Source organism: Cupressus sempervirens, chromosome 7, assembly GCF_028749045.1.
Source record: "Cupressus sempervirens isolate cs-2001-9-10 chromosome 7, ASM2874904v1, whole genome shotgun sequence".
Lineage (NCBI taxonomy): Eukaryota > Viridiplantae > Streptophyta > Pinopsida > Cupressales > Cupressaceae > Cupressus > Cupressus sempervirens.
In genome coordinates this window covers 405256785-405400963 of record NC_143124.1, presented here as the reverse complement: position 1 = coordinate 405400963, position 144179 = coordinate 405256785, and positions in this window count along the sequence as shown.

The window sequence follows — 144179 nt, the reverse complement described above, 5'->3', positions numbered from 1 at the left end:
TCCTGATAAGATACTCTACACTTGTTGGAGTCCAACTAAAAAGACCTTTCTTGAAATTGGCCACTTCTGCCCTATCCAAGGGTGAGTAATGCCAAAACACTCATACAAGAAAACTTAAAAAATTCAAACAAGAACATGAAAGGAAAGCATTCAAAAAACATGGTTTTAATCCTTCCCAACATACATACAAGCATCCAAATAATAACATAATAGCATAAGCATTAAAAAAGCATGAAAAATCCAAACAAGGGTGATGAAGAACTCCTACCTTCACAAAGAGGTAATGGCAAATGAACAAATTGAAAAGAGCTTTTGCTTCCTTGCCTTCAATCTTCCAAGATTCCTCTCTAAAAGTAGAGATTGGGTAACAACCAAAACTACTCTAAGAAGGGCCTCTAAATAATACCCAAACTCAACCACCAAAAAGGGCAATAACTTCCCCCACTCACCTACAAATCTTGAAGTCTCTAACCCAACCAATCCTAAGGTTAACCACTAAGTGGAGTTGAGGTGATGCAACTCATGGTAACCACTTTAAATTTTCGCACAAAGGCAAAAATAGACTTTTTGAGTGACCTCAAAAGTCAATAAAAGGGGCTTATGGGGTGGAAAATACCCCCAACCCATACCCATACCCCTTGGGTATAAAATTTTTATGATTTAAAGCCTTAGGAATTTATTTGGAACCAACCAAAAGCTAGGAAATATTTAGGACCATCTAACAACTCTAAAAATGCAGATTGAGGACTAATCCAAATTAGGGGTGACTAAACTTGATTAAGAACCAACTTAGCAAACATGACACTAACTTAATCCAAGTTAGGATCAAAGGTCACATAGCAACCCTAACTAGCATGCAGGAATGCATATGCAAATTCACAAGTGTCAAGTGAGACTAACATAACACAGTTATGAACATTAACATTTATTGATCACAGAAAGCTACATTCATACATCTAACAATAAAATAATCAAATTATGAACAACAAGGTTTCCACAAAAGAAACATAGGGATCAGTTTTGTTCCTCTGTCGAGTTTTTTAGCTAAAATATCCTGCACACTCATTGTGCACATCAGTAGTCCCATAAAATCACATGCACATATGTATATACATATCAGGAAATCACATAAATTAAAACATACATCTATAAATTAGTTGGGGTTTCTCTCATCCTACTCAATTCTTAACCATTAAAATCTCTTAAATCAAAGTGTTAATCCTACATTTACTTATTCCATCAACATACATATACATAAAATGTTAAATGACGAACATCAAATATCTAAAAGTAACATCACACAAGATGAAATAATATAATATTTCCAAAGCATCAGATAATGTCCCGACATCTCGAGTCGTGAGTATCAAAATAATAATAAGGTATCACTATGCTACGATGGGTCGGGGCAAGGCCTCACAATTAAGAAGTGTAATTTTGTTTCTTTCTTGTGCAAGACACTAGTATTTTACCAAGAAAGATTGTCCCACCACTGGTGCTCTTTCTATCATTAATGCTTCTTGCCAAATTAGCATTAGTGAAGGATTTTGACTCTAAGTTGCCTCCTTTCTTATACAATAATACATATTCTTCAGTACCATTCAGATACTTCATGATTCTCTTGGTTTCCATCATATTCTTTTCTTTAGGATTAGTTGAGAGTCTTTCCACCATACCAACTACAAGAGAAATGTTATGCCTAGTATCTACAACATAATGTAATTTACCAATCATTGATCTATATGTGGTTGGGTCAAAGCACAAACCTATGTCACCCTTTGTGATATCCATCAGGGTTTCGACCAAAAGGCTTTTGGCCAAAACATTTTTAGCTATATAGATGTGGCGTGTTCCTATGCTGACATCGCAGAGGGGGTTTTGTCCAAAACACTTTCAGCTAAAAGGGTTTTGGTTGAAACCTTGGTGGATTTATAAATACCAAAAAATCATTTTTTGTAGTCATTTCATTGTTTCAGTTATCAAGTGTTTAGGGTGTTTCAGCTATAATAGGTAGGTGCATTATATATATATATATATATATAAGTTATTACATGATAAGATTAATTAAATCAATTGTTTTAAAGTATTTTAATAATTAAATTAATACTATTTTAAGTGGTTTTTTAGTAGTTGATTATTTAGACTAGTTAATTTTTTTTATATAGTTAGATGTTCATTTGTTAAAGAGAAAAAATTATATACTATTTTTTAAAATTAAATATGTACATTTAATCATAAATTTAGAGTTTACATGATCTCAAAAATAGAAAATTCAAGTTGAGACTTAGATAACTAAACTAATTACATTTGATAAAACATTAACATAGAAAACATTAACAACAAACCTATTAGTTACATTAACATAGTAAACCTATATGTAATAAATAACATTACATTTGACAAACCTATTAGTTACATTTTAGGAAACATTCACATAGTAAACCTATATGTAATAAATAACATACATGTATATTTTTTGTTCACATACATGAGATAGATGTGCTAAATAACATGTGCATATTTTTAGTTACATTCATCTTTGTACATTTTTATATACATACATGTTTTACATTAAATTTAACTTTCAGTTTGATATGTACTTATGTATGCATATCATAACTCTACATTTATAGATAGAGATCTTTGGATATATCATTATGGCATCTGGTACTAGTGGAGCACCTATGTCCTCAGGGGAGGCTAGAGTTGAGGGAGGGGGTCCTAGTGTTGAGTCATGCATAGCATGTGGACTAACATCAATTTTTGAGGAGAGACAACATTTATTGGTAGATACTATTGCTAGATTATCTTGTGCTCTTGACTATCTTGATTCTACATTATTCACTTCTACCACTCTCCCTAATAGGGAGAAGATTGTTTCTATTAGAGATGAGTTGTGCCAAATGATTGAGACAATCTCTAAATACAACCCATTTGATGATATTAGTATTCAGACATTTACTCTTCCCTTTCTCACAGTGTCACTAGCACTGTGAAGTATTCACAGATTGATGGTGAGGTCTCCACCACTATGGTGAGGACCATGTTTCCCTTTTATATAGATAAACCTAGGGTTAGAGGTTATTTACTGATGAAGTGTACAGATCAGCTCGTTGCTCCATTTATATATCCTCAGTGGTTAGCTGTGCATCACAATTGGCCACAAAAGGATGAGATTCCTCTTTATTTCTACAAGCAACTATTTGCAAAATTTCATTTACATTATGATGTCATTTATACAAATTTTCCAGGTCATGCTAGATAGGGCCTCAGCCAATTTTTAGAGATATTTAGATTTATAGACTCCCTTGAGCCCATTAATAAATGAAAAATGTTGTGTCCAAACCTTTTGGTCATGCTAAGAGATCTACATATGACTATTGTGGGTCTGACCATTCCTGATGATACTGTCAAGAGTTAGATATTTTCTAGCATTGCCACAGTTGCCACACTCTTACAGGAGATGTCTTTAGATAGATGTGGTAGATATATGTTACGATCTCATGGTTCCATTTTGACAAGTGCATCCTCTAGCACAAGAGTTGATGATCTATATGAGATAGCAGATATACCATTGCCACTAGAGGTTGTAGCTATATCAGATGTGGATGCAATGCACTGTATGGCATCTTATTTAGCAGATGATCTTCTTGGATCATATCAAGCACTATCGATAGTCATAGGGATTCCTCTTCATTACATTGGTGGACACATCAGGCATATTTTTTCATGCAGAGTAGGATCATAGCCCTCATAGAAATAGGAGGATATCCTCACACATTCTACAACACCTACTCCTACAAAGGGCCATACAACACTTGTCCCCACAACACCTATCCCCACGCTTACTCAAGATCCTGTAGCACCTACTCTTGCACAACCTAGCCTTAGAGCACTTGCATTATGTGATTCATATATTACTCTATCACTACATGACTCAAATATTGGTCAGATTGATGCTATGGTAAATATTGTAAATTTATATATGTTTATATTTATTTGTTACTATAATTTACACATGTATATAGTTTGTTTAGCATAGTCAAGATCTTTTATATGTATGTGCTTAGGTCTATACATACATATTCTTGAGTGATTCAATTTAACTTGTGTACATGTACATGTATGTTATATAGGGCCTTAGTGATAGTATATTGCATTTTGGAGATCTTCAGACCGCGATAAATCCTGTATGACATGAGTCGCAGGTATGTTATGTATTTTTTATTATATATATATATATATATATATATATATATATTTGTCATTTTAGATACATTTGATACATGTGGTATTTTAGAGAATTTAATGTGGTATTTTGGAGACATTTTATATGGTATTTTGGATATATTTTACATGGGTACATACATTATTTCATAGATATGTTATTTTACATAGATGTACATATTATATTCATGTCTTATGTTCAGGTTGAATGTATGTATTGTTTCAATATTCATATTTTTATTTCATAGATCATGTGTTATTTTGTACATGTGTTACAATATTTAATCAGTAAATTTAATACATATTTAAGAATATAAAGAGTATTAGTTAATGTCTTATGTACATGTTAAATTGATCTTTTAATGTCTTAATCTTTTATCTTTATGTATGTGTTATTCATGTTTCTATATATGTTATTCAATTCAATGCCTTATTCATGTTTTCAATATTCATGTTTATGTATATGTTATTCAGCTTAATGCCTTAATCTAAGTGTAATTAACTATATTTAATGACATGTCTTGAGGGGAGATCCTAAATTATACATAATAATGTATATAAAAATGTATTTTTTATGTTGTAGATGTATGTATATATGTTCATGTTAAAAGTAGACATGTATGTTTTTATTATTCACATTTTTATGTATATGTTATTGATTTTACTATTTTTATCTAAGTGTAATTAGCTACATGGGTAGATACACTATTTCATAGATGTTTTATTTTCCATAAATGTACATATTATGTTCATCTCTTATGTTCATGTTGAATGTATGTATGTTTTCAATTTATTCATATTTTTATTTCATAGATCATGTGTTATTTTATGTACATGTGTTATAATATTTAATCAATAAATTTAATACATATTTAAGAACATAAAGATTACTAGTAAAGAATAGATGATGTGAACTAGATATAAGAATACATATAAGAACACAAAGAATACATACGAGCATAAAGAATGTAAAACATATTTTCAATATTCATATTTTTATTAATGTTTATGTACATGTTATTGATCTTTTAATGTTTTAATCTTTTATGTTTATGTATGTGTTATTCATGTTTTTGTATATGTTATTCATCTTAAAGCCTTATTCATGTTTATGTATATGTAATACATCTTAATGTCTTAATCTAAGTGTAATTAACTATATAAATTAATGACATGTTTTAAGGGGAGATTCTAAATAATACATAAGATATTTTAATTTTTTTCATAGATGTATGGATATATGTTCATGTTAAAATTAGACATCTATGTTTTCAATATTCACATTTTTACATGTATGTTATGGATTTTAATGTTTTTATTTATGTATAATTAAATATATTTAATGGCATGTCTTAATGGGAGATCATAACATATACATAAGAATGTAGATTAAAATATATTTTATTTCATAGATGTATGTAAATGTGTTCATGTTAAATGTAGACATATATGGGGTATGTGCAGGATCATGGTCAACCAAACTATGCTTTTAAGTGGCAATAAAAAATTAGAAAATTAGGGTTATGTCAACTCGACGTGCAATATTCTACTTGTTGCTAACATTGTATCAAAAAGTTGAGAGAAAAAAATCTCTAGAAATTTAATCTAGTTTCTAAACTACTAGGACTTATCTCAAAAAAATAAAAATTGATTGGTCAAAGTTTTGAATTTTAATGCAATATTACAAAAAATTCAAAATAAAAGTAAGAAGTAGACATATGTCTAACCACCTTAACCAAAATCAAATAATAATATTTTTTAATAATATTACAGATATAAGTAGTAGACTCATGTCTGGATGTGACACATATTTTTGGGTATTTTTATTCTACATAAATAATTAATAATTGATCTTTGACTTTAGTTTTTTTTCAATTTGAAAACTCTCGTGTCTGACCACTTTAACTAATTCAAAACTCTACAAAATTCATTCTTTCATTTTTTTCTCTTATAGTAGAAGAAACATAGAATGTGATGCATCTTTTGGATTTAAAAAATGTTGTACCATTTGGAAGTTATAATTGTTTTTCAAGTAGTGCACTAGTCAACACTTTATATGCAACTCCATTAGAAAATAAATAATAATTACTTACTTAACTCATAATTTGACAAAATTTACATTTATGGAAAGATAAGAATATTCTTAAGAAACCCATTTCATTTCATCAAATTTTAGTGAAAAAAAAAGTTGTCACCTATATGTTTGAATTAATAATCACATAAAAATAGGCCAAAAGCACATTTTTTGGATTTTTTTGAAGTTGACCATATAGGTTTGGTATCAAAAGATATAGTAGAACTTATAAAGATATTATTTTTTTTTCATTTAGTATCAGGGTGGGTGGGAAAAAAGTTGGAATAGATTTTCAAATGGTTTGAGATATTTCAGAACTATATATTTTTTAGATCACCACATTTTGGCACACCATGATCCTACACAGATCCTATGTTTTCAATATTTGTGTTTATGTATATGTTATTATTTTTAATTCATTGATCTAAGTATAATTAACTATATTTAATGGCATGTCTTAAGGGGAGATCCTAAATTATACATATATAAGAATGTAGATTAATGCACAAGTAATAATATAACATATACATGTACATAAGAACATATAAAGAGTATGACCTAAAGAATGCATGTTACAACGTCTAATTAATAAAATTGAATACATATAAGAATATAAAGATTAAATGCACATAAATACATAATAGCATTAACAATCATAATAAATTATTAAAAATGTATATAAATACATACAAATACAAAAGGGGTTGTCTTAAGGAGAGGTCCTAAAAGGTGGTAGTAAGGGGGTGTCCTATTAGGTGGTCTTAAGGGGAAGTTAGGTAATAGGTAGTTCTAAGGGGAGGTCCTAAAAGGTTTTCTTAAGGGGAAATCACAAAAGGTTTTCTTAAGGGGAGGTCCTAAGAATTTGTCTTAAATGAGATATCCATGTCTAATTTAAATAAAAATAACAAAAGATCTGTAATTTCACATATCGAAAATAAATGATCTGATGTATAAAAATTTATTTAAAAAACATCCTGTCAACATTAAATGTGAAAGTATAAGACCTATATAGACATAGCTAAACTAGAGCTCCACAATAAGTACATAGGTAAACTAGAGCTCCACAAACATTTTATTGTTTCCTCTCTAGATTTTATTATCTTTAGAAGTTTTTCATGTTCTTCATTAGATAGTTTCCACTTTTGATTTCCACGATGTCCTCTTCTTTTTATTGCTTCAAATTGTAACTTTGTTGTTATAACATGCATACTATAATGTAAAATTTTTCCTCCAGGCTTTTATTCAACAAATTCAATACCACTGTCAGTTACCCTTGTTGTCTGATAATATGTTCCTTCAATAACAAATGATCCAACTCGACATGACTATTCATCAGCATCTATAGTTCCTTCTAGAAACTTGTGTTTTTATTTTGTGCATATTAAAAGATAATAGTCCATATTTTCTACATTATCTAGTAAGGCTTGAACTGTAAAAATATTTCCTGCATGCATATAAAAATAGATAAATATAAATTAATTTTAAAATAAATATACACGTATATTAATTTATATATATGTATATGCTCATAAACCTGCCATAACTAAATTAGAAATGTACTCATAATCAATAGAATATACAGGATCATGAATGCCAATGTCAATATCAACACCTTCAAAAGGAGGCTTTCTAACTATCTCCTTCAAATCCCAATGTGAAACATATCCATTCACAATATTTTCACATACACTCACTGGATTGTCCTTAATATAGACGTCACAAAAACATGTTTTCTCCCTTTAATTACTAGAGGTTTTTGGTTTCATGTAATCATCACTTGATGTAAACTTCTAATACTAGGAATCATTTGACAATTGTAAGGATTGGATCGATCTATATCTGTTACAAATACAAACAGTAATTATCATATTTCAAAATAAATATTTAATAAAAAAACTCAAGAATTTGAAAAATACATTAAAAATAAATATAAAGTTCACCTTTCACTTCCCAAAAGTAATGCTTATTGTATTCAGTATCTCGAGTAGAAAAATGAACTTTACACCATTCAAAAATTTGATTTGCATTCTCTATCCTATTCCCTATATGTACATACAACATGCATATATATAATTTAAAATATATGCTACTAGTATTAAACATGCACATTAAATGCATATTTATCTCCAAGTTCATGTTGTCAAAGCGCACTCTTTATACATGCTCTTGCTCCATCATGATCCCCTTTTCTATGTCCACTTTCAAAGAAATTCAATAAAAACCTAACATAGGTTCTAGCATCTTGCATTGCTAACCAATTAAATGCTTTTTCAGATTTGAATTGTCCTGTGAACATGAAATGATAAGTAGAAACAATTAGGTATGTACATGTACAAAATCAAAATAGACATGTACAAATAAATATAAGTTAAAATAAAGTTAAATAAATGTGTAAGTTCATGTATACTAACCTACACATTCACTAGACCAAATCCACTACTCTAAAACATTTATTCCATGATTTCTAAGATCTTCAGAGAACATTACAAAACAATGAGCCACATAACTCCTATCATGAACTCTATCATCACTCATCGCTAATATAGAAATGAACCTCTTTGATGATGATGCACTCATTTTCATCCAGCCTTTCTATCTCATCCACCTCAAATTGTGCATGTTTATAGGCCACTTGCACAAATATTGCAACTTGTTCAGAATGATAATATTGCACTTGAAGCTTTGTTTGAGCTGAAAATGTATAACTCTTAGAAAAATCTACAATTGAAAGTATATAACCTAGTGGGAAAAAAAATTTAGAATCAGAAAACTATTTAGCTTGCCATCGTGCACCATGACAATGTTGGATAGGTGGATATACCAAAGGACGAAATTTGGTCATAAACTCATCATAACACAATTCAATCTCTTTCAATACTTTTTTTTTTTTATTCATCTCTTATCTTATTTTGGTATGTCTCATATTCATATCTTGTCCATGAAACTGGTGTTGATTCCTTAATATTCTCAATTTGCATAAATCTCGACAATCTTCACATTGATTTTTGATGCATTACACTTTGAACTCATTTGAATCTTCTAATTTATCACATAATATGGACTTCAAAAATTGTGTTGTACTGCTAGGGATGACCAAATTAGGATCCAGCACTACCATAACATTTTTATATGATTGCAAGTGTAAACCAAATTCAACATGATTTCAACAACAACTTGCATGCATCTTATTTATGTGTACAAAGGAAGGATGCAAACTCTCAAACATTCTCTGACACATTTTGACCTTTGAAAATTCTTGCTTGAATGTTTTAAATAATTCACTTTGAGTTATATCCATGAAATGTTTTGGAAGTTCAATTTTGGCCCCTATCTCTTGATCTTTAATTTGTATAATATCACGTCTATTGGAAAAAACACCAGAATGCGTGGTCCAAAATTCAATAACTTGTCTTTTTACAACTTCATAAATTTTGTCATTTATTCACCCAGTTATTCTCAATGTTATCATCTATCATATTTTTCCTCTTCATATATCTTTGAACAGTTCTTCTAGATATATTTAGTACATCTAAAATTGCACGTACCTATTTTCGATGTGTAAATTTTCTACTAATATAGTAGTCATCAATTTTCTACATGCATTACTCAAATCACCTCCTCAAGTTGTGTTTTCAATTTTTTTATAAGCATTTTGCAAGTTTTCAACTATTTTATTTATTAATATTATGCCCATGGTTTTTCCTATTATCAACACCCAACAACTCCAAAATAGGTCTCATATATTTTCTCCTAAATAACTTGACAAATAATTGTGCCTGTCCAAATATACTTTTATCTTTGAAATATTCATCCCACATGTTTTGACAATGCTTTCTAATAGTGTTATCATTTATCATATATTTAGATAGAATTTGGTTTAAAAGTAGTTCCTCATCCAAATCCATCAAATTTTCTATGCCTTTTAATTTGTTTCTATCATTAGAACTGCCAATTTCTTCGTCTTCATGAATCTCATCCTCTTCACTACTTTCATTCTCTTCATGAATCCCATTTTTGTTAAGAATTTTAGTAGGTTGGTTTTGGTTACATTTTGTATGACCTTTCATTTTGTCATCTCTTATTCTATCATATTTCCTTGATCTTTTCCTTTTACTACCAATTGAATACTTTAATCTATACAAATAAATAATAATAATTTAGATTTCACTAAATACCAACTAATCCTTCAATATAGAATGTACATAAAAATAAGTAGATGAGAAAAAATACCTTTAAAATAATTCATCCTTTGTAGTTCTGATTAAATCTACAAAATAGTCGTTGAAAATGGCTTCAAAAATCATTGTCTTCTCAAAATGTTCCTTTATTTTTCTCTATTTTATATGAAATAGTGAAACTAACCACTAGTGGTTTGCTAGGCCAATAGGGGTTTTGGTTGAAACACTTTTGATCGAAACACTTTTGGCCAAAAGGGTTTTGACCGTAACTATTTATGTGGCATCCTAAGTGGTAGCCACACAAGCAAAAATAAGAATTTTTTCAAGCATCTCACTTTGAAGGCCAATTTGACCTATGAAAATGAAGTTTTTTTAAAACTAAAAGTATACTTATGTAGGTCTCGGAGACAAGATTATGATCATATAATTTTTTTTAAATTTTGATTATGGATAATATGTTATAATTTGAAAATATTACAACTAGGTATTCTAAGATTAAGGAAGATGTCTATTCAAAAATAGGAAAAAAATAATAAATGATGTTAAAAAATTATTATTTTTTAATGTTGCACTAGAGGAGAGATTCTTATTCAAGAATATGGAATTTGTTTTAAAAAATATATAGATTTGTTGGAAAAAGATTGATAGGAGAAAAAACCTGTCAATTTATGATAACTTTGATATTGACCAGTTATAACTTGACAAATAGTAGTTGAATTTGAAATTTTCTTTGTTGGTGCACTAGGTATACATGTCAACTCAAACATATTCCATAGTCAGACCAAAGTATTATCATTTGCATATATTTGTTTGATGAGAAAAAAACTCTATATTTTCAAAAAAAATTAAAAAATTAAAAATAGACTTAAAATATCCAAAAATAAATAAATTTTTCCCTCAATTTAAAAAAAAATAAAATTATAGACATAAATTTCGTTCAATTTCACACATTTCATTAGTATACATCATCTTCAAATTCTAAACACAAATGCAACTTTTATGTGAAGAGTTTAAATTCTGATATCACTTTCCTTTATAAAAGGTGACATAGGTTTGTGCTTTTACCCGGTTTGATTTAGCTCCTTTGAATCATCATCTTCCGAAAGATTATGTCTAGTAGACATAGATGTTCCAATTGGCTTTGAATCCTCCATTATGAATTTCTTTAGAATCTCCTTGATATATTTAGATTGAGTAACGAAAATAACATCTTTTTTCTATTGAATCTATAATCCAACAAAGAATATTATCTCTCCAAACATGGACATTTCAAATTATTTTCTATTCTCTTCTCAAAAATCTTTGCACAAGTCATCATTTTTGATGAACAATGTCTCATCAAAAAATATTTCTACCAGTACAATCTTCTTATTTGGCCCATTGTTGATATATAGACTAATGTGATCATTTTTTCTTTGAAAACCAATTTTTATCAAGTAGTTATGAAGTATTTCATACCAAGCTCTAATAGCTTCCTTTAGACCATACAATGCTTTTTGTAATTTTTAGACCATATCTCTTTTGTCAGGATCTATAAAACTTTTAGATTTATCTATGTAGACTTCCTCATGAAGAATTCCATTCAAGAATGCAAAATTTGCATCCATTTGATAAACTTTAAATCCTTTGTATGTTGCATATGCTAGTAAAGTTCTAACACCTTCCAATCTTGGAATAGGAGCAAAAGTTTCACCATAATCAATAATTTCTTCTCGAGAGTAACCCTTGCAAACTAATCTTGCTTTGTTCTTTATAACTACCCCATCTTCATTTAGCTTATTTCTAAAAACCCATTTTGTGCCAATCTCATTTTTATCTTTTGGTATTGGAAAAAGAGTCTAAGTCTTATTCTTTTCTATTTGTTCAATTTTTTCATTCATTTCTTCAATCCAACTTTCATTATCAAAAGCATCCTTAAAATCTCTTCAATCAAATTCAGCAAGTAAACATGTATCTTTCAACGTGTTTCTTGCCATTGTGTCATCAAACTTGTCTCCAATGATCTAATCAAGTGCATGGTGCCTTCTGACATAGTTTTGTAACATAGGTACCTTGGATTTGGAATTTTTTTTAATAGCCACTTCACTATCTTCAATATTTTTCTTGGGTCCCATTGTCTATGACTGGGGTCCATTAGACTCAGTTTTCTCTAGCAATGGTTTGGTAGCATCTAACTATGACTTAGGTGCTTAAGACTATGAATTGGATTGCGTTAGTTATAACTTGGGTATCTCTAGAGACTTTGTGGACTCAAGAGATGAAGCTTCCTAACCTCTAAAAATATTTGTCAATGTATCAGGTTCATAATACACAAATCTTCTACAATCCTCAGGTTCTTTATTGCTATCTTCCTCACTGTTTTCTACAAACTCATCAATTCTCACATGTGCACTTTCTATGATTTTATGAGTGGTCAAATACAAAATCTTATAGGCTCTACTTTTGTATGAGTACCTCAGAAATATACCTTCATCACCTTGACATAAAATTTATCTTTCCTAGATTCCTTCAAGATATAACATTTTCTATCGAATACTTTTAAATAAATTAAAGTAGGTTTGTAGCTATACCATAGTTCATAAGGTGTTTGATTTGAATATTTCTTTAGGTAAACTCTATTGAAGGTATGTACTATAGTACTAATTGCTTCTTTCCAGTATTTGATTGCAACATTCCTTTCTATTGTCAAGGTTCTTGCACAATCTATGATAGATCTATTCCTTCCTTCTGTTATACCAGTCTACTGAGGTGTACAAGGAGCTAATAATTTTCTTTTGATTCCTTTTTTAGTGTAGAATTAATTGAATTCACATGAGATGAATTCACCACCTCTATCTAATCTCAAACATTACAATAATCAACAAATATAATAAATTACTTATCTCTTCTATAGCTTTCTATGCCAATAGGTCCACAAAGGTCTCTGTGAACCAACTCTAAGGCTTCTTCTACGTGATAGTTCTTGCTTCTGAAACTACTCTTTCTCATCTTTCCAATTTGACAATTTTTACATAGGCCCATATCAAGTTTCCTCAAGATAAGAATACCTCATACTAATTTTTTTTCCCCCTATTTTGATTAAATTGTCAAAATCCACATGACATAGCCTTTTGTGACATAACTAGGTTTCTTATCTTTTAGAAATGAAACATGAACTTTCACTGAGATCTAGGTAGAATAAATTACCTTTTGTTTGTTAGCCAGAACCAATCAAATATCCTCTTCCATATAGCTTCTTGGCCTACCCTTTCATGAATTCTACCTTGAATCCAATGTTATTCAAATGTGCCACACTCAATAGATTATGCTTTAATCCTTCTACCTAGTAGGCATTGTCACATCTGAGTTCATTGGTTAGTGAAATGCAACCTTTTCCTTTAATGCAACAAGGTTCATTATTTCCAAATCTAATGCTTCCACCATAATAGTGTTCCATATGTTTAATTTTTTTTTTTTTCACTAGTCATATGGTGAGAGTAGCCACTATCAATAATCCATGTATCATTTTTATTCACATGAGAAATAAGTGCCAATTTGTTTGACTCATCATTTGATTCATCTTTTATAGCTATATAGACCATTTCACCACTATCACTGCTATCTAAATTTTTAGTCATGAAGAAAGATTTCTTACCTTTATTTTTGTAGTCCTTGTAAATTTTGAATTCCTTCTTGCCTTTGAACTTACTATTTTTCTTTTCTTCTTTGTTTTCTTTGTTTGGAAACCCAGCAGCAATGCGACCAATTTCTTCACAAGAAAAACAAATTAGAGCAATCTTACCTTTGTACCTTCCTCTACCTTTGGAGTATTTTTTTCAAGTAAGGCTTCAAAAAATTCAAGATCATTGTCTAAACTTTCTTCCACATCTTCACTTTTAGATTGATTGGCTTTTTATTTCTTACTCTCTTTTTTGAGTGAAAACTTGGCTTCAAATGCAGACTCAATACATTTGGAACTATGAATATAATTATCATAGTTATCCAATTCAAAAAATGTCAATCTTCCTACCAAAGATTCTAGATTTATCTTGTTGTTTGGATCAAATCTCTTCTCCTAAGTAACAAATACTCTAATTGTATAGATATGAAGAAGAGTTTTGAGTACTTTACTTACAACTATTTTATCATCAATGTCTCCTCTAGAGGCTTCGATTGAAATTACATTTTCTTGGATTTGATCAACATATTTTGCAATGTTCTCATCCTCTCTCATCTTCATCTAATCGAGCTAAACTCTAAGACTTTATCTTTTGGCTCTTTTGACATTATCATCACCTCCATAGATATCTTTTATTTTGACCTACATTTCATGAGTAGTAGCACAATATTTGACTTCATCAAATTTAGTATAGCTGAGAATAGAAGCAATATCAATCGTCATGATTTAATAATTCTTCTTTTCAAAAATCTCCTCAACTTTCAATGTTCTAGTAGGAGCTTCAAAAGCATTTTCCATATGTTTCAAACCTGAATCATGGATGGTCACTAGATGCAACTTCATAAGCTCCTGCCATGCTACAAAGTTGTCTCTATTCAACATGGGAATCTCTCTTTTATAAGGCATCTTGACATTTTAGCTTACATCCTTGAAACCATTCTCTACAAGAAACAATGCTCTAATACCAATTATTGGAAATGTAAGAGGAGTAACTAAGAGTAGAGTGATGAATTAGTTACCACTAAAATAAATTCCAAATCTCTTAGATGTCAACACAACTTTAAGCATAAACAAATAAACTATATATTGTTGTAGCTCAGTGGTTACACAAGCACTCAGTTTCTACTAGAAAATGTTGTAACTCAGTAAATGCTAAAATAACTTGGAAAATTATTATTATATAAACCTTAACATATTATCTATGATTAATTATTTGCATACATATGAAATCAAAAAGCATGAACTCAAGAGACACAAAGATTTAACATGGAAACCTAATTTTGGAAAAACCACCAATTGCCACTAGTTGTACTATTTTTCACTCTTCTAAAGTGAGCCCTATTAGGAGCCAACCCTCTTAAAAGTTACAAAACACACTATTAGGTTTGACCCTATTGGAGGATTTAATCACCCTATTAGGATTAGCCTTGTTAGAGGTATTTAGACACTTCAATAGAAATGACACCTTGCTAGAGGATTTGCAAATAGATATTAAGGAAACTTTGTTAAGATATTTATATCACTACTACAATGGTTAGAAGGTAACAATGAGATGACCTAATTTTTGATGCAACTAAATTATTGATTATAGTTCTCAATTTTGGCTTGTATACTTGATCCTTCCTAATTGAATTTATTTGTGTAGCTCATCAAATGTATCTATGTAGCTCACCAAGGATATTATGCTTATCCTTCTAATTTTCTTCCTCCAGGTATCATGAAAATATTCAATTCAATTCCACAAATTCAATCCTCAACTTGACCTTACATTTATATCTTACATATTGTCAAGTCAGCTTGAATGCAGCTTAGAATAATTAATATTCATCAAATTAGTCAGCTAAAACCAATAAAAAAATCAATTGAACTCAATATGCCAAAATAAGAAAATACTTTATTAGCCAACCCTACTTGGTAGATACTAACTCAAAGCAATTTTCCTATGTAAACCCTGTCAACTTGGTTAACATTGTATTTTCACAAAGTTTCTTTGATAACCAAGTGTGCTCAGTTAACACTGTTCCATCCAATGTTTCCTTCATTAATTGAGTGAGCTAAGTTAGCACTCAACTTCTATAAAGTTTCCTTTAACACTTGAGTGAACTCGGTAGACACTATCTTCTAAACTAGACAAACTCTGGAATGTTCAACAAACACAAGAAACCATCTTTAATGGCTAAGTGAGCTTGGCATATACTGACTCGCAATGATATGACATTTTTTGTAACATTAAAGAGAATACACAATTAACCATATGTTTCCAACATTTCAGACTCTTCGCTTTGATGGTTCAGATTCTAGAAATGCAAAATTTCCTCCGAATCATGAAAATAATCCTAAAAATCATTTTATTAAATTAAATGGTAATCACATCATTTAAGGCTAAATCACATTGGAGTCTATTTTTGATAGAAGGGATTGTTATTTCAATAAAACTGTGAGAGAGGTAGAGGAAGTTTTCGATGAATATGAAAAGGTGAACATTGGTTCATAATATAATCCTAGGTTGGTTAACTTAGGTAAATATCACAATAAGTCAGAAAGAAATAGTTTCTTGAAGCTACTAAAAGAGTTTGAAGATGTGTTCTCCTGGTCCTATGAAAATTTGAAGGATTTTTGCCAAGGCAAATTCAAAGATCAGATTCTCTTCAAATCGAATGGGGTGAACCCACAATAGTGGGTTACACTTTTTTGGAGGAAGAAATTCCTCCCAAATTGCAAAGGACAATTTTTTTGCCTAAAAACTTTTGATAGAAAGTACCCATATAGTTTCTATCGAAACTAATTCGCACCCTAGTTTCAATCAAAACTAAGTAAATGGAAGAAAAGGATCCTTAATAGTTTTGATAGAAACTAAATACTTTCGATCAAAACTATTTACGACAAAAAATCAACCTAAATAGTTTTGATAGAAACTATTTAGTTTCTATTGAAACTAAATATTAATAGTTTCTACCAAAACTATGTAAAAACTTTCGATAGAAAGTTAGTTTCTATCGAAACTAGAAAAATAGATGTCTTTTGCAAATTCTATAATAGTTTCAATTGTTTTCATGGCTTCCAGGCTCAATTACTAGGTCCAGATGGAGCACTGAAATCATGTCATTTTTCATGATAGAAGTACTATGAACAAGCTTTCTAATGACTATGAATTTGATACATTTGGAATTTGTTAGGTATATGTTTTTGCATGTGAATTGAACAAAAATGCTCATGGAAAAATAGTAACTAAGAGGGAAAAAAATTGAAAAATAACTACGGTCTTTCTATTCAAGTCCTCTATCAATCAAAAAAAGAAATTCTGAAATCAGGTAAATATATAATAAGTTACATGTGTCGAAAGCCATGTATTTCCAAATTCATGTTAGGTCAACTTCAAATGCTAATAAAATATGAAATACTAAGGATAAAAACATCAAATCACCTCTATGGTTTTGGTATGGATGTTAACAAACTAAATTTGGAAGAATCACATTGATATCTATTGTAGAAAAAAAGTTGTGTGTCAAAAACAATGTCACTTTTTAAAAACCAGGTTTTTGATAACATACCAACTTTCATGGGAGAAAAAATAATTCAGTCAAGTCAAGTCAATTTTTTTTTAAAAAATATATATTTAGATTCTACACAAAAAACCCCAAAAGACTCTAGTTTAGTTCATCTTCAAATTCCTAACTGTTAAATGACAATTTGCATCTGAAAGTGAAAGTTTTCTTGAAAATTCATAGTTAATTGTCAGTTTAGGAAAAAAAGTGTAACCCACTATTTGTTGATCCTTTCCATCAAAATCTTAGAAATTACAATCTAAGGGTGGCTGGTGCAATTTTTAAAAAGGTGGATAAGATGTTTAAGGAAAACATAATTTATCCCATTCATCACTCCATATGGGTGGAAAATATAGTTCATGTCCAAAAGAAGAGTGGTGAGATTAGGATCTATGTTGACATCTGGAATTTGAATCAGGTGATTTTCAAGGATAATTTTTCTCTACCCGACATGGATCACATCTTGTAAATGGTGGTTGGTCAAAAATGTTTTCCATGCTCCATAACTTTTCTAGGTATAATCAAAGAGTGTTGCCCTAGAGGACCAACATTAAACTTCATTTACAATTCCATGGGGAAACTTCACTTATAGTAGGATGCCTTTTGGGCTCAATAGTGTAGGCACCACCTTCCAAAGGGTGATGAATTCCTCTTTTGAACACCTATTGAATAAAATAATTTTCATTTACCTAGATGACATGATGGTTTTTTCAAGAAGAAGGGAGAAAAATTTGAATGATTTGAAGTTCATTCTTCAAAGGTGCATAGAACATGGTATCTTCTTGAACCCCAAGAAGTCTATTTTTTGTGCTATGCAGGGAAAGATTTTTGGTCATCTAGTGTTAAGAGATGGGATCAAGATAGACCGAAAATGGATTGAAGCTATTCAACAACTCTGAATCCCATCTAATAAGAATGGAATTATTTATTTCTTTATCCAAATTAATTTCTTGAGTAAGTTCATACGTGATATTGCAAAAGCGACTACGCCCATTGCAAATTTGCTTAGTGAGAAGCTAGTTTTCAAGTGGAGTGAAGAGGCCATAAAAGCATTTAAGGAGGTAAAAATTACCATAACTAAAGCACCAATTTTGGCTCACTTAGATTATAAAAAATATTTTTTATCCACTACTATGCCAATGAACACATAATGTGTATAGTCCTATTAATGTAAGATGCAACTAAGATCTGAAGTCTTCATATCCTTTATGAGTGTGCCACTAAAGAGTTACGAGTTGAGCTATTTTCTAGAAAACATTAAGGTCTTCTCAATCGTGGAAGAAATAAAACACTTTAGGTATTATATCTTACATTCACACTCAATATATTTTGTTCCAAGTTTAGCTATAAAATGTATCCTCATACAATAGGAAGTGTCCTTCAATAACAGAGCTGCCTAGGGGTCAAAAGTTCAGGAAATTAATTTGAAATAAAAACTACCAAGTTGGTAAGAGGGAAGGGTTTATGTAAGCTAATGGTTAATGGTAAGGAGGATATTACTGAGAATAATTCATGTGCATTAATAGTGGACCTTAAGGATAAATGGTTTTTTTACATTGCTTAGTTTCTTAGCTATAGTGAATGCCTTGAACACTTCATCGGTAAGGCAAGAAGGAAGCTAAAATTGAAAGATTACAAATACACCATTATTAAAGACATGCTTTACAAGAAAGGTCTTGATGGTGCATTCTTGAGATTTGTAGACAAATATCAACAAGAGAAATTACTTCATTATTTTCATAATGAAGCTTGTGGTGGGATTTTCCCATCTATAGTGAAAAACTTCAAGATATTAATGAATGGAGTTTATTGGCTTGGAATGTTTGAAGATGTGTACAAATTGGTTGGAAAATGTTAGAAGTGCAAGTTGTTTGTTGGAAAACCTAGACTAGTTGCACTCCCTTTGAAGCTAATAGTTATTGATGATCCTTTTAAATAATGGGGTTTTGATTTTATAGGGCCTCTCAATCTAGCCTCAAGTGTAGGTCACACCCATATTATGATAGCTACTGAACTCTTCACAAAATGGGTTGAAGCAATACCAATTAGAAATACTACCTCTAAGGCGATGAGTAAATTATTAATGGAGAACATTCTAGTAAGAATTGGGGTACCTAATAAATTAATAACTAATAATGTCCAGAACTTCTCCTCAAAAGAAATACAACTATTCTACTATTATAATGGAATTCACCTTTCTCATTCTTCTAATTACTTTCTACAAGGAAATGGTGATGAACAGTCTTCCAACAAGAACTTGATTTCAATTATGAGAAAATTGGTGAGTCATAATGTGAGATATTAGCATAGAAAGATATTTGAAGTGTTATGGGTTGATTCGACTACTCCTAAGAGATAAATTATGAAGACATCTTTTGAATTGGTATATGGTGTTGAAGCACAACTATTTTTACTATTGAAACTAGTTACTATCAAAATGCAAAAGGTGATTGAAGATGAAGTGTTTCAAAATTTATTAGAGAAAATAATTTGTTACCTCACAAATATTGAAGGAGAAAGAGAAAGAGTGGTTGATCATATAACTATTCATCAAACATGTGTTAAGAAGATCTTTGACATGAAATCTAGTCCCAAGATTTTCATGGAGAATGATAAGGTATTGCTATGGGATAAAAGAAGAGAGCCAAGGGGTGTACATGGAAAATTTGAATAAATTTGGAAAGGCCTTTTGAAATTAGTAAGGTTCTTGGACCAAACTCTTTCTGTTGGATAGTGTTGTCCTTGATGTCACACAAAATGTCATATCAGTCTTTAATCTCAGTTAACTAAGTTCAGACAATAATAACCAAGCTCACTCGGTCATCGAAGAAAATAAAATAGACAGTAATAACCGAGCTCACTCGGTCATCGAAGGAAAGATGGAAAAGTCAATTTTCACCAAGCTCACTCGGTCATCGAAGGAAAGATGGAAAAGTCAGTTTTCACCGAGCTCACTCGATCATCGAAAGAAAGATGGAAAAGTCAGTTTTCACCGAGCTCACTCGATCATCAAAGGAAAGATGGAGAAGTCAAATTTCACCAAGCTCACTCGGTCATCAAAGAAAAGATGGAGAAGTCAGTTTTCACCGAGCTCACTCAGTCATCAAAGTGGAGTCGATTTCACCAAGCTCACTCAGTCATCACAGGGAACTCAGTGCTTACAGAGTTCACTCGGCGACTGAAGGATTTCATGGAATTCTCTGTAGTAACCGGGCTCAGTTGGTTAACATTGGAATTATTTTTGAACAGAGTTTACTGTGTTGGGTCGGCCAGTAAAGGGATTTGTTAAATATTGCAATTCAGCCGACTGTTGGAATAATTGTTTTCCAAGTTATTTGAGCCGACTTGATAATCTGAAATATATATATATAGAGTTATTCAAGTTGTAAAAGTGTGTGTGTGAGAAAAAAAAGGGTGCAAAAAGAAGTGAAGAAAAAGAGAAGAAAGGATGCGAAAGAAAATACTTGGATAAGAGAAGACTGAGCAAATCCTAATGAAGGATTAAAGAAGCTGTAAAGTTGTATTTGATCAGTAAGGATCCAATCAAGCCGAATAGAGATCTGTAATCAGCAAAAGATAAGTCGCATATTATTCCGGTCACTGCATTGTTGCTTTATAACCTTTGCAGCAGTGAATCCAAATCTCTTAACAGAGTTGGTTTAACAGCCATTTTGTAAATCCTCTAACAAGGTGACAATTCAGTTGAATTGTTCTAAAGACCTCTAGCAAGGCCACTTCTAACAGAGTGTTTAAATCCTCTAACAGGGTCACACCTAACAGTGTGTTTTTGTAACCTTTAACAGGGTAGGCTCCTAACAGTGCTCACTTCAGAAGAGTGAAAAAAAGTAACTAGTTACATTGGTGGTTTTTTCCATATTGGGTTTCCACGTTAAATCTGGTGTCTCTAGTGTTTGAGTTTGCTGAATTGTTTTGATATCAGTTCTTAATGATTGTTATTATTTGCTGCAATATCAAGTTTCAGTAATCTGTAAAATAGATCAAACTTTTAGACATCTAAGGGACTATGAAATGTTTTTGTAGTAACTGATTCATCCCCTCCCCCTCTCAGTTACTTCATTCTCATTTCCAACAATTGGTATCAGAGCTTTTGGTACTTGCAGGAGAAGATTTCGACGATCTAAGGAAAAGATCAGGATGTCTTACAAAAGAAAAATTCCAAAACTTAATAGAGATAACTTCTCAGCATGGCAAGAACTGATGAAACTTCATCTGGCTACTATTGGTGATACTGGACTGAAATACCTTGAAGAAAAATATGAAGAACCTTCTGGCACACTGTCAGTCAATGATATTGCTGAAAAGAAAACTCACAACAACATGATGATACACATAGCATCTTCTCTCAGCTATGAAGAATTTGATGACATTAAGGACTGCAAAACTGTCTTTGACATGTGGAACAAGCTAAAAGAAATCTATGGAGGGGATGAAAATGTGAGAAGAGAAAAAGAAGAAAGTCTAAGAGGACAATTTGATCAAATGAGGATGAGAGAGGATGAAAACATTGCAAAATATGTTGAAAGAGTTAAAGCATATGTAAGTGCAATCAGGGCAGCTAGTGGTGACATCAAAGGAGAAACAGTTGTAAGCAAAGTTCTCAGAACCTTGCTTCCTGTTTATGCAATCAGAGTGTCTACAATTCAGGAAAGAAGATGTGAATCAAATCATCAGATAAATCTTGAGGCCATAGTTGGGAGATTAACTGCATTTGAACTAGATAACTTTGACAACTATGTTCCAACTTCCAAGAACATGGAATCAGCATTTGAGGCCAAACTTTCACTCAAGGAGAAAAGCAAAAGGAAACTTCAGTCAAAAAGTGAAGATGAATCAGATCTAAGCTCAGACAGTGATCTTGAAGTAATTGAAGCTCTTCTAGCAAGAAAATACTCCAAAGGCAGAGGAAAATATAAAGGTAAAGTTCCTCTAATATGTTTTTCATGTGAAGAAATTGGTCATATTGCAGCTAGGTGCCTGAACAAGTAGAACAATGATGAAAAAAAGGATCATAAATGGAATGGCAAGAAAGATTTCAAATCATTCAAGAACAAAGGTAAGAAATCATGTTTCATGGCTGAAAATTCTGAAGATTCTGATGATAGTGAAGATGAAATTGTTTATATTGTTGTTAAAGATGATTCTAACAATGATGAGGAAGATAAAATTGCTCTTATCTCTCATATAAGTAAGAATTATACATGGATTATAGACAGTGGTTGCTCACATCATATGACCGGTGATAAAACTAAGTTTGATAAGTTTGAAGATTATGATGGTGGCAGTGTAAGGTTTGGTAATAATGAACCTCATTTCATAAAAGGAAGAGGAAGAATCTATCTAACCAAAGAACTTGTTTGTAATAATGCCTATTGGGTTGAAGGTCTCAAACATAATTTGCTAAGTGTAGCATAGTTACTCAATACTAGATTCAAGGTAGAATTCATGCATGGAAAGGCAAGACTGTTGAATGATCAAGGAAAGCTGATAGGATCTAGCACCCAAACTAAAGGTAACTTATTCTATCTAGAACTTGGTGAATGCTCATGTTTTATTGCTCAAATTGAAGAGAGTTGGTTATGGCATAAAAGGTTGTGTCATGTCAGTTTTGATAATTTGATAAAAATAAGCAAATTCAAGAAAGTAAGAGGCATTCCTAACATTAAGAAACCTGAGGTTTGTCTATGCAAGAACTGTCAGATTGGTAAAATGGGAAGGACTAGTTTTAAACGTAAAAACTATCAATCTGAAGATATATTAGAAATTGTGCATACTAATTTATGTGGACCTATTGGAATAGAAATCTATACTGGAGAGAAATTTTTCATTCTCTTTGTTGATGATTACTCAAGAATGATGACTGTCATGTATCTAAGAAATAAATCAGAAGCATTTGAGAAATTCAAATGGTATTTGGCAAGAGTAGAAAAAGAAACAGGGAAAAGACTGAAATGTCTAAGGTCAAACAGAGGTGGTGAATTCATTTCACATGAATTCAATAACTTTTGCATTGAAAGAGGTATTAAAAGACAGGTGTCAACATCAGGAACTCTAGAACAAAATGGCATAGCTGAAAGAAGAAATAGATCCATTATGGATTGTGCAAGAACCCTAATGATAGAAAAGAACATTGCTATCAAATACTTAAAGGAAGCCATCAACACCGCAATTCATACATTAAACCGAGTACAGCTGAAAAAGGACTCATTCAAGATTTCCTATGAATTATGGTATGGCCACAAACCCAATGTAAGTTATCTGAAAGTATTTGGAAGCAAATGTTATATTTTGAAAGAATCTAGAAAAGGAAAATTTGATGTAAAAGGTGATGAAGGAATATTTTTGGGATATTCTTGCAAAAGCAAAGCATATAGATGTTTAAATCTATCCACTCAAAAGGTCATAGAAAGTGCACATGTGAAAATTGATGAGTTTGCAGACAAATCAGAAGAAGAAAGCAAAAAGGTACCTGAAGACTACAAGAGATTTGTTTACATTGAACCAGATACTATACCAAGTATACCATTCACTCAAGAATCCTCAACTCCTAAGTCTTTAGTAACCGAGTTGCAAATAGTTCAAACCGAGCTTTAGCAACTTTCAGACACTACCGAGCAAGTGTCTACCGAGTCTAAATCAACCGAGCCAATATCTACCGAGCCAGAACAACAAGAATCTGAAGTACAGAAGGATAACAATGAAATTCATTCAAGAGGCAAGGAACCTATATTAGCAAAATATGTCAGAAGACATCATGTGCCAGATTAGATCATTGGACACAAATCTGAAGGAACCCTGACAAGAAGTAAGTTGAAAAATACTTGTTTACTTGCTCATTTTGAACCTAGAAGTATTAAGGATGCACTGACAAATGATAGTTGGATTGAGGCAATGAATGAGGAAATAGAACAGATAGAGAAAAACAAGACATGGACTCTTGTACCCAGGCCTGAAAACAAGAATATAATTGGAACCAAGTGGGTATTCAGAAACAAGTTGACTAAAGATGGTAAGGTATCCAAAAACAAAGCTAGATTGGTATGCAAAGGATACTCACAAGAAGAAGGTATAGATTATGGAGAAACTTTTTCTCCTATTGCAAGATTGGAAGGAGTCAGAACCTTACTTGCATATGCTGCTCACAAAGGATTCAAAGTTTATCATATGGATGTCAAGTCAGCATTCCTCAATGGAATACTGGATGAAGAAATTTACATTGAACAACCTGAAGGTTTTGTTGATCCAAATAAAAGGAACATGGTCTACAAATTACACAAGGCACTGTATGGTCTAAAACAAGCTCCTAGAGCATGGTATGAAAGATTGAATAATTATCTTATTCAGATTGGTTTTCAAAGAGCTAATGATAATAGTAGCTTGTATATAAAGGAAGGTCCAGATAATAAGATTGTCTTGGCAGAAATATTTGTAGATGATACTTTATTCATAGGGCATGATGATCTTTGCAAAGAATTTTCAGAACAAATGAACAAGGAGTTTGAAATGTCTATGTTTGGTGAGATAAAATTCTTTGTTGGTCTTCAAATCCAACAAAATAAGAATGGCATCTTCGTCACTCAGTCAAAATACATCAAGGAGATATTGAAAAAGTTTGGTATGGAGGACTATAAACCTGTTGGAACTCCTATGTGTACTGGATTGAAACTTACAAAAGATGATGAATCCAAAGAGGTAGATCAAACATTGTATAGATCTATGATTGGAAAATTGCAGTATGTAGTTCATACCAGGCTAGATATTGCTCTCGCAGTTGGTATTGTTGCAAGATTTTTAGCAAAACCAAGAGAAACTCACCTGATGGCAATCAAGAGAATAATGAGATATTTGAAAGGAACTGAAGATTATGGGCTATGGTACAAATTTGGAGGTAATTTGGATTTTAATGTTTTTACTGATGCTGATTGGGCAGGGAACCTTGATGATAGAAAAAGCACAAGTGGAGGAGCATTCTTTCTTGGAAAGAGATTGGTTTCTTGGAGAAGAAAAAAGAAAAATTGTACATCTTAATCTACAACAGAGGCAGAGTATGTTGCTGCAGCAATAAATTGTTCTAATATTGTTTGGTTTAAGCAACTATTGCAAGGAACGAAGATGGAAATCAAAGAACCAGTTGTTATGTTTTGTGATAATACAAGTACAATCAATATATTGAAGAATCCAGTGATGCATTCCAAGACCAAGCATATTGCAATCAAATATCATTTTGTCAGAGAATTGGTTCAAGACAAGGAGATCAGATTGGAATATGTCCACACAAAGGAACAAATTGCTGATATATTCACAAAGCCCTTGTCTAAGGATGCATTTTTATATCTTAGAGGTAAGTTAGGGGTCATTCCCCTATCTGAAGTTCACTAAAGGAAACTTTAGTGATGCATCAACACATACCAGATTGAAGATCTATATGTTGATGCAGTTTAATTAGAAATTATTGCATATGAATCAGTACTATAGGTACATTGCAATTAACTTTACTTCTATTGTCTTTGGCATGTGTTGTCAAAGAGGGAGAGATTTACTATCATATCCTTCTAAAATTTATGAGACTTAAAAAAATTTGCTATAAAGCTCCTTAAAAGAAGGAGACTAGTGAAAGAGGGAGAAGTCTATTATCTTGCTTTCAAAATTTCATTCTGTTATGACATGTGTTGCCATCAATGCCAAAGAGGGAGATTTTTTGATAGTGTTGTCCTTGATGTCACACAAAATGTCATATCAGTCTTTAATCTCAGTTAATCAAGTTTAGACAATGATAACCGACCTCACTCGGTCATCGAAGAAAATAAAACAGACAGTGATAACCGAGTCATTGAAGAAAATAAAACAGACAGTAATAACCGAGCTCACTCGGTCATCAAAGGAAAGATGGAAAAGTCAGTTTTCACCAAGCTCACTTAGTCATTGAAGGAAAGATGGAAAAGTCATTTTTTACCGAGCTCACTCGATCATCGAAGAAAAGATGGAAAAGTCAGCTTTCATCGAGCTCACTCGGTCATCGAAGGAAAGATGGAGAAGTCAGTTTTCACCGAGCTCACTCACTCATCAAAGAAAAGATGGAGAAGTCAATTTTCATCGAGCTCACTCGGTCATCAAAGTGGAGTCAGTTTCACTGAGCTCACTCAGTCATCACAGGGAACTCAGTGCTTACCGAGTTCACACGGTGACTGAAGGATTTCACATAATTCTCTGTATTAATTGGGCTCAGTCGGTTAACACAGGAATTATTTTTGAATAGAGTTTACCATGCTGGGTCGGCCAGTAAAGGGATTTGTTAAATCTTGCAATTCAGTTGACTATTGGAATAATTGTTTTCCAAGTTATTTGAGCCAACTTGATAATCTAAATTTTATATATATATATATATATATATATATATATATATATATATATATATATATATATATATATATATATATATATATATATATATATATATATATATATATATAGAGAGAGAGAGAGAGAGAGAGAGAGAGAGTTATTCAAGTTGTAACAGTGTGTGTGTGAGAAAAAAAAGGGTGCAAAAAGAAGTGAAGAAAAAGAGAAGCAAGGATGTGAAAGAAAATACTTGGATAAGAGGAGATTGAGCAAATCCTGATGAAGGATTAATGAAGCTATAAAGTTGTATTTGATCAGTAAGGATCCAATCAAGCCAAACAGAGATCTGTAATCAGCAAAAGATAAGTTGCATATTATTCAGGTCACTTCATTGTTGCTTTATAACCTTTGTAGCAGTGAATCCAAAGCTCTTAACAGAGTTGGTTTAACAGCCATTTTGTAAATCGTCGAACAAGGTGACAATTTAGTTGAATTGTTCTAAAGACCTCTAGCAAGGCCACTTCTAACAGAGTGTTTAAATCCTCTAACAGGGTCACACCTAACAGTGTGTTTTTGTAACCTTTAACAGGGTTGGCTCCTAACAGGGCTCACTTCAGAAGAGTGAAAAATAGTAACTAGTTACATTGGTGGTTTTTCCCATATTAGGTTTCCATGTTAAATCTGGTGTCTCTAGTGTTTGAGTTTGCTAAATTGTTTTGATATCAGTTCTTAATGATTGTTATTATTTGTTGCAATATCAAGTTTCAATAATCTATAAAATAGATCAAACTTTTTGACATCTAAGGGACTGTGAAATGTTTTTGTAGTAACTGATTCACCCCCTCCCCCTCTCAGTTACTTCATTCTCATTTCCAATAATTTCAAACTTGGGTACTTAGGTAGCACTGATTTACCCCTATCTTATAAAATACAAGATTTTAAGCTTTCCAAACATTAATGTCTTTTGTTCTACATTGAAATCTTGTTGTGTCTTAGGTTAGGTTCTTTTTCATTTTGTTAGTCTTAGTGTGAAACCATAGATGTCTAAATTCCTTTTCAGTCCCTTACAGTCTAAATCACTATTCAAAGAAAACTATTACCCATGAGTGGTCCACATTTATTTCTTTAAATGGTAATTGTATTTGTAAATCCATTGTTAAAAAATAGTCTCATATCAAAGTCCCATTGTGAACATTATCTAGTTTTATGTTCCTTGCTTTCAAGCCTTTTTGTCAAAAAAATCTCTGAACATTAACATTGACCATTTTGTTCAAGGTTCAAGGTTCATAAGTTTGTCAATTTTATTTGGTCAAGTCGGCAAGGTCATCCATCCCAAAGGACACTTTTTCTCATTATTAAAATTCAACATGAACATTGAACACATTGTTCAAGGTTAAAAGTTTATGAGTTCATCTTTGTGTTTAGTCTTTGTTTTTGTCATGCCCAAAATACAAGGGCAAAAACACACACAATTTTTCTTTTTATTGAAATTAAGCTCATCAAGTTTGATAAGTTTGTTTAGATAAGTTAAAATACATAATTAAAGTAAGATAGAACATGCTCTCCTATGGATAACTTTACATTCCATTACAAGTTCAATAAGTCAATGTGTAAGAGTAGACTAATTAATTTGAACATTCATTATTGGATTGATTTTGACATTTTCTTTGTTACTACCATATTTTGAGACAACATTTTCTACCCTTAAAGAAGACTAATTAAATCTAGTTTATATACTCAACATTTAAAGTTTACTCAAATAGACTATCTAAATTTTATAACATGTACTAATTGAAGACATAATAACACTATCTTTCAATTTAAGAATACTATAACTGCTACATTAAAATAACCAAATTTACTAACCTCTACAATTAACTTTAATTAATATGAAAACTCAACTTAGCATCCACTAATTACTGACACAATGATTCTAAATTAATTCTTTAAATGAATCAAATAATTCAACTAACTTAATTTAAACAACAAAAATACTCGTAATGGAAACTAACTCTTCTAGTTCCTATCCAATATTAAAATTGATTTTAACACTAAATTATTCAATCATTAAAGCAATTATAAGTTGATTACTTTCTTAATTAACACTTAAAAATAATTTCTACTATTAACTTATATTAAAGACCTCTTAATTAGAAGCTAACGCTATACAACAACTATATTTAATTAAAACCAACTATAATTGCCATGAAGAAAAATATAATTAACTAAAATTTAAAATACTATTACCAAAACCTATTTGAACAATTACTAAAATAAAAATTTAATAGTAACCTTCTAACCTAGACATGACACTCACCAGATATCTTACTAACCTATAAACTAACATCCCTATATCTAACTTAATACTATCCCAAATTAAAAAGATAACATTTAAAACAAAACCCTAAAAAAATCTACTAACAATTAAGACAAAACTATAACAAAAGTCCTAAACTAAATAATCTAACCTAACAACTAACCCACTCTACTCTAACTTCATTAACCCACCCATCATAACCTCCTTAACTCCCAACAACCCCACTAGCCAATAAAAAACTTGGAGTCTTTTCCCAAGTCTCCATGCCTACCTAGGATAGTAGGTGGTCCCATCCAACTCATCGTATTGGCCTAAGAAATTCACATGGAGGAAATAAGGGGGGGTTTACCTCCTACACATTAATGCTGATATTTCAAAAAACTTAACACCAAAAGCTTTAGCCATTCCTAACAAAGTTGACTTGATTGGTCTGTGTCATCTAACAAGGCACAAGATGCAAGGAGCTATGTTGGAGAATTTTGCATGGGAAGGGGATTGGGGTTTAGGAAGCCCAAAAAAAAAAAAAAACCAATAATGACAAGACTATTATGCGATGCCATTAAAACAAGATTCAACTTTCCTTTTAAACCTATGCCATAATTTGGAGAAGTGGAGGGTGATTCATCCTTGAAAGAAAATAGATAAAGGTTCCCTTGCTTTGATTGGAACATGGAGAATTTATGTGGGAAAGTTTATTTGGGTAAGGGGTGGATAAGGTATATGCAACCAGGGTCATTTAAAAAAATATTTTTTTTAAAAAAACTGATGTGGGTGACTCACTAACCCAAGATAAGATCACATAGACACATATTCTTCTTTATGACTATTTTAGACTTTTTAAGTTAAGAGATTTTCCCATACAAAATACAACATCCTATAGGTGGCTATTTTGAGAGTCTTTTTTTCTCTTAATGTTTTTCTTTTTTTTTCTTTTGGTGTAATCCGAAATACTAACTAGTTAACAATATTACCTAGGGGCTATAGCTCCTATTGCTTCATATGGCTTGCAAAGAAAAAGTGTGTCCATTGAGTGCATTAATTAATTATGGTAGGACACTAAGAGATTTTATCATATCTAAAGTAGCTTAATCTAAGGACTAAATTCCTAATTTAATTTTCACTTGATCTCGAATTGGAGATCCACACCAAATATACTTAAGATCAATCATTACATTCCTTTATTATCTTATCTGATCAACACAAATCAAATGCATATGATTTCAAATCGGAAGAATGCCTCAAAAAAGGATAAAACATCACTATATTCACTTTCTGATAAATACATGCATATAACCAAATTAGAAGAGAGATCATATGGAAGGATATTACTCAATTTATCCTTTTCTATTGAACCACCTGATTCAAAGGCTCTACCGGGAAAGAACAAGGAAGAAAAGTTGACATCATTGCAATTACAACAAAAGTTTAAAACACTTAGCATAGGATTTCAATCTCGAACATAATTGAATTTCAACAATCAATTTAAATTTTCTTCATGGCCTTTAAAAAGGGATTCATTTCATTTTTTGCAATACATCACTAAGATCATGGAGAGAGCAAAAACTGATTAGGTGAAAAACAAACATAACAAGGAGAAAAAATCTTACATTCATTTCCATACCAGGTTTTCACAACAAGTAAAAAACTAAGAAAGAAGGTGGATTTTTCCAATAGGATATGTCATACAAAACACCAAAATAGGTGCCCAATTGGGGCTATAACTCAAGAACTTCCATTCTTCCATTCTTACATGCCAAAACTCATACATGGTTTGCGCTGACAGGTAGAGGCCAATAACACGCTACCCTCTCTCCCTCTTCTCTTCCTAAGGAGAGACTCTACACTATTGGAGTCCAACTGAAGACCTTTCCCAAAATTGGCCACTTCTACCCTATCCAAGAGTAAGTAATGCCAAAACACCCATTCAAAAAAACTTCAAAATTCAAGAGAAAGATGAAGGAAAAGAATTCAAGAAAACATGTTTTCAATCATTCCCAAGCATACCCAACATACATACAAGCATTTCAATGAACAACACGATAACATAAGCATGAACCAAGTACAAAACAACATGAGAAATATGAACAACATGGAAAAAGGAGATGAAGAACTCCTACCTTCACAAAAAGGTTATGGTAAAATGAACAAATTGAGAAGAGTTGTTCCTTCCTTGCCTTCAATCTTCTAAAACTTCACTCTAAAACTAGAGATTAGGTAACAACCAAAACTTCTCAGAAAAGGGTTCAGTTTTATTTCTCTGTTAGATTCCCCAACTAATAAATATTTTGCACACTCATTGGACACATGAGTAGCTCAAGAAAATCACATACATATATATTCAAAACTTATCTGGATGGTTACATAAATTAAAACATGAATCTTTCATATAATTTACTATTTAATTTATTTCTACTCTCATTTAATCATCAGCAACAACATAATCAATATAACATAACTTATTCCTTAACTCTTATTAAAACACAAGTACAATCATCGTTAGGCATGCATATACCTAAGCATCATAACATTAGAAATAGAGCATATAGTACTATGTAAATTGCATATAACTTACCCATTGAGGTATCAAAATCAACATCCTCATTATTAGGTGAAAACACTCCATACCATCATTAGTAAAAATTGGTGTTTTAATAGTCGAGGTGATGTAGTAGTTCTTGAATCACTAAGTATCTAAAACATGAACAAATCAGTTAATCTTAGCTTCTTTTAGGACATTCACAACATAACACATTACTTCATTTTTTATACAATCTCCTATAATAGTTTTAATAGAGGATACATATTTGATAAGTACATACGAGGAGGGTCCTTACATCCTCCCCCACTAGCTTTTGACTTCCTCCTAGAAGTCACACAACTAAATTTTTTATCTTATGCTAGACCTTGTATAGACTTTCTCCAAAATTTACTCTTATAAAATGAATGATTAATAATTCTCATCCATACTCAAGGGAGATGACATATTTGCTTGATTAACATTATTAAAAGCTAAGTTTACTCCATAACTTTGATGTAGTTACATTTTCTAGGGTCAAGCACTTCTTAAAACATAAAGGCCACATAAAACAACTTTCTAATCTAATATAACTATACCTGTAGAGTTTCTATCAATAGTAATGTTACAAGATGTTTCTATTCCACATACCCACTCATCAGGCAACAGTTGTACAAGGCTTTGTCAAATGATGTTTTCATTTTAAGCAACTTGTCCCCTTATTCCAAGTTAAATACTCTCCCTTTAGAGTTTCCATGATGTACCAAATCTTGATAGGGTACTCAATGAGTCCATCTCTACATATGCACCTTTTCATGTAGAAGTCCTTTTGATTAACCCATAACCTTAACCAAATTTATGTTTGGGTGCAATTCATTACTCATAATAGTCAAAAGATAACATTAATCCTATTCTCAAATTCTTGGGAGAGGGTGGTGCATGAATAATCTCACTAATAACCCCATACCCTATTGTTACACATCCACTTCAATGTTAGGAATCCCTATGATAGGCTCATCATATGTCAATTTTCCAATAAAACTCACAAGAAAGTGCCTCAAAACTTAAATTCAACATCAAAGATTGAACATTCAATGCGAAAGTCAAAAATCAAAGAAATAAAGAGTGGCCACAAATTTTTTAAAAATTAATCAAGAAATAAAGATATAATCAAGAGGCAAAATAGAATCATCAATAATACAGTTGGCTAAACAGCCTCACATCACAGTGATTGGCAAAAAGGAAAAGGGACATTAAATTGCCAAAATTTGAAGTCAACCAAATAAGGATAGAAATCCAATTACTACAAAAATTTACATTACTGACAAAATGCGGCCATACCAAGGTCAATGAAGAACATGAGGGATCTTAAGTCTTCCAAATACATTGTAGGGATCTTGAATTAATTTCAAATGGTGGTCTAACAGCCATGTCACTCAAACTCTGATTGATCCTGAATACTAGCTACATAATTATCTTTATCGACATCACCCTACAATTAGGGTCTACTACACAAAGTGGGTTTTTCTTGATCAAAACTCACTCAAAAATGCAAATGTGAGGACATTAAAATGAGTCTCGATTCATCCTCTTGTTGTTATATTGATTTATCTTCGGAGGCTCTAACATGTGGGGACCTTAGTGTCAGAAGAGTTATACTTTGAGTTACAATTAAGAAAGAAACTCTCTTATCCTTAATTCACTTATAATTACATATTTGGGCATCTACCCATTGATTTATTAAATCAATTTCACCATCCCTACATTAGTTGAAGTTGGTTTATCTCTCTCACCAAATTGGAATGGCCCTCTATATATATACCTATATCACTTTCCATTTTATTTCATCATACAAACAAGTTCTAATTATCATCCAAGACTGTACTTAATGCTATTGTTCTTACAATAATCCAAATTTTATGTCTCCTAGTCATAGATGACTTATGATTTTAATTTCTTGGGCTGTAGGTTTGCAACCACTTTGGTATAAAACTATTATTAGGATATCGTCCATGTTTACTTATCTAAAGTCAATTTTTACTTACTCACTCTTACAATCATCTCAATATTGTTGACATAGGCTATCATCATCATTCTTATCATGCCTTGTGGCTTAAAATCCATTAATTGCTTATCTTGATACCTAAACCTTTAGCTCATACTAGGTTGGTGATTTCATCATGACTTTTTTCTCTCTAAATTGTAGGGTTATAATTGATCCAATAATTCCAATACCAGAGTCTACGAGCATTCACTTGATAGTTAAAATTTGTATTACTCATGCTTATCGAATAAGCCTACCAACAACATAGACTCGCATAGCCCTAACTCATAAGTTTACATCTTACCATCTTACTGATTCATTACTATACACTATATACTTATCACCATTTAATTTATCTTTACAAAATTTAAATTTGAAGATACAAAATTAGATTATGAAGATCGTAATTTTCCTTTACAAATGTTTGTAATATCTAAATCAATACTTATCTACTTGATTACTTCCATTTTTTATGTGAAGTACAATTGCTTTCACAAATGATCAAGTTAGACCACACCTAACTTCTACTAAAGGTGTTGAGAATACTTTCCCTTTAACTTCTAAGCTATATGATCATTATGTGCACATGATTAAAATATATTTTAGGGTTCTTAATTTAGTTTTTGCTTACAGTGCTTGCATTCGATAAAATTTCAAATTCTAAATGAGATCATGGTATACATTAATATACAGATAACATACTTGCATCTAAACAATTGTTTCCAAGTCCTTATGACTAATTTGTCTAATATAGTTAACCATTTTCAATGTTAATACAAATTCCATGTTTTTCTTATGTTGGGTCATTGGTATCATTGTTTAGGAAGAATTAAATTAGCTCCATAAAATACTACAAGGAGAGATCCCTACTTCACATAGTAGAATTTAAATGTCCACACTTACATGGACCCATTGTTGCCCAAGTCTCATGAAACCAAGCTCTGATACCAAAATGTCATGCCCAAAATACAAGGGCAAAAACACACACAATTTTTTTTTATATAGTAAGTAAGTTCACCAAGTTCGATAAGTTCATTTACACAAATTAAAATACATAATTAAAGTAAGATAGAACATGCTCTCCTATGGATAGCTTTACATTCCATTACAAGTTCAATAAGTCAATGTGTAAGAGTGGACCAATCAATTTGAACATTCGTTATTAGATTGATTTCAACATTTTCTTCGTTACTACCATATTTTGAGACAACATTTTATGCCCTTGAAGAAGACTAATTAAATCTACATTATATACTCAACATTTAAAGTTTACTCAAATAGACTATCTCAATTTTATAACCTGTACTAATTGAAGACATAATAACACTATCTTTCAATTTAAGAATAATATAACTACTACATTAAAATATCCAAATTTAATAACCTCTACAATTAACTTTAATTAATACTGAAATTGATGCAGGAGCATCCAAAGGTATAAGGGCAATCTTGTGTCACCCAAAAAAAATGTACTTAGACTTAGTTTCTATTTTATGTCTTTACATTTTTGGATACCCATTTGGCTCAAATAAAGGTTCCAACTCTCATAGTTCAACTATTAGTGCATTTGAAAATCCCCAAAAAATAGGAGCATGTATTTGGGCCATCATTTCGGTAAACTAGAAGGTGTGAATTGGCCAGAAGAGTGTAATCATGATTTAGAGCATTCCAGAAAAAGAATCACGTCAATAGGCCCAACGGTTTGAAAGTTTATAGTTTTTCGAGTTTTGGAGACCTCCTAAGAATGCTTCAAAGTCAGGTTTGGGGCATTAAATGACCTCGAAAAGGGTCAAAAAATGGGGGACGAGCAAAGCCTGAGCATAGGGCTATAGAGCACTTCGAGAGCTTTCCAAAAATGTAAATGGTTCGTCAATCAGAGCTACGGTTCAAAAGTTATGCCTCCCGAAAGTTTGGCTACCGTTTCTAGATTCTTCTAGATTTGCACCGACTTCTAACGCAGCTTTTGGAACCTTCTATTTTGTTGGTGGATGCCTACTAGCACTTTCTAGAATGTACTCCTAGTCCTTAACCCTCTGGGGTCTATTTAAGGAGATTTTTGGCATTGTAAAAGGCAGTTCGGGGTGGAGTTTGAGAGGAGGTGCTATAAGGAGAAATATTCTCCAGATTTATGCTATTGTAAGCCCGTAGGGCATGATTTGAAGTTTATTTGCTCTGCACTATTTGTAGTAGCTTATTTTCTCAGTTAATATAATTTCCCTTTTCTATTGTGTCCATTCTATTGTTGGGTCGTGTCCCCATCAAAAATTCAACTTAACATCCACTAATTACCGACATAATGATTCTAAATTAATTCTTTAAATGAATCAAATAATTCAACTAACTTAATTTAAACAACAAAAATACCCGTAATGGAAACTAAGTCTTCTAATTCCTATCCAATATTAAAATTGATTCTAACACTAAATGATTCAATTGTTAAAGCAATTATAAGTTGATTACTTTCCTAATTAACACTTAAAAATAGTTTCTAATATTAACTTATATTAAAGACCTCTTAATTAGAAGTTAACACTATACAAAAACTATATTTAATTAAAACCAACTATAATTGCCACTAAGAAAATTATAATTAACTAAAATTTAAAATACTATTACCAAAATCTATTAAAACAATTACTAAAATAAAAACTTAATAGTAACCTTCTAACCTAGACATGACACTCACCAACTTCATATCTTACTAACCTATAAACTAACATCCATATATCTAACTTAATACTATCCCAAATTAAAAAGCTAACATTTAAAACAAAACCCAAAAAAAATCTACTAGCAATTAAGACAAAACTATAACAAAAATCGTAAACTAAATAATCTAACCTAATAAGTAACCCACTCTAATCTAACTTCATTAACCCACCCATCATAACCTTCTTAACTCCCAACAACCCCACTAGCCAATTAAAAACTTGGAATCTTTTCCCAAGTCTCCATACCTACCTAGGATAGTACGTGGTCCCATCCTGTCAGCCTAAGAAATTTGCACAGAGGAAATAAGGGGCAGGTTACCTCCTACACATTAATGTTGAGATTTCAAAAAACTTAAGAACAAAAGCTTTAGCCATTCCTAAAAAAAGTTGACTTGAGTGGTTCATGTCATTTGACAAGGCATGAGATGCAAGGACCTTTGTTGGAGAATTTTGCATGGGAAGGGGATTGGGGTTTAGGAAGCCCAAAAAACAAAAGAAAAAGAATGATAAGATTGTTATGCAATGCCATTAAAATAAGATTTGACTTTCCTTTTAAACTTGTTCCCAAATTTGGAGAAGTGGAGGGTGACATCATCCTTGAAAGAAAATAGATAAAGGTTCCCTTGCTTTGGTTGGAACATGGAGAATTTATGTGGGAAATTTTATTTGGGTAAGGGGTGGATAAGGTATATGCAACTAGGGTCATTTAAAAAATACATATTTTTAAAACTGATGTGGGTGACTTACTAACCCAAGGTAAGATGACATAGACACATATTCTTCTTTATGGCTGTTGTAGACTTTTAAAGTTAAGAGATTTTCCCATACAAATTACAACATCTTGTAGGTGGGTGTTTTGAGAGTCTTGTTTTCTCTTAATGTATTATTATTTTTTTTGGTGTAATTCGAAATACTAACTAGTTAATAATATTACCTAGGGGCTATAGCTCCTATTGGTACATATGGCTTGCAAAGAAAAAATGTGTCCATTGAGTCCATTAATTAATTGTGGTAGGACACTAAGAGATTTTATCATATCTAAAGTATTAATCTTAGGACTGAATTCCTGATTTAATTTTCACTTGATCTCGAATTGGAGATCCACACCAAATATACTTAAGATCAATCATTCCATTCTTTTATTATTTCATTTGATCAACAAAAATCAAATTCATATGATTTTGAACTGTAAGAATGCCTCAAAAAATGGTGAAAACATCACTATATTCACTTTTTGATAAATACATGCATATAACCACATTACAAGAAAGATCATATGCAAGAATATTACTCAATTTATCTTTTTCTATTGAACCACCCGATTCAAAGGCTCTACCGGGAAAGAACTAGGAAGAAAACCTGACATCCTTGCCATTACAACAAAAATTTAAAATAATTTGCATAGGATTTCAATCCCGAACATAACTGAATTTAAACAATCAATTTAAATTTTCTTCATGGCCCTCAACAAGGGATTCATTTCATTTTCTGCAATACATCACTGAGATCATGGAGAGAACGAAAACTGAACAGGTGACAAACAAACATAACAAGGAGACAAAATATAACATTCATTTCCATACCGGCTTTTCACAACAGGTACAAAACTAAGGGAGAAGGTGGATTTTTTCAATAGGAGATGTTAGACACAACACCAAAATAGGTGCCCAATTGGGGCTATAACTCAAGAACTTCTATTCTTCCATTCTTACGTGCCAAAACTCATATGTTGTTTGTGCTAAAAGGGAGGGGCCCATAACACCCTACCCTCTCTCCCTCTTCTCTTCTTGAGAAGAGACTCTACACTATTGGAGTCGAATTGAAGACCTTTCCCAAAATTGGCCACTTCTACCCTATCCGAGGGTGAGTAATGCCAAAACACCCATACAAGAAAACTTCAAAATTCAAGCAAAAGATGAAGGAAAAGAATTGAAGAAAAAATGTTTTCAATCCTTCCCAAGCATACCCAACATACATACAAGCATTTCAATTAACAAAATAATAACATAAGCATGAACTAAGCATAAAAAATCATGAACAACATGAAAAAAGGAGATGAAGAACTCTTACCTTCACAAAAAGGTTATGGTAAAATGAACAAATTGAGAAGAGCTTTTCCGTCCTTGCCTTCAATCTTCTAAAACTTCACTCTAAAACTAGAGATTGGGTAACAACCAAAACTTCTCAAAAATGCCTCTAAATAAGATCCAAACTCAACCACCTAAAAAGGGCAATAACTTCCCCCACTTGCTTAAAAATCTAGAGGTTTCTAACTCAACTAAACCTAAGACTAACCTCAAGGTGGGGTTAAGGTCATTCATGAAATCATTCTATTTTCGCACTAAAGAAAAAATGGACTTTTTGAGTGACCTCAAAAGCCAACAAAAGGGGCTAGGGGGGTGGAAAATGCCCCCAACCCATACCCATACCCCTTGGGTATTAAGATTTCATGTTTTAAGGCCTTAGGAATTGATTCAGGACCAAATAAATGCTAAGAATTTTAGGACTATCCAACAACTCCAAAAATTAGATTAGTCACTAATCATGATTAGGATAATTAACCCTGATTACTCACTAATTAGCAAAAAGGTCACTAACCTAGTCTAACTTAGATCTTTAGGTTACTTAGTTAACCCTAACTATCATGTTGAAATGCATATACAATTTACAAGTGTCAAGTGACACTATAAAACACTATTATGAAATATTAATATTTACTAACTATAGAATGATACATTCATTCAAACCACAACACAAATCAAATATGAACAACAGGGTTAGCATCTTTTATCAAATTTAGGCCCAGTTTCCACAATTGATACAAAGGGTTCAATTTCATTTCTTTTTTAGGTTCCCCGACTAATAAATATCCTACACACTCATTGCACACATCAGTAGCTCAAGAAAATCACATACATATATATTCAAAGCTTATCTGGATGGTTACATAAGTCAAAACATGAATCTTTCATATAATTTATTGTTTAATTCATTTCTACTCTCATTTAATCATCAACAACCACATAATCAATATAACATAACTTATTCCTTAATTCAGATTAAACACAAGTGCAATCATCATTAGGCATGCATATAACTAAACATCATAGCATCACCAATAGGGTATACAGTACTATCTAAATTGCATATAAATTACCCATTGGGGTATCAAAATAAACATCCTCATTATCAGGTGAAAACACTCTATACCATCATTAGTAAAAATTTATTTTTTAACAGTCGAGGTGATGTAGCAGTTCTTGAATAATTAAGTATCTAAAACGTGAATGAATCAGCTAATCTTAGTTTCTTTTAGGACATTCACAACATAACACATTACTTCATTTTTGATACAATCTCCTATAATAGTTTAAAAAGAGGATTCATATTTGATAAGTACATATGAGGAGGGTCCTTACAGTTGTCAAAGAGCATAGTTTCCAATATATATTGACTTTTAAACTTGAACATTTAACTATTTTGTAGTTCAATTTTTCATGTCCACTTGGTATGAAAGATTGATGCTTTCAGTGCTAATTGTCTAGGTTGATAGCTCAGTAAAAGTGCAACTTTTATTGAAGATATATAGAAAGATATGTATTAATTGGGAGTTAATGGTAATGACGGAAATGGATGTCACAATACACACAAACCATGAGCGCTCTTTGATGATTGTAAATTCTTGTCCCGTCACTCTTCTTATCATCCATTTACACACTTAAAGTCCAAGTTTAATTTTTTAAAAGGAAGCTACATCATTTTCATTCCTTTTCCATTACTATTTTTAGTAAAGATTATTTTATTCTCGTCTAGAAATATCTGGGGTTAGCTTAAGAATTATGTTTTAGCAACCTTGCATGCACTCAGGATAGTGAGTCTCTAGCCCTTCATTTTTAGGTGTCATTTCTTTCTTGCATTACCTTAAACGATATAAATTCTTTTTTTAGTTTTTGTTCTAGATTAACTATTAGACCATGGATGTTGCCTTCTACCCTAAGCTACCTCATTCGTTAAGGAGACTATTTTAAGTAGTGTCTTGGCTGATATAGAAGACACATTCCTTGTCAAAGAAGATATGGGTAAATTAATGGCTAGATTTGTGAACCCAAAATCTAGTTCCATATCTTAGAATGTCTTAGATAGTGGTTAGTTGAAAGTATCTATTTTTCTTGAAGCTTTCCCCTTCCTTGAGTTGGTCCTAGCATGAAAATATAGATATGATGCACCCAATAAGAGTATTTGTGATTTTAATGGTGAAATCATGGTGTATGTTAGCCGAGTTGTTGTAATGGGTTCCCTGAGGATCCCTCTGCATGAAATTTATGAGGACTAGACTATTAGTTCTTCCTACACACAATTCTCTATGGATGTCACTAAATTTAATATTACCATTGCAAATGGATGGCTTTTCAAATATGAGAGAGAAGGTTCGTTCCTTATGCATCCATAAACCAGAGAACACATGATCCACGAGATTAAGGATGTCATTATATTACTAAATAGAGAAAAAGGGAACCCACTTGATTTTCATTGGGAAAAGTGGATGTACTTTCTCATCCAAACCATATTGGGAGAAGATAAATTCATCAATTGTGTGGATATCATAGCTACTAGGATACAAGAAGAACTTGCTCAAGCTTCTAAAATTTTGGGTTTTCATATGACTTCCTATTCATTTTATATCTTGGCTTATGGCAGAGAATGAAAGGGTCTACCACATTCAGACTAGAATCCAAGAATGCCAATTTATGAGTACTATCCTCTATTATAGAAGATTAAAAACCCTGAAGGTTTCAAAATAGTTCAAGATAATTTCCTAGGAAAGTTGGTGATTGATTTGCAAGGGAAAGAGAATGTGAGCTTAATGGAGGAAGCCACTCAATTGATTGATATTTATGGTATTTTATTTAAATTTTTTTTAAAGTTATCCTACCTTAGGATTGGAGGCTATGAAGGAAATCCTCTAAGGTTACCTCAACATTTCCTAGATCATGTTGTGTTGATCAAGATATGTAGACAATTGGCAGAGGTTGACGAGAATTGTAAAACTTTGAATGGTTATGGTTACATCTTTGCTATTGAACTCAAGCATTTTAAATGCAAGATAATCCAAGATCCCCTTAATCTTAAAGCTAAGATTAAATCCTTAAGCCTATTAGCTTATTCTAATAAACCTAACTTTGATAGTCAATAGCTTCCCTAAGGTACTCTGAGCTAGGTTCCTCTACTCTCTGTATTCCCCATTTAGAAGATTTCTAGGCTAACTGTCAAGATGATTTTGAGGTTTAGAAGATGATATGGTCTAGGTTTTCCTAGGAATAGTTCATATATTTCAATCTCGCACTAGATACCTCTAGGGTAATCGAAGAAGAAAATGAAGAAATTTTTGACCCATCTTACATTAAGCAAGTAGTAGCTTTACCCATTGTCAAAAATTGAGTGGACAATACCTAAGTTGGATGACCTACATATAAGAACCATGTCTTTCTTGACTAGAGAAAAATAATGGATCATAATTTAGGGAAAGTAAAATTTAGTGGCTTGTAGTGATCAAAAGGTTCAAGCTAGTTCTAGATCACCATTAATTGTTCTTGGTACTAGTGAAGTTGTTCCTTCTCCCATTATAGGAAAACTAAAGTCAAGAGTTGAACTTGAACACTTTATTGAAGGTACAATTCATCTCCCTCCTTTTTTCAAGTTGACCCATTCTCATAGCAAGGAGAAACAAGAATACATGAGTATCTTGAAGTAAACTAGTGATAAGCCTACAACAATTGTTCTTAACTTGAGGGGAGAAACTTATGTTGAAGCCTCAATTGGTGAGACAAATTAGGGGAATCAAAAAGTAATAGAAGGGAATAACACTCTAAGTGAAATGGCACTCAGTTCATCATATGTGCTACAAACCTCTCCTCCTAAAGAGAATCTTCCTATCCCTAATTGATTTAAGTTTCGTGGGAGTAAGAAAACTGGTATACGGCTAGCCACTTGTTGGAATTATAATAGGAAAGGTAAACTTTGACAGATGGGGGAGGGAAAGGGTGAATCAATGCTTTAAACTTTATCCCATAAAAATATTCACCCACATCCATCTCACATATTCAATAAGTAAACTAAAATACCATGTCAATCAAACACATCTCGAGTATGTAAACAAGTAAGAATTCACACACACATGACACAAGATATAATTTCCCAGAAAACCCCCAATAAGAAGGTAAATCTAGTGTAGGGATGACACCCAAAAATCTTCACTATTTTAATAATAAAGTGTATCCAATGAACATTACAATGTTTGATCATGAAGCATGATCTAAACTGTTAAAAGCTTACAATGATTGTTAGCTCTTACCCTCTTAAAGGATTTCAACACCCTGTTAGAAGTGTTCTTGGTTAAAGGACTTCAACTCATAATAAAGTAAGAACCATTATAAAGGATTTCAATACAACCAATTAGGACTAATTTGTTAAGAGATTTCACTAATTCACCTATTATAATGTCTTAGCAATGATCCAATAATTAGAACTCTATTTCTTGATGATAGATCACCTCTATATTGATGTGTACTTGATCCTTCTTGATTAGATGACTCTCTATTGTGCATTGTTTCCTTCCTATGTTCTCCTTAAACTAATTTTGCAATTCAATTTAGACCATAATACCTTGGTCACCATGAATGCCCTAGTTTTCCCATGAAAAACTCTCCTTGATCACTCATTCATTCCCTCTCTACACACATACAAAATTTTAGGGTTTGTTTTCCTTAAAAGGATCTAGGTGACTTGGGGTTAGGTTTGAATCAATGACTATGATTCATCCATATTGCTGCGTAAACCTTCCCTTTATCTAATTGGATCTATGTTATACATTGGGATTCCCACTTAGGATTCATCTTTATCACCAAAATATTATAATTCAATCTTTAAGTTGGCTCAAAAATAATTTACATATTAGTTTGTTCCAATAAAAACAACTATGAAAAAATTGTGTTACTTAGCATCTGAATTCCCTTATACTTGGCACATACTATGACTTCACTATTGTCACTCAACATCTAAATGAATTAGCATGCATTTCTTGCTCAGCTCTTAAATCACTCAACACATACTATCTTCTTAGCATATGCGGGACTCCACATTAGAGTGACTCAACACTCATTGTTTACTCGACATGCTCTAACTTACATGTTGTGCTCAACATATGTTATTTGGCATGAAGTAAGTCAATGATTTAAGTATATAGATAGTAACTTATCAAAACCATTTTGAGATTAACAATCTCCCCCTTTGACATGAGTGTCAAAAAAACTTGGTCATACATTAATACTCTTATTCTTACAAGCATAATGAAAATGTTTATTTAGGTTCTATACAAAGTTTCAAAATATCAAAATTTTGTGACATGAGTTATACCTCAAAATCTTATAACTCCCCTTGAGTTTATTGATCAATTCTATACTGTACTATGTATCATAATATTTCTCCTATTGAGTAAATTTGCCTCGACTAATACTTTTTCTTTGTTTTCTACTTTCTCTTACTCCCCCATTCATCCTCCCCCATTTCTCTTACTCCCTCTTTCTCACATTGATGTCAATGGGTTATACACTAAGATAATTATTTATGGACCTTGAGTATAATATTAAGAGCTACATCCCAATTATCACAAGCTACCTGAAAAGACTTAATCTTGATGGACAACTCAGTAGCAAGGTTTACTAGGCCATTCAATGTAGAAAGATTGGGGTCTTTCTTTAGAAGTATTTTTGCATAGCCTAGCTCCTTGTGTAAAATCTCCATATGAGGAGTCAATGTAGACTAGACACTAATTATTCTAGCCTTGATATTGGCTTGTTGATTGATAATTAAGATTGAAATATGAGTGTCAACACACTTAACCATCTTCACTATATATGTCGAGTACACAATGGAAGCTAAGCTAGAGAAAACTATAGTTGCTGACGGGCACAAAAAATTATAGTATATGCCAAGCTATATAGAATTCAACATGTGCCAATTGACTTAGGATCCAATAGGTGCTGAACAAAGTAAGAATTGATTAGGTGTCGAGTGACACAGTAATCCTATACAAGCCAAGTAACTCAGGAATAAGTAGATGTCATGGAATCTAGATTAGATGGTGCTGAGAATCAATATTACTTCATGTGTTGAGCAATGAGGGATCAACATAAAATTTTGTGAAATCTCAAGCCAAGATGAAAAATGATTATGCATGACTCATTGATAGGATAAAAGGATAAGATCAAATCCTCACAATCACCTATGCAATCCTCATGCAACCAATCAAAAAATTGGAAATTGCATGCAGCCAATGGGTGCATTTTAAGGGTTTGAGTGGGAACATTTGAATCAAGGATACATGATGGACCACTAATATTTATAAGGGAGTCTTGATGAAATTGAACAAAGAGAGAGGAAAAAGGTATCATGAGAAGAAGGAAAGGAAGAGCCTATTAAGGTCATTGCAGAACATTGGTGTCAAAGATTTAGAGGAAAGGACAACATTTACACATCTAGTTGATCAGAAAAAAAACAAGGAACATAATCAGAAGATCAGATCTAGCAGAGATCAGTTAATAGTAAGAGCAGAATAAGAACCTAAGATCGGCACTAGAGATTGCATTAGATCAGATGTATTATTCTAATACTCTCTCACAATTATATTAGGAACTTGGAAATCCCATGGACTTGGGTAGGTTTAACAACCTTATGTAAATCCTTTAACAGGGTGACATTCTAAGTTGAATGTTCTTAAGTCCTCTAACAAGGCACACTCCTAACAGGGTGTAAAAATCCTATAACAGGGTCACATTTAACAATGTGATGTAGCCTTTAACAGGGTAGGCCTTTAATAGGGAAAATGATCAGAAGTGGCTCAAATCAATTGCTATTGTAATTTTGTGGGTATCATCCCCACCCCAGTTTTACCTTATTATTCCTAGAGGATTTCTGGATTACCAAAATATCAAGTGTTATGTGGTGATGCATATTTGTTTCTCATGATTGTTTAATTTTTATATGCATGCATGTTAATTTCAGTTATATGTTATTAAGAGTGTAAAAGAAGTGAAAAGGCCAATACTTTTGATTCACTCCCCCCCCCCCCCCCCCCCCTCCTAGAAGCATTCTTCCTATTAAGACTTTCCAACAGTTCATATTAGAGCCAAGTTCTCTCAAGAAGAAGCCTAATAGACTGGAGGAAAAGATCTGAAGATGGAAGTTTTCAAACTTGGAAAGATCATTGAGAACCAGGTGATAGATGTGCATCTCACTCTACATATGGTAGAGGAAGCTAGAGAGGAATTAAGAAAATATTTAAAAGGAAGGAAGGAAATAGCTATAGCCAAAAATGATATTTAGTACAAGGATATTGTAACTACACAAGTATTTTCCAAAGGAGATTCCAAAGAATTTGATGCAGGAATAGCAAAATTGATGGAGAAAAATAGAGTTCAAACAAAAGAGATAAGAACTCTTAAGATAGAGCATGAATCATAGGCCATGATGCTATGTGAGATCACTAAGAAAAAGAAAGAGCAGTTCAGGATAGAATCATGATGGAAGATGACAAAAGAAATCTTGCAACTTGAAGAAAAATGTATTGAATTAATGAGGATCTCAAACATGTAGATGGATACACTTGCCCAATTGATAAATCTTCATCATGAACTCAATGTGAAAGATATTGAGATCTCTACTTTGAGGATGTAGAATGAACAAATATAGAATGAATTGAATAGAGAAAAAGAAATAGTAGAGAATCTCAACAAGTCAAGTGAAGCTATCAAGTACTTTAAACAGTTGCTAAAATGCCCAAGATTAGCCCATGATACATCAGGACTTGGATATAATAGCACTGAAGTTGGGGAATCATCAAAGAGTATTGAGCAAAGAAGATACAACGATAAGGATTCTAAACCCACTTGTCATTAATGTAATAAAAAGGGGCATACTGCTAATGTTTGCAGGAGTATAAGGATCAATAAGCCAAACACACCCAAAAGCAAGGGTTACTATCACAAGTGCAACATGCAAGGACATATGACACAAGACTGCAGGTCTAAAGCCACAAGGACACAAAGATTTGATGGACACTTCCATAATTGCAAGAAGTATGGACACATAGCCTTTAAATGCAGAAAAAATCAACATGTAAGGAGGGACAACTATGTACACCATTACAATTGGGATTACAATGAAAGGAAAAGTTGTCACTATTGCAAGAGTATTGTCACATACCCTAGAATTGCATAAGAACACATTTCAAGGGGAACTATAAAAGATGGTTGAACCAAACCACTTGCTTCAGTTTCTTGAAAATTTGACATGTGAGCAAGAATTGTCCAACAAAGGCCAAGGCACACAAGACTAAAGCAAATAAGGGAAAAGAAAAGATTGATGTTGAACACATTAGAAAAAACATGAAGAAGACATGGAAAAAAAGGGATGGACCAAGTACATCCAATGGAGGGGTCACTTCACCCACGAGGTCAAGTGATCATATCTCATCCAAATAATCACAAGATGAGCCTATGGGGTTGATACATATAAGGAAGTATCATAAAATCAGCCCTAAACCATGATGAAGCATTGCAAAGTATAAATTTGAATGAGATAAGATGCTAAGGTAAAACTTGAATGATGACGTCGAGTTATCTTTGGTTGTCGAGTGAAACTACTTTAGACGCCAAGTTAAGAAGTCAAGTGGAAGCCAAGTAAAAACTTTAGTGGTGGACGAGCTACTAACAAAGTTAGTAGATGCTGAGTGAGAATAGTTGTTGAGTGGATGCCGAGTTGAAAAACCTTTCAGAGCTGAGTGATAGGTGAAGGTACAAAAATGCATTAAATGAAAGATTTTTGAGACGTTTAAAGGGGAAAATCATTTCATTTTGAGTCATTCAAATGAAAAGTGATTACCAGGAGCATGACTGAGTGATTTTCAAGCTTTCAAATAGCGACTTGCAGTGATTCATCATCTACCCAAGCGATTTTAAGCATCTAACTAGCTATTTCCTTGAGGTTCCAAATTGTACAGTTTGTGAAGTTTTTTTAAAATGTCAAACCCTAGTTCAGTCAAAATGGCATCTGGTTCAAAGTTGACCCAAAGAAAGGAAAGCCATGAAATTCAACTTGTTAGTAATGAGGTTCAACAACCTGAGTTTAGGCCCATACTAGAAGTTGCATATAAAAATTATCACGCTGGTGCCCTATCTACCATCCTTGAAAAAGTTGTTATGGTTCAAGATGTACAAAAGTGTTACAACTACAAAATAGGAGCCATAGGAGACATGGAAATCTTTAATTCCTTTGACAAACTCTATGATAATGGTATATTGAAAAATGATTTTTCTATCATAGAGAAGAAGGGTTTAACCAAAGCTCTAGTTTTTTCAGTTGTATTCAAAACTGAGTGGATACACATAATACATAGAAAAATCCATGATGGAGCATTATTCTTAGAACAAGGACCAGTCAAGATTATAAAGAAAATGGTTCATAGGGTCACAAGTTTTCCAACCCTAGATTGGCCAAAGACATTGAGAAGTGACAAAAAGGAAACAATTGACAGGAACATAGTAGAAAAGTGGAATAATAGAGGCATGACCATAGACACCATAATTGACCCACTTGTAGACTTTTTTGTGATGATCATATCACACAAATTTTATTAGTCTGGTAGGTTGAATAGTGTACCCTACATAGTAGTGGATGTGGCATATAAGCTTGTAAAGAAAGACCACACCTATGAACTTGCAGAGCTCATGTTGCAATAGATTAATGAAAATCTTGGAGCTATTAGAAAATCCAAGGGAGCACAATGTAAATTTGGGTCAGTTCTAGTTTGCATGTTCTTTTATGTGATGACAGAATTCCCTTCATTTGGCAAAGTCAACTAGAGCAAGAACAAAACAATTGTTGATCAAATAAATGACTTTATTACACAAATAGGAGATAGCTTTGATGATCAAATGTTTATCTATTTTGATGATTTCAAGAATTCAATGAAGAAAAGAATGAGGATACTAGTTTCACTGGTAGAAAAGCATGTAAGTGACATATGCTTTCTGGTTGACATTGATTTTACTTACATCCAAGTAGTCCTTCCAAGAGAAAGATGGTTTAGACCATTAGGATATGAGCTTGATGTTAACCAAGCTTCTGCAGCCATCACAACATTACTTGTAGAGAAAATGGACAAAATTGCAAAGGCATTTGGGACATATGACACTATAAAATCAAGAGTGGTTACCGAACTCAAGATAGCCATAACAGTAAAGAAGAAGTTTGGTGTTGGAGAAACAAGTGCAGCAGGAGAAGGAGAGGAGATTAGTGATGATGAAGAGAAAGGTGATGAAGAGAAAGATGATGATGAGCCAGAACAAGAAGAAAAAGATAAGAGTGTCATGGAAAAAAAGGCTAAGGAAGTACCCATCAAAGACAAAGTCATCAAAAGGAAGGCAAAGACACCTCTTGCTCCTCAGCCTCAACCAAAGAAAGTTGCCACACCAACATCCAAGAAGCCAACAACCAGAGCTTCAACAAGGGCCTCCACACAAAAAGCCAAAGAGGAAGCCACAAAGAAGAAACCAACCAAGAAGGCACAAGAAGAGCCAAAAAAAAGAAGAAGATATGTGGCTCAACCTGATACTGATGAAGAAGATCAGTTTAAAATAGTAAGTCACCCTCTTAAGTCTTCAGTTGATATATTATGTGAAAAGATTAGGAATGGAGACTTAAGTGAAATGAAAAAGATTGATTTCAATAAGTTCACAAAAGAGGAACAAATCAAAATAGAAGAATCAATCTATGCATTAATGGAACAGTTCAAGCATACACCTCTTGAACTTGATGGACAATTGCTAAAGGAATTGTCTAAAATTGTAGAGGACAGATGGCATTTCTATCTAATGATGGAAAAGGAGATGAGGGAATCAACCCTAGCAAGTATACTACCTGATTTGACAAAGGAACAAATAAGTAAAGTATTCAAAAGGCATAACACTAGGTTTACACCTAAGTATAGGGCATTCTCCATTCTCCAAAACAAAATTGAAGAAGTTGTACAAAAAACCACCAGATCGTGGAAGAATTTGTATAAGAAAATTGAAGATGTATTTGAAGAAGAATACAAAGAAGAGGTTACTACTCAGCCAGAAGAAAGAAGAAAGAGTAGAGAAGAGAAGACAAAAGTCGACAAAAAGGTTGAAGAAGAGGAAGACAAGGATACTAATGAGCAAAAAATTATGCAAGACACACAACTTCCACCTCCTAGCCCTCTTTCTCTACTACCACACCTGCAAAAATCATAAAGATTAAGGATTTTGTTGACACCTCAAGTCAAAACATCAACCCATTAACTGGAGAGGATCTCACTGAGATCCTTGACCAAAAAACTCTTCAAGCACAATTGTGTAGAAGTCCCATATTGGTCAGTGTAGATGATCTTCAAAAGTTAGTTGATAAACTCAAAGAAGCAAAGATGTCACCACAAGAACCACCTCAAATCACTCAAACTACTAGACTTTCATTTTTACCACCTCCATCACCACCAAGAATAGCCATGCAAGCTCATCAGGAGCCAAGTGCAATAGCAGGAGAAGTCACAGGTATAGTAGTATAGAGAGCAAGTACACCCCTAATACCAGTGACACAAGAAGAAGAAGATAAGCAAGAGGAAGAAGATAAAGAAGAAACACATGATAAGGATGAGTCTGCAATACAAACTTTGGTTGAATTTCAAAAAATAGGTACTCCTACCAAACCTGTTCAGCAGTCGAGTACAAACAAGTTGACCTTACAAGTCAGTACACCAAGCTCAAGTTCTACTAGGGTAGCCAGGACCATTGATTATGGTATTCCTGAGCTTGATGAAGACATCCAAATACCCTATTATGATTCAAGAACTCTAACTAAAGAAAAGATGAATAAAATAAAGAGTGCATTGGATAAGAGAAGGAGGCAAGAGGCATTGAGGAGAGACTAAAAATACAAGAAAATATTGAATGAGATCAAAGATATATTCATGGATGCCTTCAGTCTACAACCTCAAGATTCAAGCAAGCCAATCCTTGAGCAACTATCTGATATAGTTGACCAAGTGAATAATGAAGACCATGATACAAATGTGAAACTCCTAGAATGGTTAGAAAAGAAGTTTGTAGGCAAGTTCAACCAAAAGATAGCTAATAACATTATTTTGGGATAGGTTGACATAGCCAAGAAATTTTCTCATATGCTTCAAACTCAGAGGGAATTAGTTGCATTATCAATAGAAGAGGCCATTATTAAAGAAAATTTGATGCAAATACAAGCCTCTTTCACTCCTCATTTGGAAATATTACATAAGGACCAAATGCATGGAGAAACAGTCCTGAAGAAAGATCCAAATATTTATACTCATGAAGAACTTGTTGATCTAGTAGCAAAGATTGCAATCCAACACACATCATTGGATATTGCATTGAATAACTGGGATGCAGCTCTCAAAATTATCCTTGAGGTAAATAAGACATTTTTGGCCAAACATGCCATTACTATTTAGAATGCTTTGACATAAGTATCAAAAAGGGGGAGATAATGTAGGAGATATATTAATATAGAAAAGGGGAGATAGTGTATTAAGGGGATTGCCAACTTTTGAAATCATGTTCAGGTTGAAGTTGATAGCATTAAAGGAGTCGAGGGGCATGCAAATTTTGGTAATCACATGAAGACATGGTCATCAAATAGAGAACAAATAGGATCAGAAGGCAAGAACAGGATGGAAATAGAAAACATCAGGCACAATGGCACAAGATATCAAAATTCATGACATAATAAGGAATAATCAACACAAGGGGAGTCATAAGGTATATTTTTGTTCACAATATCTTCTTGAAATTTGGTAAGTGAAGAAAGGACACACAAGGATTGGATCATGAATGATCAGTAACTATTTTTGACACTCATGTCAAAGGGGGAGATTGTTGATCGATAAGAAAGATTGAGAAATGAGTGTCAAAACACTTAACCATCTTCACTATATATGTCGAGTACAAAATGGAAGCCGAGCTAGAATTTCTTTATGTGCCAAGTCACAGATAGTGCTGAGCAAACTACAGTTTCTAAAGACAACACATTATAGTATATGCTAAACCATATAGAATTCAACATGTGTTGAGTGACTCAAGATCCAACAAGTACTGAGAAAAATAGGATTTCAATAGGTGCCAAGTGACATAGTAATCCTATACAAGCCGAGTAATTCAAGAATTAGTAGATGCCATGCAATCCAGAATAGATAGTGCTGAGCATCAGTATTACTTCATGTGCCAAGCAATGAAAGATCAAAAAAAAAGTTTGTGCAATTGTAAGCCAAGATGAAAAATAGTTATGGATGACTCATTGACAGGATACAAGGATAAGATCAAATCCTCACAATCACGTATTCGATCCTCATGAAACCAATCAAAAAATTGGAAATTGCATGTAGCTAATGGGTGAGTTTTAAGGGTTTCAGTGGGAACATTTGAATCGAGGATGCATGACAGACCACTAATCTTTATAAGGGAGTCTTGATAGCATTGAACAAAGAGAGAGGAAAAAGGAATCATGAGAAGAAGGAAAAGTAGAGCCTATTAAGGTCATTGTAGAACATTGGTGTCAAAGATTTAGAGGAAAGGATAGAATTTACACATCTAGTTGATCACAATAGAAACAAGGAACACACTCAGTAGATCAGATCTAGCAAAGATCAGTTAATAGTAAGAGCAGAACAAGTACCTGAGATCAGCATTAGATCAAGTGTATTATTCTAATACTCTCTCACAATTGTATTAGGAACTTGTAAATCCCATGAACTTGGGTAGGTTTAACAACCTTATGTAAATCCTTTAACAAGGTGACATTCTAAGTTGAATGTTCTTAAGTCCTCTAACAAGGCACACTCCTAACACAGTGTAGAAATCCTTTAATAGGGTCACATTTAACAGTGTGTTGTAGCCTTTAATAGGGTAGGCCTTTAACAAGGAAAACCATTAGAAGTGTTTGAAATCAATTGCTACAATAATTTTGTGGGTATCATCCCCACCCCAAATTTACCTTCTTATTCTTGGAGGGTTTTTGGGTTACCAAAATCTCAAGTGTTATGTGGTGATGCATGTTTGTTTCTCATGATTGTTTAATGTTTATATGCATGCATGTTAATTTTAGTTATATGTTATTAAGAGTTTAAAATAAGTGAAAAGGCCAATACTTCTAATTCACCCCACCCCCTCCCCTGCTCTCAAAAGCATTCTTCCTATTAAGGCATTCCAACAGGCTTCATCTGCTTGTAATGATGCTAAGTGACTTTGGGATTGAAAAAGGGACCTAAAGTGTTTCTTATTTTGAATTGGAATCATGGGAAATATTTCATTGGATGATTGTAATTGACTCTCCAAGCTTAGGATGTGATTCCTTATCTCTTGTGTGAAGAGATTAGGATTACACAATCTAGTGTATAGAGAGAAAATGTTCTCTAGTACCTTCTTTACACTTTCTATCTTAGTTGCCAATGCAACATGTGTTAGTGTAATATCACTAGATATTTTGTCATTCATTTTATTTTGAAACATCTTCTTAGATCATTCTAATAATTTGACATTAGTATCTGGGTTTGTATAACTTACTCTTTCCACTATGTTGGTCAGTTTTTCAATGATTAACTTTGTTTCTTTTGGAGTAGGAAGACTGAATGCATCCATGAAAATTTCTTTGATCTCAATCAAAGCTTGCTTCTACCTATGTTCCCTTCTGATCAATTCTTGATGTTTCTTCCTTTCAAGGGCCTCTTGTAGTATACCCATCTACCCAATTGTTATTGCTACAAAATAAAACTTGGGCAATGCAATTTCTTCGTCTAGGCTAACATCTAAGCAGTTACCTCTTCTATTTTAGATGAACTAGGAATTGGCACTGAGAATTGCAAAGGTGTTGCATCTATGCTCGACCTTTGAAGAGTTTGACTTGAAGGAGTTCCTGATTCGTGTAATTTCACCAGCACTTGAATTGCTACTAGCTTCTTCGGCTCGGGTGTCAAATTTCTCTCTCCAAACTTGTCTTTTTCTACCTCTTAGATTTCAATTGAACCTTCATATTGTGGTAGAGGTGTAGGTACATCTACCTAACCTATTTGACTTTGTGTCCCAACATTCACTAGTTTTTCCACCTTGTCTTCTCCTACTATCTCAACCTTGTCTTTTTTAGGTTCTTGTACATTTTCTGAAACTAGAGTTTCCTCCATGGGTGTACTAACAATGCATCCTATTGCCTCCTTCCTCTCATATAAAACTAAGGTTTTGGAAGGTTGAACACTTGTGACTTAAGGAGTAATTGTAGATATTTCTTGTGTTTCCACTTCCTCCTCTGCAGTCATAGACTCTAACTTCTGAAGTTCATCTACACTTACCAATATAGGATTGTCACATAATTTGGCCTATAGTGTAGATTAGATTAAGTATCTTTTCCAAATCTTCCTCTGCTAGGGGAATGATGTTCTTATTAGTAGGATCAAAAACATCCTTTTCTTTGATAGTTTTAGTACTTGCACTTATCACCTGTGTAGGATTGGCACTTAAAATTTGTGTATCTTGTACATTCTGATCTAGTTGTTGTTCTTCCTTAGTTATTGCATGATCATCAATATTCATATGAGAGCCTCACTTAACTGTACCTTCTTCATTGTTATCCTCTTCATCATCTTTTACCTCAATAGGTTCTTGTTCATCATCTTTGGCTATGGCTAGTCCATATGTAATATTCTGCATGTGTCTGAACTTTTGTCCAACATTCTCTATGTTGTTCTATAATATGCTAAATTCTCAATGCTTAGGTACAAATCTCATAAAATATTTCTTTATGGCTTTAGACATTTGTGCCTTGCTAAGTTCTTGCATAACTCAAGAAAGTGATGTCTCCCTAATTTTTATTTTTGTGTTCAAACAATAATGTCATTTTTGCTTAATTCTATTATATAAACTCTTAGGTATGGAGTTGGTAGTTTGTAGATGAGCTTTCTTAAATGTAGCCATCTTGGCATATATTTCCTACTCTACTTTATTTTTCTTAATCTTTCCAAGATTATCAAATTCAATGTGGGAGAATCCTATTAAATTAACATTGTTTCTAACATTCGCACATAAATTATCTAGGTCTAAGGAGGGACTATGACTCACCACTTGGAATTGGTTTTTGTCATCAAATCGAGCCTAAGCAACATACTTTCTTCTTTTTCTTTTCTATGCTCCACCTTCCTACTCTTTAGAATCATCTACCTCTTTAGCCTTCTACACAATGACTTTTGTACTAGCCCTTGTGGTAGGTGTTGTTGTTTTAGGCTAATAAGGGTTTGCAATCTTCTTTAGTTTTGTCACTGCTTATGTCTTTTCCTTTCTTTTCTTCTTGTCAGTAGTTATAGGTGCTTCCTTGGCTTATTTTCCATTAGCTCCTTCTACAATATCTACTTCCATTATCACTACATTTGAATTGTCCAACTTTGAAAACTACAAACCCGAGAAGCTTGAATCTACTTTCAAGGACAAGCTAAAATTGAAAGACACTGAGGAGGTGAAATCCAAGAAGAAGAATGGAAAAGGGAAAACATGCATCTAGTGACAGCATCACAGATGAGAAAAATGTGGAATAGTTGGAAGCACTACTAGCTAGAAGGTTCCATAGAGGCAAAGGTAAATTCAAAGATAAGCTCCCTATCATTTGTTTCAATCGAAATGAAGTAGGTCATATTGCTACAAGATGTACACAGAAGAAAAACTACAAAGAAGGAAACAAGTAGAAGAACAAGAGAGAAGATGATAACAGAGATTACAAGGAAAAAGGTAAAAGATGCTACATTATTGAAGAAGATTCTAATGTGAATGATGATGAAGTAGTCTATGTGGCCATGAAGGATGAATTAGATGAAGATGAAGCAACAACATAGGTAACATGTGTGAACAAGAATGACAAGTGGATGCTCACATCGCATGACAAGAGACAAAAATTAAGTTTATTGCCTTTACTCAGTATGATGGAAATAGTGTTAGATTTGGAAATGATGCTCCGTGTCAAATCAAAGGGAAAGGTTCAATTAAAATTATAGAGAATATTTCATGTGATAATACATACTATGTTGAAGGATTGAACTACAACTTGTTGAGTGTATCACAATTAGGTAATGTAGGTTGTAAAGTAGAATTTGGAAACAAAACTGTCAAAATCTATGACAGTGATAGAAATCTAATAGGAAAAGGTGAACAAACTAGAAGTAACTTGTTTTACGTAGATATGGAGGATGCAACTTGTCTAGTTGTTAGACTTAATGATGTGTGGTTATGGCATAAAACACTATGTCATGTCAACTTTGACAGTCTATTTGGTATGAGAAAAAAGGAAAAAGTTAGAGGTTTTCCCAAACTGAAGAAACTTGAAAACACAATGTGCAAATAATGTCAACTAGGAAAGATGACTAAGTCTAGTTTCAAGAGAAAAACCTACACTTCCAAATAAGTACTAGAGCTAGTCCATACAAACTTATGTGGTCCAAGAGAAGTACAAAGCTACCTAGGAGACAAATACATAATGTTATTTGTAGATGACTATTCTAGGATGATAAATGCTATGTTTTTGAAGAAAAAATATAATGCATTTCAAATGTTTAAGTGGTATTTGGCTATAGTTGAGAAGGAAATTGGTAGAAGTCTAAAGTGTCTAAGGTCAGATAGAGGAGGGTTTACATCAAAAGAATTTGAGATATTATGCAATGATAAAGGAATTGAGAGACAAACATCAACACCAATAACTCCACCTTAGAATGGAATTACTGAAAGAAGGAATAGATTAGTGATAGACTATGTTGGAACCTTGATGATGGAGAAAAATGTTGCTCTAAAGTACTAGAGGGAAGCTATAAGTATTGTTGTTTACACCCTGAATAGAGTTCAAGTCACAAAAGAAACAAATGCAACACCTTTTGAATTATGGTATGATCACTCACCTAATGTAAAACATTTCAAATTATTTGGTTGTAAATGCTATATTCTTAAAGATACTAGAAATGGAAAATTTGATGCAAAAAGTGATGAAGACATATTCCTTGGATACTCCACTAGAAGAAAATCATATAAGTGTTTGAATAGTACCACTAACAAGATTGTGGAGAATGAAAATGTAAGTTTTGATGAGCATGCAGAAGTCCAAGTTGATGAATCCAGGCAATTAGAAGATTATAGACCTTTTGTATACTTCTATGAAGGAATGACTATTGAAGATGATGCTACCAATCAAGTTGGGAATTAACAAAAAATCATAGTATCAGTCGAATCTTAGCCAGTGAATGTCAAGCTACATTTAGAAGCTAAGTTGTAAAATGAAGAGAATGCACATTCTAATTCTAAAATCAATACACATGGAAGAGATGATGGAACACTAGAAGAGGAAGAGAAAAATGACTTTGAAGCTGAAGGTTCAAACATGGAAAGAGGGACAAAACCAAGATTATCTAGATATGTGAGAAGAAATCACCCTATAGAACAAATCAGTGGTGGCAAGGATGCCAAACCAATGACAAGGAATACACTAAGGAATGAATTATGTTTTTTGAGCAAGGTTGAGCATAAAATAGTAAAAGATGCACTACAAGATGATGACTGGTATAAAGCTATGGAAGAGGAGATAGACTGAATTGAGAAAAACAAAACATCTACCCTAGTTCCTAGACCAACAGATAAGAATGTAATTGGTACCAAATGGGTGTTTAGAAATAAACTTGATGAGAATGGTGAAATAACTAAATAAAAAGGCAGACTAGTTTGAAAAGGCTATGCACAAGAAGAAGGACTGGGTTATGGGAAAACATTTGCCCTTGTTGCAAGAATAGGAGTAAGAATACTACTTGCATATACTACTTACAAAGGTTTCAAAGTCTACCAAATGCATGTAAAGTCTACTTTCCTAAATGGTATACTAGAAGAGGAAGTCTACATAAAAAAACTTGATGGATTTTTTGATGATAACAACAAGGGTATGGTGTACAAACTACATAAGGCAATCTATGGTTTAAAGCAAGCACCTAGAGCATGGTATGAGAGATTGAACAAATACCTTGTGAAGACAGGATTTGAGAGAATAGATGACAAGAACAACTTATATATCAAGGCAAAAAAAGGTAAAGATATTTTGATATCTGAAATCTTTGTTGATGATATAATATTTAGAGGAAAAGATACTTTATGCAAACATTTTATTGATCAAATGAAACATGAGTTTGAAATGTTAATGTTTTTAGAAATTGAATTCTTTGTTGGTTTGCAATTACATGAATTGAAGTATGACATATTTGTGACATAATCCAAATACATCAAGGAGATACTTAAGACATTTGGATTAGAAGACTCGGAATTAGTTAGTGTTGAGATAATGGGTGTTGCACACATTGCATAATATTGTTATATTTTATTTTATTTTTTATTATGTAATGTTGTACCTAGATGGACGTGCAACATGTAAAGATTCCCATGGAATATTCTTGATGAGTTGTATTGTAACATTGTGAAAATATTTCATGTAATTATTTAATATTGGGGAAAAGAATTAAATGCCCAATATTAAATGTGGGGTCAGTGGGTTAGGTAGCACATGGTTTTAGTACATGATTTATGTAATACCACTTGGTGGTTTTGTGGGACTTGCTACTAAATAAGCAACCACAAGGGTAGTTGTTGTAGAGAGAGCGACAAGAAGATAAAAGGCAAGAGTCAAGCGGGACAAGGCTTGACAGGTTAAGCCAAGGGAGCATTTGTTCACATAGTTTGCTCGGTTGTGGCTATGGCCATGAAGGCTTCCATGGTTATATTGAAATGGTATTTTTGCTGAATAATACATGGTGATGGATGCTTTTGGAGGCTAGGTTTTTCCCTCAATGAGGGTTTCCTAGGGTATATCTTGTGTCACATTTTGTGGTATGTTTTCTATTCTCTTGCATGTGGATTTTAATTCCGTGTTTATGTCAAATTTATGATGGGTTATGTGGAAATGATTATATTCTTTATTGCCAAGTTTCCTTACGGTTAGTACACTAATAGTAATAGGACATAAGTTATCCAACAATGATGAATCAGCAAAAGTGAATTAGACACTGTATAGATCAATGATTGGAAAGATCCAGTATGTTGTACACAGTAGACTAGACATTGCATTAGCTACTAGAATAGTGGCAAGATTTTCTACAAATCCAAGAGAAAATCATTTGATGGCAGTGAAGAGAATACTGAGGTACCTAAAAGGAACTAATGACTTTGATTTTTACTACAAGAGAAGTGAAAAATTTGAGCTAAGTGCCTACACTGATGCAAATTGCGGAGGCAATATTGATGATAGAAAAAGCACCAATGGATGAGAACTTTTTTAGGAAAAAGATTGATTACATGGACCAGTAAAAAGAAAAGTTGTACCTCACAGTCAATAGCAGAAGTAGAATACATTGCTCTTGCTATAAATTGCACTAATATTGTATGGAGCAAAAATCTATTGCAAGGTATGAAGGAAGAGGTAATAGAATTTTTGATGCTCTATTATGATAATACAAGTGCCATCAACATATTAAAGAACCCTATAATGCATCCCAAAACCAAGCATATCGCAATCAAGTATCACTATGTAAGAGAATTGGTGGAAGATAAACAAGTAAGGATGGAATATGTTAGTTCAAAGGAATAGATTACCAACATCTTTACAAAAACACTACCTAGAGATGCTTTTGAATATCTCAAAGGTAAGCTAGGGGTAATACCCCTAGCCAAGGCTTTATAAGTAACAACAAAGATTGTCCTACATCAAATGAATTGATTGTTGAAATATTGTGAATTGATGCAGAGGATACTTACTTTATGATTCATGCCTGAAGTAATAAAGTGCAAAAGCTCCAAAATTAGTCACAAGCAAGGTGGCAGAGGGAGAAATTGAAAGAGCCTGCAAATTCTACACCTAGATGTTAGGATGCTGAGATAATATGTCTTTGGCATTGTTGTCAAAGAGGGAGAAGTAGTAAAGAACTAATAAATAGCATTCAATTGGATAAAGGGAGAAGATAAAGAATGAAGAAAATGAAGAAACTAATAAAAAAAGAGAATAATAGAAGATGAGCAATGCATATAGAGGGAGAGAATGTAAGAAGGACAGAAAGGAAAGGAAAAGGTTATAAGAGCTAAAAAGGAAAAGCAGAAGTAGAGAGGAAGAAATTGTGTAATCCAATTACTTTTTGGCATTTGACTTACCATTCTAACCAAGTTAGCATTTTGATAACATGGTTGAATAGTTTTCTTTAATGGTTGATTAGTTTGGTTTGCCATCAATGCCAAAGAGGGAGATTGTTGGAAATCTAATTGAAAAGATCATTATTCAAGATCAAAGAGGAAGATTGTTGCAAAGAAGGAAATTGGTTGATAAAGAATATTTTCAATCATTATTTTGTCATTGATTTCAAACCTACTAGTTTCCGGAATGACAATTTCTTATAAGATCCAAGCACTATCACTTAGTTGATGGATGAAGAGGATCTGATCAACAAGATGTAACACGATCACCTAAGGGAAAGGTTGATTTATGGTTTTGTGATGAAGTGCAAGAATCAATTAAGGAAATGGTTAAATGATGTATTCATAACATACTAAAAGATATAGAGGTTGGTCACACTTAGAAACATTGGAGGAATAATTTGGAATAGAGTTGAATCAAAAGCTTAACTAAGTTCATTAGTGAGTTCCAAGCAAGCTAGTTAAAGTTGAAAAAAAATTAGTTGGAGTCGACAAAATGTAAAACCCAATGTGTGTCGACTAAAGTTCAAGTGTTGAGTGATATAAAAGGAGTCGAGTGAACTTTAGGTGTCCAGTATTAGTAAAAATTAGTTGACACCGAGCAACAGAGTATGTGCTAGGTACAAAAATTTCAATAGTGTCAAGCTACTGCATTATTCGAAATGTCAAAGATTTTCCAGATTTGAACTGAAAAAGTTGTTACCTTGAATTTTGTGAACTAGCTGGAGGATAAGGATGATGATCTAGTGACATAGAATTTTATGTAAGCCATTTTTGAGTAAATTTGAGAGGATTCTTCATGATGTTTCTAGAATAAATAAAATGTGGGTTAGATTCAATGAATCCTACCTAATCCATTCGAACAAAAATTAAAGGATGGAAGAATTGAGTGGGAAAATAAATTCCAGACTTCTATTTATGAAGTTACAGACCAAGAAGTTAGAACTGTTGGACTCCCAAATTGTGAAGTAGTTGAAGGGTGTAAAGAAAACATCTAGGAGAAGGAAGAACAAAGCACAGAGATGTTAAAATTATTTAGAATAACTAAGAGGGGGGGTGAATCAGTTATTCAAGGTCCAATGATGTCCAATTAAACTTTTTCTACAAATCCTTAATGGCACATAACTAAAATTATCATGTAAGCAATTAAACATTAAACAACCATGAAAAGTAAACATGCATCACACCATAACACTAAGGATTTGATAAACTAGAAACTCTCCAAGAAGAAGAAGGTGAAAATGGAGTGGGAATGATACCTACAAAATAAGTGCGCAATTGATTTCAACCACTTCTAAAGGTCTGCCCTGTTAAAGGCTACAACACATTGTTAAATGTGACCTTGTTAAAGGATTTAAGAACATTCAACTTGGAATGTCACCCTATTAAAGGATTTACATAGAGTTGTTAGGCTCACCCAAGTCCACGTGATTTTCAATCACCCTCTCAAAAGAATCTTTCATCCCTCTCTAAGGATCTCTTATCCTCCTCCTAAGGATCTCTTATCCTTCTCCTAAGGATCACTTTATCCTTCTTCTGAGGATCTCTTTATCCTTCTCCTAGGGATCTTCTATTCTTTTCCTGAGGCTTATCCACCTAGTTGTTAAGCTAACCTAGCAATGTAGGGTTTCAATATCTAATACAATGGTAAGAAATTATTAGAAGGGTTTTGACCTGATACATATTGCAACCCTAACTATGCAAATTTTAGATCACTCTTCAATTCCTTTCTTTTCTTGGCTTCTCTTCCTTGCCATGCTGACAACTTTTTCACCCTTCAAGATATGTCTCCTTGAGTTCTTCCACCTATTATGCCAATGCAATCTCTAGTTACTTAATCAAATCAGAGTCTTGATGCTCTATTCTTACTCCTTTTTGCTTCTTCGCATGATTACACTTATGACCAATTCTCTCTCTTGCATGTGCACTTGATCTCTAACCTATAACTCCTTATAAATAAGTTATTTTCTTCATTTCCCACTCAAATCTTAATTTTCTCTAGAGAAAATGGTATTGTTTTCCCTCCAAATTGTTTCTTCTGGAAAATTCATGATAAATCCATTGGCATTCACCTTGGATTGGTTTGCATCAATTACATAGAATTCTGTGACATCAACTCATCATTCATAACTTCCAAATACTTCAAAAAATTTGATGTAACAACCTTATCACTTCTAATCGAGTGAATCTTGTGTTAACAAATAATGCAGCAACTCAGCATTATTGGTTTACTGATACTTGACACCTTCTGTGTTACTTGGCTTCTTAATGTTATTTACTAGCATTCGACACCTGAATCATTTTTTCTTTGCTCGGCACTTGAAAACTTACTCAGCATCCATTATCTTTTTTTGCTACTCAACACCTGAAGGATTCTGGGTTACTCAACATCTGAGTAATCACTCAGCTTATACTAAAGTTGAACTTGCTTCGCTTCAATTGAGAATCTATTCGGCTCTAACTAGCTTTCTTGGCTCTTTCTAATGAACTTAGTTAATCCTTGTGCCTTTGATATATCTCAGTGTATCCATCCTCTTTAGAGTGTTTCATCAATACATTATTCATAAATGGCTTAGCTAATCCTTATACTTCATTACATCATCATAACTTGAACCTTTCTCTAGGTACTCTAGTTACATCTTATTCATTTCCACCTCCTTGTCAATCAACCAATTAATAGTATTTGGATCACTAAAGCAATTGTCATTCCTACAAGTAGCAAGTTTGACATCAATGACAAAACAACGATTGAAAAAATTCTTTACCAGTTCCATTATCCTTTATTCATGATCTTTTCAATCATTTTCAATAATCTCCCTCTTTGGTATTGATGGAAAACCAAACTAATCAAATGATTAAGTTGATCAACTTAGTTACCACCAAAATTACATACCTTTCCTACTTGGCATATAACTGGGTATATAACTAATACAAACTAAATCCATTGTTCTGCTTCTCCCTCTATACTACTGGATCCTTACTATGTATTCCTGATCCTTCATAGTTGCATTGCTGAATCTTATTTCTTCTTAATCTCCCTTTTTATTATACATCTTTCATATATATCTCCTTCTTACTATATATTGATAATCTCCTTCTTACTTTATATTGATCAGTTTCTCATATATCTCCCTCTTTGACATAAATGCCAAAGATGTAGCATCTTCAACATGCTAAATATAAGCTTTGCATTTTCATATTTTTCTCCTTTTGTCACCATGCTTGTGACCGATCTAGAATTTATGTTCCTATTGTCATCCTCTACATCACTCTTCTGATATTTCTATGATCTACTCCTGTTGATGCAAGGAAGCATCTCTAGTTCTTTAGACTACTTGAGTTAGGGGCATTACCCCCAACTTGCCTCTAAGATATTCATATGCATCCTTGAGAAATGGTTTGGTGAAGATATCTACAGTTTGTTCGTTTGTGTCAATGTACTCCATCTTCACTTGTTTGTCTTCCACCAATTCTCTAACATAGTGATACTTGATTGCGATGTGCTTGGTTTCTGCATGCATTGTTGGATTCTTGGATATACTTATAGCACTTGTATTATCACAATATAGTGTCATAGGTTTAGTTACTTCTTCTATCATTCCTTTCAATAGATGTTTAAGCCACACAATGTTTATGCAATTAATTGTTGCTACCACATATTATACTTCTGCAGTGGACTGAGATGTACATGTTTGTTTCTTACTAGTCCAAGTAACTGGCCTTTTACCTAAGAATAATGCTCCTCCACTTGTGCTTTTCCTGTCATTAATATTTCCTCCCCAATCTATGTCTGTGTATGCATTGAGCTCAAACTTCTCATTTTTTTTGTCATATAAGCCAAAATCATCAGTTCCTTTGAGATACCTCATTATCCTTTTTACTACCATGAGATGATTTTCCCTAAGATTGGCAGAGAATCTAGCCACTATTCCAACTGCTAGTGCTATGTCTAGTCTGCTATGTACAACATATTGTAGTTTTCCAATCATGGATCTATACATTGTTTGATTAACTTTAGCAGATTCATCATTTTTAGATAGCTTATGTCCTCTTGCCATTGGCGTGCTGACTGGTTTGGAGTCTTCCAATACAAACTTCTTGAGTACCTCCTTGATGTATTTTTATTGTGTCACAAATATACCATGTTTTAGTTGGTGTACTTGCAATCCTACAAAGAATTTGATTTCTCCAAACATAGACATTTCAAACTCATGTTTCATTTTGTCAGCAAAACTTATGCAAAGCACCTCCCTTCCTCCAAAGACTATATCATCCACAAATATTTTAGATACAAGAATATTGTTACCTTCTTCTAATTTGATGTACATGTTGCTATTGTCATCGGTGCTTTCAAATCCTATTTGCACCAAATACTTGTGAAGCCTCTCATACCAATCTCTAGGGGCTTTCTTTAATCCATATAGAGTATTATGTAATTTACATACCTTATGTTTGTTCTTTTCATCAACAAAACCTTTTGGTTTCTCTATGTAGACTTCCTCTTCAAGTATACCATTCAGAAATGCTGATTTAACATCTATTTGATAGAATTTAAGTCCTTTGAAGACTACATACGCCAATAAGGTCCTTACTCCTTCCATTCTGGCAACTAGAGAAAAAGCTTCTCCATAATCTAATCCTTCTTATTGTGCATATCCTTTGAAAACTAGTCTTGCATTGTTCCTTGTGATTTTTCCATTTTCATCTAACTTGTTTCTAAAAACCCACTTGGTTCCAATCACATTCTTGCCAGCTGGTCTTGAGACTAAGGTCCATGTCTTATTCTTCTCAGTTTGTTCTATTTCTTCTTTCACAACATTATACCAACCATCATCTGTTATGGCTTCACTTACTATTTTTGGTTCCATTTTATTGAGCAGACATGTTTCATTTCTGATTCTATTCCTTGTCATTGGTCTTGCCTCTTTGTTTCCAATAATTTGATCTGTGAGATAATGTCTTATCACATACTTTTCCAATACAGGTTCTTTCCTTGTTTGAATATTGTCTCTTTCCTTCTCTCTACTATACCATTCTAAGGTGGAGTCCTAGGTGCTGATGTCTGCCTTTTGATTCCTCTTTCATTGCAGAACTCTTCAAATTCTCTTGATGTGAATTCACCTCCTCTATCAAATCTGAGACATTTTAGGCTCTTTCAAATTTCTTTCTCAACTCTGGCCAAATAAAATTTGAACATTTGGAATGCATCTGATTTTTGTTTTAGGAACATGACTGTCATCATCTTTGAATAGTCATCTACATTGTACAAATAGCATTACATATATGTCACCTTTGTAGCTTTGTACTTCTAGAGGACCACACAAGTCAGTATGAACTAGCTCTAATACTTCATTAGAAGTATAAGTCTTGCTTTTGAAATTTGACTTGGTCATCTTCCCTAGTTGGCATTGTTTGCACATGATGTTATCAGGCTTCTTCAACTTTGGTAGTCCTCTAAGTTTCTTCATCATGTTGATGCTTATTAGATTGTCAAAATTTACATGACATAGCCTCTTATGCCATAACCACACATCATTAGTTTGAACAATAAGGCAAGTAGCATCTTCCATGTCAAGGTAAAACAAATAACTCCTAGTATGATCACCTTTTCCTATTAGACTTCCTTGAGAATTATAAATCTTGGCAATTCCTTTTCCAAATTCAACCTTACATCCTATGTTTCCTAGCTGTGAGACACTTAACAAGTTATAATTTAGGCCTTCAACATAGTATGCATTATCACATGATATCTTTTTAGTAATCTTGATACTACCTTTCCCTTTGATCTAACATGGTGCATTATTACCAAGTCTAACACTATTTCCTTCATATTGAGTAAAGGAAATGAACTTACTTTTATCTTGAGTCATGTGATGAGAGCATCCACTTTCTATGATCCATCTATCATTCTTGTTCATGTAGGTTTCCAAGGTAGTTGCTTCTTCTTCATTTGATTCATCCTTCATAGCCACATAGATTACTTCATCATCATTTTCATCAGAGTCTTCTTCAACAATGTAGCATATTTTGCCTTTATCTTTGTAGTCCTTGTTTTCCTCTTTCTTGTTCTTGAAGTTTCCTCCATCCTTTCAATTTTTCTTTTGTCTCCATCTGGTCGCAATGTGACCAACTTCATTACAATTGAAACAAATGATTAGTAGCTTACCTTTGAATTTTCCTCTTCCTCTGTGAAATCTTCTTGCTAGTAATGCCTCCAATTGGTCTACATCATCTTCATCAGTGCTGCTGTCACTAGATTCATACTTTTCTTTTCAATTTTTTCTCTTTGTTTGCACCTCATCATTGTCTTTTATCATCATCTTAGCTTTGAATGCAGATTTAAAGTTTTCTTGCTTGAAGTTGTCAAAGTTGGATAACTCAAAGGCAATGAGTCTTCCAATTATTCCTTCAAATGTCACTGTGTTTCCTAGTACACACCTTAGCTCTTGGATGGCTGATACTCTTATAGCATAGATGGGAAGCAAAGTTCTTAAGTATTTTCTGCATACTATTTCTTTTGCTAACTTTCCTCCTAGGCTTCTTATGGCACTGACTACTTCCTTCATTCTTGCACCATATTGAGTAGGATTCTCTCCTTCTTCCATTTTCATATCATCAAATTTTCCTCTTAGGGTTTCTCTTTTGGCTCTCTTGCATTATCATCTCCTTCATAGATTCTTGATAATGTATTATACATCTGATGTGAAGTATCACATCCTTTGATGTCATCATACTCGGCATAGCTTAGCGCTGAAGCAATATCTAACATTGCTTGATTGTGCTCCTTCTTCTTGTTCATGTTATCTATAGTGAGGGGTCTTGTAGGGTCTACATGGTCAAATGTGATTGAGGTCTATGCACAGCCTCCTATTGATCTAAGGTGTAGCTTCATCAGACTTTTCCATGCAACAAAATTGTCTTTGTTTAGCTTGGGAACTTCTCTCTTGGACATCTTGATCTTTCTATTGCTAGTACCTTGAAACAAATCAGCAGTCTACTCTGATACCAATTTTTAGAATTATTTAGAATAACTGAGAGGGGGTGTGAATCAATTATCCAAGGTCCAATTATGCCCAATTAAACTTTTTCTACAAATCCTTAATGGCACATAACTGAAATTATCATGTATGCAATTAAACATTAAACAACCATGAAAAGTAAACATGCATCACACCATAACAATAAGGATTTGATAACCCAGAAACCCTCCAAGAATAAGAAGGTAAAACTAGAGTGCGGATGATACCCACAAAATAACTGTGCAATGGATTTCAACCACTTCTGATGGTCTGCCCTGTTAAAGGCTACAACACATTGTTAAATGTTACCTTGTTAAAGGATTTAAGAACATTCAACTTGTAATGTCAGCTTGTTAAAGGATTTACATAGAGCTATTAGGCTCACCCAAGTCCATGGGATTTTTAGTCACCTTCTCAAAAGTATCTTTCATCCCTCTCTAAGGATCTCCTATCCTCCTCCTAAGGATATCTTATACTTCTCCTAAGGATATCTTTATCCTTCTTCTGAGGATCTCTTTATCATTCTCCTAGGGATCTTCTATTCTTTTCCTAAGGCTTGTCCACCTAGCTGTTAAGCTAACCTAGCAATGTAGGGTTTCAATATCTAATACAATGGTAAGAAAGTATTAGAAGGGTTTTGACCTAATACAGATTGCAACTCTAACAATGCAGATTTCTGATCACTCTTCAATTCCTTTTTTTGCTTGGCTTCTCTTCCTTGCAATGCTAATAGCTTGTTCACCTTTAAGATCTGTCTCCTTGAGTTCTTCCACCCATTATTCCAATGCAATATCTAGTCACTTGATCAACCCAGAGTCTTGATGCTCTATTCTTACTCCTTTTTGCTTCTTTGCATGATTACACTTATGAACAATTCCCTCTCTTGCATGTGCACTTGATCTCTGACTTGTAACTCCTTATATAGAAGTTTTGTTCTTCATTTCTCACTCAAATATTAATTTTCTCTTGAGAAAATGGTATTGTTTTCCCTCAAAATTGTTTCCACTGGAAACTTCATGATAAATCCATTAGCATTTGCCTTGGATTAGTTTCCATGGATTGCACAGAATTCTGTGACATCTACTCATCATTCATAACTTCCAACTACTTCACAAAATTTGATGTAACAACTATATCGCTGTTGATCGAGAAAATCTTGTCTTAACAAATAATGGAGCAACTTGGCATTATTGGTTTACTGATGCTCAACACCTTGTGTGTTACTTGGCTTCTTAATGTTATTTACTAGTGCTCGACACTTGAAGCATTTTGGCTTTTCTTGGCACTTGAAAACTTACTTGGCATCCATTATCTTTTTTTGCTACTCGGCACCTAAAGGATTTTGTGTTACTTGGCATCTGAGTAATTGCTCAACTTATACTAAAGTTAAACATGCTTGGCTTTAATTGAGAATTTTTTTGGCTCTAACTAGCTTGCTCAACTCTTTCTAATGAACTTAGTAAATCCTTACATCTTTGATATATCTGAATGTGTCCATCCTCTTTAGAGTGTGTCATCAATAAATTATTTCATCAATGGCTTTGCTGATCCTTATACTTCATTACATCATCATAACTTTAACCTTTCTCTAGGTACTCTAGTTACATCTTATTGATTGCCACCTCCTTTTCAATCAACCAATTAATAGTATTTGTATCACTAAAGCAATTGTCATTCCTGCAAGTAGCAAGTTTGACATCAATGAAAAAACAATGATTGGAAACATTCTTTACCAGTTCCATTATCCTTTATTCATGATCTTTTAAATTATTTTCAATAAGATATTTCTTCGATAAGTGGTCAAAAGGAGATGATTGCACTAGTACATTGAGCATGGAGACTCAAGGAGAAAAATCTTGAAAGGAGGGCAAGCTATTAAAGCTACAGAGATTGAAAGCTAACCAATGTTATGAGCTGAAGAGTGATCTAAAATTTGAAAGATAAGTTGTAAATTTTGATCAGGTCAAAATCCCTTATTGTTACTCTCTAGAAATTGTACCAGTTAAGGTAAAAGAAAATCCTATGGACTTAGGTTGGTTTAATAGCCATTTGTAAATCCTTTAATAGCGTGGCATTCAAAGTGAATGTTTTAAATTCCTCTAACCAAGCCCACTACTAATAGGGTCATTAAATCTTTTAACCAAGTCACATGTAATAGTGTGTTGTAGCCTTTAACAGGGTAGGCCTTTCACAAGGCATCACTTCAGAAGAGTAAAAATTGAGTAGCATGTTACTAGTGGTTTTTTGCAAATTGGGTTTCCACGTAAATCACTTTTTCATGTGTTGATACTTTAATGTGTTATTCTTGCATGTTGATTTATAGTAACTTGTTGAAAAGGAATGTTTTAAGCTTGGATGAATGAATGGTTGAATGGGCTCACTACACTTAGTGAAAAAGTTTGAATTGGACATATGGACCTTGAATAATTGATTCTCCCTCTCCCCTCCCCCCCCCCCCCCCCCCTCTCTCTATCCCTCTCAATTATTCTAAAGCTTTTCTAATAGAGAGAGTCCTCTTTGGAAATTTATAATTTTTCTCCTTCTTAGAATAGATTTTTTTTGAAAAATGTGGTGGAAGATGAAAACTATTAATTTTGGGTGAGTTGAAATTTGAATAATTATAAAAGAGAAAATATATGTCTAAAGCCAATTTTTATCGTTCATTGTTCTAGTTTTATATTTTATCTATAACATAGTCTAAAATAAAAGGGAAATAAGTTTATTTCCATATAGTTTTGTGGTGCTAACTAGACCCCTAATTTTTTGCATTTTTCAGTAGCTAAAAAATCATCTATAAAAATTAGAAAATTATATCAATTCTCATTTAAAATAATTATTAAAAATTATAATCCTAAAATTCGTCCATTTCTACACATTTCATTAGTTTAATTGATTTTCAAATTCATAATAATTATACCAATTTTATGTCATTGAATTTGAACAATCATACTTTTGTTAGCCTTTTCCTTTACAAAAGGGTGACACAAGTTTGTGCTTTTACCCTTAGGTGTATAGACACTCACTTTTCAAAAACAATTTGAGATTAAAACCAATCTCCCAATGGGCGATATGGTAAGAACATTTCTTGGGAAGACTCCTAAATACAAAAAGGCATAGATTTAAACTATACTAAATATTGATGAGAGCACAGGGAAGTGGGTAGCAAAAGTGATGAAGCCAATGATTGAGAAGAGTATAGATGAAATACAAACCCAAGATTATACAACTGAGAAATCCATCCTTGGACCTACTTCCAGGGAAATAGATTCGAAGATATGGAGTGTAGGGAACTCTAGGATTTCCCATCACATATGAAAATATCAAAGGGATAAGAAGGAGCTAAAGAAATCACTGCGAAAAATGTATGAATATATTCACAAAATTCAGAGCCCATATGAAGAAGTCCTCCCTACTACCATTTTTATCATCAATGTTGAATTAGAGTTTTATTGAGCAAGTTAAAAGGGATCATTCCATTTCCCAAGCCTTTGGCAAGTGGTTGAACGGGGTTCATGCCCATTAAACAAACTATTTCTCCCACTTTATGAATACAAATGCAAGGGATAATAAAATAATGACTACTCTAGAATCAAAGATGAACATGTGGGAATCTAAAAAGACTAAATGAGATTATTCTATCATCTATATTTCAGACATTCAAGAATATGGCATAGACAGATTCCTAAATAAAAATTTAGAAGCTAAGTCTAATGTTAACTTTCTATTCATTGCTAGAGCTAACCTAGAATGGAAGAATGTAGTGACTGAACACTGATTAGAAGAATGCTAAAACTAATAAAAGAAGTAGGATGTCTGAAAGAAATTGTGGCAATAGATATTAAATGTATTAATGTTAAGATTATGGAGAATTAAGATTGGTATGAAAAATCCTCATAGGATATTGAAATATACTTTTTCTCCAAGATTAAACTATTGAAGGAAACAAGTGAAGTCTTAGTATAGGATTTACCATTGTCACGAGAGTAGATTCAATGATGATCATCTGAACTGATCATTTGGACATACAAAATAAAAATCTTGTTCACATCGATAGGATTAGAATATGTAGGAGCTTCAATTCGAGAAGCCTAGTGTCTTGCAACAGCAAGAGTTAGTTGGTTTCTGCACACCATACTTAATCTTGAAAGAAAATGGTGGTTTTTATTCTAATGTCCAAAATCCTAATGCCAATATCAATGGTATAGAGCTAGGGCATAGGAGATGATTGAAGTGCTACTTGCATCATTTCCCTATTTTTAATTATCTTTGTTTTAAATCTTTCTTTTTTTAAACATTTGGAATTTGATAAGGAGTTAATTTTTGAACAAATTCAAAAATCTCTACCTAGCTATATATGTGATGTTTTGATCAATGTAAAGGGTTGGCTCTCTAGACTTGGTATCTTTCTTTTTTCTAGTGAGTTTAATTGTTTTCTTTTTTTTGAATGAACAATAAAGTTGATGATAATACAAATTGAACATATGGTTATTTCTTGTTCATCTATTTGATTATCATATGGTTGTCTTACTAGGTGATGGAATTGATGTGAAATTTATACCTGCATAGGTGTTGTTTCATTAGCTATGCTGAAGTTATATTTCCTTTTTTTGGTTAGGTGAGCTTGATCACAAACCTAGAATTTTTAAACTATGTGTCATATAGCACATATTGAATGGTAATTGCTCAATCTGCAATATTCTTTTATAGTTATGAGAGGATGGTTTCATTTTCCTTAAGTTATTTTAGGTCAAAATAATGACTATTATAATTCATTTATATTAAGCTTTTTATTATCAAATTATTGTAGAAGAAAGCTATGCATTTGAAATAGAGGGAGTATGTGCAAATTATCAATAGTCATTTGCAGTGATTTCTTTTTTATCATTGATATAAGATCAAATAATTGGGAGGAGAAACTAGTGACTAACACATGCTATTGATGAGGTCACCTTTTACATTGAGGTCAGAAGTGAGTTTGTGCTGGTGGGGGCAGTCATGGGGGAAGGGGACAAAAGACTTTTCAGAAATCTAACCTGAATTTGTAGTTCTATTAATTATAGACCTATGGCTCTATGGGTGAAGGTAAAATAGGCTACCTATCACCTAAGGTTGGTTTCTGGGCCTTCTGAGGATGATTTTGTCTACCCCTTTTTATTTCTTTTCCTCCTATGTCAATGATGTAAATAATTGTCCCAATTTTATTGATTAAATATTATATCACATTTGAACTTAATCACTTTATTTAAAAGATCATAAAATTGAATTTTTAAATATTCATTAGCAATGTCAAAACTAATTTCCTATGACTTTTATTAATCAAATATTTTTAAATTTCATTGACATCCAATTTAAACATCATTACCAAAAGTACCCATGTACCATTCATTTTCATTAGAAATAGATTCTTCTTTAGCACAAATGAAACATAGATTAATAATTTTTCAAAATTTTTTATGGAGTCTTCAAAAACATAGACATGAGAATAATATAATGAATTTTCATTCTAATAATGACTTATGATACTATTGATAAACATTACACACTAAAAAGAACATTAGGTTTACAACAAGTAAGTCACCTTTGATTATTTAACATTTTAAATCTAAAAATTGACATGTGGATCCCTTCTGTTGGAAATTTGTTTAGCACTACGCTCAAGATTTGTGACAAGGGCATAACCACATCCTATGTACTATAAGTTGAGTGGTTGTATTGAACATTGATAGATCAGTATTTTGGTGCAATGTCAACCCCACTCCAACAAGTGGTATTAGAGTTTGGTCACAAGTTCAAATCCTCAGACCCTCGAGTAATGTTGAGGGGGAGATTGTTGGAAAAAAATTAGGACTCCCCTCAAGATTCATGACAAGGGTGTAACCATCATTTGTGTGCTATAAGTTGAGTAGTTGTATTAGACATTGATAGATTAGTCTTTTGGTGCAATGACAACCCCACTCTAACACCCTTCAACAATTATTTCTACCCAATATAGAAATAAAAGTTGAATATCCACTTGACTTTAGATGAGTAAAATACACACAATTTTATTTAATGAGGACCATGTATCTTTCCTTATGGTCATCAAAGACTTTATACAACCATACTTTTCACATCTTATTTTCTTTCCATAGTCAATATTAACTTAACACACTCTAACTTCAATATCATTTGATGTCTTGAACTTGGCACTATGTTTTAACCCAACTCCTACATTCCCTATATGTTTTTTGATATGAAAATCATGTGGAGTTCAAACTGAGACCAGATGGTGCAAGAAAATGTACCCCTAACACTTACTTCCAAAGGGGAACTTTTGTCAAGGACCTCAAAAGGCATGCTCATGTGGTCTATGAACACATCGACCCAAGCTTTTCAAAGTATGGAAATGCAAGAATCTGGGAGCCTTGTTCTATATAACACCTTTAGTGGGGTCATCTAGTAGACCTTTGATTATCAAAGTGATACCCTACTATGAGGTTAGAAGTTGAAGGTGAGACAAAAAATAAAATTGCAAATATTACTCCAAAGAATACAAGCCAAAGTCTTTTCTATGCTGCCTTTCTCCACCATATCTTTGCAATTTTTATAGCCCTTGCACCAACTAAAATGTATGTTAGGTTTCCTCACATACCATAAGGTGTAGATTTTTCTTATATCCTATGTGAGAATGAGTTTGTAAACATATATTCTCAATGAGGGCTCTTGCCATCAATAGTTAGACCACACCGAAAGGATCCTTTTACTTTAAATTAGATTTAGAGGGTCATTTAAGGCTCTTCTTGGTCCTACAAACAATAAAAATATCTTCCTTGGACTATCTATCATCCTTCATCAGAATTGGGGTTGGTTGTGATTATCCTAGAACATGCAAAGACTATGGTGTTTGTACAAATAGTATCTATAGCTATCCAATAGAAGATAATCTTTCTGTACCAACTAACATCACAAAACATAGTTTCATATGTATTCTACATGTTCCTCTACTATGCTCTCAAAGAAGCATGCAACAATGTCATTACTTTTTGGAACTAGAGCACATTTCCTATTTTACATATTCTTTTGAGAATTCATTAAAGCTAAGGTTGGTCTCAAGATATGAATGTAAAACACTTTGCCTCAAAAATTTCTCTTTCTAAGCTACCTTTTTTAGGTATGAGGGAATTTTTCTAGTGGTTACTACTATCATCATTTGAATATATATTCTATGAAAAGCAACAACCCACTCGATAGATTTTAATGTTCTCCATATTTTAGATCCCTAATGGAGTTCTTAATGTGACTTAATATTTAATTAATTTAATTTTCTAGAAGTAGAACTAGTTATTATATTGTAAAGGGGAAGCTTCTAAAGAGTGCATTTTCTAGAATTACAACTAATTATTGTATTGGAAAGGGGGAAGCTTCTATAGAGTGCAATTAAATAATATTTTATTTCCTTCCAAAAGGGTGAAGGAAAAGACTACATAGAGGTGAGAGCTTCATTGTTAGGCATCCAATTATTGTGAATTGCTTTTGATATAAACTTGGGAGAAGGAACTAAGGTTTTTTATTTTAGTCAGCCATTAGAGAACATCAACTCTTTAGTGTTTCAACCATTTGAGATGGTGAAATATCTATTGAATTTGGCATTCGAAAGAGCTTAATTCTAGAGTTCTATTTGTGCTTAAATTTTAGAATACATGTTGGATGCTACATTACACATACACAATTCCACACTATAGTATCTATGTTTGATTCATTTCCATTCTTGGGAATCACTATTATTAGGTTCCTCTGGTAAAAATTAGTAGTTAGCATTGTAATTTTTAAGCATATGATTTTTTTTGTGATAATTCTGAATCAAACATTGGCATTACTGTACACATTATTGTAAGCCCATGAGAATGAATTCAATAAAGGAGATACATGTTGCATACCATTTGTTTGATGAAATGTCCATCTAACTACATATTTAATTAGAATAATAGTTGTATGTCAATTGTTTGTCAAAATGTCAGTTGGCTATAGTTATGCATTTCATATCTAGTTTCGATGTATATGCATTCAAAATACAAAAAGAACTACACTTGCATATTAGTTCATTGTAAGAGGCATTGTAATATCATTTGTAAACATTCTAAATTTCTTAGCATAGAGAAGAAAAATACAAGTGTTTGACAATATTTCTTGAGCTAGAATCAATCAGTTTGGGCAAGGGATATTACATTGGTATTAGAGCTTGCTTGCAAAGTGTTTGATAAAATGTCAAACAATCGAATTTGAGAAGGATTTGGTGTTTCACAAAGTTATAACTTATTTGCATTATTACATTGGTATTTGAGAGGCTTCTTTCCATCCTATGGGGTGGGAAAATTATTTTATTTTAGATGTGTTGTTGTGATCAAAGTGATCAACACTCCTCTTATTTCTAGCCATGGATAGATATAGGAGGACTAGAAATTCTAGAAGTCGGTAGAGTAACAAGGAAGTTAGCATGAAGAAGAATTATTTGTAGGAGAGTATGGAGAAACTTAGGCTTCATCAAAAAATATTGATAGAGATCTTGTTGCATCCCAAGACAGTTGAAAGGGTAGTAAGGTATATGGTTTCTGCCTTTAGAAGGCTGACATCAAGGTTGCAAAGAAGGAAGCTCAAGTTTTCCTCGATAGTAGTCCCTAATGCAAATGTACCTATATTTAGTATGACAGCTACTATTCCTATTCAAAATGTTGATGATGGATTTATTTCATAGGGACAGGCAATTGTGGAAGTAGAGGATAGTTACACTAAGCTTCAATAGGTTAAGGCTCCTAGAGTTGTTGCTATAGTTACTGTAGAGATAGTTGATGTAGTTGTTACCATTGGTATTTTTGTCTCTCTCAAGGATAGGTTTTTTATTGGAGATTTTTATATAATATCTTGTGGTGTTGCTACATTATATGAAGAAATTTCTTCCTCAAGTGGGACTGAGACACGTATAGAGTCACCCACCTATGATGTTGGTGATGTGGGTGTTTTAGAAGAGTCAGTAGATATGGGTTTATGATCTAGTATTACTGATTCATAACCTACTATTGAGTCATGTCTGTAGAGTCAGCAGTCCATAGTAGAGGATTTTTTAGGAGATGTCGATGTAGATAGTATTCACACATCTAATGATCCATTTGATGATGCTATGAGATGTACTAGGTATGACAACCCTTATCAAATATTGGGTGATGACTCCAAGGAGGTGATGACATCTAGTTGGGATGCTCCTATGTTTGCTAAGCATAGTGATAGTACTCTTTCTCTAGTAGAGGTCCATGTTCTTTGAGAGGCTATTAGGATCTTGAAGCATTGTTACTCTTAGTTAGTTTCTGATAGGGATTACCTTTTGGAGAGGGGTAGCACCTACTATGAGATGTTGCTAGGGAAAGAGGAGGAGGTGGTTAAGCTCACCCAAGAGCTTGAGGTGACTATGGGCTCTCTTCAATATACTCATTTGGCACTTTAGGATAGTCATAGTTGGATAAGGTTACCATGGAATTAGAATGGGTACAATTGATAATAGCCCTAGACCTTGTTCAATTACATATTGTGGTTGGTAGTGAGTTTTCTTCTAAGGTTAAGGATGAGGAACGTGATGATGTGGAGAATAAATTCATCCAAGATATGAATGTAGTATATATCAAGGAGGTGAGACCATTAGTGGAGAAAGACTCTCATGGTGATTTTCTTACTTCTATTAGGGGTGACTCTATTTCTTCTTTTCATACAGCTGGTAGCATTGGACAATTGGCATTGTCACATTTTTCAGGGGATTAGCTATGAATTGTAGGGGAGTAGATTGATGCTTCCATATATAATTTCTACTCTACTAAGTCATTTATGGAGTATTTTCTTAAGAGTTTGGATTGGTAGGAGGTTCCATATAGTATATTTGAGGGTACTCTCATTTGGGGCTCTCATGATATACAATGATTGGTGAGGAAGATTGTAGAGACCTTAGCTATAATGCTTCCCAGTAGAGATTTTATGGTTGGGTTTTCTAAGAGGGTTGCCTAGTTTCCTACCTGACCAATGGTTTGGAGTTAGAGATAAGGTCCATCTTCTAATTCCCAATTTGATGATGATAAGCACTTGATAAAGATTGGGAGTTTTTATTGACATTACACTATGAGGAGTACTTGTAACCTTTCTTTTGACTGATAGCTAGGGGACCTAGTTTTTAGTGTTATGGATGGTGATAGAAGGTTTGGTATTCATTTACCCATAGAAGGTTTAATTCTCCACCAAGGGTTGAAGATTTTGAGATATCAAGTATTGTGAAATGGTTGGATGTGCTAGTTAATGAGATGAATCAAAATAAAAAATGTATGACCCAACTAATTTCAAATCCAATATTTGAGTAGAGCATGAGATCACCATTTCAAAGAGAAAAATTTGATGACACAATTGAGGCGTCATATTTGTAGGGCATTTCTTGTGAGATACTGCATGAGTTGGGCAAAATTGAGGTGGAAAGTGATGAGAATTCATGTTCAGTTAAGTTGAATGATGCATTTGTTGGCATGAGTTCCCTAGGTCATGTATTTGATAGTGATGCAAGAATAGTGAGAGTAGGGACATGAGAGGATATTGTCATACAAGCAACCACTTCTACGTTACTTGAACCATCTAACGAGGAGTTTACCAAAATACATGCAGTTGTTAATGTGTGTTCTAATGATGGCATACATATGGATGATTATGAGTTTTCATCAACTATAGATTTGGTTTAGTTTTATGTTGTGGTAGTTAGTGTTTTTCATATGTCCATATATTTTGATGTGTGTACACCTATTGTTCATATAGTTGGCATGAGTGCATATGCTTCACCTATGGCTACATCATTTTCAATGCATGTTGGTGATGATCAGGATTCTATTCCAATATACATTATCGGGGTGGATATACGGAAGAAGAGGTTTTACATATCTTCTACAGGATTCCTTCTGGTGACATTATGACTTCTACATCATCAACAGAAGGTTTGGGTGCTAGACTGCAATACATTTGGTTGATCCTGATGATGTTGGTCTGTAGTTGGTTTAGTGTCCATAGTGATGTCACATACTACTTCATTTGGGATCTAGGTGGAGGTTGGAGTTCATTGTGTTGCTAGATTTCTTGAGGACAAAGAATTTTAGGGAGGGAAGACTGTAATGTTTCCCATCTTTTAGACCCTCAATGGAGTTCTTATCTTTTCATTCTCTTAAGGCTAAGAGGATAAATAAGGAGCAATAAATTAAATTAAATTCAACAAATAAATAAATTTAAAGGTGACTTTATATTTAATTAATTTAATTTTCTAAAAGCACAACTAATTATTGTATTGGAAAGGGGAAAGCTTCTAGAGAGTGTAATTCTAGAAATATAGATAATTATTGTATTGGAAAGGGGGAAGCTTCTAGAGAGTGGAATTGAATAATATTTTATTTCCTTCTTGAAGAGTGAATGAAAAGAATAAATAGAGTTGAGAGCTTCATTATTAAGCATCTAATTATTGTGAATTCCTTTTGATATAGACCTGGGAGAAGAAATTAAGGTTTCTGATTTTAGTCAACAATTGGAGAACATCAACTCTTCAGTGTTGTAGCCATTTGAGGTGGTGAAATATCCACTAAATTTGGCATTCAAGAGAGTTTCATTCTAGAGCTCTATTTGTGCTGAAATTGGAGAATACATTTTGGCTACTATAGTACACATGCATGATTTTGTGCTATAGTTTTTATGTTTGATTCATTTGCATTCTTGGGCATCACTATTATTAGCTTCCTTTTGCAACTATAGTTAGCATTGTAATATTTAAGCATATGGTTTTGTTGTGATAATTTAGAATTAGACTTTGGCATTATTGTAGACATTATTGTAAGCCCATGAGAATGAATTCAATAAAGGAGATACATGTTGCATACCATTTGTTTGACAAAATTTCTATCTAATAGCAATATGATCAACATAATTATTGTATGTCAATTGTTTGTCAAAATGTCATTTGGTTGTAGGTATGCATTTCATATCTAGTTTCCATATATATATATATATATATATATATATATATGCATTGGAAAAACCAGAAGAACTGCACTTGCATATTAGTTCATTGTAAGAGGCATTGTAATATCATTTGTAAACATTCTAAATTTCATAGCATAGAGAAGAATCATGCAAGTATTTAACAATGTGCGTTGACCTAAAATTAGTTAGTTTGGGTAAGGGATATTAGATAGATTATACAATTCCCCTATTACATTAAAATCTAGCCCAAGTAAAAGTGCAATAAGCAATCACAAATTATTGTATTCATTTGTGCTTCTATGGGTGGAGCAATGTCTTTGTTAATTTTGTTGTGGACACTGATAAATAATTCTCAAAATAGAGTACAACAGAAAGAAGAGGATGATCATCATCATCATGTTGATTGGTCAGTAGGCCTACCATTGTGGTTCTCATTTCAAGAATTGTAGGATGCTACAAATGTCTTTAGGATTAAGTTGGGTAGAAGAGGATTTAGTTTGGTTTATGAGGGTCATATGTTAGATAGATCAAAGATAGCAATCAAGCACCATAAAAGAGCAAGACATGGAGAGAAGTGGTTCATGATAGAAATGGAAATTCTAGGGAAAATGAATCATCTTAATTTGGATAGACTAAAGGGCTTTTATGTAGAAAATTACCATCTAATACTTGTCTATGAACATTTTCCAAATGGGTCTCTTGATAAATAGATATTTTCCATTAAGACCCATCAATATGTTCTCAACTAGAAGACTAGATCCAAAATAATTCTTCATATTGTGAGAGGATAAACATATTTGGATGAAGAATGTCAAGAATGAATAATTCATTTTGATATCATGGATAAGGAAGATGTATTTAGGTTTGGAGTTATGGTGATATAAATTGTTGAAAAAAAATGAAGTAGAGAGCTTTCAGAAAATGACATAGTTTCATTATTACAAGTTAAGGTAGAGGAAGGGAGGTTAATAGATTTGGTGTTGCCAAGACTTGTAGATTGGGAAATAGGCATAAAATAAGTAGTGAAACTATTAAAAGTGGGGATGTGGTGTGTCCAAGAAAATTTTACAAGAAGATCAGCAATGTTCGTTATGGTGAAGGAGTTGGAGGGATTAATAGACACAATTGATGATGTTCCTTCCATGTTATCATACAATAGACATACAAATAAATTAAACTCTAACTTGCTAAAAGTAGAAAATGAGCCACTACTCTCACATGAAGGAAAAAATGTTGTTTTCTTCTTCAATCTAATTTCTACATTGCCCAAAACCTATATTTATAATAGACATTCTTATCCAAACATTTAAGAGCTTCTCTATTATTTCACATGAATTCCTAGAATTATAATAACTTTTCTTTTGCATCCCAGTAAATATTTGACATGATGAACCTTGGAGAAATCAAATAAGGATAAGTGCTATTAAATATGTGTTGAAGTTTTCAATTCTATAAATTTCACCTCTCTAACAATGAATGTATCTTGGTCAATTTGATTACAACCTCTCGTACGTAAATACTCCTCCTTAATCAAAACTACCACCACTTAGGATTCCCAAAAAATCTCTTAGGTGCTCAAAGCTTTCTTGTCATAGTGGCTTGGTGAAAATATCTACATATTGATCTCCAAATCTGCAATAATCCTGATATCACTCTCCATTATTAATTAATTCTTTGATGAAATTGTATCGAGTATCTATATGCTTACTCCTTTTATGAAACATGTGATTTTTGGATTATGCATTCATTCGATTATTATCAAAAAAGATCTTTGTTTTTCCCTCTTATTTATGCCTCAGATCTACTAACACTCTTCTCATCCAAATTGGCTAAAATGTTTCTCCTATGTTCTTACATATTGTGCCTCTACTAATGAAAGAGTCACAATAGGTTGTTTCTTGGATGCCCAAGATAGTGCACCTATTTCAAAATGAAATATATAACTAGATGTAAATTTTTTTATCATCAATGCTACTTGCACAATTACTATTGATGTACCCTACAAGTTTTAACTCATCCAAACACGAATAGTGATTTCTATGATTTCTTGTTCGAGTCACATATCTAAAAAATATTTTCCCCACTTGCCAATGAGATTCTTTAGGAGGCTCCATGAACTTTGAAGTTGGATAGTCTTGTTGGAAAGAATGCTTTTGAGAGGGGGGGGGGGGTGTTGGGGGGGTGCGAATAAGAAGAACTAGCCTTTTAACTATTACAAATCCTTAATAAAATATTTTTAAACATGCATGTATATAAATATTAAGCAATCATAAGAAACATATATGCATCACCACATAACACTTATTGTTTGGTAACCCAGAAACTCCCCAAAAATAAGAAGGTAAAACTGGGGTGGGGATGATACCACAAAATCACTACAGTAATAATGATTAACCACTTCTGATGATCTGCCTTGGTAAAGGCCTACCTTGTCAAAGGCTTTACACTGTATCAATAGTGACATGGTTAAAGGATTTACAAACACTTTACATGAAGTGTCACCCTGTCAAAGGATTTAGTCACCTAGTTAAAGGATCTATAAAATAGCTACTAAGATAACCTATCATCATAGGATTTTCTCTCTAATATAATGGTTAAAGAGTATTAGGTATGATAAACCTGATGGCTTATAATCCTTTGATTGCTGAATACAGGCACTTGATCTGCTCTCTCTGATCTTGATCCTCTATGATCTGATTGTCTTCTCTTTGATATTAGACTTTCCTATACACTTTTTCATGCTCTCTCTCTTCTCAATCTAATTTCATCTTCCTTATAAAGACACTCAAAGACTTAGGGTTAGCTATGGATCTATGATCCATATTCAATCTCTGATTTTTTCTTATTCCTTGCACATATCTTATTAGTTGCATGCCTTCTCCATTTTTCTTATTGGCTGCATGTAGATTTCATAGAAAATATAAATGGTTTGATCTTATCACTTAAATCTTTTGAGATTTGTCTTATGTCAGCTATGAAAATAGTTTACATCTGAGTTTGTGAAGTGTCAAACTCATATGTTGATTCTGAGTTACTCGGTACTTACTACTTCTTGATGCTTGGCATCTACTATAACTCGACTTCTGTATATGCTCCTATCTTGCTCAGCATCCTTCAAGACTCAGTACCTGAATAATGCTCATTAATTAGATCATGCTCGGCACCTATACTTACTCGGCACCAAATTTTCACTCGGCACCTGAAGATCATGCTCAACACTTGTTGAATTTCCTAACTTGGCACATGCTATGGCTCGACATACACAGTGTACTCAAATTCAATGTGAAAGGTGGTTAAGTGTGTTGAAACTCAAGTGTCAAAACCATTTTTAGACTAACAATCTCCCCCTTTGACATGAGTGTGAAAAACATTTAACTAAGCAATATTTATCTAATGTTATGAGTACGCTTTCTGATCTGCTTGTTATGTATACAGAGGTTTATCAAAAATGTGTAACTTAATCAAAAATGTGACTCCCCCTGAGTTGATCATGCCAATGTCATGTTCCATTATGCTTAATGTTATCTTTAATATATCTTCAACATATAATCTCCCCCTTAGAGTATTATCTCCCCCTTTTCGATACTTATGTCAATGGGTCCTAAATAGTAATGCCATGTTTGGCCAAAAATGTCTTGTTTACCTCAAGGAGTATTTGAAGAGCTGCATCCCAATTATTTAAGTCAATATCCAATGACTTTTGTTGGATGGCAAGCTCTGCTACGAGATTAACTAGTCCTTCATGTGTAGAAATATTAGGATCCTTCTTCAAAATAGTTTTTGCATACATTTTCTCCTTGTGCAATACTTCAAAGTGGGGAGTAATGGAGGCTTGAACTTGCATTAATTTTTCTTTGATAGTGGCCTCTTCTACTGATAATATAGTTAATTCCCTATGAGTGTGTAATGTATGAGAAAATTTATTTTCACTCTGTGCAAGATCTTAGGGTAGTTGCATGCTGGAGAGTTTTAATTTACTCTCAAGGTTCAAAATTTTCTAATTAATTACGTGTGTGAACCTGAAAAAATCACATAATTTGTTGTAAAGGGAAAATATGTTCCCTAATACACTTTTTACATTTTCCAATTTCTTGGCTAGGTCAACCTATCCCAAAATTATGTTATTAGCTATTTTCTAGTTGACTTTGCCTAAAAACTTCTTTTCTGACCATTCCAATAGTTTTGCATTAGTATCATGGTCTTCATTATTTACTTGGTCAACTATATCAGATAATTGCTCAAGTATTGTCTTGTTTTCATTCGGAGATTGAAGAGTAAAAGCATCCATGAATATATCTTTTATTTCATTTAGTGCCTGCTTGTATTTGTAGTCTTTTCTCATTGCCTCTTGTCTCCTCCTCTTATCCAATGCACTTTGTATTTCATTCATCTTCTCCTCATTGAGAGTGCTTGAATCATAATAGGGTATTTTGATTTCTTCATCAAGCTCAGGAATACCATAATATATGGTCTTGGCTACCCTTGTAGAACTTGAACTTGGTGTACTGGCATATAAAATTATCTTTTCAGTACTCTACTCATGACTGGGTTTTTTGGGAGTTGCTATTTTTGGTAGTTAAACCAAAGTTTGTATTGTAGACTCCTCTTTATTTTGGGTTTCTTCCTTCTCCTCTTCTTCTTCCTTATCTTCTTCTTGTTGTGTTACTATTGCTAGAGGTGTATTCACTATCTAAGTTGTTGTCCCTGTGATTACCTCTATTGTTGCACTCGGCTCCTAATGAGTTTGAGTGACTAATCTTGGTGGTGACGAAGGTGGTAGAAATGTAAGCCCAATAGTTTGAATAATTTGAGGTGGTTCTTGTGATGGCACCTTGACCTCTTTGAGTTTTTCTACTGACTTTTGAAGATTATCCACACTGACCAATATGGGATTTGTACACAATTGTGCTTGTAGATTTGTTTGGTCAAGGATCTTAGTAAGATCAACTTTAGTTAATGGATTGATGTTTTGACATGTAGTATCATCAACATCCTTAATCTTTATGATTTCTGTAGCTGTGGTAGGTGAATGAGGAGAGCTAGGAGGTGAAAGATGTATGCTTTACACATTTTTCTATTCATCAATTCCTTTGTCTTCATCTTTTCTTTCCTCCTCTCTTTCTTTCTTATTTTCCTCTTCTTCAACCTTTTTCTCTTCTTCTATTTTCTCTTCTCTCCTCTTCCTCCTTTCTTCAGGTTTGGCAGTAGCTTCTTCTTTGTATATCTCTTCAAGAACATCTTCAAATGTTTTGTACAATTTTTTCCATACTCTTCTTGTTCTCTGGACAACTTCTTCAATTTCATTTTGCAGGATGGAGAATGCCATATATTTGGGTGTATACCTTTTGTTATGCCTTTTGACTACTTGAGTTACCTATTCTTTTGTCAAATCAGGTAGTAAGTTTGCTAGGGTTGATTCCCTCATATCTTTCTCGATCATTAAACAAAAATGCCATTTGTCTTCTATAATTTTAGACAATTCCTTTGGCAACTGTCCATCTAGTTCAAGAGGTGTATACTTGAACTGTGCCATAAATACATAGACTGATTCTTCTATGCTATTTTGTTCCTCTTTACTGAACTTATTGTAATCAATCTTTTTCATTTAATTTATGTCTCCATTGCTAATCTTCTTACATAATATATCAATTGAATATTTAGGAGGACTTACCTCTTTAATCTAATCTTCTTCATCAGTATTAGGTTGGGCCACATATCTTTTCCTTTTCTTTGTCTCTTCCTGTGCCTTTGTGTTTTTCTTCTTTGTGGCTTCTTCTTTAGCCTTCTGGGTAGAGGCCCTTGTTGTAGTTCTATTTGTTGGCTTCTTTGGTGTTTTGTACAACAACTTTCTTTGGTGGAGGCTGAGAAGCAAGAGAGGTCTTTGTTTTCCTTTTAATGACTCTACCTCTGATGGGTGCTTCCTTGGTTTTTGTTTCCTCGGCACTCTAATCTTTTTCTTCTCCTTGTCTTTGAGGCAGTTCAAATGGCTCTTGTTCTGGCTCACCTTCTTCTTCTCCTTCACTAATCTCTTCTTCTTCACCTGCTGCACTTGATTCTTGAACACCAAATTTCATCTTTATCTATTTTACCAACTTGTCCTTTTTCTTTACTGCTAAGGCTATCTTGAGTTCTGTAACAACTCTTGATTTTACAGTGTCATATGTCCCAAATGCCTTGGCAAATTTGTCCATTTCCTCTACAAGTAAATTTGTGATGGCTACAGAAGCTTGGTCGAGATCAAGCTCATATCCTAATGGTCTAAGCCATCTTGTCCTTGGAAAGACTGCTTGAATGTAGGTGTAATCAATATCAACAAGAAAACATATGTCATTTATATGCTTTTCTACTAGTGAGACTGGTATCCTCATTCTGTTCTTCATTGTATTTTTGAAACCTTCAAAATAGATAGACATTTGATCATCAAAGCTATCCCCCATTTGTAAAATGAAATCATTAATTTGATCAACAATGGTTTTATTTTGACTCCAGTTGACTTTGCCAAATGAAGGAAATTCCTTCATTACATAGAAGAACATGCAAACCAACACTGAACCAAATTTACACTGTGCTCCCTTGGATTTTCTAATAGCTCCAAGATTTTCATTAATCTATTGTAACAAGAGCTCTGCAAGATCATAAGTGTGATCTTTCTTTATAAGTTTATGTGCCACGTCTACTGCTATGCAGGGTACACTATTTAACCTGTTGGATTAGTAAAACTTATGTGATATGATCCTTATAGAAAAATCTAAAAGGGGATCAGTTATGGTGTCTATAGTCATGCCTCTATTGTTCTACTTTGCTCTTGTGTTCTTCTCAATTTTTTCCTTCTTTTTGCTTCTCAAGGTTTTTGGCCGATCTAGGCTTGGAAAGCCAATAACCCTATGAACCATCTTCTTGGTAATCTTGACTTGCCCTTGTTCTAACCAGAATGATACGTCATGGATTCTGCTGAGTATAATGTGTATCCACTCATTTTTGAATACTACTAGAAAGACTAGGGCTTTGGTTAAACCCTTCTTTTCTATGACAAAAAACTCATCTTTTAGAATACCATTATCGCAGAGGTTGTCATAGGCATTAAAGATTTCCAAATCTCCTATGGCCCCTATTTTAAAATTATAGCATTTTTGCACATCCTAAACTATAACAACTTTTTCACAGATGGCGAATACGGCACCAGCAAGATCATTTTTGTATGCAACCTCTGGTATTGGTCTAAACTCAGGTTGCTTTACTTTCTTGTTGACAAGTTGAATTTCATGACTCATTTTCTCTTGGGTCATTTTTGAGCTTGTCACCATTTTTATCTGAATTAGGGTTTCAACAATTTAAAGAAAAAATTTTCAAAATGTAAAACTTGACACTAAAAGGAAATACCTGGATAGATACTTTGATCGCTTGGGTAGATGTTGAATTGATGCTAATCACTAGTAGAAAGCTTGAAAATTGCTTAGACATGCTCAAAATAATCGCTCTTCATTTGAATTTCTCAAGAATGAATCAAATTTTACTTTTAAAAGACAGAAGAAACTTTTGCATTTAATGCATTTTGGTACCTACACCTATCACTCGGCTTTCAAATGTTTTTCAACTCGGCATCCATTCAGAAGCTATGATTACTCAACATCCAAAGCATTTTTACTCGACATTCAAGGATGACTCGGCATCATTGTTTGAATTTTAGTCTTAGCATCTTATTTGATGCTTAATTCTTCCTTTCAGTGCTTCTTTGTCTTGGGAATGATGTATGATATATCTTTGTATATCAATCCCATATATCTTCCTTATGCTTAGTTTGATGAAGTGTGATCATTTGACCCATTAGGTGAAGTGATCCCTTTTCTTGATGTACTGCACTCATCTTTCTTCTTCCAAGTCTTATTCATTTGTCCTCTTATGACATAAATCTTTTCTTTTCCTTTGTTGGCTTCAGTATTTGGTGCTTTGGACCTTGTAGGATAGTTCTTCCTGGTATGACCATTTTTCAAGCAACTGAAAACATGTAGCTTGGCTCAACCATCTTTTATAGTTTCCCTTGAAATGTGTTCTTATGCAATTCTGGGGTGTATGTCCATATTCTTGACAATAGTGAAAATTGTACCTGGTGTTATAATCCCAACAGTAGTGGCTTTCATTCCCTTTTGTTGGTTGATTTGATGTCCACATGGGCTTTGATCTACATTCAAATGCCCTATGTCCATATTTCTTGTAGTTATAGCAATGTCCATAAAATCTTTGTCTTCTTGGGGTTTTGGATTTACAGTCTTGTGTCATATGCCCTTGCATTTTGCACTTATGACAGTAACTCTTGCTTTTATTTGGCTGATTGATTCTTCTACTCCTGCAAATATTAGCAGTATGTCCCTTTTTATTATAGTAATGACAAGTTGGTTTAGAATCGTTACCTTTGTCACTTCTTTGTTCAACACTTTTTGATGATTCACCAACCTTAATGTTATTGTATCCAAGTCCTGACGTATCATGAGTTGATCTTGGGAATTTCAGAAATTTGCTTGACTTGTTGAGATTTTCTGCTATCTCCTTTTCTCTGTTTAGTTCATTCTATAATTTTTCATTTTGTATCTTCAAAGTAGAGATCTCAATATCTTTCATATTAAGTTCATGATGAAGGTTCATCATTTGAGCAAGTGTATCCATCTGCATGTTTGAAATCCTTATTAATTTAGTACTCTTTTCTTCCAGTTTGTTTGTAAGATTTCTTTTGTCATCTTCCATCATGACTCTGACCTCAACTGCTCTTTTCTTTTTTTCAATAATTTCACATAACATTATGGCCTGTGACTCATGTTCCATCTTCATAGATCTTATCTCATTTGCTTGAGCTTCATTTTCTCCATCAGTTTTGTTATTACTGCATCAAATTCTTTAGTGTCTCCATTGGTAAACACTTGTGTGGTGTCAATCTCCTTGTAGTGTATGTCATTTTCAACTATGGCTATCTCCTTTCTTCTTTTAAAAGATTTTCTTAATTCCACTCTAGCTCCCTCTACCTTTTGTAGAGTGAGATGCACATCTATCACCTGGTTTTCAATGATCTTTCCAAGTTTGAAAACTTACATCCTTAGATCTTTTCCTCCAAGTGGTTAGGCTTCTCTTTGAGAGAAACTGAGCTCTGATACCAATTGTTGGATTGTCTTGTTGGAAACAATGCTTCTGAGCGGGGGGGGTGGTGAATCAGAAGAACTAGCCTTTTAATTGTTTCAAATCCTTAATGAAATATTTTTAAAGATGCCTGAATATAAATACTAAGCAATCATAAGAAACCAATATGCATGACCACATAACATTTAAGGTTTGGTAACCCAGAAACCCTCCAGAAATAAGAAGGTAAAACTAGGGTGGGGATGATACCCACAAAATCACTGCACTAATAATATTTAACCACTTTTGATGGTATTCCCTGTTAAAGGCCTACCCTATCAAAGACTTTACACTATATCAATAGTGACCTGGTTAAAGGATTTACAAACACTTTGCATGAAGTTTCACCCTGTCAAAGGATTTAGTCACCTTGTTAAAGGATCTATAGAATAGCTGCTAAGCTAACCTATCATCATAGGATTTTCTCTCTAACACAATGGTTAAAGAGTATTAGGTATGATAAACCTGATGGCTTACAATCCTTCAATTGTTGAATACATGCACTTGATCTTCTCTCTCTGATCTTGATCCTCTATGATCTGATTCTCTTCTCTCAGATATTAGACTTCCTTATACACTTTTTCATGCTCTCTCTCTTCTCAATCTGATTTCCTCTTCCTTATAAAGACACTCGAAGACTTAGAGTTAGGTATGGATCTACAATCCATATTTAATCTCTAATTTTTGCTTATTCCTTGCACATCTCTTATTGGTTGCATGCCTTCTCCATTTTTCTTATTGGCTAAATGTAGATTTTATAGAAAATATAAATGATTTGATCTTATTACTTAAATCTTCCAAGATTTGTCTTATGTTAGCTATGAAAATGGTTTACATCTGATTTTGTGAAGTTTCAAACTCATATGTTGATTCTAAGTTACTTAGCACCTACTACTTCCTGATGCTCACCATCTACTATAACTCGGCTTTTGTATATGCTCCTATCTTGCTCGGCATCCTTTAAGACTGAGCACCTAAATAATGCTCGGTACTTAGATCATGCTCGGCACCTGTACTTACTCGGCACCTGATCTTCACTCAGCACCTGAAGACTGTTCGGCACCTAAAGATCATGCTCAACACTTGTTGAATTTCTTAACTTGGCACATGTTGTGGCTTGGCATACATAGTGTACTTGGCTTCAATGTGAAAGGTGGTTAAGTGTGTTCACACTCAAGTGTCAAAACCATTTTGAGACTAACAATGAGACTTACACCATACACTATATTTGGCCTAGTGGTAGTTAAATATATTAGACTACCAACAAGTCTTTTGTACAATGTCAGATCTATATTAGATCTCTTATCATCCTTTCTTAGCTTCAAACTTTTCATAACTAGTCCTTGTGCTAGTTTTCTATTGATCATTTTGAACCTTGTCAATATATCATTACCATATATGGCTTGTGAGATGAATATACAATTCTAATCTTCCTTGACCTCAATGTCAAGAAAGTACTTAATAAGACCTAGATCAGTCATTTCAAATTCCTTCTTCATAGCCTCTTTGAACAAGTCAACTAATAGATCAGCTGTAAATATAAAATCATCAACATACAAACATACAATTATAATTTTACCTTGTTCATTCATCTTTGTGTATAGTGTAGGCTCACCATTGCACATAGTGAAGCCTTCTTGTATGAGATAATAATCAATTATTCTATACCATGCTCTAGGAGCTCGTTTGAGTCCATAGATTGCTTTCTTGAGTCTGTAAACCTTATTTTCATGTCCTAGAACTTCATATGCTTGTCAAACTTCACATACACCTCTTCTTGTAGAAAACCATTTAAAACTATAAATTTGATATCCATTTGATATAGTAACCATTTCTTTTGAGTTGTGATTGCAAATATTCTCCACAGTGTGTCCAGATGAGCCACAGGAGCAAATTTTTCATTATAGCCAACTCTAGGTGTTGTAATTTTCCTTTTACTATAAGTCTTGCTTTATGCTTTTGTATATTTCCATCTATATTTATCTTAGTCTTATAAACCCACTTTACTCCTATTACATCCTTTCCTTGTGGAATGTTTATTAAGTCCCATGTATGATTATTTTCAAAAGCATCAATTTCCTCATTCATAGCATCTTTCCATCATTCATCATTGATTGCATCCTCAAAAAAATTAGATAATCTTCTTGCAAAAATAATGCAAAAAGAGAAATTAGATCATCATTATTCTCACCTTCATTTTGATCATATATGTCCCTTAAGCTTCTTGTTCTTGGTCTCCTTGAGATTGATAATGTTTCACTTGGAGTATATCTTTAATCATGCAAGCTTGACGGTCCTCCACCAAGAGTACTTATTGGAGGTGGTATTTTTTATGCACCACTTTCTTACACTTTAGTGGGTATAGGAGGAGCTACTATGGGAGCACTTGTTCAAAGTGTAACAACACTATCCTCTTGTGGAAAACATACTTAAACATTAACTATTTTCTCCATGCTTCCAACCCAAGGTACTTCTTCTATGAATTGTGCATCTTTACTTATTATCACTTTTCTAGTTATAGGATTATACAACTTTTAAGATTTTGCATCCTTTCTATAACCAAAAAACATGCATTTTTCTCCCGTGGTATCCAATTTCTTTCTCAACTCATTTGGAACGTGAGCACATGCTATAGATCAAAATACTTTCAAATGAGAAACATTAGACTTTTTCCACTCCATGCTTCCTCTCGAATCTTATTCATAACACTTTTGCTTAGGCATCTATTTGTTATGAAAACTACACATGCTATAGCTTCTACACATTACTCATTTTATATATTCATAGCCTTCAACATTCTCCTAGCCATGTCCATCTATTCTTTCTCTCTGCAACAATATATTGTTGTGGAGTGTACCTGGCAGTAAATTATTTTTTTGTTCCATGATCCTTTAAAATTTATGAAACACATTTGAGATGTGTTCACCGCATTTTTCAATTCTTCAAAATTTTATATAATATCCACTTGGCTTTTAACTAAAGGTTTGAATTGAAAAACATATCAAAAACATCAAACTTGTGCTTTAAGAAATAAACCCATGTCTTTCTGGAGCAGGTATCAATAAATGTTAAGAATTAAACACTTCCACCAATTGAGGGAGTCTACATTGGTCCACAAAAATCAGAGTGAAGTATCTCTAAGGGTACATTTTCTCTAATTCAATTTCCAATTGGAAATGTCTCTCTACATTGATTTTCCAAAATAAAACCCTCACATAGTTTATTTGGTTTTTCTATCAATGGAAAACCTTTAACTATTTTCCTTTTACTTAACAAATTTAGGCCACTAAAATTTAAGTGTGTAAATCTTAAATGCCAAAGCTAGTTCTCACCTTTTATTTCTGATTGAAAAGCTACTTGTGATTAATCTTGAGTGATTTCTTGTGCAAATTTAACCCTTAAATTTGGTTTTATCCTTAAGGGAAATATTTTCTCATTCCTCATTTGAACTTTTTGTATTAACCAATTCCTTGGGAATTGATCGAAGATTATACATTCATTTTTTTTAAGAGAAACTCTATATCCCTTTTGAACAAGTTGTCCAATGCTCATCAAATTATGTTTCAATCAAGGAATAAGGTAAACATAAGAAATAATCTTTTTCTTTCCCCATTACTTACAATTTATTATCATTTCCTAGAGTTACATATGATTTTATAGACTTATCCAAACTTGAATTTTTTTTCTAAATTCCTTGTCATGTGATTACTACAACTTTAATCTAGAAATAAAACATCTTTTGACCTCTCCTAAGGAACATTGCATGCTAGAAACATACTACCTTGATTTTGATTATCTCTAGAAAAATTTGCACTTTTTGTGATCGAATCAAATTGCCTTTTTCTGCATCCACTTGCATAATGACCATATCTTTTACAATAATCACATTGAACTTGATATTTTTCATACCTTTGACTTTGAGATTGATTTTTATTGAGAATTTTATTGTTGCCTCTTCCACTGGGATTGGTTCGAGTGGCTCTTCCACTTCTATTTGAATTTCTTCCTCTACCTTTAAAGTTAGATCTACCTCTGCTTCTACGAGGAGAAATTGCAATTTGTGACTTAAAAGTATGCTCCAAGGAAGAGTTCAAAGAATTAATAATTCTATGCTCATGAGAAATTAGAGATGCATAAAGCTCATCTATAGATTATTGATAAAGATCTTTTATTTCTTCTATTGTTACACCAATAGATTCAAACTTTGTAGGTACACTTCTTAGAATCTTTCCAACTATTCTTCTATTGTCAAGAGTAACATGATGAGATCTAATTTGATTGAAAATCCCAATTGCTTGAGCAAAAAATGAATCTAAAAATTCATATTGCTTCATATAAATTATTTCAGTATCTCTTGTTCACATTTGTAGTTTTTCAATTTTCACTTTGTCCATAAATTGGTATGCAGTTTGACGAATATTCCATTCTTTGTTTTGATTTTGTAGCTACTACAGCTCTTTCAAAAATTCTCTCATTTAATTGTTGGAAAATGTAGAAAAGACCTTTAGAATCCTTCTTTCTATTATCCTCTAGAAAATCCTTATCTACTTGATACAATTCTCCATATGTTGTTGTGTCTGCAAGTTCAACATATCTATTTTCTATAGCACTCCAAATATCTTGAAAGCTAAACACAACTCTCATTGTGATTGACCAATATTCATAATAATTTCCTTTAAACTGGGGAAATAGGGGATCTGACAGACTTGTACAAGAAGAGGATGCCATTAACTTGGCTCTAATACTAGATGAAGGAAATATGAATAAAATTGATATAGAAAATTAAAAAAATCCACACATAGATCTAGAGTAAGTTTATTAATATGGAGATTGAGCTCTTCTCATTCCATTAGACACATATATTGATCGATTCAAACAAGTAGATTTAGAAATAATATATCAACTCTTTCTATCACATAATAAAAATCTTTAATCATAAGCTTCAATTCTTATTAGTAATGTAGAACTCCTACTCTTACAAATTAAACTACACTTCTATAAATTAGAGCTACTACTCATACAATAGATGGAAAAATAAACTAAAATCTAACTTTCTCAAACTAGAAAATGATCTTCTACTCTCACATCAAGGTAAAATTGTTGTTTTCTTCTTCAATCTAATTTCTACATTTCCCAAAAACCTATATTTACCAAAGAAATTATTATCAAGAAATTTAAGAGCTTCTCTATTACTTTATATGCATTCCTGGCATTATAATAAATTTTCTTTTGTAGCCCAACAAATATTTGACATGATAAGCCTTGGTCAAATAAAGATAAGGGGCACTAAATATTTGTAGAAGTTCTTAATTCTATAAATTTCATGTGTCTTGGTCACTTTGATTACAACTTCTAATACTCCTCCTTAATCAAAACTAACACCATGTAGGATTCCCAAATAATCTCTTAGGGGCTCAAATATTTCTCATCTTAGTGGCTTGGTGAAAATATATGCATACTAATCTTCAAATCTGCAATAATCCAAATATAGCTCTCCATTGTTAATTAATTCTCTGATGAAATGGTATTGAGTATCTACATGCTTGCTCCTTTTATGAAACACATGATTCTTAGATAATGCAATCATTGAGTTATTAGCACAAAAGATATTTGTTTCTTCCTCTTGTTTAAGCCTCAAATACTCTAATACTCTTCTCATCCAAATTTCCTAACATTTTTCTCCTATTTCTACTACATATTCTACATTTAATGATGAAAGAGTCACAATAGGTTGTTTCTTGGATGCCCAAGATACTACACCTATTACAAAATAAAGTAAATGGCTAGATGTATTTTTTCTATCATCAATGTTACCTTCACAATCACTATTAGTGTAACCTATGAGTTTGAACTCATCTAAACATGAATATTTAATTCCATAATTTCTCATTGCATTCATATATCTCAAAAAAAAATTCCCTTCTTGCTAATGAGAGTATTTTGGAGAGAGTCCATGAACCTTAAAATGAGACTTAAACCATACATCATATCTATCCTTCTAGCAGTTAAATACATTAGACTACCAACAAGACTTTTTTACAATGTTAGATCTACATTATATCACATATCATCCTTGCTTAGCTTCAAACCTATCATAACTAGTGTTGGTTCTGATTTTCTATTGATCACATTGAACCTTTTCAATATATCATTAGAAAAATTGGCTTGTGAGATGAATATACCATTCTCATCTTGCTTGACCTCAATGCCAAGAAAGTACTTCATAAAACCTAAATCAATCATTTCATATTCCGTCATGATAGCCTCTCTAAACAAGTAAACTGATATATCACCTTTTAAAATAAAATAATCAAATATAAACATACAATTAGAATTTTACCTTGGTCATTTATCTTTTTGTATAGTGAAGGCTCACTATTGCACCTAGTGAAGCCTTTGTGTATGAGACAATATTACATTATTCTATACCATGCTCTAGGACTTGTTTGAGTCCATATATTTCTTTCTTGAGTCTGCAAACCTTAATTTCATGTCTTGGAACTTCATATTCTTGTGGTCACTTCACACATACCTCTTCTTATAGAAAACCATTTAAAACTAAAGATTTAATATTTGTTTGATACAATAACCACTTCTTCTAAGTTGTGATTGCCAATTTTGTCTGCACCGTGTCTAGAAGAGCTAATGGAGAAAAGGTTTCATTTTAGTCAACTCTAGGTTGTTGTGAGTATACTTTTACCACAAGTATTTCCTTATACTTTTGTATATGTCCATCTTCATTTATCTTAGTCTTATAAACCCACTTTACTCCTATCACATCCTTTTCTTCTAGAATGTATACTAAGTCCTATTTGTGATTCTTTTTAGTAACATCAATTTCCTCATCCATAGGATGCTTCCATTTTTCATCATTGATTGCATCCTTAAAATAAAATAGATCATCTACTTGCAAAAATAATGGAAAGAAATAAAAATAAACTAGATCAGAATTATTCTCACCTTATTTTTTTTATATATGTCCTTTAACCTTCTTGTTCTTGGTCTCCTTGAGACTAATAATGTTTCACTTGGTGTAGATCTTGAATCATGTGGGCTTAATGGTCCTCAACCAAGATTTCTTATTGGAGATGGTATTTCTTGTGGACTAATTTGTAGAGCTTGAGTAGGTAGGAGAGTTTCTATGCGAGCACTTGTAGGAATTGTAACTTCGTTATCCTCTTGCCGAAAACATATTGAAACATTAACTATTTTCTCAATGGTTCCATCCCAAGATGCTTCTACTATGAATTGTACATCTCTACTTATTATCATTTTTCTAGTTATAGGATTATACAACTTTTAATCTTTTTCATCCTCACTATAACCAACACATATGGATTTTTCTCTATTGTTATCCAATTTCTTTCTCAACTCATTTAGGACATGAACATATGCTACACATCCACCTACTTTAAAATGATAAATAATAGACTTTTTTCCACTCCATGCTTCCTCTGGAACCTTATTCATGACACTTTTGGTTAGGAATATATTCATTATGTAGATTGAATATTCATTTGAAATATTCTTAGCATTCAACATACTCCTAGCCATGTCCATCATAGTTATATTCTTTCTCTCTACAACACCATTTTTTTGTGGAGGGTACTTGGTAGTAAATTTCTTTTGTATTCATTATCCTCGCAAAATTTGAGAAACATATTTGAGATGTATTCACCAGCTCTGTCAGTTCTTAAAACTTTTATTTAATATTTAGTTTGCTTCTCAACTAAAGACTTGAATTAAAAATATATATCAAAAACATCAGACTTATGGTTCAATGAATAAACCCATGTATTTTTAGAGTAGTCATCAATAAATGTAAAGAAATAAATAGTTCCACAAATTAAGGGTGTTGGCATTGGTTCTTACAAACAAGAATGAACTATCTGTAAGGATGTCTTTTCTCTTATTGACTTGCCAATAGGAAATGTCTCTCTATCTTGCTTTCCCAAAATGCAACCCTTACATACTTTATATGGTTTTACTATCAATGAAAAACCTTTTACCATATTCTTTTTATGTCACAAATTTAGGCCACTAAAATTTAAGTGTCCAAATCTTAAATGCCAAAGCTAGTTCTCATCATTTATTTGTGATTGAAAAGCTACTTGTAATCAGTCTTGAGTGATTTCTTATGCAAATTTAACCCTTAAATTTGGTCTTATACTTAAGGCAAACATTTTTTTGTTCATCTTTCATAATTTTTCTATTAACCAATTTCTTAGGAGTTGATCAAAGATTATACATTCATTTTTATTGAAAAAAACTCTATATCCCTTTTGAACAAGCTATCCAATTCTCATCAAATTATGTTTTAATCCAAGAATAAAGTAAACATCATAAATAATCTTTCTCTCCCCCTGTTTAGTTAGAATGTTGATATTTCATTTTCCCATTACTAATAATTTATTATCATTTCCCAGAGTTGCATATTATTTTGTAGACTTGTCAAAACTTGAAAAAAAATTCTAAATTCCCTGTCATGTGATTACTACAACCTCAAACTAGAAAGCAAACATTTTTTAGAATCTACTGAGAAAAACTACATGCTAGAAACATATTGTCTTGTTTTGATTATCTCTAGAAAAATTTGCACTTTGTTTGTCGAAATCAAATTGCATTTTTCTACATTCACTTGCATAATGACCATATATTTTACAATGGTGACATTGAACTCGAGATTTTTCATACCTTTGACTTTGAGATTGATTTTGATTAAAAATTTAATTGTTGCCTCTTCCAGTTTGATTGGTTGGAGTCGTTCTTTGACTTCTATATGAATTTCTTGCTCTACCTCTCAAGTTAGATCTTCATCTTCTTCTACCATGGGAAACTCAAACAATATGTTGGTCATGTTTTCAATTTTTTCCTTTCTAATTGTATATATTGAGTTGAAAGTGCTAGTTTCTCTTTGCAAAATTAGGGTTGGATGTTCTTAATTTTCTTAACCCTAAAAAAGCTCTAGTTCATTTTAAATTTGAAATGTATTGCCCTAGAGAAGCTTTTGAATAAGGTATCTCTTCATATTATTTTCAAGTGGGAGAATTTTTAGTTTTCCCCTTTTTATTCTTGAGAACCTTTTAAGATGGTTTGCATGAATTTCTAAAGTTCCTAAAATACTCTTCATTGTTAGATCTCTCCAAGATCGATGATGGTCACCATGTCACTATGAGAAACTGCATGCCTTTTAATGTTAGTGACATAGTGACCAAAGGATGGTTACAAGAGGGACTTGGTTTGTGAATAATAAATTCTTTCAAGATTAATTTTTTGTGCTTTTACATGTCCTTGAGATCAATGCTGGTCATTTTCTCAATGCTAGAAGTTGTAGGAACTTTTTTGACCGTGATAGAGTGACTGCCCATGAAAAGAAAAAATGGAAAGTCCAAGTTTAATGGAAGTATTGTAAAGATTATGTGCCATTAATATCCATGTCATAATTTCATAATTGTATGATGTAATGTGCCACTGAGGATCCACATTCAAGGAAACATAGTTGCTGATTTATCCCATCAGATCTCTTCAACATCGATGGTGGTTGCCATGTCATTATGAAAACTTGCTTGATATGTATTGTTCACAACATGGAAATTAAATGAAAGTTATGTGGACCCACAAAATTTGCAATTAAATGATCATAGAGACTTAACTGTCTGATCAAGACATCATCAATGATGGTCGTTATGTCACTATGAGAAGTTGCTTGATGTTTATGCTTAACGACATAGCAAGAGAATGACACATGTCAAATTTTTCACAAATCAATGGCATATATTTAAATTTTGAAAATGATGTCACCTTGCATTCTCTACGATCCATTTATGAGAATTAAAAAACCCTATATGAAGAATAAAGTGGGATATAATGCATGATTTAGAGTTTTTATTCAAGCAAACAAATTTTAATTTTATGAGAACCAAGAACTTGAAGAAGAGTTTTTCCTGCCTGGTTAAATTGTGAAACAATTTTTTTGTATCAGTGATTCATCATAGTATTCAAAAGGAAGATAGAAAAGAGAAAGTAAGTATCTTAATCCATCATATTGTTCAAAGCATTCTAGTATTTTTCATTTTTATCAAATATGTCTCTGAAGAAGGGTTTTTTGGGGAAGGTAGAATATACCAATACGAACATATATGATGAATTTTAGGAAGAATTAACTAGGTCCATAAATGAATTAGACCAGATAAAAAAAATAATTTCTATGAACCCTAGGCTCAAGATTGCAGATGATTTATATGATAAAGGAAATTGGGTTAGGGATGCCATTACTTCCAAAACATGGCTCCATCTTTTTAAGAAATGGTTTTTAGAAAGGAATTTGTTTGCCCCCCATGGAAATATTTGGAATTTTGATTTTAGTAAACTATTGGTCCCTGGGGTTTTCATGGATTCAGACCTTCTCACAGCCATTATCTAAAATTATGACCCAATAGCTAGGATAGTGAGAAGAATAGATGGTGAATGCCTGATAAGGATTAATGCTAAAGAAATTTAAGAGGTTTTTGGGTTGGAGCCACTCATAGACTACCATGAGATAATTTACTTGCTAGGGTTGGAGAAGGAATATAATGATTAAGTTAGGCAAGGTGCATTGAGAGGAGACCTGGCCACAATTGGAAATTTAACCTTTTTTATAGCATCAACTAAAGAGCCTTACAAAAAGAAATTTTTTAGTACTAGGGCCATAGACATTTACATGACCTTATGTATGGTTTTTGGTAAGGATGAACAATATCTTATTCCAATAAAGTTCATGTATATAATGACACAGATTTCTTCTTTCGATGTGGATATCATTTTTTATTTTTCTTCTAACATAGTGGAGGAAATCCACATGGGTTTAAATGGGATTACAAAGAGTATAGTAGAGAAAACATTTGGCATTATTCATTGTTGATGCATATGCTCTTATTTAAAAGGGTTGCCTACTTTGAAAAAGAGATAATTTTCAAAAGAGAATATGAGAGAGAAGATCTACAAATTCAGTTATGGATTGCATATATGACCTAGGATGTAGAGGAGGACAACTTTGTTTGATTTAATAAGTATTTCACATCCAGGTTGAGAAGCCTCATATTAAAGGAAAATCCCAAAATTCCCAAGGCACTGTTGGATTTAATCAGACCTAATGACAATCCTTCCAATTTGAAGGCATCTTACAATTGGGCAGATATTATACCCTACTCTATTTATACAATTTTTAGAGTATATGGTTTCCAAGGGACTAGCCATGTACTTCCTTACCAAGTTCCTCTAAAGGTAGAGATAGCTAAAATGTTATGGTAGATAGGTGGGTTGAAGGAATCACAACTAACTATTAGGTCTAGTGGCTCAATTTTCCACTCTTGTATTGTTTCCCACCAATTCATAATCACTAAGTTTGGTTGGATGTTCATGTATAAGTTTTTGGACCAACATAAAATGGATTTCTCCCATTTCCATTTTTGTGATAGTAATGGTTTTTTTGATGTACTCAAATTAAGAGCTAAAACAAGTTTGAAAGATCACCAACCTTACTTCCCCAAGGACATAATAAGGAATGAATTCTCTCTACAAGAGAAAGAGATCAAAAAGGAAAAGTGAAGAGTTTACTCTAGGGTTTTGGAATTCATTAATTGTTTTGCTAATAAGTATAAGCCTCTAGATGATGCAAAAATAGAGGTAGATAAATTAAATAAATTGATGAGTACTTTTCCTAAGATTATGGAAGTTATGAATGAGAAAACATATTCTTTATTAATTTTTATCCTGATAGGTGATGAGGAGGTTGTCTTTTACCCCTGTAGTGGGATCAAGGCAATTATTTGTTTAAAGAAGACCTGGCTACAATATAATTCAAAATAAAAGGCCCACAGTTGATAAGAGAAAACAAATAATAGGGTCAATGTTGTCACTTAGGTTTGCACCCTTGTCCAAGGCCTATGCACGAGGACAACCTAGTGAAACATGGAAACAACCTCCAAGCTATGGGACTTGAACTACGAGGTTGAGTCTTCGGAGAAGGCCGGCTTCCTCTTACTGTCAAGGAACACCTATCTATTCTCAGATGAAAAAGGGAGAAAGAGAGCACAAAAGCAAATCTACCTAGTCTAATCTAAGGCAGTGATGCACCAAAACAGAGTGTTCAGACTCATTTCTACCCATGTATGCACTACAGAACTAGGGTAACATCCAAAGTCATACATTCATTCAAACTTATATTGATCAACAACCACATACAGATCAGGAAACTAACTGAATAACACCAGGAAAAGAATATTTCGCTTGTATATTATTCAATAGGGCAAAGATAGATACAGTATGCAGACCACTGATCTCAACGATACATCAATGAGAGGCAAAACGATGCACATACATGTTGATGGCTGAAAGAGATGATACAGGATGCTTATCTAGCTTAGAGACAAAGGGATTTTTACACTGCAAGTCCGCAAGCAGTAGCAGAGAAAATCAGGAAGAGTCAACCTTAAGAACAGATCACCAAATTGCCTTTATAGTTTAGGCATAATAGAAGATTTCTGCATTACATTCACTTCTCAGCTACTAGCATTAACTTTCCATCCTGAGAATCCAATCAAAGATCTGATTGAACATGGCCTGCATACCGAGAAATCTAATATCCCTCTGAGAAAGAGCCTGGAGAAGATAGGAACAGAGCCACAACATTCCCTGACATGGTAGATGGATCGACTGAATGGATGGAGTGTCTTCTTGCACTTGGCATTCATTCTGAGTTGGTAGCAATTAATCCCACTATCAGATTGTGGCAAAACCCAGATTTTTCATCATTCATGATTTGCACACCCATCAGAATCGATCAATCAAATAGGCTCGACGAGCCAACTGGGCCATGTAGGCCAATCAAACCTTCAATCTCGCCACCCTTGTAGTCTCTTATGTTTGACTGGGCGCTTATCACCCTTTCCATGCAACTGAGCACTACGTCGCTATCAGAAAAGTCTTCAAAGATCTCGATAGTGCCATAGCGCCTAAGGGTTTCAACCTGACTGCGCCACCCTTCATCATCTTGTCGTAACCTTGAGTTAACTGCCACATTGACTGCTACGATTGCAATGACCACCAACCACCAACCGTCTTACTTACTGTGCTTCCAAATTTGGGCCTATGAGGACATGCGGCCATGGGTGCTAACTCACCATCATAAAACTCAGGCGGCTTCTCCATGGCAAGATAACGCCCACCGCTGATCTCTATAGATCTGACGGTCACAAAACTTGACCTCCCGCGACCCTCCTCTATTGATTTGCCATGCCTGCAAATACATGGCATCTCCTTGTTGGTCTATTGGTTACTTAAATCTGGCTACACCGGAGGCATGAAATGTGGCCCCGCCAGGACACGTGGCACACGGGCACTATGTCGTCGACGTTAACTCTCGGGCAGTTCTCAATAGTGAGACAGCACCAGTCGTAAATCCTTGCAGATTCGACGATTGTGAAGACTCGCCATCCGTGCTGAGACTACTGGGCCTGCTGTACGCTGTGCACTAACTCATACACATGGCACTTCCCTATTTGGTTTGACAAAACACTAGCTGACAACCCAATACCTGATCCGTAGAGCGACCACGTGTCAGCTAGGTGCCATGTCTCTATGCAAAAATCGAGACCAAATTCCCATAGCGCCATAGCGCCCACTGACAACATGCCCTAAGATTTACATGTGTCCACATCTGATTCACCACGTCAACTGTGCTTGCATGGTACCCGCTGGGACCTATCTGTCTGATCATTTCTTACCACGGTGAACTTTCTGTTTGGGCGCTATGTCACCATCGAAAAATGTGTGGGTTTTCTGTTGGCGCCATGGCCCCTTGCCATTTTTTGAAACCTCCGGGCTGTGAAACTTTGTTGCCTGCTGCCATGAAACTTTTGACCTGTCGTACTCTGCGATCTGTGACCAGACCCATCCCACTTGGTGCCATGTCTGCAACTCCACCGCACTCTGGATGACACCTAGCAATCCTTGGTGAGACTTGGTCCTGTCGATCCATGTGGCAGATGGTCGCTATGTCACCATGATAAAATCCATGCATCTCTGCCATAGCGAGATGGTGCCCTCCATTGATGCGACCCAATCTAACGATCATGAGGACTCGTCATACCTCATGCTTTCGCCCTCCATGTCGATACACCTGGCATCGCCTTGAGACACGGCCCCACCTGACATGTGTCACCAGGGTGCGATGTCGTTGTCATAACCTTCGCACAACTCCTCCATAGCGTGATGGCACTTACTATTGATCTGAGCTGATCCGATGGTGTTGATCGTAAACCCCAACTGTGTTAGCCATACTAACAGAAACTCTGACCTGGAACACGTGGTTCCTTCTTATTTGTCGCCGCAACACTTGATTCTTTCAGTCATTGAAACTTGCCGCCGTGAATATTTCCATCGGGCGCTATGTGGCTATGGACATTTTCTCGCCGATATGTGATAAGGACATAGCGCCAAGGGCATCAAAGAACCTTTTCTGACCCATGGAATGCCGACCCACCCCTGCAACGTGTTGTCAGGGCATCATCATGCTATAATAAATATCATGCATTTCCTTTACAGTACGATGGCACCAACCGTCGGTACTGCTTAGATCTGATGGCCAGAAACTTGCAGGTCATAACATTAAAATACTAATTCGAGACTAACCGTTGCACGAGCCACGCTTTCAAATTTAAATCCTTGGCGGTAAAACCAGAGGTAACACTCCTGGCGACTCGCAGGGGGCATGAGCCTACTCAATGCATGACCAGTGCCTGAGAATGATCCATTGGGCCGTGGAGTCAAAAAAGAGGGCCTAAAAAGTATGAAACCAAGAGTTGCAAGAAACCCTAACCTTTAATGAGGAAATCAAAACATTAAAAACCCTTGAACTTTGGATCTGTCTCTGCGACTTGGAAACAAAAATAGGACCTCCTTAGCAACCTAAGACTTGTCAAAACTTCAGGAATTGCGACTCAAGAAGTGAGCCATATGCATGCGCACTTATTGCAAAATAGGAACAAACAGGAAGCAACTAAACTAACTATGTACATGGATTCACAACTTTTTCAGAAACAGGGCTTCAGATGGATCCCATTGACTGAAATGGGTAGAATTTCACCATTTGGCCTACTTAGCTGGAACACATTGGCCTGTTTGCAGCTGGAGATCAGATAAGGGCCACTCCATAGTGGATCAAATTTGGAGTGCCTTCCTGGTTTTGCCCTGTCTGAGTCCCACTTGAGAACTAAATCTCCCTCTCTGAAGATTTTGGCCCTTGCCTTCTTATCAAAACTCTTCTTCATCTGCTGCTAGTGTATCTCCAGGGTTTGCATAGCTTTGTTTCTCTTTTCTTCTAGTTCAATCAATTCTGCCATTCTCACTGACATGGAACTATTTTCAACCAATTCTAGCTAATGAGCCAACTCCAAGGATGGAAATTCCAATGAGATTGGAAGTCTGGCCTCCCTACCATATACCAGCACAAAAGGTGAATTCCCAATAGATCTCTTGGGTGTTATCCTATCAGCCCACAAAGCAGTCCTTAATTTTTTATGCCAGACCCTCTGATTGTCTTCTATCATTCTCCTTATGATTTTGATCAGATTTTTGTTGGAAGATTTAGCTAAACCATTACCCTGGAGGTAGTAATTTGATGATGTGCTCAGATAGATATTGTGACTCATTGCCCATGCACAAATCTGGGTTCCAACAAAAAATTTGGCATTATCTGAGATGATAGTAGAAAGGACTCCAAACCTAGATACAATTCCATCAAGGAATTCAACAACTGATGGCTCTGTAGCATCCTTCAAGGCAACTGCCTCTGTCCACCTAGTGAAATAATCGGTAGCAGCCAAGATCCATTTATGACCTGCACTAGATGGAGGATTAATGGGGCCTATAAAATCCAACCCCCACTGGGTGAAGGGCTGATCCACCTAAATAGGATGAAGAGGAAGAGTTGCTAGTCTCTGTTTGCCTGAAAAAAAGCACATTTCTCACATTTTCTCACATACCTATAACAATCATGGAACAGAGATGACCAATAATATCCAGCCCTCATGATCTTCATGGTGGTTGTTCTTGCAGAGAAGTGGCCACCATCAGGGCCATCATGAAGTTCTTTAATCATCCTCTCAACTTGATCCTCTTCAATACATCTCAACAGGGTCCCATTAAAATGCCTCCTAAATAGGATATCATCAATCACAACATATGGAATGGACTGAAGTCTATATTGTCTTCTTTTAGCTCTGTCCAATCCCTGAGGGTCTCCATTCCCTGATAAAAAGTTCCTCATGTCATCCATCCAGCTCCTTGGGGCATTAACATTTCTTTCCTCCTGCTGCTCTGCAATTACCATAGCAGTCCCTTCATCTGAATCCTGACCTGATAACATTTCTTTGCATAATCCTCTCCCTCTTACCAATTTGGTAATCTGAATATCAACATCATATTCCATTGCCCTAGTGATCCATCCAGCTCTCTTTTCACTGATGTCCTTGCTTAACAGGAAGTCTTTTACACTCGCATGAGGCACCAACAAATGGATCCTATTGTGGGATAAGAGGTGTCTAAATTTCTTCAAGGCTCTAATGACTGCAAGGGCTTACTTCTCAACAAAGCTATACTTATCTTCATATTCCTTGAGTCCTTCACTAAAGAAGGCTATGGGCTGCTCCTAATTCTTGTCATTTGTCTGAGTTAAGATAGTAGAAAGACTTGACTCACCACCCAAAGTGTAGAGGATGAAATCTTTCTCAAAATTTGGGTTCATGAGAGTGGGGGCTGAGGCTATGGCTGCCTTGATTTCTTCAAAAATTTCCTTCCCCTCCTTGGTCCATGAGAAGACCATTTCTTTCTTAAGCATGGCTGTGAGGGGTTTCACCATGATGGCAAGATTAGGAATAAACCTTCTTACAAAATTTATCCTACCAAGGAAACTTTGCAGCCCCTTCTTGTGTTTAGGAAGAGGAAGGGCAAGTATTGCTTTTGTTCTTTCTGGATCAATGGTCAATCCATCCTTAGATACAATGTGTCCTAGTAATTTTTCTTGGCTTGTAGCAAAGACACACTTGGCTGGGTTGAGGGAAACCCCAAACTCTCTACATCTTAGAAATACCAATCTCAAATGATCAAGATGATCTTCTACATTGTTGGAATATACAGTTATATAATCAAGGTATACTAAGACAAACTTGTCAATTAATCTTTTGAAAGCCACCTCCATTGCCTTTTGGAATGTGGCAACTACATTTGTTAATCCAAATGGCATCTTGCAATAAGTGTAGGTGCCCCATTTAGTAGTAAATGTTGTCTTATATCTATCAGATTGTTTAACCAACACTTGGTTATAACCAAAAAATCCATCAAGGAAAGAGAACCTCCTTGACCCACTGACCTTGGACAGAATTTGCTCCATAGAAGGGAGAGGATGGTGATCTTTAAGGGAAGCCTGATTAAGATCCCTAAAGTCCACACACAATCTAATTTCTCCATTTTTCTTCCTTACAGGGACAAGGTTAGCTACCCATGATGAGTGTTTGATAGGAAAAATTATGTTAGCCTCAATCAACTTGGATAGTTCCTTCCTCGTTAAGGGTTCAATCTTGGGATTCACTGGCCTCTATTTTTGCCTTACTGGTTTGACCCTATCAACTAAATCTATGGTATGTTGAAACAAACTAGGGTCAAACCCCCTTAAGTCATCATATGTCCAAGCAAACACATCATTAAATTATTGACATAGATGAATGAAATTTTCTTGCTCAGCCTTAGAACATAACTTCCCCATGTTAAGAGATTTTCCATCAGCAATTGTAACTGGGGCATGATCATCTTTTTCTGCAGCTAGATTCATTCCTTTGCCTCTTGTCTGATCATCAGGATTAAAGAACCTCTCCAAGGTAATGAGACCCTTGGGCAACTTGTTGGAACTGAGGTGAATGATCTGATCACCATACTAATCTTGTAGTCTTGACTGATTTCTTTTTGAAAATTCTGCTTCATTCTGCAAGAAACTCACAATCTTCTCATCAGACTCAAACACTTGCTAATGAGTATTATTATCAGGAACAACATGCCTTACTACCACCTATATTTGTTGCTTCTTCTCTTCCTCAAGATTCCCTGGCACATCATAAGATGCCCCTACTGCTGCAAGTCTATCAACATATTTGTTTTCTTTCCTAGGAATGCCCTGGATATTAAATTCTTGGAAACCCTCAAGCAAATCCTAGACTCTATTTTTGTAAGACTTGAGCAGGCCATTTTTGGTGATATTTTGATTTCTCACTTGGTTCACTACCAACTCACTGTCTCCATATACTTTCAAGGCTTGAATTCCCCTCTTTTGGGCGAGTAGGAGACCTTGGATCAAAGATTCATACTCGGCCACATTATTGGTGCAACTGAATTGGAGCCTAAAAGAGAAGTAGTATCTTATTTGTGTAGGAGTGATCAACATAACACCAGCCCCTAATCTATTTCTATTCCTTGAGCCATCAAAGTACATACTCCATATTCTACTTATGTCATCATTAGTTCCAACAAGATCAAGAACTTGAGCCTCCTTCTCTATTATGCAATATGTACTAAGGCCTGTCTCAAGAGTTTCCGACATAGGCTCAAACTGACATGTATTTGCCCACTCATCTAAGAAGAAATCAGGAATCTCTACTATGGAGGTGGCAGGCTCATTTACTATGCCATTTTCATCCATCTCTAGAATAGGGAAATTCATATTAATGAAGTTGGGGGTGTAGGGTTCAGTGTGATGAAGGGATTTAGGTTCTATTCTAATTGAAGCATTGGCCCCATATCTGGTCTTAAATGACATATAAGACCAATCAGTAGATATGAATCCACCTATTTGGGTAGTGAAGTCTCTTGAAAGACAGATGGAAAAATAGGGCTTGACTTCAGTGACAGATATGTCTTGAATCACAGTACAACCAGGGCATGCATGTAGGGCCATTTCCACATTCTTAAGGATGCCTACGGTTTTGATAGTACTCCCATCTAGTTGTAAAACATCCCTAATAATGGGCTCATATTTCATTCCTAAAGCATCGACAACACACCTAGGCATTACTGAGCTACTAGCCCCCGAATCTATCATGCAATTATGGACTAATTTGCCCCCTATAATCAGAGAAACATAGAATGGGGGAGGTCTAACCTTTTTATTTTTCTCCACATCACCTGCTGGTTGTACTAAACTAGTGTCACTCTCAACGGTAGATGGCTGATCTTTGGGTTCAATCTTTTCCAATTCTTTCTGTAGCATCCTTTTCTGCATTGGTATGGTGGCAACTGCATCCCACATGGAAATGCTTACATTGGTTTTCTTCATTTTCTCTACCACACTCAAGGGTGCATTAGGAATTTTGGCAAAAACTTTGGGAGCTGTACCCATGAGAGGCTGAGATGGAGCAACATAGGGATCACTTGCATCCTCCTTTCTTGGACCTTGCCTTTGCTATTGTGAAGTTTTTGTCTACTAATTTTTTGTTTGTGTATGAGGTATATCACTCGAAGTTGAGGCTTGCTTAGGAGAAAGGGGGGCAGTATGTTCCATAGCTCTCTTCTTGCTTCTTGTGTTATGAGCAACGGAATCCTAGTTTACATTACAATGCTCCTCTATTTGGTGATTCATGAAAGAGCAATCACCCTCCCTCTGAATATATGAGGCCTCCTTGGGATGATCTTCCTTCTATGATTGCTTTATTGGGGACTCCTGGATAGTTAGGGCCAAATAAGATTCTTCCTTCTGACATAGGCAGTAGGCATAAGAATAGTTACATGAAGGACATAAGTCTTGATCTTGGGCTAAGTTATTTTGAGGAACTAAAGCTCTTCTCTGATTTGAGCTTGAAGTAGCAGCATGACTATTTCTCCTATTCTGATCAAAAGAGCTATTCCAATGATTAGAAGGCCTACCACCACTTGGAGCCTGATGTTGTAATTCGGGGGGCTTGCCACTTTGGGCTTGCTTCCTTTCTAAGGCCACCACCTTGTTACTCATTTTTTGTATTAGAGAAAAACTATCCTCTAATCTCTTCCCTTGGTCCTTCAATCCCTTCCCCTGCTCTTGAAATTTTTTATCCAGAGTCCTCTCTCTTTTATCTGTATTCAGCACTAGACCTTGGAGCATTTCCTTGAGTTCATCTATTCCGTTTGAGGATGTGGAAGCTTGGGGAACTGGAGTAAGGGCTTGTGATGTAGAAATTTTAGGAAGAGGGGCTATTACTAGTTGGTGGTTGGGAACATCAGGAAAGAAAGGCATAGGAGGCCTTGGAGCCAACTTTCCTCCTTGTATTAGGATGTTCTCAGCTTTTATAGCTGTCTCATAAGCATTCGGTAATGTATCTCCTCCCATAGTTTGGATTGTAGTGGCGATGTCACTGTTGAAATCTCTAAGGTAATGCAAGAAGGCATTACCAGGGGTAGGTTTCACTATAGTAGGTATTCTATCCCATGTCTTTTGGAATCTGTAATTAAAATCAGTCATACAATCATGGGGGGCTCGTTTTATTGTAGTCAGTTGCTCTAGTAGTGAAAAATGGTCACCCTTGTCCTCAAAATGTTTGCATAATCATGCTCCTAGTCCATCCCAATCAGTTATGCAACCATGAGCTAAGCCTCTATACCACTGTAATGCTTTTCCTTTCAAAGATGAGGCTAGAAGTCTGAAAGCAACATCGTCTTCTGTAATACCATGAATATTGTAGACATTTGCTACCTCTTGGATATGCTCTAAAGGGGAAATAGAAGTTTCACCAGTAAAATCAGGTATACTTTTTAGTGCAGATACTGGGATATCATGTCTTTGGGCTAACAGTAGAGGACTTCCACCATTAAAGGTGGCAAAAGCATGAACTCTTAGCTGTGCCATATAAACAAGTGTTCTATTGATGAGTGTTGATGGCAATCTAGGCTAAGTTCGAATAGTAGGGGGAGTAGAGACAGATCTTACAGCTATATCAACTATTATTCTACCCCTAACTGGTGATAATGAAGTTCTAGTCCTTCTTCTCCTAGGATTTGAAAGAGAAATCTCTTGATATTGAAATTTACCACTAGAGGATGCCCTTGTTTCAGTCTTGGGCATGAATTACTGCAAACTTGGTTTGGAACCAGACTTTTTTGATGTTCAGAGTCGCTAAGTACTTGAAGAATCAGCCTCTTAAAGGCTCAAAAACTGAAGCTAGCACTACTTCTTCAGCATTTATCTCTAGAATTCTTTCTTCTTGACATTAGTAGACCTAAAATCTTCTGATATGAGTCCCACCGAGCGTGCCAAAAACTGTTGTCACTTAGGTTTGCACCCTTGTCCAAGGCCTATGCACGAGGACAACCTAGTGAAACATAGAAACAACCTCCAAGCTGTTGGACTTGAACTATGAGGTTGAGTCTCCGGAGAAGGTCGGCTTCCTCTTACTATCAGAGCACACCTATCTATTCTGAGAAGAAAAAGGGAGAAAGAGAGCACGAAAGAAAATCTACCTAGTCTAATATAAGGCAGTGATGCACCAAAATAGAGTGTTCAGACTCATTTTTGCCCATGTATGCACTATAGAACTAGGGTAAAATCCAAAGTCATACATTCATTTAGACTTATATCGATCAACAACCACATACAGATCAGGAAACCAACTGAATAACACCAGGAAAAGAAGAGTTCGCTTGTATATTATTCAATAGGCCAAAGATAGATACAGTATGCAGACCACTGATCTAAACGATACATCAATGAGAGGAAAAATGATGCAAATACACGTTGATGGCTGAAAGAGATGATACAGGATGCTTATCTAGCTCAAAGACAAAGGGATTTTTATGCTGCAAGTCTGCAAGCAGTAGCAGAGAAAATCAGGAAGAGTCGACCTTAAGAAAAGATCACCAATTTGCCTTTATAGATTAGGCATAACAGAAGATTTCTGCATTACATTCACTTCTCACCTACTAGCATTAACTTTCCATCCTGAGAATCCAATCAAAGATCTAATTGAACATGGCCTACATACCGAGAAATTCGATATCCCTATGAGAATGAGCCTGGAGAAGATAGGAACGGTGCCACAACATTCCCTGACATGGTAGATGGATCGACGAAATGGATGGAGTGTCTTCTTGTGCTAGGCATTCATTCTGAGTTGGTAGCAATTAATCCCACTATCAGATTGTGGAAAAACCCAAATTTCTCATCATTCATGATTTGTGCACCCATCAGAATCGATTAGTCAAACAAGCTCGATGAGCCAACTGGGCCATGTAGGCCAATCACACCTTCGATCTTGCCACCCTGGTAGTCTCTTACATTTGACTGGGCACTTACCACCCTTTTTGTGTGATAGGGCACTATGTCACTATCGAAAAAGTCTTCGAAGATCTCAATAGTGTTATAGTGCCTAAGGGTTTCAACCTAACTACGCCACCCTTCATCATCTTGCCGTAACCTTACGTTAACCTCTACGTCAACTGTGATGATTGCAATGACTGCCAACTGCCAACCGTCTTACTTACTGCACTTCCAAATCTGGGCCCATGAGGACACACAGTGCACAGGTGCTAACTCGCCATCATAAAACTCATGCGGCTTCTCCATGGCGAGATAGCGCCCGTCGCTGATCTCAGTAGATTTGACGGTCACAAAACTTGACCTCTTGCGACCCTCCTTCTCTATTGATTCACCGAGCTCTCTGATACATGACGTCTCCTTGTTGGTCTATTGGTTACTTAAATCTAGCTGCACCAACGACATGAAATGTGGCCCCACTAGGACACGTGGCACATGGGTGCTATGTCACCAACATTAACTCTCAAGCAGTTCTCGATAGCGAGACAGCGCCTGTTGTAGATCCCTGCGGATTTGACGATCATGAAGACTCACCATCTGTGTTGAGACTATTGGGCCCACTCTACACTGTGCACTAACTCATACACATGGAACTTCCCTATTTGGTTTGAAAAAACACTAGCTAACAACCCAAGACCTGATCCACAGAGTGACCTCATGTCAGCTAGGCGTCATGTCGCTATGTAGAAATCGAGACCAAATTCCCATAGCACCATAGCGCCCACTGACAACATGCCCTAAGATTTACATAATTTTAGTTTTGCTAATCTTTCTTCAATCCAATCTTTCTTGATATCAACTCTTTGATGTATCTTCTCTAAAAATTCAGAGAATACATTAATTGTCCATGATCATGGTGTCTTATTTTGACTTGTTTTGAGTATTATTTAATGTTATATAGTTTTTAAAGAAGATTAATCCAAAGATGAACCATCCCCATTATCTTTTCTCTCTCAATCTTGTCTCCATTTTTAACACCTGGTTATTTTAAGGTTGTATGAGTAAAGCTTGTTCATTTTAATGGAACTAGGATAAGTTGTATGTCAATTCATTATTTCTTTTGATTCAATTAATTGAGTAAATGCTTCAATAAATGTGAAAAAATCTCTAGGCATAAGGAAGGATTTATGTAAGAATGAGTTGTAGAGAGAATTGTTGACTATATTGATTGTAATATTGTTAATTAGGTCAAGAAATTGGATAAACTCTAAATCCCAATGGACGAGGAACTGATCAATTGTTTTCGTTAGCATATGGAAAGATCATAGATAGATGTCATGAAAACATTTAAAAATCAATATCAATTTTACTTTAAATGTTTGAAGAATGTCAAAGTTGGTTAGCACTTGTTTACAATTAACCTTTGAATCTTAGTTAACTACTATTGCCCATAATTATCTATAGATCTAAGAATAATTATGAACAATCTTCTATAAGGGGTGAATATTGTTATAAAATGCCATGAAATGAATGAAATGTGAGTGTAGTATCAGGTTGTCAAATCTTTTATTCCTCAAGTGCAACCACCTTGGTTTTGCATAGCTAAAAGAGTAGAAAATATTTCATGATTTTGTTAAAGTTTGGTCCAAGTCTAAAGAACATATAGATGTTTATAGGAAATAGCTAATGCTTAGGTTAGTATGATCTTCATCATCTTGGTATTTAGTATTATTTTTCTTCCTAGTTTAAAAACACCAACAAAATGGTGACTCTATTGGGGAGTTGTTCAACACATGTTTATGTGTGAAAAGTACTGCAATTTCTTTGGTCTTGTTTGTATACATGATTGTCATATTCTATTAGTAATTACTTGTGGTTATATTAGACTTTTCTAGTGAAAAACCTTGAGAATTTGTAAAAGGAGAAAATCCTTAGTACCATAGTGTAGACTAACATGTACTAACCTTGTGAATATGTCTTATCTATTAAGAAAGAGTTGCAATCTTATGATTATTTGTGATTGTTTCTTTTGTGTGTTAATATGTTCCATATTATCCTATGTATTTTCTCTAAGTAAAAGTTGTTTCATGCTACATTTTCCCTAGGGTAGGGTGGCAAATCAGTCAAGGTTTTGAAGCTAGTGATTGTTGATAAATAATCCCCATAAATGGTAGACAAAAGAAAAAGTACATGAGCTTACAGCAGAGCCAATCTGAATATACCATTATATACTGACTTAGCTCAAGGTTGTAGGAATAACCAAAAAAAAAAGAAAGAAGATATAAATCCTAAATGGAAACCTAGTGGTAGTTCATCAGTAAGCTCTCAATTCTAGCCTATGGTAGGGAGGGAGTCCTCTTCACTAAGCTTTGAATTAGAATCCACAAGACTTTTAGGAGGAGTGTTTAGTACCTCATTGCAAGAAGACAAAGCCTATTAGCATTTAAAAAAAATCTTCAATGGGAGATGCATTGCATAGACCAGATGTGATAGCTGAAATGAATCATAGGCTAGCTTATAAGATCAATATGGATGATCCTTTTAATTCTAGAATAGCTCCATACATAGAAACAAACTTAATAGATCTTGATGACCTTGGTGATTTAGAAGCAAATTTTGCAAATCCAAAGGAAGTATACTTAGAAATAGGAGTATTAAAGAAATGAGTTGTAAAAGAGGAAGCCAAACATGCTCATTTGGTAAAAGAGAGAGAGAAAGCCACCTTGAATGCTCTTATTGAAAGAGATAATTTTCTTAGAAGGATGGCTGCCCTAAAAGAGAAAAATAAAAAATATGGAGGAAAGGAATTCTATACTTCATGCTAATGTTTTTGGAGATATAGATAGCTTGAGTTCCAAAGTATTAGAACAAGAAAAGATCATAAACCAAAGGCAAAAACCTATCATATCTCAAGTCTAACCCTACAAGCCTCTTCACACAAACCATGTAGAGCCTATTGTCAAACCAGTAGACAAAGGAAAAGGCAACATTATAGGAATCCATATAAATGAACCTCAAGTTGTATCAAGTAAGTCAATGAACTCTCTTATGTCTAAGTTTGATCTAGATCTAGAAAATCCTAGAAAGGGGAAGGAAGATCTTGCTCAAGAGCTTGAGAAATTTGAAAATGAAGCCCAAGCAATAGAAACTAGAAGGAAGATTCAATTTATCAAATCTAATTCTACCTTAGCTTCATGGCCCAATTTGTCTACCCAAGGGACAACCTCTTTACCCAATTGTGGACCAGTAGTTTCTAACCAGATTATGTCTCAATCTACCCTTGCTTCATCATTTGACACTAGTACTCAAATTCTTTATATTCAAATACAATAGTCTAAAGACGTTGTCCATAACTAGAGAAATGCAACAAGCACATCAAATGCTATTGGATTTAAGAAGAAACCTATATATATATATATATATACATATATATATATATATATATATATATGTATATATATATATATATGTATATATATATATATATATGGAAAGGTAACAACAAATATCATTATTAGGTATACTTAGTTTTCCACATCCAATATCATTTGACTTAAGAAAAAAAGTTGTAAAGTTTTCTGGAAATAATGTTGTTACTAGTGAGGAACGCTTGAGAATATTTAAAGATATGCTAAATGATTTTGAAGTTGAACATGAGGATGTGGTGGTGAATTTTTTTTTACACTCATTGAAGATACATGGGACTAGTTTAAGAGACTACCACATAATAGTATTAGTTCATGGACTAATTTAGAAAAAATGTTCAAAGAGAAATATAGAGATAATACTAATGTTTTTTTTATGTCGAATGACTTTAACAATATCAAAAGGAACCTTAATAAATCTACATTTGATTTCAATATAAGATTTCAAAAGGGGATGTACAAACTATTTTAGGTTAGGAGATTGAATACGAATGTGTACCTTACAATTTATTTCAATGCCTTTGAGAGTAAAATGGCTTATTAGTTGAGAGATAAAGACCCCAAAACTTTAAGGGATGCTTACAAGGTAATAGTGAATATTGAAAACAATAGAAAAGCATCTTTTGGAAATAGAGATGGAGTAACTGAGAGGGGAGGGGTGAATCAGTTAGCCCAAAAATATTTCTATAGACCCTTAGATGTCTTATAACTGCTGATGACACTCGGTAACCACAAAAATAGATGCTGAAAGTTGATAGATGTTCTGTTAACTTTATTAAGAATTTAAAGTGATTAACATGCATACATAAATAAATAACATGAACACAAGAGACACCAAATTTAATGTGGAAACCCAATTTGGGAAAAACCACCAAGTAACTAGTTACCAATTTTCACTCTTCTGAAGTCAGCCCTGTTAGGAGCCAACCCTGTTAAAGGTTACAAAACACATTGTTAGGTGTGACCCTGTTAGAAGATTTGATCACCTTGTTAGAAGTGGCCTTATGAGAAGTCTTTAAAACAATTCAACTGAATTGTCACCTTGTTAGAGGATTTACAAAATGGCTGTCAAACCAACTCTGTTAAGAGATTTTGAATCATTGTTACAATTATTAGAAAGCAACATTGAAATGATCTAAGATATATGCAACTTATATTTGCTGAATATAGATCTCTGTTCTACTTCATTAAATCCTTACTAATCGAATGCAACTCTGTAGCTTCATAGAGATGATAAGTTCTTCCTCAACATTCTCTCATGCAATTGCTTATATATTCGCACTTTTATGCATCCACATGCTTTTTCCTCAGTTGAATTCACAACTTGACCTTTCATATATACCTTACAGATTTTCAAGTTGGCTCAATTACAAGTTTACAACAACTGGAAAAATATAAATCAATCGGCTACACAAAACAATTAAACTTAATTCTTTGGAATCATAAAATTCTTTGCTGGTTGACCCAACTTGGTGACCACTACTTCAAAATGGTTTCCCCATGTTAACCAAGTGAAGCTCGATAAATACTACAAACATTGCAACTTCCTTTGGAGACTGAGTTAACTTGGTAAGTACTAACCTTCCTTTGTTTACCGAGTGAGCTCAGTAAAAGCTAATTTTTCTTTGCTTACCAAGTGAGCTTGGTAAAAGATAATTTTTCTTCACTTACCGAGTGAGCTCGGTAAAAGTTAATTTTTCTTCGCTTACTGAGTGAGCTCGGTAAAAGATAACTTTCCTTTGCTTACCGAGTGAGCTCGGTAAAGTTTAACTTGCCTTTGCTTACCGAGTGAGCTCGATAAAAGTTAACTTATCTTTGCTTTGCTAACCATCTGAGCTCAGTAGACTCTATCTGATGACTAATATGACATTTTTGTAACATCAAAGACAATACACAATACACAATTGTATCGAACAATCTCCCTCTTTGGCATTGATGGCAACGCAACATGTCATAGCAGAAATAAAATTTGAAAACAAGAGTTTTACTTATATGGCAACACAACATGTCAATATGGCAACACAACATGTCAATATAACAATTGTTCCTCTAAGATAGAATACTCTTCCTCTTACAATAATCTCCTTCTATTTTGAACAAATTTCAGAGAGATATGACGGTAATAAACTCTCCCTCTTTCACAACACATGCCAAAGACAATTCAAACTCAAATAAATTTCAGTGTACCTTTAGTACTGATTCATATGCAATGTTTCCTGGTTATGTTGCATCAATTAATAAATCTTCAATTTGGTATGAGTTGATGCATCACTAGAACTTTATTTTAGTGAACTTTGGGTAGGGGAGTGACCCCTAACTTACCTCTTAGATACAAGAATGCATCCTTAGGTAATGGTTTAATGAATATGTCAGCAATTTGGTCCTTTGTATGAATATATTCTGATCTAATCTCCTTATCTTGCACCGATTCTCTAACAAAATGATATTTTATTGCAATGTGCTTGGTTTTGGAATGCATCACTGGATTTTTAGATATGTTGATTGCACTTGTATTGTCACAGAACATAACAATAGGTTCTTTGATTTCCATCTTCATGCCTTCCAACAATTGTTTAAACCAAACAATCTTAGAGCAGTTTACTACTGTAGCAACATACTTTGCCTCTACTGTTAATTGAGAAGTACAATTCTGCTTTTTGCTTGTCCAAGAAACCAACCTTTTTCCAAGAAAGAATGCACCTCCACTTGTACCTTTTTTGTCATCAACGTTTCCTGCCCAATCAACATTAGTAAATACTTTCAAGTCCAAATTTCCTCCAAACTTATACAATAAACCATACTCTTTAGTTCCTTTAAAATATCTCATTATTCTTTTGATTGCCATCAAGTGGTTTTCTCTTGGTTTTGCTAAAAATATTGCTACAATACCAACTGCAAGAGCAATATCTGGCCTTGTATGAACTGCATACTACAACTTTCTAATCATAGATCTATACAATGTTTGATCTACTTCCTTTGATTCATCTTCCTTGGTAAGTTTTAATTTGGTACACATAGGAGTCTCAACTGGTTTACAATCTTCCATTCCAAACTTTTTCAATATCTCTTTGATGTACTTTGATTGAGTAATGTAGATACCATTTTTATTCTATTGAATTTGAAGACCAACAAAGAATTTGATCTCACCAAACATGGACATTTCAAATTCCTTGTTCATTTGTTCTGAGAATTCTTTGCATAGACCATCATTCTCTATGAAAATAGTATCATCTACAAATATTTTTGCCAAGAAATTCTTATTATCTGGTCGTTCCTTAATATACAAGCTACTGTTATCATTAGTTCTTTGAAAACCAATCTAAATAATATAGTTATGCAATCTTTCATACCATGCTCTAGGGGCTCTTTTCAGACTATACAATGCCTTGTGTAATTTGTACACCATGTTCTTCTTATCTGGATTAAAAAAACCTTCAGGTTGTTCAATGTAAACCTCTTCATCTAGTATACCATTGAGGAATGCTGATTTGACATCCATCTGATAAACTTTGTAACCCTTGTGAGCAGCATATGCTAGTAAGGTTCTGACTCCTTCAAATCTTGCAACAAGAGCAAAAGTTTCTCTATAGTCTATTCCTTCTTCTTGAGCATATCCTTTGCATACTAGTCTAGCTTTTTTTCTTGATACCTTACCATCTTCATCCAACATGTTTCTGAATACCCACTTAGTTCCAATTTATTTTTGTCTTTAGGTCTGGGTACAAGAGTCCACGTCTTGTTTTTCTCTATTTTCTCTATTTCTTCATTCATAGCCTCAATCCAACTATCATTTTCCAATTCATCTTTAAAATTTCTAGGTTCAAAATCATCAAGTAAACAAGTACCTTTCAGCTTATTCCTTGTCACGGTTCCTTCAAATTTATCTCCAATGATCTGATTTGCTGAATGATGTCTTCTGACATACTTGGCTAATATAGGTTCCTTGCCTTTTGAATGGATTTCATTATTTTGCATTTCAACTTCAAGCTCTTTCTGTTTTGGCTCGGTAGATATTTTCTCATTAAATACTTACTCGGTAGATACTGAGTTTAACTTGGTTTGTTGTGGTTCAGTTTGAACTTCCTGTAACTCGATTATAGATGACTCAGGAGTAGAAGTTTCCTGATTCTTTGATGTAACTAGTACTATATCAGGTTCATTGAAGACAAACCTTTTATAATCTTCTAGTTCCCTTTTGCTTTCTTCTTTAGTCTTTTTTGCAAACTCATCAACTTTGACATGTGCACTTTTTATGACTTTGTGAGTAGACAAGTTTAAACATCTATATGTCTTACTTGTGCATGAGTATCCAAGGAATATACCTTCATCACCTTTTACATCAAATTTTCCTTTTCTAGATTCTTTCAAAATATAACATTTACTTCCAAATACTTTAAGATAACTTACGTTAGGTTTATAGCCATACAATAACTCATAGGGGGTTTTGAATGAGTCTTTCTTAAGATATACTCGATTCAAGGTATAGACTGCAGTGCTGATTGCTTCCTTCAAGTATTTGATAGCAATGCTCTTTTCAATCATTAATGTTCTTGCACAATCCATGATGGATCTATTTCTTCTTTTAGCTATTCCATTCTGTTGGGGTGTTCCAAGTGCTGATACCTGTCTTTTGATTCCTCTTTCAATGCAAAAGTTATTGAATTCTTGTGAAATGAATTCTCCACCTTTTTCTGACCTCAAGCATTTTAATCTTTTTCCTATTTCCTTTTCTACTCTAGCCAAATACCATTTGAACTTTTCAAATGCTTCTGATTTATTTCTTAGATACATGACTGTCGTCATTCTTGAGTAATCATCAAGAAGAATGAAGAACTTTTCTCCAGTATAGCTTTCAATTCCAATAGGTCCACATAAATTAGTATACACAATTTCTAATATCTCTTCAAACTAATGGTTTTTACTTTTAAAACTAGTCTTTTCCATCTTTCCAATTTGACAATTTTTGCATAGACCAACTTCAGGTTTCTTTATGTTGGGAATGCCTTTTACTTTTCTGAACTTGCTTATCTTTACTAGATTATCAAAGTTTACATGACACAACCTTTAATGCCATAACCAACTTTCTCCAACTTGAGCAATGAAACATGAACATTCACCTAGTTCAAGATAGAACAAGTTACCTTTAGTTTGAGTGCCTAATCCAATCAGCTTTCCTTTCCCATCTAGCAGTCTTATTTTACCATGCATGAATTCTACTTTGATTCCATTATTGAGTAGCTATGCCACACTTAACAAATTATGCTTTAGTCCTTCTACCCAATGGGCATTATTACATATAAGTTCTTTGGTTAGAGGGATTCTTCCTCTTCTTTTGATACAACAAGGTTCATTGTTATCAAATCTTACACTGCCACCATCATATTCTTCACAATATTCAAACTTAGTTTTGTCGCCATTCATGTGATGAGAGCAACCACTATCTACGATCCATGTATCATTTTTTCTCATATGAGAAATGAGTGTCATTTCTTCATCACTATTAGATTCATCTTTCACAACAATATAGATAATCTCATCTTCTTCTTCATTATCAAAGTCATTAGAATCTTTAGCCATAAAACATGTTTTCTTACCTTTGTCCTTGAATGATTTGAAATCTTTCTTGCCATTCCATTTTTTCATCTTTCTTTTCATCTTTATTCTGCTTGTTTGGACATCTAGTAGCAATATGACCAACTTCTTCACATGAAAAATAGATTAGGGGAACTTTACCTTTGTATTTTCCTCTGCCTCTAGAATATTTCCTTGCTAGAAGGGCTTCAATTACTTCAAGATCACTGTCTGAACTTTGGTTTGATTCATCTTCACTTTCTGACTGAGATTTCATTTTTCCTTTCTCCTTGAGTGAAATTTTGGCTTCAAATGTTGATTCAATGTTTTTGGAAGCTGGAATATAGTTATCAAAGTTGTCTAGTTCAAATGCAGTTAATCTTTCAACTATAGCCTCTAGATTTATCTTATGATTTGCTATCTTCTTTCCTGAATTGCAAAGACTCTGATTGCATAAATGGGAAGGAGAGTTTTGAGAACTTTTCTTATAACTATTTCTTCACTGATATCTCCACCAGAAGCTTTGATTGCACTAACACAAGCTTTAACTCTTTCAACATATTTTGCAATGTTTTCATCCTCTCTCATCCTCATTTGATCAAATTGTCCTCTCAAATTTTTTGCTTTGGCTCTTCTAACATTATCATCTCCTCCATATATCTCTTTTAGCTTTTCCCACATTTCAAAGGTAGTTTTGTAGTCCTTGATATCATCAAATTCTTCATAACTCAGAGCAGATGCTATATCTATCATCATAATGTTATGAGTCTTCTTTTCAGAAATATCATTGATAGATAGTGTACCAGCTGGTTCTGCATACTTTTCATCAAGGTACTTCAATCTTGTATCACCAATAGATGCTAGGTGAAGTCTCATCAGTCCTTTCCATGCTGAGAAGTTATTTCTATTAAATCTTGGGATTTCCCTTTTGTAAGACATCCTGATCTTTGGCTTAGATCCTTGAAATCTTATCCTACAAGCACCAAAAGCTCTGATACCAATTGTTGGAAATAGAGATGGAGTAACTGAGAGGGGAAGGGTGAATCAGTTAGCACAAATATATTTCTATAGACCCTTAGATGTCTTATAACTGCTGGTGACACTCGGTAACCACACAAATAGATGCTAAAACTTGATACATGTTTTGTTAACTTTATTAAGCATTTAAAGTGATTAACATGCATGCATAAATAAATAACATGAACACAAGAGACATCAAATTTAATGTGGAAACCCAATTTGGCAAAAACCACCAAGTAACTAGTTACCAATTTTCACTCTTCTGAAGTGAGCCCTGTTAGGAGCCAACCCTATTAAAGGTTACAAAACACACTGTTAGGTGTGACCCTGTTAGAGGATTTGATCACCTTGTTAGAAGTGGCCTTGTGAGAGGTCTTTAAAACAATTCAACTGAATTGTCACCTTGTTAGAGGATTTACAAAATGGCTGTCAAACCAACTCTGTTACGAGATTTTGAATCACTGTTACAATTATTAGAAAGCAACAATGAAATGATCTGAGATATATGCAACTTATCTTTGCTGAATATAGATCTTTGTTTTGCTTCATTAAATCCTTACTGATTGAATGCAACTCCGCAGCTTCATAGAGATGATAAGTTCTTCCTCAACATTCGCTCATGCAATTGCTTATATATTCACACTTTTATGCATCCACATGCTTTTTCCTCAGTTGAATTCACAACTTGACCTTTCATATATACCTTACAGATTTTCAAGTTGGCTCAATTACAAGTTTACAACAACTGGAAAAATATAAATCAGTCGGCTACACAGAACAATTAAACTTAATTCTTTGGAATCATAAAATTCTTTGTTACCCGACCCAGCTTGGTGACCACTACTTCAAAATGGTTTCCCCATGTTAACCAAGTGAAGCTCAGTAAACACTACAAACCTTACAACTTCCTTTGAAGACCGAGTTAACTCGGTAAATACTAGCCTTCCTTTGTTTACCAAGTGAGCTTGGTAAAAGCTAATTTTTCTTTGTTTACCATGTGAGCTCGATAAAAGCTAATTTTTTTTCACTTACTGAGTGAGCTTGGTAAAAGCTAATTTTTCTTCGCTTACCGAGTGAGCTCAGTAGTTTAACTTGCCTTTGCTTACCGAGTGAGCTCGGTAAAAGTTAACTTACCTTTGCTTTGCTAGCCATATGAGCTCGATAGACTCAGTCTAATGACTCATATGACATTTGTGTAACATCAAAGAGAATAAACAATTAACAATTATATCGAACAACATCTAGCAAGCTAAGATGGAGAGATGATCCAAAATTGTTCAATCCCAATAACAATAGGAAAGAGAATGATAAATCTCATGTAGGAAAAAAGCTTGAGGAAGCCACCATATGCTAGGTATTAGACTTAGTAATGAATATGGACCCACCATATTCCAACACACACAAATCTAATGTTGGTGAAAAGGTCGAGTTCAACAACAATCATTTCAATAGACAACCAAGAATGCATAATTACCCTTATTCTACTCAATGGAAAGATGGTAAAGCAATTCCTAATCAGATGGAAAATGTGAAAGAGAAGGGTACCCTTGATCCTCTACAAATGAATTCTATTAATATGAATGATCATGTACCATAGTGCATCATATGCCAGTCACGCCACTCATCAAATTATTATATGGTTGCTCAATGATTTATTGTACATCAAAATTTATAGAATGAGGAGGAGGAAGAAAAAAAAGGCCATGATGATGTAAGTTGCAATATGGTTAACATGTGTGATGCCTCTGTAGATTCTGACCTAGAAAAATATGAAAATGATATTGCTAGTTAGAGAGTTGTTTACCAATTACACCATCAACTAATATTTCCAAATGATGAAGACAAAGTGTGTGTTACATCCTCAGTTGCTGATCATATAAGTCTAAGGAAGCCTTCTAAAGAGGAGATTGATAGAATTACAATAGAAACAATTTCTCAAGTTCATAGTAATTATAATTTGAGAAGAAAGATAGTTGGTATGAAACTAGTAAGCCTTCTGGAATTTTTATAAAGGAAATTACTCATAATATGAAGGATGACAAAAAGAAAAATAACGTAGAGACAATAAAGGTTAAAGATAGTAAGATCAGGAAATGGGAGCCCAAAAATAAGCTTCAAAGAAAAATGAGACACCTAGAGAAATAGTGCAAGAGAAGATGTCAGGATCTAATTTTTCTAAGAAAATAATAGTGCCTACTATTCAAAAGACTATAATTCTAGGCATTCTTGTAAAACCTACTATGTCTAAACCTATTTACATGATATATATCCTATCCCAAATAATTGTCAAAGTGTCTCGATCTAAATTTTTACAAATGATGAGCATAAGAGTAAAGCCTTGTCATGGTTGGGTGGAATAAGTAATAGTAGAGATACTACTAAGAAAAGTGTCATACAAAAAGTCCCAGTGGTAGTTGAATATAGTGGTATTGTCTCCCAAATTCTCCAAATTTTCTTAGATGATTCATCTATAGCTTATTTACAAGATATTGAACCATGTTTCTTTAGCTTTATTATAAAGGGGAAACCTCTTAAGAATTGCATAAGCAAATCAAGAGCCTCTAATACCATCATCCCCTTCAAAGTTATGGAATACTTAGGCTTGAAACTAGACACCAAAATAGGAATATGCAGAGGCATGGATCCTAGGAAAGTACCTGTCATAGGTACTATCAATGCATTACCTTTCAAACTAGCTACATACCCTAATATAGAATTGATAATGTCAGTTCTTATAGTCGATATTCCTCTACACTATGGAATTTTTGTATCTAGAAAATGTAGTGCTGCTATGGGATGTAGCCTACAATCTGACTTATCTTATGCTACTTTTCATATAGGTGATAAGGTTGTTAGTGTAGACAGGGAACCATAGGTCAATCATATTTTTGCAGATGAGATTGATAAGGATTCTACTTGTTTTCTAGATACTAGTGTAAATGCATTTAGGGATGGACTAATTATTCAAGAATTTGAGAAAATCTCTATTGTGATTACACATGAGGTTGAATGTTGTATGGATTCACCAATTCTATGGACCGTGTATCTTGATGGGGAAAGTTCTAAAGAAGGTTCAAGGGCAGGAGTAGTATTTTTTCTCCTAAAAGGAACACATTTAGATATTCATTCACCTTAATTTTTTCATGCACCAATAAAATAGTAGAATATGAAGCACTCTTATTAGGATTAAGAGTTGCAACCCTTCATGGAATCAAGAAATTTCATGTCATAGGTTATTCTAAATTAGTGCTTTCTCAAGTTAGAGAGACTTATGCTTCCAAGAACAAAAGATTAAAACAATATAGAAATGTTGTGCGGGACCAAATTGAGTTATTTGATGCATTTTGTATTTCTTGGATGAAAGGAGTCAAAATAAGATAGTTCATCCATTGGAAAATGTAGTCGTCAAGTCCAATGATCTATCATTTTTTGGAATTTCACATATTGAGGTACAAAATTGGCTTTCAATACCTAACAATATAGAGCATTGGCAAGTCTTTGAGGATGATAGAGATATTTTAAATTTCTTTGCAAGAGAACAAAAATACCATGGCCAAGAATTAGATTCTAGTGCTTTAATTGAAACCATAGATGGTAAGGAAACAATCTTTGGTTGGGATATTATACAATTGAAAACCAATAAAATACCAAACAGTTAGTTGTTTTAGAGAACATGTTTGATAGCCAAGATAAGATGTCGCTCGAAATTAGAGATCATAGATGCCAAGAACTAGAAGAGATAAAGCTTGGTACTTTTGAAGCCTCAAAGAAAGTTTATATTGGTCAAAATTTATCTACTTAAATTAGGAAGCCTCTGATTGATTTGCTAATAAAGTATAAAGATGTATTTGCATGGTCTTATTATGACCTTAAGGCCTACAAAGAAGATTTATTCCAGCATGTCATACAACTCAAAGAAAATGTTAAACCTTTTAGACAAAAGAAAAGACTAGTGAATCCCACCTTAGCTCCTAAAATGCAAGAAGAGTTAATGAAGATGAGGGATGCAAGAATAATTAAACCAATTAGGCAGTCCATTTGGGTATCAAACTTGGTGGCTTTTAGAAAGAAGAACAAGTATGTAAGGTTATATGTGGGCTTTAGGAAATTGAATATTACCTCTTTGAAAGACAACTATGGATTACCAAACAAGGAAGCCATCCTACAACAAGTGACTAGTTCTAAGTTGATGTCTACGATGGATGGATTCTCAGGATATAATCAAGTCCTTGTAAATGAAATGGAATAATTTAATACATCTTTTGGAACTCCATGGGGTACTTATGTATATTTGAAAATTCCATTTGTGTTAATTAATGTAGGAGAAACTTTTTAGAGGGCTATGGATATGGCCTTTTATGATTATATTAACAATTTTATGGTAGTGTATGAAGATGACCTCACATCATATTGCAAGAAGGTTGAGGATCATTGTAAAGATCTAGAAAATATTTTCATTAAAGCCGTGGAATATGGAGTATCCCTTAACTTGAAGAAGTGTACATTTGGAGTAACAATGGATATTGCTAGGACATATAGTGTCAAAGGATGGTGTGAAGATAGATCCTAAAAGAATAACTATATTTTTAAAGTTACCAACCCAAAGAATGTAAAAGGAATATGATCATTCTTTGGGAAAGTAAACTTTTAGAGAATATTTGTTACAAATTTTGCTAAAATTAGTAGACCTATATCTAAGATGCTAAAGAAGGGAGTTGTTATCAATTGGGATGGTGAACCTCCAGAAGCCTTTCAAGACATTTAAAAAACTATAAAAAATGCTCCAGTCCTTGGGACCCATGACTACACAAAACTAATGAATATATTTTATTTTGCATCTTTTCATACTGTAGCAGATGTTTTATTACAAAAGTATGAAGAAGGGTATGAATAGCCTATTGCATTATTTAGTATGTCCCTTTATCCCACTGAATTGAAGTATGAGATAAATGAGAAACAAACTTATACCTTGGTAAAATTTGTCAAAGCATTTAGGTGTTACCTTGTAGGGGCTATTGTTATAGCATTTTTACCTAACATAGTTGTAAAGGATATATTTTCTTAGTAGGAAGTATTTGGTAGAAGATGTAGATAGATCAATGGGATTCAAGAATTTAACATTGATATCCAGATCACTAAATTGGTAAGAGGTCAAGGACTAGCAAAGCTCATGACCCAAGCAATCGTAGAAGCAAATCAAATAAATGTGGTAGTAGATGACTTAAGATTAGGGTTATGTGATATGGATCATTGTAAATGGTACACCAATGTCATATATTACTTGCAGCACATGGAAGCTCCATCCCATTTGATAGATAATGAGAAAAGAATCATCAAGTTACATGCTATTAGGTCTTGTTAGGAACAATTTGTGGTGGGGAAACTTTGAGGGAGTGTTACTGAAATGTATTGATCAAGAGAGATCCAAAGATATATTGAGTTAAATACATGTAGAAGTTTGTGGAGGACACTATATGGCTAAAACCATTTCCCACAAAGTGATGAGAACTGGATTTGGTGGCCTTCTCTTTTTAGAGATGCTCAAGTAATGGTTAAAAAATGTGATCATTGTCAAAGATTTGTAGGTAATCTAAAATTTTCTGGGAATACCCCTTTTAAACCAGTTGATGTTCAAGCACCTTTTCAGCAATGGGTTATAGATTTAATAGGTAACATTTCTCCCAAGTCTAGTATTGGCTATTCATGGATCCTAGTAGCTATTAACTATTTTACAAAGTGGGTAGAGGCTATCCATACAAGGAATGCTACTAGTAAAGTGGTTTTTTTTTTTTATAAATAATATCATTTCAAGATTTGGATGCCCACAAAAGATTGTAACTGACAATGAATTTTTTTTTAGGTCAGAGGAGTTCATAAATTTCTATGATAAATATGGTATAACAAGATCAACATTTTCCCCTTATCACCCATAAGGAAATAGACAAGTTGAATCTACAAATTAGACCTTGTTAAAAGTAATAAAGAGAACCCTAGATGATAACTAAAAGGCATGGGATTCCAAATTATAGTTGCCAACATGGACTGACAGGGTGACAATAAAGAAAGCCATAGGTGTAGCACCATTTGATATTGTGTATGGAATCAACGAAAGAATGTCTCAGAAGAATATAGTAGGCTTATATAATTACATCTAGATGTATGGTGAGGATATTATTGACGATATGCAAGAGAGGATGAATGAATTGGTAGGTCTAACTAAGACTATAAAGGAAGCTTCTCTTAGAAATGCAAAATTACAGTTACAAGTCAAGTCACTTTATGGCAGAAAGATAGTGAATAAGAAGATTGAAATGGAAGACCTAGTTATCATGTCAAATGCTAGGATTAAGGATAAAGGAAAGCATATAAAATTTGATCCAATATGGCTACGTCATTATCTAGTGTGTTAGAAATATATAATACTAAGAATGAGGGGTGAATTTGTATTTTTAATCTCTTTACCCACAACTGAATATTATTAATTACTCTTCAACAAACATAAGAAATAGAAACAATAGTGCTAAAAAATATAAACAAACATATAAGAAGAGAATCATAACACCATAATTTTTTAACTAGGGAAACCCTAGCCAAGGGAAAACCTTGGTGAGGATGGAACTAACAAGATGATTTACTATATAAAGGATTTGGTTAAGGATATTGACCCTGTTAGGACACCGTGAAGCATGCATAGTGTCTCAAGTCCTTGTTAGGAGACTAGGCCTTGTTAGAAGCTTCAAACCTATTAGGAGTTGCTTCAACCCTTTTAGGAGTTGGTAGATCATATACAAATCTATGCAAGAAGAGCCCAATAACCTAACATGGAACTATATAATAAGTTCTTCAAGAGAATAAGTATACATACAATATTGGATCACTTGCAATACTTCACAAATCTTCTGATTGTCAATTCCTTATGCAAAGAGTGACCGTGTACATATCAATTTAGATCATATCTCACATAACATTTCTTTGTATCATAATATCATATTTACTGTCATGCTTGCATTTCACAACATCGTACTAACATCACAATCACTAGTTACACATGTATTTCACACATTTTTCTTACATTCTAACTTCACAAATGAAGTTCTTAACTTATACCAAATACATTGGTAAATTCTTCTTTAGTTGGCTCACATATCATTCTTGGAGTTGGCTCATCAAGAATTAATAATTAAATAATTATTCAAGTCGTTTAACACATTCTGCTGACATGCTCTATTTTGGATTGTAACATCATTGTACCACTATTTCCTTCATAACTTGAACTTGGTTGGTTGTATAAACATCTACATTGGTATACATCATCAGTATGATTTCATGCATCTCTCATTAATTGTGTAAGAGAATATTCTAAAGGAATAATATGTTGTCATCAAATCTATCATGTTGTTGTAACACTATGTAATACTTAGACAATTTTCATTCATGAATAATCATGACTAATCTACAAAAAAAGTATGTTTCCATAAATGGAAACCACATAACTCACCTTATCTAATTGATTGGTCATATTTTCAACAGTCTCCCCCTTTGGCATTGATGGAAACATTTTGGGAAAATTGGCTAAGTCCCAAACATGTTGTCATACCAATCAAAATAAATAACCATAGCATAGTAAAAACATTGTATTCATGTTTGAATGGATTACATCCCTTATAACTCCAATTACAAAGTTTTCTTAAAGAAAAACTTACTACTATACTTCAAAATATAACTATATAACTTATTTTTCACCCTTACAATTTCAATTTTTCTTATTTCTCCCCCTTTGACATCAATGACAAAGTTGATAGCAAAAACATAAATCTATCAAAATTTGGTAGTTGCATCAGAACTTGAAAAAACAATCACTGAAGTTATTCTTTAATTGTGCAAAATGTTTCTTCCAACTATGTTTTAGTCCATTAGATACACTATTTAGCACACATAAAGCATATGCGGCTAACTCTGCTATGTTCAAATCTATAGCCATGAATTTTCCATATGAGGATTTTGCTGCCAAGCATTCCCCCAACTAATTTTTTAGCAATGTTACCTATTGAGATAAGTGATCTCTCAAAAGAGTGAATCTCTTTAGAATTATCTCTTTCTTTGCTTGATTTTCCCTTATGCTATCATGAAGTTTCTACATTGTATGGTCAATGTTATCTAACTTCTGATTCTATTTCTAAAAGTTGTCAGTGAGAATTTGAAGCTCAGTTACCTTTTCTTTGATTTGATCATCAAAACATTGAAGATGGATGTATGCCAAATTACACTTAGCTTAAGTGTGTTTCCCTTCTTCTATGCTCTGCCTCAATGTCTTAATGCATATATTAAAATTTTCTATATCATTCCTTATATTTGTACAGATGTTATTAAGAAGTTTACCATCATGCTCCATTTTCACTTGAATTGTAGCCACATTATTAAGTTTTGTGAACTCATTATCAAAATATTTACACAAAATTACTTCTCAGTATTGAATATATGTGGGTGTGTCAACAAGACTTATTGTCTTTTCCATTCTATCTAGAACTAAAGTCAAATTATTTTTAATGGAATTGATTGATTTCTTCTTTTCAAGAAATTCACTTAAAGAAAATATGAGATTTTGTACTTCATCTTCTTTATTTGACTACACTGGTGTTGTTCTGACCACTGCTTCTTAAGTAGTTGGTGCAAATGGTTTTGATGATGTTCTTGTTAAGGGCACACTTGAACTAGCTACTTCAATGCTAAATTTAATTTTCTCAAAAGCTACATCTCTTTCTTAGGCTCTTGGCCTTCTTCTTCATCAGATGAGCTATTGTAATCCACAATATTGCCAACAATGTTGGCACTAGAGTTGGATCCTCAATTCTATCAATTATCACATTGATTTTATTTACATGAATAGATTCCCTACCAATGGTGATATGTCATGAATAACTCAAAATTGGTATTCCAGTTGGTTGCTCAAAATTGTGAGGTGGACTGCCTATAGTAGGACTTGCTTCCTCTATCTGCACACACTCCTCAGACTCCTTAGGCATAAGGCTTGCCTTCTCTGGCTATACACTCTTTTTAAATATAGGTTTTGCCTTCTCTAGCTACACACTCTTCTTTGGCATAGTTGACACATATGTGACTATAGCCTTTTCAGTTTCCAAACTTACTTCTTCATAATTTCCTCAAAAAGGAGAATCGATCTCTTTTTATTCCTCAATAGTGGTGCAATACCTTTTATAATTTCTATTATCTCTTCCTCATTATTTACAATGCATAACTTTTTCACCATATTAATTCTTATTTTCTTGTCTTCCTCTATTACTCTACTTTTTCTATTTCTTAGTCTATATACAAATCTTCAAGTATTTGACCTTTTATACTATCAAACCTTTTATCTTTAAGAATCATATTCCTAACTAAACATTCTCTAGCTATCTTCTATCCATATTATTGTAAAAATCATATATTTGTTTAATTGCACAAAATTATCATCATTGATAATTTGCATGTTGAGATTCTCTACCTTTGGTTCCTATGCCTTTTGTCTAGCTGATGTCTTTGCTTCTTGATTAGCTGGCTCTATTGGTCTGTCACAAGTTTCTTCTTTTGATTTAGAACAACCAATCTACACTGTTCTTTTTTTGTTTCTTTTACCACTTGTAGTCTTCTTGACTCTCTTCTTAGGAGGGGTTTTTGTAATTTCAAGGTGTGTAGATTTCCTAGGTGTTTGCACTTCCTAATTCTTCATTGGATTCTTTGGAGGTTGTTGTTGCACAATTCCTACATATGGCATAGTAGGTGCATGTGCACTTTTCTGGGAAACTATGACATCTTCAATAGGTTTGGCCATTACAATAGGTGTAGGGGTCAATAGCTCAAATTAAAAACTATCCTTCATTTGCATGGCAATCAATTTCACCTAATCAAATTCATTTCTTGTCATTCCTAATTCCTTCAAAATAGAACCAATAACTTTTTCCACCTCCTTCTTGGAGTCCTTTATTATCTGACTTGTCTTAGCTTCTCTTATCTTCTCAATATATGTACCCATCTAGGACATTCAAAATAAAATTTTGATTGTAGGATTATCTATGTATATGCTTTAATCAATTCCTCACTCATTTCATAACCCATAGGTTCAATGAAATTAACTCGAGAAACTACTGCCTCCATACATGTGAAGTATATTTCTACCATGAAGCATAGTTCATCCTTATATTTCTCCAGTAGTGCAGGAGGTATCCTATACCTTTGCTTCATTTCTACTTGGAAAGATTACATTATTCTATCAATATAACTGTCTTTGACTGTTCTAGGTCTGGCTTTGTATGCATGAGTGATTTTTTGCATTGTGCACTCACTTCCATCCCAATTTATGATTCTAAGAAATTTCTTAGTTACATAGAAGAATATGCGAGTAAATAGGGATTCAAATCTAAAGACTACACCCCTAGACTTCTTAATTCTTGATATATTATCCAACAATTGTGTTCAGATAATGCTACATAGATCACCCTCTTCACACTTTACTACTAGGTAAGCTAGATGAAGAAATCTTGTAGGGACTGAATCTATCCTAGATCTATGGTTCAATTTGTATCCAAAAGTTTTGGAAATCAATCTTAATACATCATCCTGAATGTTGTTGAGTTTGATGTTTCTGTCATCAAAACATGTGTTGAGATTTATCTCAACTATCTTGTGCACATTCTTAATGTTCACTAGATTGCATCCTTTATTTTTTAAACCTATGACCTTGTCAATTAGGTCATTATGAGTACATATGATAGAATCTTCGAACCATATAAGATCATCACGTACTCTACTCATAATTATCTATGTCCATTCAAGATTTTTGAAGTCCATGTCAAACATATGCTTAACTAGGTTAGGTTGCTCTAGGTATCCATATTCTAGTTTTAGTGACAAATCATTTTTTCACATTTTCTCCAATTCCTTATGAATTTATGTATCACCTATGCTTTCAATTTTGTAATGAATATAACCTCTTATATCCTTAACACGAAGAACATTTTTTGAAACTTGTAAAACTGCTCCAATAGGGTCATCAAGGAAAGAGACAAATAGGTGTTTCTTGAAATTGTATCTAGGTCTATTGTAAACATTAAAAACTTTTTATCTTGCCATTTCTAAAAAATTATGCTAAATAAATTCAAAAAATACCTTAACTTCACATATTAGGGTTTTCGGTGAATTCACATGTCTACAAACCGCTTTAACTGTTCGAATCTTACAGCGATATTGCACTTAGATTTCATACAAACAAATGATGTTTGCAAATAAATTTACATCCTTTAAATCTTTCACAATCTATACTTTGCATTAAATGCATATCTACCACTTGTTCTATATACTATCTCTATACAATAGAGAGGTTCTTCCTCTTATATATCTTCATCCTGATCATATTAAAAAATGCACACTTCATATTATTCTTATATATCCTCATCCTAATCATATTAAGAAATGCACACTTCACTATAGACTTCTCTCAATGTCTAGTACATATTGTTAACTATGCAACCTATGATATTCTTTTTAATATCAGTAATCAATAACTGATGCATTTTTTCTCTAAGAGTGCTTAATTCTAGTAGGAGTCACAAACAATAAGTGACTTTACTATCTTGTTAGGTACATCTTCTAGAACTATATGAGAAATTTTTGGTTCATTTTCATTTATAAATAATTCCTTTAACTCTTTTGTCTACTTCTTCATTTCTTTCTTCAAACTATCATCATTTCTTCTATTGTTCCTTTAGTAATTTAAATTCTTGTTTAGGGTTCTTCTATCCATTCTACAAAACTTTTCTATGTGTCCAAAGTTATTACATAACTGACATAAGGTACATTTTCTTTTTATTTACTATATTGGTCATCATGTGCTCTATAATTCCTTGAAATGTGTCCAACATTTTTGCATCTATAACAAACAATTTTTCTTCTTTCTCCACTTTCATCGTTGTGAGATTTTCTTCTATTTCTTGCATGGTTAGTGTTCCTAAACATTCTAATATTTGCATTATTACTATCAAATTTAGGTTTCTTAAAATCCACTTCATAATGTCCATATCCATGAAAATTATGAAAATAAAAATTTGAAATAGGTTTGAAAGACTTACATTTGTAATCATCTTCAAGTTCATCACACCAGACATGATATTCCTTTCTTTTATTGATCTCATCTTGATTATATTTTTTAGCTTTCTTAGAGTGAGTAACATTCTTTTTGTATTTAGATCTATCATTTTTTTTTCTTAGATCCTTTTTGACTTTAGGAGTATCAAGTTCAATAGATTTCTTGGTAGATTGTCAAAGAAAGAATCCAAGTCCAGACTTCTCATATCCAAATCTTTGTATAGATATTTGTTCTCCAATCCTATCACTATTGGTATATAATTTCTCAAGTTGATGTTTGGTTTTCTCCAACTCACCTTTCAAAATAGTGTTGTTTTTTTCTAATTCTAGATGCTCTAACTTGACAGATTCCAATTCAAATGTTACCTTGCTTAACTAGGATCTTAGATCTACATTTTTAACTTTAATTCTAGAGTCATTCTTTCATCTCTTTTTCTTAAGTCTTAGCTTGAGTTCAACTATCTTTAACTCATGTTTTAGGATCTCACTTTCTTTCTTTAGATCTTCAGTATCATCATCATTGGTTTTCTCACTAGGTCCTTTTTGCTTCAAATTATATATCTTGTCCTTTAGTTCACCAAAGTAAGCTTTTGCATCTTTGTATCAATCTTTAAGGGCATCTCTCTAATTAGTAAGGAGATCAATCTGTCCAAGAGCTTCTTCAAGATTCTTCTTCGAGTGTTCCATATCCATAGGAATCTTATTCAAGTTGGTAAGTCTCTTTTGAATAAGTAGGTTCTAATACCAATTGTTAGAAATAGATAATATTGAGGGGGGGTAAATTAGTATTCTCAATATTTTTACCCACAACTAAATATTATTAATTACTTTTGCACAAGCATACGAAAGAGAATAAATAATGCTAAACAATATAAAAAACCATCTAAGAAGAGAAATCATAACACCATATTTTGTTAACTAGGGAAACCCTGGCCAAGGGAAAACCACAGTGGATATGGAACCAACAAGATGATTAACTATATAAAGGATCTGGTTAAGGATATTGACCCTACTAGGAGTCTATGAAGCATGCATAGTGTTTCGTGTCCTTGTTCGGAGACTAGGAATTGTTAGAAGCCTCAACCCTATTAGGAGTTGGTAGATCATATACAAATCTATGCAAGAAGAGCCCACTTCCCTAACATGCATCCATAAAATAAGTTCTTCAAGAGAATAACTATATATACAATACTAGATCACTTGTACTTCACAAATCTTCTAATTGTCAATTCTTCATACAAAGAGTGACTGAGTACATATGAATCTGCATCATATATTGCATAACATTTCTTTGCATCATAACATCACATTTACTATCACATTTTCATTTTACAAAATCACATTAACTTTGCAATCACTAGTTATACATGTATTTCACACAATTTTTCTTACATTCTAACTTTTCAAATTAAGTTCCTTACTTATACTAAACACATTGGTAAATTCTTCCTCAGTCGGTTCACAGATCATTCTTAGAGTTAGGTCATCAAGAATTAATAATTAAATAATTATTTAAGTCATTTAACACATTAAGCTGGCATGCTCTATTATGCATTGGAACATCACTACATGACTATTTTTTTCATAACTTGAACTCGGTTGGTTGTATGGACATGTGCACTAGTATACATCATCAGTATGATATCATGCATCCCTAGTTAACTACAAAAGAGAATATTCCAAGGGAATATTTTGCTATCATCAAATCTATCATGTTGTGGTAACATTGTCTAATACTTAGACAATTTTCCTTCACAAATAATCATGACTAATCTCCAAAACAAGTATGTTGCCATAAATGACAACCACATAACTCACCTTATCTGATTGATTGGTCATATTGCTAACATTGTAGAAGCCATAATGGGAGAAGATTATTATATCTTGAAATATTTATCAAGAAACATTCTTGAACTGCTAGTTCATGGACATTTCTTGAAGAAGTATTTTTGTTAAAAATACTTGTATTCCAAGAATAGCAGTTTAGGGTTTCTTGTATATTTTTTAAATTACTATAAATTTTGGTGTGAACTTGTATAGTTTTCCTTCTTGTGTTGTTTCTCTCTCTAATTTTTCATGAAGTCCCATCTCAAGTATGTGGTTTGCTTCCCCCAGAGATTTTGAGCCCTTGTATGAACATGCATATTTATCATCCCTAGGTAGAGCCACTATTGGTCATGTTTTGACTTTGTGCCTTTTTGAATGTATATATTGAGGTGAAAGTACTAGTTTCTCTTTGCAAAATTAGGGTTGGATGTTCTTAATTTTCTTATACCTAGAAAATCCCTAGTTCTTTTTAAATTTGAAATATATTTCCCTAAGGAAGCTTTTTAATTAGATACCTCTTCACATTATTTTCAAGCGGGAGAATTTTTTAATTTTTTCCTTTTTATTTCTGAGAACCTTTTAAGATGGGTCACATCAATTTCTAAAGTTCTCGAAATACTCTTCATTGTCAGATCTCTTCAAGATCGATAGGGGTCGCCATGTCACTATGAGAAATAGAAAGCCTTTTAATGTTAGCATCATAGCGACCAAAGGATGGTTACAACCAAGACCCAATTGGTGAATAAGAAATTATTTCAAGATGAATTGTTTGTGTTGTCAAATCCCCTTGAGATCAATGGTGGTCTCGTTCTCACTACCAAAAGTTGTAGGAACTTTACCGCTTGTGGCATAGAGACCTCCCATGAAAAGATAATACAATGCGCCCAAGTTTAAAGGTGGCACCATAAATATTAAATTCCATTAATAGCCATTTCATCATTTCCTAATTGTATGAATTAATTAGCCACTAAGGATCTGCATTCAGGGAAACATACTTGCTAATTTATGTTGTCAGATCTCTTCAAGATCAATAGTGGTTGCCATGTTTTTATGAAAACTTGCTCAATCTTTACTGTTCATAACATGGTGACCAAAGGAAAGCTATGTGGACACACCACATTTGCAATGAAATGATCATAAAGAGTTTGCCATTCCATCAAGGCATCATCAATGATGCTCGCTATGTCATTATGAGAAGTTGCTTGATGTTTATGCTTAGCAACATAACGAGACTATGACATTTGTCCAAGGGCACAAGTGGGTGTAGTGTAGTTGGTCAATAGTGAAAAGAAAATATTATGTAGATGGATTCAATTGGTTTGACCTCCAAATTTGAAGGAAAAAACAACTCACTGATTTTAATCCCTCAATCGTCTGATTTTTCATAAATCAATGGCTTATTTTTAAATTTTAAAATAATGCCACCCTATGTTCTCTATGATCCATTTACGAAAATTTAGGCTCCTAATTTGAAGAATAACTGAGATATAATGCATGGTTTAGATTTTTTATTCATGCAAACAATTTTTGTTTTTTTTGAGAGCCAAGAACTTGAAAAAGAGTTTTTCCTTTCTGGTTAAATTGTGAAAGAATTTGTCACTATCATAGATTTATTGCAGTATTTAGAAGGAAGATAGAAAAGAGACAAGTACGTATCTTAATCCATCATATAGTTCAAAGCATTCCGGTATTATGCATTTTTATCAAATATGCCTCTATAGAAGGGTTTTTTGGGGAAGGTAGAATATGCCAATAGGAATATACATGATGGCTTTCTAGAATAATTAACTAAGTCCATGAATGAGTCATCCTAGATTAAAAAGTTGATTCATGTGAACTATAGGCTTAAAATTGCATATGGTTTATATGATAAAGGAATTGGGTTAGGGATGCCATTACTTCCAAAATAGGGCTCCATCTTCTTAATAAATGGTTTTTAGAAAGGAAGTTGTTTGCACCCCATGGAAATATTTGGAAATTTGATTTGGGTAAACTAGTAGTCCCTAGGGTTTTTATGGATTAGAACCTTCTCATAGTAATTGCCCAAAATTATGACCTAGTAGCTAGGATTGTGAGAAGAATAGATGGGGAATGCCTAATAAGGATTAATGCTACAGAAATTTGAGAGGTTTTTGTGTTTGAGTCACTCACATACTACCATGAGATCATTGACTTTCTAGGGTTAGAGAAGGAATTTTTCTCTAAAATGGATCAAATCAGGCAACGTACATTGAGATGACTCTTGGCCACAATTGGAAATTAAATCATTATTATAGCATCAACTAAGGAACCTTTTAAAACGCATTTTTTCACTACTAGGGCCATAGACATTTACATGACCTTATGTAGGGTTTTTGCTGAGGATGAACAAAATTTTATGCCAATAAAGTTCATGTATATGATGACACAAATTTCTTCTTTTGGTGCAGATATTAACTTTTTTTTTTCTTCTTACTTAGTGAAGGAAATCCACATGTGTCGAATTGGGATTGCAAAGAGTAAAGTGGAGAAAATATTTGGCCATTATTCATTGTTAATGCATATGTTTTTATTTATTTTGAAAAAGAGATGGTTTTGAACTGAGCATATGAGGGAGTAGCTCTGTCAGTTCAAGTATGGAGTACAAATATGACCTGGGACATGGAGGAGGCCAACTTTGTTATATTTCATAGGTATTTGGTATGCAAGTTGAGAAACCTCATATTAAGGGACAATCCCAAAATTCTCAAGGCAATGCGTGATTTTTTCAAGCCTATGGACGATCCTTCTAGATTGAAGGTATCCCACAATTGGGTAGAAATTATATGCCACCCTATTTCTATAGTTTTTAGAGTATATGGTTTCCAAGGGACTCCCCATTTCCTTCCTTAGCAAGTGCCTTAGAAAGTAGGGATAGCTGAAATGTTATGGTAGATAGGTGGGTTAGAGGAAGCACAACTGACTGGTAGGTCTTGAGGCTCAATTTTCCCCACTTCTATTGTTTCCCACTAGTTCATAATCACTAAGGGTAATTGGATGTTCTTGTATAATTTTTTTGGACTAGTATAAAATGGATGTCTCCCATGCCCATTTTTGTGATATTAGGGGATTTTTTCATGTAATTAGATGAAGGTCTAAAACTGGTTCAAAAGATCACCAACCCTTCTTCTCTAAGGATATAATAAAGAATGAGTTCTATCTATAAGAAAAAGAGATCTAAAAGGAAAAATAGAGAGTTTACTCTAGGGTTTTGGAATTTATTAATTGTTTTGATAATAAGTATAAGCCTCTAGATGATGTAAAAATAGTGATCGATAAATTAAATAAACTGATGACTACTTTTCCTAATATTATGGAAGTTATGAATGAGAAATAATTATTCTTTATTAATTGTTATCCTAATAGGGCTCGAGAGATTAGGAGGAGGTTGTGTTTCACCCCTACAGTAGGATCAAGGAAATTAGTTGTTCAAGGAAGACCTGGCTACAATATAATTCAAAATAAAATGTGCACAGTTGATAAGGGAAAAAAATAAAAAATAAGGTCAACCAGTGCTATTTTCTAGAAGAGGCATGATGTGCCTATGGCTAAGAGGTAGAGGATAGAAAAGGAACAAGTACCTCAAACAAAGGAGTATTCAACCACTCAATCCCCATTACACATATGAGATAAACAACTCACTGAGTAGGTGGAACAATTGGGATACGAAGGGGAAAGTTTCCTTACTACATCAAAATTGGAAGAGGGAAATCCTTAGGAACCTCCTATAACAAGCCTTGATTTAACTATTTCTTATTGTAGAGGAAGGGAGTTGGACCTTGTGGTGAAATAGGCCAGCCAAGAGTTCATTTCTGATTATAATTTTGTTAAGTCTAGATCCTTCTATTAGTTTGCTTGCAGAACAACCATTGGATTGTTTGAAAAAAGGTGTAGTAAAATGAAAATAGATCATCCTAGGATGGAGGAGGTAGATATACAAAACCAAATAAAGGAAGAAATGATGCAATATTTGAAAAACTTGACCCTTGAAGAAGGGAGGAAAATGATAAAATCATATGGTGTTCTACAGCTACCAAATTGGGATATTGCAGATGCAATGGTCTTTCATTCTGTTACCCAGAAGTTAAGTGCAAATGAGAAGGTAAAGAAAGAAATTAAAGGTGCCAATTTTAGTAAGGATCATGTTGCATTGGTAATTTGGTCAATGAGAAAAGGATTGAAAACTAGTTTTTCCCAACCTAATGATATTGGCCTGATAGGAAATCTAATTGTAAAGAGAGTTGAAGAAATGACAAGCGAAGAGGCTACATAACTAAGTGTTGGATCAGCCAATTTCACTTTAGCCACAACTCAAAGGGATAAAAGAGAAAGGTTAGAGTTGTAGGAATTGAATAACCTATTATGCCTTTTAATGAATAAGGTCATAAATGAGAAAGGAAATGCATGGTGGGAAAATACAACTAAAGAAGTTGTAAAAGTTCAATTATTTTATGATTGTTTGAAAAAAATTTAAAGAAATTGATAAATTAGGGGAATATGTGATGAGGAAGAAACATGATATTCTAAATTTTAATTGGCTAGATGACACACTTTTTGACAAGTGGATGGCAGATTTTGTTCATGCAAAGAAATTAAAATGTGGTGAAATTGATGATAATGATATGGAATAGGATAAAGTAAAAATAATTGGCACATCAATAAAAGTATAAGAGCACAAGGATAAACAACTAATTGAAACTACTAGAATAGGGACCCAAATATATGACTTCATGATAGATTAGTTGATGGCAACTGTCAATTTGCCAGACAAGATGACATGGATGAAGTACCTTGGGTTCAACTCAACCTTCAAGTACCCAAACAAGGCCCATCACATATAGATGCAATGATCACATATTTTGAGGAAGAACAACAACAACAAGGCCAATCATAAAATCCTTAGTAGAAAAAAGTGTAGTAGAAAATGGTCCCCACTAAAGAATATTCATGATGAAAGACATTATGTTGCACAAATTTTTATTTTTTTGTGAGAGTAACATTGTAAATATCTTTTTTGTCTAAAGGACATCTGTCAATTTCTCTATGCTTGAATGTTGTTGCATCTCACACTATATAAGTGATATTCTAGGGCTAGAGAAAGGGTTTGAGTCATTGCATAATTATAGTTTTGCTAAATTTTCTTCTATCCAATCTTTCTTGATATCAACTATTTGATGGATCTTCTCTACAAATTCTAAGAATACATTAATTGTCCATTATCACGGTGTCTTATTTTGAGTTGTTTCTAGTATTATTGAATGTTGTATAATTTTCAAAGAAGATTAATGCAAATATGAATTTTCCCCATTATCTTTTTTCTCTAAATCTTGTCTCCATTTTTAATGGTTGGTTATTTTGAGGTTGTATGAGAAAAGTTTGTTCAGTTTAATGTAACTAGGATAAGTTGTATGTCAATTCGCTATTTCTTTTGATTCAATGAATTGAGTAAATGCTTCAATGAATATGACAAGATCTCTAGGCATTAGGAAGGATTTATGTAAGAATGAGTTGTAGAGAGAATTTTTTATTATATTGATTGTAATGCAGTCAATTAGATCAAGAAATCGGATAAACTTTGAATTCCAATTGATGAGGCACTAATCAACTATTTCAGTTTGCATGTGAAAATATCATAGATACATGTCAAGAAAACATATAAAAATAAATATCTATTTTATTTTAAATGTTTGAATAATGTCAAAGTTGGTTAGCACTTGTTTACATTTTACCTCTGAGTCTTAGTTAGCTGCTATTGCCCAGAAGTATCTGTAGATCTAAGAAGAATTGTGACCAATATTCTATAAGGGATGAATATTGTTATAGAATTTCATGAAAGGAATGAATTGTGTATGTAGTATTAGGTTGTGAAATATTTTATCCCTTAGGTGCACCTAGCTTGGTTTTGTAGAGCCAAGAGTAGAAAATCTTTTATGATTTTATTCAACTTGGGTCCAAGTCTAAAGAATGTATAGTTGTTTATAGGAAGTAACTAATCCTTAGTTTAGTGTGATCTTCATCATCTTGGTATTAATTTTTTCTTTTTTTGCAGTGTAAAAACACCAACACAACATATTCAAACTCTATAGGTAGACTCTTTAGAATATTTTCAACAATTCTTCTATCTTCAAGAGTATCACCATGAGATATAATTTGATTGACTAGCCCAATAACTTGAGTATAAAATGAATCTACAGATTTAGATTTTTTCATATACATTATTTCAAAATCTCTTCTTAACATTTGTATTTTTTCAATTATCGCTTTGTCCATACCATCGTATGAAGTTTGAAGAATATCCCATGCCTACTCTATTTTTGTTGTTGTTGCAACTCTTGGAAAAATTCTCTCATGTAATGCTTGAAAAATATAGTGAGCTTTGGAATCCTTATCTACATGAGACACTACTCCATATGTTACTGCATTTGAAGGTTCAACATATCAATTTTCTACAACACTCTAAATATCTTGAGAACTAAAAAAATCTCTCATTGTATTTGACCAATATTCATATTTATTTCAATGAAGCTGGGGAATCTAGGGATTTGACAGACTTTTACTAGAAGAGGATGCCATTAACTTGGCTCTGGTACTAGATAAAGGAAATGGGAATGAAATGGTTATAGAAAATATTAAAAATCAACAACACAGAGATCTAGACTAAGCTAATTAATATGGAGATTGGGCTCTTTTCATTCAATGAGATACATAGATCAGTCAATTCAAACAAGTAGATTTAGAAAGAATATCTTATCTCTTTCTATCACATAAGAAAATTACTCAACCACAGGCTTCATATTATTAATAATGTGGAACTCATGCTCTTACAAATGTTGGAAATAAAAATGGGAAAATGGATCCTAGAGGGGGGGGGGTGTGGTGGAAGTGGGGGGGTGTTGGGTGGTGGTGAATCACTACTTTAAAACATTAACCAAAGCATATTCATGCCACATCCTTCTCATAATCAAATACATAAACTAAAATAACTATTCATGAATGTCATCCATAACATAAAGTAAATAGAAATTGAAACAAGATATTTGGTTACCTAGAAACCCTCAAATGAGAAGGTAAAACTGAGGTGGGGATGACACCCATAGATCTTCAATACTATAATTGTAAAGTGTATCCAATTAAGGTTACAATTGTTTGATCATAATCTATGGTCTACCCTATGAAAGGTGGTGCAGGAGTAATGTAACCAACTCCATTGAATTTTGAGCCATTTCAGTATGTTTTAAGTCATGATAGGATTAGTGAATTAGTTATTAAATTACATGTAAGAATGTGCACAATTAAGGTCATGTAGACCAAGGCTATGTTTCAATCAATGTTGATCAAACTGAGTCAATAAAAGAACTAGTAGTTCAAGATGACAAGAAGATTGTGATGGGTTAGTGCAAGACCATAGATAGTATATAATTAGAGTCTCTTAATGTAGAGGAAATGAGTTATCCATGGATAATAAACACAATTGAAGTACAAAAAATAAAGTGAAAACAGTAAGGTTAAAGTTGTTGAATTAGATGAAGCCATCATTTTTGGCAATTGGTATGTTGAAAAGTCAAAGTATTGTATTTATGTCACCAAGGAAAGGTAAACCTTGTGTAAAGATAAAAAAAATTGGTTCATGTGGAGCCAATGTATCTCAAATAAAAGAGCTAGTAGAGATTGACACAATTATGATTATTCCTATAGTCCAAGATTGTGTTGAAGAAAAGAAGACCACACTTTAGCCTCCAAGAAGAATAGAAGAGATTAGGATCATTTTGAACAATGTGAAGATGAAAAATACAAAGTAAAATGGTTGGACAAAGTGTCAATCACCTGAACAATGAGGAAACATTAGCATCAAACAAAGTCCCTACAACAAACCCAAGAAACTTGAGTTTTTTCAACAAAGGGAGTATGGTGCAAGAGCACCCTGACCATCTATACTAAATTTTGAGTCATTTTAGTATGTTTTAAGTCATGATAGGATTAATAAATTAGTTATTTTTATTTTATGTAAGTATGTGTTCAATTAAGGTCATGTTTTAGTCAATGTTGGTCAAAGTGAGTCAACTACCCTAAAAGTGGAAAATATCATGCAAGGCCATAGATGAATTAAAATGGAGTGTTAAAAAATTCATTACACTCCTTTGGACATATTTAAGGTGCCAAGTAGGCATGCAATAGCATAAATGCCAAAATGAAATTTTTTTTTTGTCAAATGTTGCTATGTTGTCAAAAAATGTTGCTAGCAACATTTTGCAACATGATAGTTTTTAGGAGATGGAAGGTCAACCATCTTGTACAAACTCTTTGTGGCTGGGAAAGGTCATTATTTTCATAAGAAATCAAAGCTTTTCGAGAGGATAGAGAATGAGATGTAGAGAAGGAAAGTGAAGGGTATGGTCTATGGTTTTGAATAATAATATCAATTTATTTTGTGAAATTTGCTTGTGTACTAGTATTTGATTGCAGTCATTGTACCTTCTTCCTAATCTTATGGATGTGATGATTGTTAACCTTCCTATATGGGGGAATGAAGTTTAGAACTAACACTGATGCTAAGTATGTGCCTAGTATCATTTGGTTATTACCAAGATCTTAGTACTCATTGTTTGGACAATAAATTCCATACACTTTTAGAGTGAAGTACCACATTGGTGGCATTTCTTCAATTTTTGAAGTTAGTGAAGATGTAAAGGTTTTCTTTGTTGTTTTAGATTTTTATTTTGTAGGTTCACACCACAACCCTTCTCTTAATGATGCATTTGGCCAAGAATTTATAAGACACTTTATTTTGCATGAATAATACAAGGTATCAACACTCAAGAAATGTGACAAAGGCTTGTGTACAAGCTCGATGGTGTTTGAGGGGTTGTAGTCATTCATGGGATGTTGAAGAACCATTTTGAAGAGCTGGGTAGGCAAAATAATTGAGGTTTGACATAGGTTTTTTAAAATAGTAATCAAACCCTATTTTAGGTTAGGGTTTGAAGGTTAAGCTATATCCACAGCAACTCGATGCCTAAAAGTCAAAATTTTGAAAGTTCTTGATAAGGTAAATGTGTAGGCAAGATCATTTTTTCAAGTTCTTTGAGGGTTTTGTGAGTTTGTGGTTTGAGTGTGTCTTTAAGCCTATTACCCTAAATTAGGGCTTCTAATTTGACTACATTAATGAATAGTTGAAAACCTAAGATTTTGAAGTTTAGTAGAACTCAATATTCGGTATCTAAATCCTCGTTTAGTTTTGTTAGTTCTTTTGAAAGGTTTTGATTTCTTTCTTAGAAAACCCCAGGCTAGGGCTATGAGGTAGATCCCTCATTAGGTTAGTTTCTTAGGATTGGTGTTTGGAGCCCACTAAGATGTATGGAATCTTATGACTATTTAAAATAACATTGTTTGTGATTAGTTAGGTAGCGATAGCATTTGAGGTATGGAGTTTTTGAAAGACCCTGGAGGGTGTAAGGGAGTGGAGGTTTTGTGTGGTGAGAGGGGTATTTGTTTGTATTTCTGAAGATATAGGTAGAGAAACTTGGAAGAGGTGAGTGTGGCATGAAGAAAAGGCCAACCACTGAGTCTCTAGCCTTGGAAAAGTCCTGGGTGACTGATTTTGATATATTTGGTAAGGCTTACAAGAAGTGTAGTGGAATATTTTCTAAGAAAAACATGTATAAAATGTCCCTTCTTTTATCATATTTGGTATT